Below are 144,179 nucleotides of genomic sequence, written 5' to 3' on the forward strand. Positions count from 1 at the left end.
CTGGGGGGAGCGTCCGCAGGGATAGAATCCAGGAAAGGTGAAGATACTGGATTTAAGGAAGAGAAGCTTGAGAAGCCGCTTAGCACTACCTAAGCCACGTAGCAAGCATTCCCTGTGCTGGACCCAGAGAGGTATCTGCAAAGCACCCCTGTGATGTGGTCACCATCCACAGACTGTGGAGAGACCTCCGCTTAATGGGACCAGACTGGTCAAGGATATAGAGGGTAAATTTAAGCAGTAGCTTTCTAACATGTAAGGGGTATTATCCACACAGCAATAGACTAAGCAAAGAACCTATGGACTCAACAGTTCTGAAAGATTTTAAAGACGGCCATGATGATGGATACCATTCCCCTGGTCAGAAGACTGAATTAGGTCAGCTGAGCTTGTGAGGTCAGCTCAGGTTTGAGTAAGTCTCCAAACCAGAGAGAACTGAGGCTTCCCGAGGAGGAGATTCCAAAGGACTTCAGAATCAGGGACATTTCCAATGGTCCTACATGCAGCTCAGGAAGAGAAGGAAGAGGACATTAACTTTCAATTGACTGAGGATGCTAAGTGTTCGACTTCCCCTAGCACAAAAACAGCCCGGTGGGAAATGTTGACATGTGCAGCTTTGGAGAATGAGCTTTACAAAGCAAAGCACTGCTTCTTTCTGCAAAGCAACTCGCAGTTTGAATCGAGATTCTGACATATGTTTATGTTTTGACCCAATAATTTTACTTCTAGGAATCTATCCGAAGAAAATGATCAAAAGCACAAAGATTTATATGCCAAAATGTTTATAAAGGGAAAAGAAATGGGGAAAACAAACCGAATTGCAACAATAGGGACATAGTCAAATAAATTATGGTATGTCTATTTATGAAATATTTTGTAGACATTAAAAATCATGTGTTTGAAGAATAAGAGGAGATGTTCACAAAAGAATGCTAAATGGAAAAAGCAGCCTACTAAATTATACATATTTTATGATACCATGATGATCCCACAGTGGGAAAGTAGCAAACTGAGGAATGAAATCAAGGCAACTTTCCTTCTTCATACTTTTATGAACCTTCAGATATTTCTATAAGTATCAACAACAATAAGAAGTCACATTTGTTGAAGACCTACTGTGTGCCACACACCGTATCAGAAACTTTATACATATATCAATTCGCTTTATCCTCATAACGACTCCACAAAATAGGCAAAGTTACCAAACCCATATTACAGGTCAAGAAATAGAGCCTTGGAGACGGGTTCTTCACCCAAAGTCATCCAGCCAGGACAGAGTAGAGGTGAGATGCGAAGTTAGGCCCCCATGGTCCCAATCTCCCAAACTGACTACATTAACTTGCCTCCATGATTCGTAAATATATAGGTGTGTGTAACGCTCTTAATTTAAAAAATGTCCTTTTTTTTCCCCCTCTACCCTTTACTTTATAAGGGAATATAGGGTGTTTAGTGGAGGAAAGCATGGCCTTCAGGAACTGGACTCTGGCTTCATGCCAAGCCATTCACTGTTGATGCCAATGTCACCAAAACACTGGAGACTGGAACTTCTTTTCTGGGGGAGGAACACAGATTATAAAAGGTCAAAGAAAATTACTTTACATTGTTAGCAATTAGCTACTTAAGTAAATTATGTTAAGTATTTAACACTAGAACTAGTCATTAGATTAAGAACAAATAGGAATGGGTTTTGTGCTTGGGAATAAAATGAGATGGAAAGAGATCCCCTGGGAACCCCAAGTGCGTTCCTTTGCAGAAGCACGCCTGCTCACCTGGGCCCCAGCCCCAGCCCCTTGTCAGCTGTGTGAGGACCTCCGGTGAGTCACTTACCTTCTCTGGGTCTCAATTTCCTATCTGTGCGACAAAGGAGTCGGTCCAGATGATGTATTGGTTCATTTCTTGCTCTGATTGACGCTGCTTCTATTACAAAATTGTCATTGCTTCTGTGACAAATTCTATGACAGAGGATAAGCCTCTCTCTGAAAAAGCTGGTAAACTGACTACCAGGCACAGGAATCCAGCATTTTGCGTGACCTTTCTCCTCTTAGAAAGAGGACCCCTTCACTTCTCTGCAGCCCGGCAGCCCCAGCTGAGATCATAAGCCTTCATCCAAGCTTTTTGTGATAAAGCAGCCAAAGTGGGGGTGAGGCTAGGAGAAAAAATGGGGATCAGGGAGGATGGAGAGCTTTTGGGTGCTGGAAGGATTTCTAGACCATATTCCCACCCATGCTTCCTTTTCTGGAACTGCCGAGAGAACTGCATTCTGATTCTTTTGTTACTGTTGTTGTTTCTTTTTTTCCTTTTAAAGCACTATCTATGGGAATAAAGGCTCATAATCTCAGGGATCGCTGAGCTAATTTATAAAATGAGAAAAGGAAATTATTTTCTGTGCATGTAGCATGATATTCCCCCTGACAATGCACACACTGGGCTGCCAGCCCCTGGCTTGCTTCTCCTCCACACCACTTGGTATTCTGCTCACAGCGCAGAACACAGGAGAGTCAAGGCCAAACACAGATGATGCACAATAGAAACAGGCCAAGAGCACGCTGTTTTCTGGGGAACGGATCCTGTTACCCTCTTATTGCTCGGGGACAACAGGAAAGGGAAAGAGGAGTGGGCCCTCAGCAGTGTCTGAGACGAACACCCATGCTAAATCTCTACCGCACCCACCTGAAGGAACCTCAAAGAACAAAAACCTATCTCCGAGCTGCGTGGCCCCTGGTCAGACAGTAACAGCAACTACACCTCTAGAGAGCCAGGAGCCAGGCACTGCAGAAAAATGCAGTATATGGAGTTAGGTGAGTTGAGGCAGTTAGGTGAGTATATGGAGTATATGGAGTTAGGTGAGCTGAGGCAGAGCTAGAAGCTTCCAAGAAAGCATATGAAAACACTGAGTGAAAGATCGCCCGTGGGCACGTACTGTTGCCAGGAGAGAGTACCTTTTCCTCTTCCGCAAGCCTTCCCTGCTCAATTTAAAGGTTCTTAAAACTAGAGCTGGGATGAGGATGGGGAGAGACTGGTGACTACCATTTCTGGATTGATGCTATGGGTCGGACCTGGTGCTATGGAATGGGAGGTATTTTACCAGTCAATCCTCATAGGTACTACACTTCACAGTTAAGGAGACTGAGACTCAGAAAGTTTAAGAAACCTGACCAAGCTAGTAAATCACTGAGGGGGGTGGGGGGTGGGGGGACTGGAAGCCAAACCAGATCTGGTCCCGTGGTGCCACACGGTCACCTCCCATCCGTATGTTGAGTGCCTGCTACATAGTAAACACTATGGATGGAAGTGTGTGTGTGTGTGTGTGTGAGAGAGAGAGAGACAGAGACAGAGACAGAGAGACAGAGATATTGCATGTGTGTGTGTATGTATACAAATCTCCAAACACTCTGGGATCTGAACACAGGTCAGTCCAGCAGAGCAAACTGCCCAAACCTCTCCTTGGCCATCTTTCCTGATTCCAAGAATCCTCCCCCACGGAGGCAGCCAGGCCGAGTTACCAGCCTTTACTTAATGGAAGCGGGGTGACGGTGACCTACCCCCTGGGTGTCTCACGTGCTACCCCTACCACACAGCCACCTCTTCAGCATATGATACCCCAACGAGTTCCATTCGTGCCGCCGGGCCATCAGGGGACCAGCTTACACAGCAGCCTCGCAAAGCTTCTCCCCTGCGGCCGTGGAGTAGTGGTGACAGGGAGCGTCCGAGGCCTGAGGAGGAGCCAGGGACCCCGTGTTGCACTTCGCTCTGCATTTTTCTGCAGCTTCACTTCTTTTAGGCTTGCCTTGGTTTTCCCCCAGTCAGCTCCCATTTCTGGTTGTCACGAAATTGCTGTGTAAAAGTAGAAGTGGTGTGGAGAACAAAGGCAGGGAGGAGATGTAGAGAAAATGAAATGCCCTTATAACCTGCGGCCCACTGACAAGTCCTTGAGGCAGGCAGAGTAGGACGTTCCTCTCCGGGAAACTCCCAACTGTCCCAATGTTTGTTTGTTTGTTTTGTTTTGTTTTAAAGATTTTTTATTTATTTACTTGACACAGAGAGAGAGACAGCTAGAGAGGGAACACAAGCAGGGGGAGCAGGAGAGGGAGAAGCAGGCTCCTGGCCGAGCAGGGAGCCCGATGCGGGGCTCAATCCCAGGGCTCTGGGATCATGACCTGAGCCGTAGGTAGACGCTTAACAACTGAGCCGCCCGGGCACCCCCCAACAGTCCCAATGCTCATGCTTTGCTAGAGGGAAAAACGACCTTAGCTTGAGGGAAAAACGACCTTAGCTTGACAATAGCCAGGCCTCTAGGAGCCTGTGAGTCTTCCTCAGCATAGGAAAGTCCTTTTGGAAACTTCCCTGTCTTTACCTCCCCCAACTCCAACGTACATAATCAATTGCTCCTCACAACCCCGGCGCAGCTCTTCCTGCCTAGGGGTCCTGTCCCCGGGCTTTAATAAAACCACCTTTCTGCACCGAAGACGTCTCAAGAATTCTTTCTTGGCCCTCAGCTCCAAAACCCAACCTTCAGACCACATCCAGAATCCTGTGTCTCCTTGCTGCTTCGCCAAAACAAGAAAGAAAATGAAGAGATTCAACACAAGAAATGAAACACTGGGCATCGTCCTATGATATGCCTACAGCGAGAGGGCCTATGTCATGGGTAGCTCGAACTGGAACCTTCTGAGAGCGGAGGGGGACCCACTATGAGTAATTGCACCAGGACAATAAGCACACACGGGACCGGTCCAAGCAAAACCAAGATGTATGGGCGGAATGAAAGTCTCTGCAGACAGGGTCTAGATCACGGATGTCTCTTTCCTGTGCAGCCTGCAGCCTATTCAGAGGTGGTGGTGGTGGTGGTGCTGGTTTTCAAGGGCGGTGCAGGCTGCAAAAGTAAGCAGAGTGGCCTTCCCTGCCTTTGTCTCTCCCTGCAAACTAAACTGTCAGAGACATCCCTCTTCTGTGCATGGTCCCACCTCAAAGCCTCTAAGCTCTCCGCTGTTCAAAATTCTCAGGCAACAAGTTAAAAAAACGAACCCTTCTGAATAAATTCTCCTGGTCGGAGATATTTGCATTACAACTGGGAACAAATCCCTAAGGCCAGGGAGTGGCTCTCAGCTGCCCGGGACCTTGGAATCCTACAAAAGATAGAGGGGAAGCCTACTCCGCCTCCTCGCCAGGCAGGGTTTTTTTCAGAAGAAAAAACACCCCCCACCCCCCCTCCTTGCTTCACTTTCAAAGGGTTTAAAGGGAATAACCTGGCACTGAGGAATATTGAATCCTTAGGATTAACTGGCTCTAAGTTTCGTCAATTCGGGGTTAATGGGAGCCAAACGCTGCGAATGCACGACGTGTCAGGCTGGCTTCCACGCAGGAGAGGACCCAGGGGAGGAGCACCTCTGAGAAGGCTCACCCCCGAGATGCCCCACTCCAGAATCTCCTCTCTCCCGTTAGAAATGAACTTCCTCTCCCTGCAGACAATGAAGACAGCCCTGCAGAACAGCGCTCGGCCAGCCGGTGTGCAGCCGAAGGACAGCCGAGCAGCCCCGGGAGCTTCCGGGGTCGTCTCAATGCGGTGCGCAGCACCCAGAGTCTACTAATGGCCATTTAAAGCACCATTAGCCGTGCCGCTGTGGAACTACCTACCAGAGGTGTAACAACCCTAGTGACTGGTCCGTGTGCAGCTGGTCGTACCTCCTCTGGGCTCGCGCCCCATTCGCTCCAATGGCTGTTTCCCCATCCGCTTCCAAGAGCCTCGATGCAGTAGCCACCGAATGAGGTCGCTGTTCCACAGACGGTCTCTCGGCAAGGGTATCCATTTCCAGCTCCTATCATCTTCCCTGTATCCCAGGGGAAAAGGAAGATTGAAACTGCATCTCCCAGTCTCCTGTAGAGCTACGTTTCTGGGTTTATTTAGGTCCAGTGAACAAAATCCACTTACGCGAGCTCCAGAAGGTGGAAGACTTGGCAAGTGTGCTAGAGGGTAAGTGGGCTCCAGCAGAGGTGAGAGTTGGCAGCAGATGGACTCCACATTCCCATGGCTGGTACCAGTTTGGAGGGTCGTAAAGATGACACCAGTGGTAATGGCAGATGCAGTTTGATTTCTGTGTTGTTGACGGAGGTGTGACCTCATAGCCAAAGGCTAAATGGCAGCCTCCAGGACCCACGCCTCCAGCCTTTCCAGGGGTTTTGTAAGCACTTCATTCTCTATATTAAATCCTTTTCTTCTTGCAATACCTAGAGTGGCAAACAGGCTGGCTGGCTGTTCATCAACCCATTTTCTTTTCTCCTGTGTACCCAACCAAGCTAGATGTCTCCTAGCCTCCCTTAGGGTTGGGAGTGACCCTATGTTCATGGATTGTGACCCATCACAATCCATCACAGGTGGGCACCACTTTCAGATCTGAGCTAAACAGCCAACACCTCAAAGCCTCCATGCTCTTCTCCCTTCTACCTGTCTGACACAGACGAGCACAATGACCTTGAAGGGCTACATGTGGAGATGGTGGAGCCACAGGATGGAATAGAACGAACCAGCGTCTCTGCATCACCGTTTGGAAGAGAAGCTCTTGGCCATCACGGTGGTGCACAGAAAGGTGTTAGAGATGAGGAAGGGGTTATAGACACAATGACTGAGGACAAGATGGTTGAAAGCAGTGGTCACTGAAGGTAGGGAGAAAAAACACCTGTTGTGCTAAGTCACCGAGGCTGGGATGTTTATCTAATATGGCAGTTAGTAGCACCCCAGTTAAAAGACATTGTTTCTGTCCCTGCACTGAACTGACTGATAATAGCTCCCAAGGTGAAAAAGTAAATCACTAATAATGCATAAAAACATAGGCCACAACCAAAAAGAACACGTACGTGAGCTGGCAGAATCTACCCAAAAAGAGAAATCTGGAGTCATTTTAAAGTTGCTGGGTGGAGCTTCAGGAATGAAATTCCTTTGATGTCATATAAACCCTGGTCCCTGCCCATCATTCCATCCTTGTCCTCCTGCACCGGCCACACACACTGAGCTCCAGGAAAACCACAGAGAAGCCCCCAAACACACCATAAGTTTTTCTTTCAGATTCCATAGAGGGGCTGGGGGCCTGGGAAACCAGCCTTCCAGGTTCCAGCATGTCCAGAGGTGGCACCCAGGGAGAAGCCTCCCCACTGGACAGATGAAAGGCCATTTTTCTCCACAATGGACCTTGGTTCCAAGAGCTGTTCCCTTTGAATGAGCTCCAGGAGCAGATGCAGATCTCAGAGATAAGTGGGCGCATCCCAAGCTACAGATGTGAGGCCTGGCAACTGAACTGACAACTCAAATAGCATCTCTCATCGATGAGCCAGGCCAGCTGGTCTGTTCCACTGGCTGGGAGCGTCGTGCCTTAGAAACAGGCCTGCCTTTTATTTTCTGGTGTGTCACAGTTCACCTTTTTGTTGTTTCGGAACTTTCTGGAGCAGGGGAGGCTAATCATCCTTCATGGTGTTACATCTGTTTGAGATAATTGAGGGCTCAGGCCCAGAACCTCCCTACGTCATCCTGAAGGCAGCCACATGATCACCGTTTGTCCATCCCCTGCCATTGCCCTTTCAGTGGTTCACGAATCAAGAAGAGAGGGAAAACACGTTCTTCAGGCTGGCAGTGTAAACAAACTCTGAGAGAGAAATACTCTGTACTAAAAGTAGAGTACAAAATAAATACCCATCCCTGCTCTGAGAAGATTGATGTTCTTGTTGACTACAGAAAAGCAAGTAGAAGATCCCCTGCATCTATTTTGGTCCCATCCTTGATGGAAGCCAGTCTTCATTTAGGTTTTCAGTGGCTCCAAAGAAAGGGAAAGGAGTCTCAGTCTCTGCTGCTCCTCTCAGTCTGTGTTTTGGTGGTTTTGGTGTCAGAACATAATAAACATCAGCTCTGAGGGCCCGCCTTGGAGTTGAGGACAAAGAGGGAGTGCTCTTGCCTTCGGAACTCTTTCATGACAAAATGGCACCTGCTTAAAGAGTTGCTACTCGCGACAAGTCTTATAGAGGAGAAGATGTAAACTTTGATCCCAATTAGCTTTATATCTTGTCAACCCAGTGACCACTCTAAACTGAAGTCTCAAAATGAGAAACCAGGATAATAGCTCTTTGTTGAGGGCAGCGCATGTGCCAAAAACTGTACTAAACACTTTCTATATTTAGTATCATTTAATTCACCCAACAAGACCGGGAGGTAGGCGGTTTTATTATACAGAGAATGACATCGAGTCTCAGAAAAATTAAGGAAGCTGCCCAAAGCCATACCACTTGTCAGCAGCAGAACCAAGAGTCAAATCCGGTTTTGCTTGACCCCAAATCCTACACTCTTACCCACTGTGCATCTTTAGTATCAGGACTCATCTGGGTAGAGATGCTTATGGCTCAGGGCTAGAGACTGGAGAAGAGACATTGAATAAGGCTGGAGACAAGGGAAGTTTCAGGTTTGGCCAGTGCTGCCAGGTTGGTAGGCTTGATTGACACCCAGAGCTAGGCCCCTCCCATGGCAATTCCAGGCCAGGAGGGAATCCTTACAGAGCAGGAGGTCACCTCAGCTCTCCACACCTCTCCCTCTCCACCTCCCCCAAAATAATAAAAATGGAGGGAACCCTGAGAGCACCTGTTAATGCTCAGTTACCAGCTAGGGTAATTTGAGTCCACAAGTTCTCTTTTTCAAGGGGAAACCTGAAGAAGCCAGACTCAAAAGGCTACGTATTGTATGATTCTGTGGAGGTAGAAAACGGATCAGTGGTTGGCAGGGGCTAGGAGAGGAGGGTAGGATTTGACCACAGAAAGGCACGAGAGCACTTTGGGGGGATGATGGAAATATTCTACAACCTAATTGTGGTAGCCTTTATACAACTCTATGTGTTTGCCAAAAGTCATGTAAGTGTACACCTAAAATTGCCAGATTTTATCTCATGTAAATTACATCTCAATAAAGCTGATTTATTTTTTTTAAGATTTTTATTTATTTGTCAGAGAGAGAGATATGGAGAGGGAGAGCACAAGGGCAGGGAGAAGCAGGCCCCACACTGAGCAAAGAGCCCTGCAGGACCCTGGGATCATGACCTGAGCCGAAGGCAGATGCTTAACAACTGAGCCACCCAGGCATCCCAATAAAGCTGATTTGATAAATATGGTACAGTAAAAAAAAAAAAAAAGAGCTGATTTAGATATATATACACAATTTTTTTCCCCCAAAGGGCACTAGCTGATGAATCCTGAGCTAACATTTCCACTGTGTAGCTGAATCCCTCAGTTAGTTGTTCCACCTTCCCAGTAGGGAGATATCCTGCAAGCAGCCACTGCAGGTTGATAGGCCATGTCCAGTGGGTTCTGAAGGGAACTTTCAGGCAAATGCTTCTGTAGCCATTGAGATAAGAAGCTGCTTGTTAGGGTTACCTTGGCTTCCTACCTTCTTTCTCAGATCTTCAGATGTCAGACTATGGATGTGATAGAAATATTCATCTGGAAAACTGCCCAGAGCCAGATTAATATAACATCACTGTTTTTAACTTGTATCTCACCTGACTTACCCATCTTTATCTTCGTATCTTGTTGCATTTTGAAGGCCATACCTGTCTCTACTCAGCCTGAAAAATACAGAATAATACTGCTGAAAATACTAAATATTGTAGCTACCGCCTGCCTCAAAAAGTGTGGCATGCATTAAAAATGAGCATTTCGGTAAGACTAACTACACTAGCCTAGTCTATCTATCCTACCAGCTCTAGGTCACCTGTCCCCCTACACATTCTCTTTGGTAAAGGTATCTCTCTCCCCAGTGTGGCCGGTTAGTCCCTTTGCTTTCTGTACAAGACCTTCTGTTTGGGGAAGATCTGGAGGCTTCTTATGTTAACAGCTCAGTTGGAAAAGGAACATAAACCACACAAATATAGTCTAACATTGGAAATAACCAGATTCATGCAAATTAATAAGTACAGAAGGTCATATCCCGAAAGAGTGCAGTCTCATACCAAAAAAAAAAAAAAAAAAGCTGCCAGAAAGAATGGATTTTAAAGGGAAATGAAAACTAAAGAGCCAGCCCTGACTTTGGATTCCTTTAAAAGCCCCTGATGCTCTTTGCTGTAAGGTGTACGATCTCCTGGGTATTGCTGTTTGGGAGGTAGCCACACTCTGTACCTCATAGCAAGGTGGGGACCACCCTATTAGAGGCTTTTTTATAATAAAAATAAAAGAGTTTAAAAACACACAAAGGACAACATTTTTATCAAAACCCACTTTAATCATTTATTAAAAGGGGACAATTATAGCATTGAGGGAGCCAATCCTATAGACTGGGACTCATGAACATCAAAGGGAAAGAGACCAAGACCAGATGATAACGCCATCCAAAAGCACAGAAGCACAGACATCTGGAAGGTTCTCAAACTGCACTGATTTGCTAGATACTATCAGTGGTTTTTAAAATATTTCTTCCTCAAAAAACTTCATTTTCTCACAGCTTTCAGGCTTAAAGACAAAAATTGCATGAAACAACTGCTATGAATTAATACAAGTGTCACATACGCTCCAAGGGCTTTATCATATAACCACATATGCTATTATTTTATCTGCCATCTGATCTTCCTATGGTCTTAGAGTCCTGGAAGTGAAATTTCATGAAGAAACAAAACATGTGATTTTGTTTTTCTTATATCCATGCCATAAAAAAAAAAAAAAAAACAGTTACTTTTCATAAAAGCAGGAGGTAGGAAACAGGGAGAGCAGAGAATGGGGGTGGTGGAAATCGTTGGTAAGTCTGGTTCTAATCTTCTGAGCTGCCTTTGGAATGAAGTCATGAGGCAGGAGGGTTTACTGACTCTTATATAGGTGGACAGAGGGAGCAAAGAAAAATCAAGTGCCTCACCTGTAGGCCCATTTGGGACCGATTTACAGTGGTACAATTTAATGCATAAAAGAGCCTTTCTTTAGAAAACTCAGAGCATTTTACAGATATAATAAAGCATGCTAAGTCTACTAATCTGCTACATATAAAACATTGTTCCAGGTGCTAGTAAGAAAAACAACGATGGAGATTTGATCCCTCGAGGAGCTCTGGGTATTAATCTGCCTAATTGAGCCCAGGTTTCTTTCAAGTATGGATGAATTAGTCTGGCTACATGGGGGAGAACTGGTCACTGAGACACGTTGGTACAAAGGATCCCCAAAAACCATGCAGAGTTCTCTTCAAGTTCCTTAATTTCCAGATGCTGCCTGGACCACTGACTCCTTCTGGGGACCCATAATGCCCCTAGACCTCCACAATCCCATCCACCCTGGAAGGACCTTCTTTCCAGTAGGGAAATACATCTCTGGAGGCAGACATCTTCCAAAAGAACTCATCAAATCAGGGCAAATATCCCAAGTCTCCAGCGTGATAGAACTATGCTCCTAAATATCACTACTAAGCAAACACACTTCCAAATCCCCCTGCAGATAGCTAAAGAAGTAGAAAAGACCATTTTTTTCAAAGAACATTCTCTGTCTCTCTCACCCTCACACGTTTACTTGGGTTCCTGGTTAAAGGTCAGATCATAATTCAGAAGGTAACCATCATTATAGACAAAAAGTTTCTGCTCAAAAGGGTGATAGTTAATGCTCTGCACTCCTTCCTGCATCTTCTGCATTGTGATGTCTAGTCTGCCCTCTTTCCCTGAGTTTGTGTCATAGTAGTAGAAAATCTCTTCTTCTTTGGTGTTCAGAGTGCGAGTGGCATACAGAACCCCACACACCATGAAGGCATTGGAAACAGATGGTTTATACTGCTTGGTGTACCAAGTGTTTAACACCACGAGTGTGGTGTCGTTGAGTTTACTAATCACCATGTTACCAGTGTTGGCTTCAGTTGAATAAATCACCCACAATCCATTCTCATCCACAGCCAAGTCAATATCTTGCCAACCAACATTAGCATATGAAAAGCGGTTATTATAGGCAGCATTAGGGAGAGTTTTAGTCACTTCAGCCCTGTTGTTACTCAGGTTAATTTTGGCAATGCTCCCGGTGTCGTACCAGTTGACATACATGTAGTTGTTATAAACTGCTGTACCACCGCCTTGGCCATAGGCAATCTGATGATCTCGGGCATTTCTGTACAATAGCAAATCATCCAGTGTACTGTGGAGTCTGTAATATTCCAGAATTCTCCCATCTCTATTCAAAGGTGCCACCCAATACAGCCCCCCTTCTGGATGCTGGGGAGAGTAATCCCGACCCCAGGCACCATACTTATAGGCAAACCCTCTCCAGTTGAGCTGAACTACAGCCGGCTTGCTGATATTCACCACACCGCCATGGCCACAGCTCCCTGTACAAACAAGAACATAAAAGGGCATTCTTAGAGAAAAATGAACGACAAGACACAAATGGTTTAATACCCTAAGAACCAAAGGAATCCATAAAGATTTGTCTTGTCAAGGTTCAGTGACGACAGTGGTTCTGACGGAGAAGAGCCAAAACCTTCTCGGTGTCAGTCTCAATGCAAACCTGCTGTGGGCTCTAGAGAAAACAACCTTCTGTTTCCATGAGTGGGCTTTCATTCTGGAAATGGGGATGCTTAGGCTGCCAAGAGCCACACTAAAAAGGTTTGAGGGCCCAGAAAGAGGAGAGGAGGACTTGGTGGATTTGATAGATTTTCTTCTACCAGAAAGCATTTTGCAAATTTTTTTTTAATTTCATTTTTCTGACAGAGAAATCAAGAAAGCAAGGTCATCCCAGACCCTCTCTTTTTCCCATAAAGCCTTTTATTCCCCAGGATCAGGGACAATTGTGATGAAGGAGAAGACTGTCCTGGGCAAGTGTCCACACCCTTCACCTTTCTGCTCCTCCCTCCCTGGAACCCCAAGTGCATATCCACACCAGGTACCAATGCTGCCCCAAGCCAATCTCAGAAGAGCAAGTTTTAAATATGGGATTTTAAAGATACAAAAAGATGGTCCTATCATGGTGGGATTTTAGCCTTGAGAAGGCATGGAAGTTATTTTAGGGCAATATTGCCTGCTCTGTGCCCAAAGCATAGCCCATGACCTAGAACACTCGGTGACCATCTTGCTATAGAGTAATAAGGTAGGTCTCGCTGTTCATACCACAATTTCTACTGGGCCATAGAATGCCAGACAAGTACTTCACCTTTCCCAATCGGACACTGCCATTACGATGTGTACAATCAAGTGGGACCAGACTCACTGGTCCACTGAATCCACCTTCCCTGTAACACCAGTGAACGACCCAGACTGGACAACTGGCCCTTCACACTGCACTCTGAAATGCCTGCCAACCCAAACCATTTATGAGCTACAAAAATAAAATAAAATTCCTCCAGGATTTTTATAATAACTATCCAGAGTTGAACACACATTTTCTGGGATCTTAATAAATAACCTTTACAAACGGGTAACATTGTTTCTTGGATGACAAAGAAAATTCAACTTCAAGTACATTTGAGGTCATTTTCCCTCATCCGACTGCCTGGAGCAGAGCAGGTGAGGGAAGGAGGAACAGAACCTGAATCACTCGATCTGGCTTTGAATGCTTGGAGGGAATCAGGGAGCCATGGAAAGCACATGATGTGAGCTGGAGCCAAAAGCAGAGCTCCAAAGAATTACCTGATTTATCATAGGGTGGTGGTGGGGGGCAGGAGGGAGGCTGGTTAAGGGGAAGCAAAGCTTTGCCTGTAAGTCTGTGCCTCTGACCAAGATGGAAAGACCCATTCCTCTCCTTGCTAAATGTCCCCCCCTTCTCCCCTCCTTATTCAAGGACTGCTCAGAGGTGAAACCATTACTAGAAACCCTGCTTTTATTTTTCCAATCTGCTGGGGCTTTTTGGTTCCAGAATTACATACGTGCTCCTTAAATGCTCTCATAAATCCGCAGTTGGTGGGAAAGCCAGCCAACCATACAACAGGTAGAGAAATGAAACCATTCTGTACCCAACCTCAAATAATTTTGCATATCATTAAGCAGAACACAGTCGCAGGTTTATTTTAATAATGCATGCACCATTTCATAAATAAAAAAGCAACGTGTGTTCAGCCAAGAGACTGCTCTCCAACAAAGAAATAATAAATAAAATTATAAATTATTATTTCTTCTCCGAAAAGTGATCTCTCAGATGAATGCTTGTTGGCTTTTGTTTATGAAACAATGCATGAATTATTAAAATAAAGTTAGTGGTGTGTTCAGTTTAATGATAACAAAAACTGTTTGAGTTTTCGAATGCTACAAACTGGATTTTCTAGTTAAAACATCTTCCCAAGAACTTATTTATTTAACTACATTTCACTCTGAGGAAATGAAAGAAAGTCACATTTTTCTGGCAGGTAGGAAGTCTTAGGAATTGTTTGCTTAATTGAATCTTGCTTTTCTGGAAAGAAAATATCCCAAACCAACAGCAACAAAATACTTAAGGGAGGGGCGCCTGGATGGCTCAGTCATTAGGCATCTGCCTTCGGCTCAGGTCATGATCCCAGGGTCCTGGGATCGAGCCCCGCATCGGGCTCCCTGCTCCACGGAGAGCCTGCTTCTCCCTCTCCCACTCCCCCTGCTTGTGTTCCCTCTCTCTGTTCTCTCTCTGTCAAATAAATAAAATATTTTTAAAAAAAAATACTTAAGGGAAAGTTATGATGCATACACGTATCCAAGCATTATCAAGGTGTTAAAGATCATAAACTGTTCTGTGTTGGATGTGGAAATCCTTAGATATAAAGGAACCAAAATAAACTCCTCTTAAATATGACTACTTGTACTATCATTAATAATAATAATAATGGCTCATCATTTTCCATGCGGACCAGGAAATTAAAAATTACACCTGGTACAAATACCAAAACTGTTGAAACCAGTCTCTGTTTGTCACTTCCCAACCGTTCCTAAACACTCTCCTGTCCTTTTTGTCATACCCCTCTTCTCCTCGATGTCCTTTGGGCCATTTTTAGGGCCCTGGCTATGGTCAAAGGAGGTGGAAAAAGAGAAGAGAACTGAGCATTACTGGCAATAACACAGATGTGGCTACAGCAATGACAGACCGGAGAAAAGGCCATGGCGGGCTTCCTCGACTCCTGGTGGCAAACTATCCTGGAAACAACACTGAAACTGACAGCCAGCTGGGTGCCCACTGCTCATCCAGCCCCGCCAGAGCCCCCACCCCCCTCACCCCATCTGTACCAAGCTTTCTCCCACCCCCCCTTATCTCATACCCTTTCCCCACCCCTTCCTTCATTTCAAGGTCTTAGGGGTACTCCATTCCCTTCCTCAGCCATCACAAGTTTACCCTGACAACCACCCATGCCCAACCATCATCCAAGAATGTAAGAGACCAATGAATCATTTTGCAATTTCTGGTAGAAAAGAACATGCCACAGAAACAAGAATAAAAGCACCCTTTCAGCTACCCCACAAGCAAGGAAGCCAAGATAGCCTGGTGTTAATCAGGTTGGTGAGTTGTTGGACCTTTTTTGTCCCTCTGGGAATCACAGGTGCACCTCTCTATCAGAGCATCTATGGAAGGCAGCCTGGTACAGTGAAAATATTGGCAGATAGATTCCAAGTCAAATCCTGACTCCAGTACTTACTGGCTGTGTAACCTTCTGAGCTTCACCTTCCTTATGTTAAAATAAACAAACAAACAAACAAACAAAAAACTCCTAATACCTACTCTGTAGCACTGTTAAGAAGAGAGAGAAGGCATGTACAGTAATTCAATAAATGGTAACTAACAGCGTTATAATCACATCATGTTGGAATTGAAGGTTCACCTGCCTGTCTCCCTTCCTACAGAGTGGTTTCTGGAGGTTCCTGGAGCCATCCTGGTAACCCTGGTTCCCAGAACAGGACCAGCCATGCAGTGGTACCAAATCAGGATCGTGGAATAAGGGAAGGAAAGACTGATCAAATCTCCCAAACCCGGCTTACCTTATTTATAAAACCCTAGCCCTCTATTCTGCTACATATCTGAGTTTTTCAAAAAGCCTAGTATCCACTCCACAGAACATAATGCAAGGAACCCTCCACACAAGGGTATCCTTGGTTGGCAATCTCTTCACCACGCAATTCATTAGATGTTGCCATGGTATTCTGAAAATACCCTGGGAAACCATAAGGTAAGACTTTAACATACCCTGACTTGGCTTTTTTCAAGTTTCATGGTTGTATTTGTGCGTGTGATGTGGTAGAGAGTTTTTAATTTGCATCAACAAACGGGAATTCAAATTTGTATTGCCCAATTTTGAAGGATGGGTAAAAAAAGTTAGAAGCTAGGTGCCAAACTCCAGAATTATAACCCATAAAGATATTTTAGTTTATCTGATTAAAATTTTTACTACAAAAAAAAAGAAAGTCTCATGGTTAGCAGCATTTTTCTTAAGTCAAAGTCTATATGCAGAGGAAACTTAATCTGGGATCTATGAGTGCAATCTCCTACCTGGACAACTGAACTTTGAGCAAAGAGGAGAATACAATTCACTTGTGAGAATTAGGCAATCAACCTGGTCTAATCACAAAATGATGAAGACCAAATTGACTCTGAATTATTGGATACATACTACCCAACACTCTGCTTTTCCTAAGGCTTGGGATTTGGGCAGGTCATCCCATATCCTCCACCAACCATTTCCTGAGCACCTACTATGCGTCAGCACAGAACACGGCATCATTGCCAAGCACAACGGCGATCCACCCCTGAGCGAGTGCGTACATTTTGCCTATCTTCCATCATTTAGATTCAGGGGAGATCAGACAGAGTCAGTTGTTTGCAGGAAAAAAACAAGTTAATGAGCAGAAAGCCAATTATTTTAGATTAGAAAGTTCTACGAAATGAAGCAGAAAAGGATGCCATTTTCAGCATAAACCAAATATAAAGCATGTTTTATTGAACCCTAGCTACATGTGCTGGTTTGAAGATCAAGCTGACCACAGGGGTAGCACATTGCAACTGCAAGGGAGGGGCCCAGCGAACACAAAATTGCTTTAGAGCTGAGACTTGCATACAGCCTTTTGTTCTGTGCCTCTCTGCAGTGAAAGCAGACAGGCCAGATTTTAAGGTCGCATAATAGTGAGTAACTTTAATTAAAGTCTCCACAGGCTCACAACTTTGTGGTGTCTGGGGAGTTTCCAATTCTGCATTATCAACCAATCAAACAGAAAGAGAGCAAGTAAAAGGAAATTGATTTAAAAACATGACAAAAAGTCAGTTTAATATAAACATCATAAATATAATATGAACAAAGCTGGAGGAGGGCCAAGTGGCTTGGCTGGGATCCAGGTACAGCCAAGGTTGTGGGAAAGTGAGAGGAAATCTGGGTCCAATTTGCTTAAACAACACAGCTGGGCTGAGATGGCTTACAAAAGACTAAGTGTGAGGACCTAGGGGAAAGTTCTAGAAAAGGAATTCTAACAAAAATAATCCAACAGACTCATTTGTTTTCCTCCTTAGATATACCAAGCAGTGTACTTTGTCTCCCACTGCCATCCTTGAGTTACTGCCACCGGACACTCTAGGTCCTGCGATACCCACAGAGTAAGGGGCCCTGCACGTCAGCTTCAGCTCTGCCATTAACTACCTGTGTGGCCTCAGGAAAAGCAGCATCCTCACCGCCTAAGTCCCCTCCTCCTGAGACACGATGGACCTGAGCCAGATGGCTCTGAGTGTCCCCTCCAGTTCTACAATGTCCTTGCTCTAAGAAATGCAGAGAAAACTGTGCTTGAAATATCTATTCCATGAGGAAAATCTGCTGTGAAGAAAGAAAGAAAGAAAGAAAGAAAGAAAGAAAGAAAGAAAGAAAGAAAGAAAGAAAGAAAGAAAGAAAGAAAGAAAGAAGAAAGGAAGGAAGGAAGAGAGGAAGGAAGGAAGAGAGGGAGGGAGCGAGGGAAGGAATGAAGCAAGCCTTGCTCAGGTGTTATCAGGGTTTGTCACTGCTTTGACCCCCATCCTCATGGAGCCCTGCGTGGCCCAGCAGAATGAGCTCACGTTTTCAACGCACACTGACACCACTGATCCCAGACCAAATTTAACCTTAGCTTGTAATGAAGGACGAGGCACGGCCTTTGTCCTGAACTACCTCTGTATGTCATACTATGACAGATTGCCAACAAAGAAGAGGGAAGGATGAGTCTGCTAACCACCACCAAGAGGCTTAGAACGATGGCAGTATCTAATTAAAGCCTTAAAGAAACCAGCTACACTGACAAGGATCCAGAAACACACAGCCTAAAAGGAATCAGGTTGTGGGAAGAGGAGTTAATGAGAATATCAAGAGCTGTATGATGGGATGAGAAGCCACAGGCCCTTTTCAGGTGGAGACGCGCACGAGCCGCAGAGAGCTGCCCTGTGCCAGAGACCTGAGAGGCTGAGCAGTGGGCTTTCGTTCACCTGGAGAGGTGTGCTGAAGCACCCGAGGAGCACTGCTTTTGTTCCCAGCAAGGTGTCCACTTCAGCTATCTTCATTAATAATAATAACAAATTCCAGTGCATAAGTGCCAGTCATAGAGCTCTGTGCTTCCCAAGGCTGGTTTCATTAACCCTCACGGCACCCCTGCAAGGTAGGTACTCTCCTCCCACTTTATCACTGCCGAGATTACGGATCTTTGGCTGTGGCCACATAGCTGGGAAGCTCAGGCCTTTGGGGTCCCAGAGCCATACTCCTGACCCCTACACTCCACTGCCTCCATCCCTGGAGGTATTATGGTGCACCCCCCTCTAGGCTATACCTTGCCCCAAGGATGACCTTTAGAGAGTGAGAGGCCATCCCTGCCCTCCAGGAACTCCCGTCCAGGAGGGATGGCAGGCCCAAGTCTTGGGCATGTGGGGCCATCCATTAATGCCTCCCTCAATCCCAAGACATGCTAAACAGCAGGTGCATTTAAGGAAAGCACAAAGGAAAAACAAAGAGATGGAAGCAGGGAGGGAAAGAGAGGAGGAGGGAAGGAAGATTCAAGCATAACCCAGCTCATCAGCCACAGGAGCCAATCAGCCCTTGCAATCCACAGGACGGCACAGATGCCATGCAGATTCCAGAAGCTTTCACCCAGCCCCCCTGACAACAACTCCATCACCACAGAGATGTTCTTTTTGTTAGCAAATGCAAAGGGGACACGTGTAATGCGTGGATCTTGTTTTAAGTCAACTCATCGTCGGTGCTTTTCCTCTATGCGCCCCAGAACGTGCTAGCAAGTAGAGCTACTAAGGGAGAGATTTCAAAGCACGGAAGAGGAAGCTCAGAGCCGCAACAATCCCATCTTCCTCTCCCCATCCCGCTCTCAGCTCCTACCTGGGCCTGGCTCAAGTGGTGAAAACACGGCATGCTTACCAGGGGCAAGAGGAGGTGGGGTGACAGGAACATTTTCACCTTTAGAGGCTTCGCATTCCTTTAGCCTGGTCTTCAGAGCCAGGATTTCTCGGCGAATGGTAAGGACATTGTTTTTGTCTAGCGTCTCCAGCTTCTCTACCAGGACAGTCATATTCCTTATCTAAGGAAATAAAAATTCAGAGTGACTTTGTAGTATCATGCAATTGCTTTCATAAACATTCCAGGGCTGAATTTGTCACTTAGTGAAACATTGCTAGAGAATATGCCCGAGATTCTTCTGAATGGTTTCACTTGGAAGAATACATTTTATGGTTTAGTGTGAATGCCTGTCACATCTCAGGCAAATGTGTGTGACAAGAAGAAAATGGCAAAGATTTTAACAGATTTAATAATAGAGCACAGGCTCAGTCTAAGCATCCACAAAGGTCCATTAAAGTTCATTTCCAATCACCTTCCCTTATAAACTTGTGTTTACTCATGTTGTATTATAATTAAGTTTCTAATGAACGGTGAGGACCAGAGAAAACTTAAAGTCTGACATATGTAACTAGAATTCTCAACTACAGCCCACGTCATGACCGTGCTAGTAAATTCATGTTGATATGAATTACCCAACCATAACATTAATGTGATTGTCTTTATCCATAGAGGATAAAGGTTTCATTAAGACATACTCCCAAGAAACTCCTTTAAAGAGGGTTGCCAGTATGTGGAGAAGTGTTCCAAGAGGGATCAAGGATCACATGATCATTCAAAAGGAGAAACTGACCTAGCAAGTCCAAAATCAGGTAAATTGTGGCTTTCTAGTCCCACAAGCATAAATCCAGAACAGAGAAGGCACTTGATCTAACCTGGCCATGGAGTTGTTCAGACTCATAGCATCTCCTTTCTGGAGATGTTCAAAGGCCACTTGGTTCTGGGGCAGGACCACCGGAGACACCTGCTCCTCAATGAACATGTCCCCACTGCGCTGAACTTACTGGTCAAAGACAGATGTCCACGGAAAGCAGAACATGGGACATGCCATGTGATCATGCGGCCATACGAGAGTGCAGAATTGGAAGCTGGAAGAGACCCGTAGCCTGGTCCTGGCACCTGCCCGCCGAGGAGAAGTTCTTAGTAAAGCTCTCAGAAACGAGCTCATGCCTTACCTCCACTTCCAGCTGGTCCACAATTGTTGTGCTTCCGACGACACTGCCCTTCAGCTGTGTGATCAGTTTCTCCATCTCCTTCACTTCTATCTTGATCAGCTCAAAGTCCAATTCAGTGTAAGAAATGGTATCCTTTTCCATGATCTCTACTCGGACGGTTAGGTTGAAGAGCTTCTTTTCATACACACTGATTAATTGGACATACTCCCTCACCTGAAAGGGAATCAAAAAGCTTAAGTCAATTCCCAAAGTAATACCATGCAGTCTTCCTCCATGACCAAGCCCTTGGGAACTGTTTGATTGCTGTCAATCTTTTTTTTTTATTTTTTGGTAAAGAAATGGATCAAAAATATATTTGAGTAGTTTTTTTTAATCTATCTAAGTGCAAACTAAAAAAAGAAACTAAAACATGGGGTGGATTTTGCACTTGCCTAGACTAAAAATAATTTTGCTTCAGAGTCATCATGCACAAGTATATTTTAATTTCCATTTTAATGTTTGAAGATATTAGGTCTCCAAACTAAATTGGGTTGACCCAGGCCCTCAATGCACACACCATGTCTAAATCAGGGTTTCCCAGCCTCAGCATTATTGATATTTTAAGCTAGAGCATTCTCTCGGGGGGGGGGGGGGGCGCTTTTTTGTGTATTATAGGATGTTTACCAGCATCCCTGGCCTCTAGATACCAAAAGCACCCATAGACCGTTCAGCTGTGACAACCAAATATGCCCCAGACATTGTTAATGTTCCCTGAGGGCAAAATCACCACCACCACCACCCTCCCTCCATTTAGAAACACTGCTTTAAATCTAACTCTTTTCTAGAAGTGGGAGAAATGCACTAAGGAGAATTCCTTCTCTGATTGCCACATGCATTGCGTTTTGGGCCCCTCCACCTTTCACAAAGTGGCATAAAGACCCAACTTTATTACACAATATGTGAGTGTATATGCAACTGTCAAGTGCACATTTCATTAAGAGCACCCACATTTATTCCAAGAACTGATTATTGCAATTAGACCTTTACGCGTTTGTTGCATATATTTGAATGTCCGATCATTAAGTTAAAATACTTGCAAAAATTCCCTTGGTGGTTTAGTGTATAATTGGAATTTCCAAATGGATATTTCAATAAACACATTTGGTGGTTCTTTTTTGTATCTGATCTCGAAAAGAAATGCCATGGCTTTTTTAAGGACCTGCTCATTAAAAGTTGCTAGTTTTACATTCTTTTTAAAAATTCGAACATAAGTGATACTTTTCCCCAAACCGTGCTAATGTCAAGTAGCTGATCCATGGGGCCTGGATGAATTCAGAGCCAGATGTTAGCCTATAATCCTCCTAATACCAAAGGCAGCCCTAACTTCTGTTGTTTTAGCCCTTCCACTTAACCCCACTGTGCAAATTAGAGCAGACTCATAGGCCACAGACCTCAAGGGCTAGGGCTTCAGGCAAAGAGGATTTTAATGAAAGTTGAAAATGCAGCCCTTGGCACTGGGAGTGTATCTCCTCAGGCAACTGATGCTCACTGCCATCAGCCGTGCCATCACTCGGAGGCTGATAAAGCTGGTGACATTTTGGTGGATAAGGAGGTTAGAAAAATATATATAAATGACCTAATGAGTCCTCCTCTCAAAAGTATAAACACAAATATAAGGTAGCCAGGTTTTAATTTCTACAAAAATCAAGCGTAAAACCTTGCCTGTGGTAAAAATAATAATAATAATAATAATAATAATAGTAATAATAATAAAGTGCCAATCCATTGCAGAAATGGAAGTTTGAGAAATGAGTATTCTTGTTGGCATTTGGCCTTGCCAGCTCTTGGAACACATGAAACACCCTCTGCTTCCCTGGAACATGCTGGTGGCACATCGCAGCTGTTATTCTACAGAAATGAGTGATCCAACTGTCATCTCTGCTAAATAAAATGTGGCTCTCCCAGATTCTCACTGAAAACCAAGGCATAGCCTAGAGTCTGCTACAAAATGAGGTCTCTAAAGATCTGTATGGGGTTGGGGCACCTGGGTGGCTCAGATGGTTAAGCGTCTGCCTTCGGCTCAGGTCATGGTCCCAGGGTCCTGGGATCCAGCCCCGCGTCGGGCTCCCTGCTGAGCAGGGAGCCTGCTTCTCCCTCTCCCTCTACCTGCCGCTTCCCAGGCTTGTGCTCTCTCTCTCTCTGTCAAAAATAAAAAATAAAAATCTTAAAAAAAAAAAAGATCTATTTGGGGAAAATCTGAGGTTCTTTCAGCAGACATTTAAAGGAAAGTTCAGTGATGTTCAGGAAAACCAGAATCTTCCATGGAGTTCTAAGAAGGCAGGAGGGAGGGGCTCCTGGGTGGCTTGGTCAGTTCAGCGTCCCCTTTTTAATTTCGGCTCAGGTCATGACCTCAGGGTCGTGAGATTGAGCCCCTGTGCTGGGCTCTGCGCTGAGCATGGAGCCTGAGAGCCTGCTTGAGATTCTCTCTCCTCCTCTCCTTCTGCCTCTTCCTCCCCACTTCCCCGCTCGTGCATGCGCACACACTCTCTCTCTAGAAAAAAAAAAGGCAGGAGGGAATTTGAGGACTTTACCAACTTAAGTAGATTGTTCGGTTCTCTAGTGTTGAGAATGGGCAATTCTGAGAACATCTAGCTCTCCCAGAAGTGCAACATCAGCAGAAACAGCCTGACTTGCCCAGAGATGTGCAGCAAGAATATGGGTGTAGCCCTAAGGGGACACCTCCCTGTGTCAACATCTTTACCACAAGCTCCTCATCACTACAAGTTTGAGCTTTAAAAGACTCGTCTATGCTTGCCTTCCAACCACCAACCTAACATTCAGAATTTCCTTTTTTGTTTGTTTGTTTGTGATGCACATACTACTTCATTGGTGGGTTCTAAGAATCAAAGTTTGTTTAGGGGTTCACTGTGGGGTACTTGTCATTGTTCCGCACAGTAAATGTAGTCTTGTAATAGATAGGGGTGCAGTGCAGCTGGCTATTAGACTAAAGAATCTGGCTCATGCTTCTGCCTCAAAACCTGTGATCATTATTATGGCCAGATTATTTGAAATAAATAAATGTACTCTGCAACATAACTGTTACTTTAATATATTTAACAAGATTAGTTGAGCTTGAATTGACAGTGAAGACATATGAAATACTTTGGAGCTGGATCCACCTAAACTCAAATCCGCCTTCAGTACTTAGGAGGCAAATCACTTAATTTCTCTAAGCCTTAGTCCCCTCATATAAACTGGGGGTAATGATATCAAGCTTACAAGATTATTGGAAAGACTAGAGATAATGCATATTAAGTGCCTCACTTAGGGGCTCCTGGCTGGCTTAGTGAGTAGAGCATGTGACTTTTGATCTCGGGGTTGTAAGTTCGAGCCCCACGTCGGGTATAGAGATTACTTAAAAATAATAAAATCTTAAAAAAAAAAAAAGTGCCTCACTTACTGGATGTCTATAAACTGCCTGCAATTATTAGAGAAACAGTGATTTCAGGGTTTTTTTTCAACCTGACCTTTTAATTTATTATATTTCACTGCACAAAACATTGTTTAATCAATGTTGTTTGTTTAGAAGTTGCCTGAATGTCTCCCCGACTGCCTCAACCTTCTCGTGCATGAGGATCTATTAGCAAATGTGTCCTATTAAATAACTTGCCCCAAAGACCGCAGAAAGAAAATCCTGAGCTGCCTTTTGTGTCGTCCTCTCTTGAGTGTGGTCACAAGAGGACATATCATAAACAACAGAAAAGTATAAAATGCTTTCAGCATCTTATGCAGAGGCAGCTCCCTGTCTTCCCTGTGTACTGACAGATAATGAATCAATGCAAAGCAGTCCAAACCCTCTTCTGGCAGCCTGTCCAATCAGGCATCCCCCCCAGGCCTCCAGATAAACGGTGATTTCCAAGACAACTTAGGGACAGCTATAATCATTCACCTGAAAATTCAAAAGCCCTCAGCTGAAGAGATAACTCTGGACTGAAGGCATGCCTGACTTCCCGCATCTCTTCTTGGAGGCTGATAACAGCATGGCCGGGAGAAAAGGAACTGGGATGATTCTGAAGACCCAAATTCCTGCCCTGGCTCACTCAGCCAAGAGAGGAATGACCTGTCCATTGATGTCTCTTGACCTTTATGAACCTCCATTTTTCCATCCCTAAGATGGGAAGAACACTGGCCTATCTGCCTTAAAGAGTCGCTTGAGAGTAGAACAGACCCAGAGGCATTTAGAAAAGCACAAAAGGAAGCTGTTCTTGCTGTTGTTATTATCATCTGTCACGCAGAATTTTTTTTTTTTTTTTTTTTTTATTTATTTGAGAGAGAGAATGAGACAGAGAGCATGAGAGAGGGGAGGGTCAGAGGGAGAAGCAGACTCCCCACTGAGCAGGGAGCCCGATGCGAGACTTGATCCCGGGACTCCAGGATCATGACCTGAGCCGAAGGCAGTCGCTTAACCGACTGAGCCACCCAGGCGCCCTGTCACGCAGAATTTATGATGCAAATCTCAACGGGCAGGTCAATTCCTTTCTTTGGCCTCAATCGCAGATTTCTTGAGGAACAGCTACTCATGCTTTCAGAACTAAAAGTTCTCCCACCTACTCCACACTTTCTCCCTGCCAATTATTAGCAAGGCAGATGCCACCTGCCCTCTTTACAGAATTGGAATGAAATGTCCCGCACTCTCCACCCTGGCAAGCTGCACACTTCCCCAAAACAGCATGGGGTTTCAAAATGCCCTTCACACTCCTGCCAGCAAAGAAAGCATGCAAATCAGTTGCTTCCACTATTTCAAAGCAAATGACTCTAACTGAAAAGATCTTTACTTAGGATTTTCCTCCACTTGTTATGTTTTCATGCATAACTTCTTATCTGTACTTGATTATGCTGGAATAAGGCTATGAATATTAATGGTTGGAATTTATAATTTAGCGCTGTGCCTTTTCTGCTGATTAATTCAAGGACATTTTATTTCTTAAGAAGCTAGGTTCCTAGTGTAGTCAAACACATTTTCCTGGACATTCATTTAAACATAGAATATTTATCTACCAATTCAGATTGAAAGCAGGGTCTCAGCCTCATCATAATTTTTGTCTTAAAGGATAACTGTGCTGGATGTTGAGGTAGCTAAGTTTAAATTTCTCAGGAAAACTTATTTGGAATCTTGTAGGAAAGCCAGAGCTCCTTGTAGATTAATGGAGCTGTAGTAAATAATGCATAATGTGATTATAGCCTAGCTTGGACTTCACCTGTGCAGAAAATAGGAGCCTTTCTAATTGATTTTTAACTTGGCTAAAAATGGAGAAGGGGTCAAAACTGGAATGCCAGGTCACATTGCTCCAGCGGGCTAGAAAGGCAAACCTTGTGGGATGACTTCCTCTGGCTGGAGAAAAGCCTGAATCAGGGGGTTGGAAGCGGGGTCTTTACCAAGGCGGCAGGACCTATTAGAATTGATTCAAATTCCCAGCAAAGCCTTCCGTTTCGGTCTAATGCTAGACATGTCTAATGTAATGTTCCTGCTGAGACAACAGAGGATAACACACAAGAGAGAGAATGAGAGAGAGACACACAGAGACAGAGAGAGTTAGAGGGAGAGACAGAGGGAGGGAGGTGGGGGAGGGAGAGAAGAAAGTAAACTGGAAAAAGAAAATCAGAGGAAGAGAAAGGAAAAGAGGGAGAAAGACAGGAAGAGGACAAGCTTCCAAGAGGGGAAGAGGAGAAGGAAGAGGCAAAGAAGGAGGTGGGGCTTTCCAAAAGTAAGGAAAGATTAATAAAAAAAAAAAAAATAGGAAGGAAAGGGAGAAAGATTAGAAGGGATGGACAAGGGAAGGGGGGGTGAACAGGAATAGGAAGGAAAAGTGAAGGAGAAGGAAGAGAGAACAGAGGAGAGAGGAGAGGAAAGACAAGGCAAAGCTGGAAGAAAGAGGAGGAAGAAGACCAAAAGGAGAAGAAACAACAGAACCAAAACCAAATAAAAATTGCAGGGTTGGGTTTAGCAGGGGGAAGCTCAGGGCTTCCTTCCAATCACACGTACACAGTATTGAAGTGAGTTTATCCGTGGCATGCACCATCTCTATCCCATTTTCTTCCCATGCCCTCATTTTTCCTGCTATAAAGAGCTCCACAGGTGTACTGTAAAAACAAATGCTAATATCTCCACAGGATGCAAGCATGGTGGCTTTGACACAACGAAGGTTGCTTATCAAATCCTGAATAAAAAGGGGTGGTTTGTTCCTATCAAGATTTGGTTGGAAAAGGAAGAAAAGCAATGCTTACTTTAGAAAGCTCTTTCTCGAACTTCTGGGAGAGAATGTGAGCCGTGACTTCCAAGTGTTCCACTCTCTGCACAGGAAAGGTGGTGTCCGGGAGGATGACAGAGCACTGGCAGGTACCGTGGTCATCCTCGAATCCAGTGAAATTGGAAAGCGACTGAAATAAAAATAAGTTCAACATCAGTAATAAGCTGGGAAATTAGCTTTTTGGTAACTGGAGTGACAGAAATTGGCCTGTCAAGAGTGCTCAGAGGCAAGCAAGTGGAGTCCAATACATAAATGAATAGAATCAGCCTGGGTGATGCAGTCGGTTAAGCGCCTGCCTCTTGATTTCGGCTCAGGTCCTGATCGCAGGGTCCTGATCTCAGGGTCGTGAGATCGAGCCCCGCTGGGCTCATGCTCAGTGGGGAGTCTGCTTGAGATTCTCTCTCTCCCTCTCCCTTTGCCCCTCTCCCCACTCACACTCACTCTCTAAAATAAATAAATCTTGAATGAATGAATGAATGAATGAATGAATGAAGCGGATCAGAGACACAAGCTAAAACTGCCATGTTTCCCAGACAGTGATTACACTCAGTTCAGCCACATCTCCACCAGCCAGGCCAAACCATTGTCAGACACCTTTACCTAAAGGAAGATTCTCCTTTCTTGAGGAGGCTTCAGGGAAATTATTACTGTTCCCATGTAAGGAAAGGGAAAGAAAGAAGTGATGGGCATCCTAAGTTTGAATTCCAATTCTACCACTTCTCTATAAGCCTTGCTTTCCTCACCTGTCTAATAGAGATAACCCACTTCAGAGGGTCATCCCCAAGAGTAACTACGTAATGTAAACCAAGTCCCTGGCATGTGGTCGGTGGTCAGTAGATGTCACTTTCCCTTTTCTTCCATGCACTCATTTTCTTTACCCCAACCCCAACCCAATGCCTTCCAAAGGATGGAACGGGAAAACCATCATGGGTATGGGTTACAGGGAAAAAACACAGTGCAAATTCACATCCTCTCTTCGCCCAGGAAATTGTATAATTAACATTCTTCAAAATGGAAACAAACCAGCCATTTTTAAAAGACGGAATAATGTAGGAGTTTGAAGGTTTTGTGCAAAAAAGAATTTTTTTTAAGTTTTCCAGCTTACCACTTGCAGAAAAGTCATTTTAAAATATTTGATGTTTCTTTAAGATATTCAGGCTCACACTTTGGTGCCACTGCATATTTTAAAATGACAGGTTTGAAAGATCCTGTTTTTCCTTCGTCCCCTTTGAACTTCCCCAAGGGGATCCCAGCACAATTAACATTTTTTTATTACTACTGTTGCCTTCCAGAGGAACTCTTGGCAGCCAACTGGCTGAGCTTTACAATGATCTCATCTGATGGTCAGCCCAAAGCTCACCTGTGGAACATCAGACTGAAATGTCTCTGAAACTACCAAGGGCAGAGCAATGGCTTACAGAATTTGCAGATACAGGCCACACCTCTCAAAGTTTAGGAGGTCAACTGGCCGCAGCTGAGATTGTGTGCTCTGTGCACTTAGTATCTATCAACCTCCATGATTTCCAAACAAGCTGGACCTAGATGCTTCTATAATCAAGATGTATTCTGGCAGTGACCTCTGGACCAATTAATTCAGGCTTTTTTGCAACTAAATTGCTTGTCAATTTAACCTAATCTTCTTTAAGATGAGCAAACACATACACACACACAATGTTTATATATATAGATGCCAGATAAATTCTTGACATTGGTCTCAATTTTCTTTGCCAATCACATCCCACACCTGGGGAGTAAGGAGGAGAGACGAGCAGGTTTATGCTGAACACAGGGGCTGGGAAGGGGTTAAGGTAAGGGTCTTTGCCAGGGATGAAGAAGGCCTGGACAAGCTACACCAGAAGTCTCTCAGAGAGACCAGCTTCCCTTGGAACCAGGTTTATCACTCCCACCGAAGCTAGAAAGACTCCCTCCCATTCAAGCACGCCAAGGCTTGTACAGGAGGACCAATGTATTGTGGACTTTTAAAAAAAAACAGCTTATTATAACAACTGTCTACCCTCAAAAAATATCTTGCATTGTATTTTGACAAGGGGAGGTTAATTAGCTGCATAAGACAGGGTTGAACCATACTGAGAGTTCACTGAAAAGCTCTGTCAAATCAGAAAATAGTGGAGATCATCAACTAGATGATGATCTACTAGACAATCAACTAGAAACCACCAGCTAACAACTTTTAGTCCTGAAGTTCACCTGAAAGGCAGGCAAATAATTATGAACCTGCTGACAGCCATTCCACTGTCTTCTACTGAACATCTCTGTCCCAGCACCGTGGACTCCCCAGCTTCCAACCTGCTTATCATCAGCCCAGCGTGCACAGCTGACATCAAAATGGTCCATAAGTTTGATCAGTGTCTCCCATTAGAGATATTTCTGCTCCTCATATTCAAAGACAATGAAGCTAATGGTGATGGGTCTCTCTCTTTGCAGTGAATGTTTAAACTCTATGTGAGTGTAACAAGAGGAATGGGAGACACAGACATGTGCTTGTCCCCTTGGCCTTTGAGAGGGTCTGCAATCTCCCTTGTGAGGGACAAATAGGATCCTCAGTACCTTACAAGACACCTCACACTGATGGGGTCTCACACAGCATGTGTTCAATTAACATTTACTGGTGTCTACAGCTTGCCAGGCTGTGGTGTTAGGGAGACAAATAAGACCCAATTCCTGCCCAGTGAATCAGGCCCATTGTCATGAGAGAGGTTTCGTGTCCTTTTTTTTCAACAAACCCAAGCCCCTTAGCCTGATGACAAAAGCACACGACTCCATGTTCCGACTCTGCCAGTCACTGTGTGGAACAAAGCATGGCGCCTTCTCTTGTCTGTGAATTGAGGACCCTGAGAGCGGCTCCTTCTTTGGAGGGAGCCACCCAAGGCACGTGGAGTGCTCAGAGCACTAGAGCTGAAGGTGTGACTCACATTTGTGATTTAAGGTTGCAATTGGCTCTAATTAGCAGCCAGGTCTAAGTGCCTGTAAAGATTCAAGGCATAAAATAATGGTACTCAACATTTTCAAAGTACAGAAAATGATACGTTTGGAACTTGCTCAATGACAGTTATAAAGGGGTTTTCCACCACTTTCCAAAGAGCTCATCAAGCTGACAGCCAGCCCTAGGAAATTGGGTTTATAGTAGAAGTGACACCTAGCCTGCTATAAAAAAGAAGTCTGGGTAGTGATACTGACTCACCAGAGGGAGATAAGTAAACCAGGAAGGAAATTAAAACCTCTAAGTGCAATTTAACTACCATTCCTTATCTACTTTAAAACAGTTATCTTTTTTATCAGACAACAGGCATATTGGATTTCTCTGTTTCTTGACCTATACTTTATTTTCTGTTATTTTAACTGATCATCTTACCCAAATTCTGGTTTCTGATTGGTGATGAAGCTTCAAAATAAATTATTTATTGTTAACCTCTTTCTTCAATGTTAACCAGTTCTAATTGTCCCCAGAAGTTACTTAGTATCATGGAATAAAATAATGCATCTGATTTATGACTACAAAGACTATCAGCATATTTATGATTCCCAAAACCATTCTCCTCTTAAAAATAAGTTTCATCTATACTCCCCCAAAATATAGAAAGCTGCCTAGGGAGAGATGGGGAAGAGGATGGGCAGACTAAGTCTGAGTTACATAATCTGCTGGCTTAGTGACTTTAAGCCAATGACGTCATCTCTCTAAGCCTCTGTTTCCACATCTCTAAATGGGACCATTAATTTTACCAACCTCTGAGCGTTAAATAAGATAACACATATTATGTACTTAAGCGAGCCCTGTCATTTATTAGGCACTCAATGAACATTGTTGTGGCAGTTTCTATCTGGGCCCTATCCAAACCATTCGTTAATCAACAAGTTTCCATTGCCTACATTGGCAAAATGGAAACTACAGAAAAGCCTTCCCCCCCCCCTTTTCCCAATGGCCCTTCCATTCAGATGGGAGCATGTAAGCAGCAACCTGACCTGTGAATAAAGATCACAGAAGCACACAGGGACAGCCTCTGGAAGAGTTAAGACTCCTCCACCCCAAGGCACACTATAGCAAGGAAAGCCTGGGTTTTACAGAGCAGGGCTCCTACAGAGAGGCCCAGAGCCCACATGGGCAGAGCTGGAGTGAGGATATGCTTCCTGACCCGTAGTGTCTCATATCCTCCTTGCTCTTCTCAGCTCCTCAAAGGAGATACAAAGAGGACTCAGCTCCCAAGGAACAAGGCTCAGGACGCGGCCTAGTAATGTGGCCTAAGAGTTCTCATCTGGGATAGAACCTGGACATCTCGATTTTTAGAGTCCCCCTCCCACCCTCGCCTCCTACCCCGAATCCAAAGTACAGCCAAGTTTGAGAACCTCTTTCAAGTTTCGATTCTTTCCCTAAAGCCTCCAGTGGAAGAACCAAGATGTCGTCTCCCTTGCAAACAATTTAATTATTTTATCCAGGTTTTAATTCATTTCTGGGGTGCCTACAGTTAACAAAGGGAGCTGTAACTCTTCTAGAGCGCTCCCCAAAAAGCGAGAGGAAGGGAATGAACAGAGCGCTCAGACTGTGGGGCCTTCTCACCTGAGTCACGGAGCCAGGGCTGGGACCAAAGCTGTTGTTGGAGCTGGAGCCAGGGATGAAGCTGGAGCTCAACACAGGGTCAGGGAAAGAGCTGGAGGGGGTGCTGAGGATCAGGGCCTCCAAATCCCCTGTGGCCTGGCCAAGGAGGCACGGAAGGGCGAGGAGGCAGAGGAGGCCTGATGTCATCTTGTGCTCTCAGCCCAAGCCACTGGCTTCTGCCCAGAGCCCAGGCGCTTCTTATAGCGCCCAGTGGGGATTTCCCCACATCCAGTCTGTGGGAAGAGGAAGCCACCAGGGAGCCTGTGACCACCCCAGAAGGGCCAGGACACCCAGGAACCTTGTCACCGAGGCCTACCCTGCTAGCTCTTCTTTGATCGTGATATCTCCTGCCAAATATTAACTCAAAGGCGTTTTGTGACGCCCAGTATCTGGTTCCCAACTTGTTACTTCCTTGAAAGAGATGGGTTCAAAGCAATCTTTGTGGTGAAACAGAGCTTGGAGGTCCCAGGAGGGAAAAGCAAGCCTCAGTCCCTCGCCCAGAAGCCGTTTCCAGTTGTTCCCCTGGCCCCCACCCCCACCACCCATCTTACTGAATGACGCTTTCCAGAGAAAGTTAGGGAACTTGGTTTAGAGGCTGTGGATCTCCCCAGGGGGACTCCCTCTCTAGCTGCTACTCCCCAGGTTGTCTCTGACTGCCCCCTTACAGAGTCTGCTTCTGGACAATTTTTTCCCAACAACCTCCCACTGAGGGAGAGACCAGCAGTGTTTTCACCCTGGATGCTCAGTGAGGGCTCCACACTACTGAGCACTTACCACGGTGAGCTCGATGAATGAGAAAGAATCCAAACAGGAGGCTGCCCAGACCGGTCAAGGGGGTGCGTGGTGAGCAGTTTCTCCAGAAAGCTCTATCTGACTGACCTCCATTGGTCCAGACCTTCTTGTGAGCTGGTCAAGGCATGTTCATCATGAAACTGAGAAAGAGGGATGCATCTTGAGGCCCCATTTGGAAAATCTGCCTTCTTCCTTGTAAAGTAAAAAAGTGTGGGCCTGAATATTAAAAACCAGCTTTCTGGGGCGCCTGGGTGGCTCAGTTCGTTAAGCGTCTGCCTTCGGCTCGGGTCGTGATCCCAGGATCCTGGGATTGAGCCCTGCATCAGGCTCCCTGATCTGCGGGAAGCCTGCTTCTCCCTCTCCCACTCCCCCTGCTTGTGTTCCCTCTCTCACTGTGTCTCTGTCAAATAAATGAAATCTTTAAAAAAAAATAAAATAAAATAAAAACCAGCGTTCTCACTCATTAGTTTGTGGCCTTAGGCAAATCACTTAGCCCCTCTAGTGTTGTAACAATCCCTAACTTGTTAGAATTAAATGAAATATTATATGAAGTTGCTTCTAAGTTTTGAAACACTATACAAATGTCAGATTTTATGTTTTTTGGTTTTATCTTTAATTTCCTAAAAGCTGGCTTGGTATGTAAGATTATTGGGTTCACAGCAGGGAAGGAAGGCCCCTGCCCCACTTCCTTCCCCACCCTGCCACAGGAATGCTTTGGAAAACCTGCCCTGAAGGGTTCTTTCACCACATAAAGTCTCAGATTTTAATGTGAAAAACAGAGCCTTAAACCCTTCTAGAGGGGAGGGGGGTGGGAGGATGGGTTAGCCTGGTGATGGGCATTGAGGAGGGCACATTCTGCATGGAGCACCGGGTGTTATGCACAAACAATGAATCATGGAACACTACATCTAAAACTAATGATGCAATGTATGGGGATAATGTAAGAATAAAAAAATTTAAAAAATAAAAAATAAAAAAATAAAAACACTTAAAACTAAAAAAAAATATATGAATGAATGAACAAACAACCGAATGAATGAATGAATGAATGAATCAATGAATCAATGAAGAGTGAGGGAGGGAGGATAGGAGAAAAGGGGAAATGAAGTCTCTCTCTTTGTGGTGCACCCAAGGCCACTGGGGCCGCATCCCTCATCCAGGGCCCCACATTGCCCCTTGCCTCAGGGGGCTGAGCAGATGTCCCACCTAAGTCAGTCTCCCCAACTTTAGGATCCAGCCAACCAGGCTGCCATTGCAGCCTCCCCATTGAAACCCATCACTTGAGCGACACTTGAGTCACACAGGATGACTTCACAAGCCACTCTTACACCCATATTCATGTGGATGTGGTGATCAGAGGCAGTTCGAGTAGAACCAGGAAGCATAGGAACATCTTCCAAAGCTTTCTGGAAACGCTTCTCCCTACATTATCTGCTCCAAAGGCAATCTGGGGTGGAGACTGAGGTCCTGGGCAGGGAATCCATGGCCAGCTGTTAGTGGGTAGGAAGAGTATTTTGTAACCCTGGACTCTCATATTCTGCCCTATATAGAGTTATCAGATTTAACAAATAAAGATACAGGACACCCAGTCCAATTTGAATTTCGGATAAATAATGAATAATTTTTAATACAAGTATATCGCATGTCATATTTGGGGTATACTTATACTAAAATAACTGGATGTTGTTTACTTAACTTTCAGATTGAATCGGATGTCCTATATTTTATCTGGAACCCTACTATTGAAGGCTGCTCACTCCACCTGGACAGAGCCTCCTGGGGCAGGATATGAGCTGCCAAGGTCACTGGTCCCTATGGGAAGCAATTCAGCCTCGGCCTCTTTGCATCAATGTTCTAGCCATTAGCTGCCCAGTCCAAAACAGGAGAAGCATAGGCCATGTGTGAGAATGAACACTGGCATGCCAAATGCATTATCTTGAGACTGAAGGCTATGACTATGGTTATAAGGAGGAGAGTTTCCCTCTCCCTGCCGTCACATTTCCCCTCTTCCTCCAGATCCCCACCACAGCAAAGGGCAAAATCTCTTCTCATTTGCCAGTAGCTTCTGTCTGTGGCTATAATGAGCTTTCCTTTTCCCTTTTATCAACGAGCATGTCAGTGCCCTTGCCAGGAAGAAAAAGAAAAAAAAAAAAACCCTCATTAACAATAATAGTCTGTAGTCATGACTACCTTTAGGGGCTTCTATGACCAATCCTTTAGGAGACCTCTTTCCAAAGGGGTTACATTCGTACAGGAATGAGGCAGCACTTTTCCCAAACACAAATGTGCCCCAGCCAGAAAAGAACCCCCCACCCCCCGCACAGTGCTCTTAAGCTGCTTTGTTCCTGTGTGCCTCCAGTTCTCAGAATAAAACTTTAATCTATTTGGTAGCCTCAAATGCACAAAAGACTTGGTGATGGCTCAATAATGAGATTATTATTAATAATAGTCTGATCAGTTCCTCTGCAAATATCTTTGTCCTAAGAAAAAAACAAGCTTCCTGGTTATTTGACAGCCTCAAAGACTGAAGAAAATTATCAGCACTGCAAAGCAAACAGTGTATTATTTATAAAAATGTGTTCTGACACTGGGTTCTCTCTAGAGTAAGAGGTCACTGAAATTCACTTGAGTAACACCGCGTTCCGCACTGACAGCTTGAAGGAAAGTTACTGTTCATGCACTTCATTAGGGGAAATCCCTAAAGATGTCCTTCTTGAACAGTTGCAACACACAGGAAAGATGTCCATATAAATATAGCCTTAATTTAATTCCCTTGTCATTAAAAACCAATGCCAAGCATAACTGTGGTACTTTCAGAAGAGAGTGTCTTTAGAGTCTCTGTCTATAAAAAGACGAAAGAACTCATGTTTAGTCCACAGACTGATTACAGAGATTGTGTTGGGGTGACCATTTTCATGTCTGTTGACTATGTCCCCCAAAACCCTCAAATCTCTATTAGCAATGTCAGTAATCATGTGTAAAAACAATAATCAAAGGATACCAACCATGCACCCCAGAAAGAAGGTTAGCAATGTGTATTAGGCCCTCATGCACAATGTATAGTAGGCCCACTCTGGGCCAAGTATCAGGCCCTGGGAAGAGTTATGAAGTAAGAGAAAAGCATAATTTTTGCAAATGACAATGTCTAAGCCCTCTGTGGAGGCAGGCCACATCAAAGACTATTCTAGAAATAATTACAACAAATTGAGCACAAAACCAGTTACATCAATACTGAGGAATGACTAGATAGACTATGGTGACCGAATCCAAGTGGTGATAGGGAAAATCTTGCCAGGTGGTGAGCTTCTTAAGGATGGAGATGAAAGCCTTGTAGGTTTTGAACCTAAAAACCTAGCCCAGTGCTTGGCACTTGGTGGTAAATAAATATTTGCTCACTGGAAAAATATATTTAATAAATATATGAATGAATGCATGAATGAATAGGTTGATTTATTTTTTTTAATAATTGTGGGTATGGTTTTTTTTTTTAAGATTTTATTTATATGACAGAGAGAGGGAACACAAGCAGGGGGAGTGGGAGAGGGAGAAGCAGGCTTCCCGCAGAGCAGGGAGCCCGATGCGGGGCTCGATCCCAGGACTCTGGGATCATGACCTGAGCCGAAGGCAGATGCTTAACAACTGAGCCACCCAGGCGCCCCTGAATGGGTTGATTTAAAAAGAATTATGAAGGAGTGTGGCTCAGTCAGTTGAGGGTCCCACTCTTGATTTCATCTCAGGTCATGATCTCAGGATCGTGAGATCCAGCCCCACCTTGGGCTCTGTGCTGTGTGTGAAGCCTGCTTAGGATTCTGTCTCTCCCTCTCCTTCTGCCTACTCCCCCCAAAAAAAAGTTGTGAAGGAAATTCTTAAATTACTATTGGAGAAAATAATTTTGTCAATGACTCTTAAGGAAAAGAGAATGGGTTCTCAGCAAGAGAAACTGCATGAGTGGAAGAACTCAGGCAAACTCAGTTCTCTGAGGTTCACATTATGCCCATGCCTCTGCAATCTCATGTAACCAGCCCTAGCAATTCATCCTCAGGTCATAGTTCTTCATATTGTTCCTCAGCCTGACTCAAAACCCAAAATCAACATTCCAATTCCATAAGCATATTGTATATCAGGAACTAACTAGCTTTAGCCATCCCACAATGGTTTAGAAGATTCAAACCACAAATTATGGAATTTTCAACTAAAACTTTATGTATTCAATCCACAGGAAAATCATCAATGTTGACAAAATGCAGAACCAAGCTAGTAAAAAAAAATAACGTAACTAATACAACCAGTGCAAGGTTCTGTGCAAATGCTGAAAAGCACCACCAACAAAAACACATCAGGAGGTAACATATAATGTACCAACTTTTCAGTAATAAGAGAGACTTTATGCTTTTTACAAAGAAAGTTTAGACTAATGGGCCATAGGCGTGCTCAGAGTATTTCCCTCAGGGATGCTAGTGTGGAGTCAGGATATACCCACCTTCACAGGCTTATCTCTGGACTCCACAGGAGAGTCTCTGCCCAGTGGACCTAGGACCATGGACTGCTCCCTAAATTCCTCTTGCCATCTTCTGACCACTGCATTAAGGCATCTCCTCACTACACCCCCACAGCAACACCTGAGTTTGCTATTGGATATTGTAATTCACCCACCCACCATCCCTCAAAGGCCAGGTGAGTTGGTTTTCCCAACCAGAGGTGAAGATGCTTCCTTCTCTTGCTTATCTGTCCCATTGCAGACGCTTGCCTCACATCCAAGTTATGGATGTGAGGCATGACATCAGGCTTCTCCACTAGGTCTATAGTTAGTTGTACCTGTCTAGCTTCATACATATGTCACTGTGAGAAAGAGTCAAACTCTTTCTGCATTCAAGAAAAGCTGTCACCTGAAAATTCTGTATGTGACCACGGCAACCACTGCAGCATTTTCAGATTTAGTCGTATCTTTTAATTTTTGTTTGTGTGCTTGTTTCCGTTACTTCCCTGGCCTGAATCTTTTCAAACCCTATAAATGCCAAGTCCAAGCTAGGAATTCTGCACTTAGAGACAAGTCAATGTAGTGAGAAGGACAAAGAGTCCAAAATACTGAGCAAAACTATTGGATCTGCCAACTTCCTAGCTGAGTGACTTTGGACACTTAAGCACAGCAGGACATTTCAAACCTGAGCTGTCCAACATGGTAGCCACTGGCCGCAGGGGTCTGTCAAGCCATTGAAATGTGGCTAGTCTGAACCGAGATGTGTCATAAGTATAAAATACATACCGGATTTCAAAGACTTAGTATGGAAGAAAAGAATGTAAAATATCTCATTAGTAATTTTTATATGGATCACATGTTGAGGTGGTAATATTTTAGATATATTGAGTTAAATAAAACATTTTATAAAAATTAATTTCACCTGTCTCTTTTTAATTTTTCAATGTGGCTTCTAGAAAAATTTTAATTACATGGGTGGCCTACATTATACTTCTATTGCACAGTGTTGCAGAGCATCCAGCACTGTTAACTCTGATGGAGAAGCTTCTGGAGGTTACTGACACGTCAGAAGTTGTACCAACTGGCTCTTCCCACTGACAGGAGGTGGGTTACTATCATTGGATTTCAAATTTAACATTTTTTCATGAGTGTTATATGTTACAAAGATTCTCTCTGAAGAGTCTCAAAATGAAATTATAATTTTTTCTTTATCTTAAAAAGTTTATCATATGAAAGAAAGGAAAGTATTTCAGAGCTATTTGAGACAAAGTAAAGGAATCATGTTAAGGATTACCTCTACGACAGCAGTCACATGGGTTTTATTTGAGCTCAAGAGATTAAAGACCAAGGGCCCCTGGGTGGCTCAGTTGGTTAAGCGACTGCCTTCGGCTCAGGTCACGATCCTGGAGTCCCGGGATCGAGTCCCGCATCGGGCTCCCTGCTCAGCAGGGAGTCTGCCTCTCCCTCTGACCCTCCCCCTTCGACCCTCCCCCTTCTCATGTGCTCTCTCTCTCTCTCAAATAAATAAATAAAATCTTTAAAAAAAAAAAAGAGATTAAAGACCAAGATATTTCACATAAACTTCTATGTTTAGAGTTCCTTTGGGGGCAAAAGAAAGATACAGTAGTGGCAGGCCTACATCCCCCATCTCAGGGAGCTGGAGCTGGGAGGCAGTGCCCCTTTAAACCACACACCTACTCCCTAGCCGGCCATGGTCCATATCATTCACCTGGTCTCTGTCCTCTATGTGCGTGACCTAGCTAGCTTTTATAGTCCTTTTAGATATACAATTACTATTCCAAAGATTTCACATTTGAAAAACCAGCTTTTCAGAGGCCAAGAAAATTTGCTCAAAAAAACAAAGCAAAACAAACCCAAGAATGTGGCAATTTGGATATTCCATTTCCCCCGTTTGATCAGAACAGCATAATGTTAAAATGTATTACCACGGATTACATGCCATATTACTAAACTTAGATTTATGAGTTTTGGAAAACAATCAGAACACAATGAGACAAATTTTGAAACTGCTATTTAAATAGAACAAAATTTAATGAATCATAAAATGAAGCAATAGCCAAACATGTGCAGGAAATTTATGCAAATATGATCACAGAACTATCAAATAACTCAACCTCATCTATGATCATTTAAACATAATTGAAGTTGGCTGTTGGCTTGTCCATCCTGGGCCTCACTTGACACACCCTACCCAGCCCAGCCATGACTTATCAGTAAGTTGGCCCATGTGGGGCACAGGGAAAAATGAAAATGTGGGCCTCTTGTTCAAAAATGATAAAGAATTTTAAGTCATAGCAAAGCATCAAAGCAAGCATGAACCCTTCCTAAGTGTGGGCCCTGTGGGATTGCACAGGATGCATGTCCATGAAGCTGGCCATGACTATGAAAAGGGGCATCTAATCAGTTCTGGGGGAGGTTAAGTCTTCCTACAGGAGGGTTAAGTCCCAAGACAATCAATACCTGAAACATTATTTTCTAATCTCTATCATCTAAAAATGGACTTGGCAGCAGCAAGATGGAAAAGATACTCTCGGAGCTGCCAACCTGTGCCTATCAAGCAGCAATTGGCAACTCGCTGCTTGAACCTGAGAGACCTAGCAATACCGTGATGAGCGGTACAGAGCCTTCTCTGATTTCATCGTACTTTTAAGAGGTAAAAACTGGGTGGCTCAGTTGGTTAAGTGTCTGACTTCGGCTCAGGTCATGATCTCAGGGTCGTGGGATTGAGTCCCATGTCGGGCTCCCTACTCAGTGGAGAGTCTCCTTGTCCCTTTCCCTCTGCCCCAACCCCTGCTTGTGCTCTGTCTCTCTCAGATAAATGAATAAAATCTTAAAAAAAAAAAAAAAGAAAGAATTTTTCACTCCAATTGCTATATAATGACATTTTACAGTTTCAACATTCCTTATATGAAAGCTTGCTACTATACTTAGGATGATGGTGACTTTGATGTCATTGGGAAAATTAATATTTAATGGAAAGTTTTCAAGATTATTTTTTAAATAAGTAACATTTCTAAAACATTGACCTGAATCTTTTTAGTGTATTGCTTCATTACAACCCTCTTGTGATTAGACCACCTATTACCAAATACAACTAGTCTCTGCATAATCTTGAACCAGAGTCCCCCACCATTCCCTGGATCAAGCACATTGATTATGCCCTACCTGTTCTTAGTTGAGTTTTGTTTTGTATAAGTAGGTATCTATGTGTGCATGTGAATGTTTGGTGTTACTGAGTTCCCAATTGTATGAATGGAGGAAAGAATAATAATAATAATGTTTATTTAATAGGACTATTCATTTATTTACAAATCTTTAACGATCATGTCCTATGTGTCAGGCACTGTTCTAGGCGCCCAGTGTTATAGTAACAAAAATAAAAGTCCTCACTTTCATGGATCGAACAGTTTAATATCAGACAGACAATAAACAATATAAATAAGTAAAATATGTATGATGTCTGATGGTGTTAAGTACTACAGAGAAAAATACATAGGAAAGAGAAATAGGAAAAGTTCAGGGCAGGGGTTGCATGTTTAAGTAGATTGGTCAGGGAAGGCCTTTGTGGGAAGAAGACATTTGTGTAAAGGTGTAAGGGAGAAAGACATGAGGCTATCTGAAGGGAAAGAATTCCAGGGAAAAGCAAATGCAAAACCCCAGGGCAGGCATGTCACTGAATGCCACAGCAAGGAGGTATATGGCTGGCAGGGAATGAAGTGGAAGTGAGTTGGTCGTGTCAGAGGGAATGCCACACTGCACTGGGCCTCAAGACCCTTAGAAGGACGTTGGCTTCTACTCTGGATAAGCGGGAGCCATTTGAGTATAGGAGCACCATGGTCGGATGTTTATTTTAACAGGATCACTGACTACAGGTTGAGAACAGACTGTGCTGAGAAAGTTGTGGAGGCTTCTGAGGGAATCCACACAGGAGATGATGTGGTTCGGACCAGAGTCATAGCAGTGGAGGCAGTGAGACATGGTGTTAGAGATGAAAATATCCGCTGTGGGCTAAAAAAGAAAGACAGGAGTCAAGGCTGACTCTGAGGTCTCTGGTCCTAGTAAATGGAAGGATGAAGTGGGCATTAACTAGAAGGAGCACATTTAGGGTGGAAGTTCAGGGACGTTTGGGAATGCAAAGTTGGAGATTTTTTTAGACCTCCAAGTTGTGATGTTGTATAGATAACTGGATATATGAGTCTGGAAATTAAGAGGAGAGGCTCAGGTCCATGATAAATATTTAGAAATTGTTATCAATAGCAATGATACTTAAAACCATGAGACTCAGTGAATCACCAGTGGAGTGATTATAGATCACTACAGATCTGAGCTCTAGAAGGTTCTAAAGTTAAAAGTCAGGAAGCTGTGAAGGTAACAGACAGGGAGATGGAGAAGGAGCTGCCTGTGAGGTCAGAAGGAAGCCAGGCAAGTGTGACATCTTAAAATCAAATGAAGAAAGAATTTCAAGGAAAGAGTGATCACCTATGTCAAATGACTCAAAAGGGGCAAGTAAAATGAGAAGCGTGAAAATTGACAATGGGATTTAGCAACATGTGGGTCAGGGTGACCTTTTGTGAAAGCAGTTTCAACAGAGAGTTGAGCCTGAAAGCCTGTGAGGAGGTTTATAGAGTGTGAGAAGAAAGAAATTGGAGACAGTAAGTATAGACAAGGGTACCAAATAAATACAAGGACCAAATGAGATACTGTAGGTGCAAGCATAGTTTGAAAACTATAAAAACACTTTGTAAATGCTGGCTATGAATGTAGAAACCTAAACGTGTTGTGTTCTAAGAATATGGCTTTCAAAATGTCAGCCAGACTCAAGAATTTCTGTGCCCAGTTTGAGCCTTAGCACCTCAAAAGACTGTGTTCTCATTACACCTGCAATCACTAAATCCTCAAAAAATCAAAGTTCAAAGACTCCTGACGGTGATAAGCATGGTCCACTAAACTCACCTTTCCAACCTAGTTTTACAATCAGCTCACAAAGTACAGGATGAGGAAAAAGCCAGAGTATAGGCAAAAAGGAAATTACAGTTACACTTTAATAAAAGGTTCTTTGTTCTTCAAGGTTGCAGAGCCTTGGAAAGTTCCCAAAATAACCAATAAATACATCCTACTTCATTACGGTATTGAGGTACTATAAAACAAGAAATTTCCAGTAAGAGAAGTGTCCTCACCCTCTGCTATTGAGAATGCACACCCCTGATACAATTGAAAGGTGTTGCAATTGTTCAAAATGAGCATCTGTCCTGTTCCCAATTTGGGATGTCAAGTTAGTATTTTATGCCTGGAGATATGCAGAAGGTGCACAATGTGCCTGTAGGAATGGGTCCACAGGCTAAGGCAGGGTGTTCCACCCCAGTTTGCTCCATCCGTTGGGGACCCAGGCCCACAGACCACTTAGAGCCAGGCTGCCCAGCTCAGAGCACTGAGCATGAGAGGAGGAGGGGGTCACACTTGGAGCAAAGCCAGCACTTAGAGCAACATGAGCTGAGGCTGAGGGGGGAATCTATGCTCTTCTATAGATCTACCAACTCATTCACCCAACAGATGCACCAGGCAATACATTGTAGACCAGCACAGCCCAATACAGATATGATGCTAGCCACAAAGGTAAGCCTCATATGTGATTTTCAATATTCTAGTAGCCACATTAGAATAAAAAGGGAGTGCCTGGATGGCTCAGTCAGTTAAGCATCTGACTCTTGATTTTGACTCAGGTCATATCAGGATCCTGAGATCCAGCCCCACATTGGGCTCCACGTTCAGCAGGGAGTCTGCTTGAGGATTTCTCTCCCTCTCCTTCCGCCCCTCACCCCACTTACACGCACTCTCTCTCTCTCTCTCAAATAAATAAATCTCTAAAAAAAAGAATTAAAAAACAGATGAAACTAATATCAATAAAAAAAGAAATTAGTATCAATAATACATTTTATTTAACCCAGTATATCCTAAGTCTTATCAGTCCAACAAGTAATCCATATAAACAATTATGAATGAGAATGTAAAATTATTCCACATTCTTCTTTTTTGGGGGGGGGGGCAGCTGAGTCTTTAAATCCAGTGTGTATTTTATACTTCTAGCTCATCTCAATTCAGAGTAGCCACATTTCAAGTACTCAGTAGCCATCTGTGGCTAATGGCTACCAAATTGGCCAATACAGCTCTAGACACTGGGGATTCCCTTGTGAACAAATCATGTCTTGCCTTCAAGAAGATTTAAGAAGACTTCCAGAAGACTGTCAGGAGTAGACAGGACTCAGACAAAAGAGTTGGCTATCAGAATCATGCCAAAGGAGAGATAGAGGCAGCGTGTTCGCAGCTTGCAAGAAAGTAGCACCTGATCAGATCTGAGAGGGCAGGGCTGGAAAGACTACTTCAGGAAGTGAAAGTCTTAGCTGAGCCTCTCAAAAGTAAGAATCAAAGGGAGAGAGTGGTAGGATGGGGCACAGAAAATGTGGTAAAGACAGCGGAGCAGCAATTGCAAAGTCCTGGCACTAAGAGAGAATACGGCATGTCTGAGGACTTCAAGTCATTCATTACTGTCAGAACTTCGGAGTCTTAGGTGACTAAGAATGAAGCCCTCAAGGGCGCCTGGGTGGCTCAGTTGGTTAAGCGTCTGCCTTCAGCTCAGGTCATGATCCTGGAGTCCTGGGATCGAGTCCCACATCGGGCTCCCTGCTCAGCAGGGAGTCTGCTTCTCCCTCTGACCTTCTTACCTCTCGTGCTATCTCTCATTCTCTCTCACTCAAATAAATAAATAAATAAATAAATAAATAAATAAATAAATAAATAAATAAATAAAAAAGAATGAAGCCCTCAAGATAAAGAGGGAACAGATCACAAAAGGCATTGTGAGCCATAGTGAGGAGGTTGGGCTTCCTCCTGAGGGTGATGGCAGTCTTTAAAGAATTCTGAGCGGGGGTTCTTGGTCACCCCATTTTCTAGGTCCATCTACTTTAAGCCCCTCTTTTTCATTGTGGAATGGATAGCCCCTACAGGCGAGGTGAGCTGCTTAGAGTTCTCAGCGGGCTGGTGACAGAGTTGAGACCAGAACCCTGACTGTAACCCTGATCCCCCAAGATCCTTCCACTCTCCCACCAGGCAGGACACAGGAGCGTCTGAGCAGAACGGGAAATGCCAACAAACTGAGGGTTGCTGGAGGGGGGTTGGTTGGGAGCTGGGATAACTGGGTGATGGGCATTAAGGAGGGCACATGATGTAACAAGCACTGGGTGTTGTATGCAACAGATGAATCACCGAACTCTACCTCTAAAACTAATAATACACTAGATGTTAATTTACTGAATTTAAATAAAACTTAAAAAATAAAGGGAAAATGCCACAGCAGATGTGGTAACAGAACAGATCGCACCAGGAGGTGAGGCAAAGACAGTCAAGAACTAGCACCCCATGGGAGGAAAAGGGAGAAGTGTGATTGTCCAGGAGGGGAGATGGGCAGTCAGCTCTGGTTCTCTGCTCTGAGCAGAATCAGGATAAAGAGAGAAGTCCCATCTGGTGAGAAGGAAAAGTGCAAATGTTAAAATAACACTGAAGATGGACACAGCGTAAGCATCCTAGACTGGGATATTCTTACCCTCAGTGTGCCAGAAGTGTGGAAAGCTGCAGGATGGCTGTGGTGTAACTTCTAGGTATATCGCTTTTAATGTTATTTTTATATTAAAACAAACATAGGCACACTCCAGACTTGCTGTCTCACTTGCTGAATTTCTGGGAAGGGTCAGGCCTCATCCCCACCTCCACAGGTGGCCTCTAGTTACAGCCTGTGAAATGGGGAGAGCTTATTAATCCCTATCTCAGGCTCAGAGAGGTTAAGACGTTCCTCTAAAGACACCCAGGAAGTTGGTGGAGAAGCTGACTTTAGGACCCACGTCTCCTGGCTCCTTGATCCCCCAAAGTAGTACTGTACAAGGGGAGTTAACGATCCAATAGGAAGCTGGTTCAAGGCCACCGGCATCATCACATCATCATCTAGTTGTTCCACTATGTGGCTTAAAACCTTTGGGTGTGATGTGTTCATAGCTCTAGGGCCACCCTTGTAAGTGAAAACATTTCCAGAAAGGATCCAATCTTAAAATATTTTCCATTAACTACGATTGCATGAGATCGGGAATGGGATACAGAAAGACTTGATGACCAGGGGCCAGAATGAGAGCCCAAGAGGCCACACTGGGGCTCTGCGGGGCTGTGGGAAGGCACAAGGCAGGCTCTGCCCTCTCCACTTTCCTGGAAACAACCTGTGGCCATAGAGCAAACATTTACTGAGCACCTAATGCATATAAGGCACTAAGCCACATACCCTGTGGGATACACAAAGAAGTATAAGGATACACTGTCCTCTACATACTTAAAATCTAGTTGGGGAGCATATAAGGTTTCTATTGCAGCTGTAAAAAAAACTGTCACAAAATGGGTAGTTTAAAACAACACAGACTGTCCTAGAGTTCTAGAGCACATGGCACTGGGCTAAAATCAAAGGCATTGTCAGGACTGTGTTCCCTGCTGGGGTCCTTGAGAGGGACTCCATGTCCCTATCTTCTCTGGCTTCTAGAGGCCACTGCATTCCTTGGCTCATGGCCACTTCCTCCATCTTTCCCACTTCACATCCCTCTGACTCAGACGCTTTTCTTTGCCTCCCTCTTCTACTTTTAAGGACCCTTGTGATTCCACTGGGTCCATGTGGATAATCGGGATCATCTCCTTATCTCAAGGTCAGCTGATCTGCAACCTAATTCCATCTGCAACCTACTCCCCCTTTGCATGTAACATACTTATTCACAAGTTGCAGGGATTAGGACGTGGACATCTTTGGTGGGCAGTAGGGAACATTATTCTGTCAACCACAGGGAGGTTAAACATTCAGATATAAAACTAATTCTGACATAAGTAAGAGCCACATGGATCCTAAGTGCAGCCAAGTTCAGGAAGGAAAGACCACTCCCTGCAGGGACATCCGGAGAGGCTCTCCAGGTCACTGGTCGAGTGAGGTGCAGGAGACACAAGGACATGCTGGGAGATGAGGGGCTTCATCTCTGGACCCCTCACAGCTGGCCAGTGCTAGAGCGTTCTGTCCTACAGAAGCAGTGGCAGCAAAATAGCAGGAGTAGGAAAGGGCGTGCTGTGGCTGAGGATGCTGCAGAAACCATGGGATCTCTACCAAGATGCGTTCCCAGGGACAAGTCACGGAGGGCATAGATGCCCGGCCAACCAGTGTGAGGTTTTGTCCCAAAGGCACTGAACAGCAATCGAGGGCTAACTAAAAAATGCATCTGATGGTGATGTGGCGAATATGGGGATGGACAGTGATGAGGTGGGCGGGGTGGCATTTTCAACAATCCAGATGGATGGTAGAGGGAGAGAAGGAGGACAGCGAGAGGGCTGGAAAAAAGGTACAGGCACGTGGGCTTCTTGCAGGCAAATGAGAGGATTATGGGTTGTGGAAAGTGGCAGGGGATGGGGTTGAGGGAAAGAAGCCATCTTAGGAGCAAGAGTAGGAGGCATGGGCAAGCTCCCCATCAGAAAGTGGTCTGGTTGGCAGTGGAAACACAGGCTGGGGCCTGGGGAAGTGTCAGGGGTGCTCGGAGGAGGCACGGAAGGAGCTAATGTCTGTGATCAAGAGCAATGCAATAAAGAGGGGGGCGTGAGGACTTGACCTTGGGTAACATCCTATTTAGGGGTCTGGAGGAGGAAAGCAGCCACTGAGGGGGACAGAAGCAAACGAACCCTATGGGCCACCGGGCTGGAGCAGAGCTGCTCTGTGGTTTATGGCACTATGAAGATACGAACACCTTATCAGAGAGGTAATGCAGTAAACTGTTATCAGCCAGGGTGCTTATCAGCAACTAGTCTATCAAAAAACCACAGAGAACCAGGAGGGTGCTAAGAGGTTAGAACAGGTGGGCTAGGAGTGAGAGAACGTCCCAGCCTGGGGCTCTGCCAGGAAGGGAGAATTCTAGAGAGCACTCCCATGCCATGTCTCCTCAGGACAAGTCAGGAGTGCTGCCCTCACTTAGATAGGGCCTTCTGAGGGGACAGACGAGGGGCTAGAACGAGTTCTGAGGTTGCTGAGGCAGGGCCCCTTCCCGGTTTCTCCAAAGAGCCTCCAGTTTGCTGTTCTGTAATGTCAATTGGGCAACCGTGCATGTCCACAGTCTCCGGCGCAATGCGCCATGCTTGCCGGTTGCAAGGATAGATGGAAGGAGGGGACTGAGCCACTCAGAGTACTTGCCATCATGGTATTTCTCTACACAAAACTCCACTATGGTGAAGGAAGACATACCGTATCGTTCCGTTATATAAAACTCAAAATAAAAGCAAAGCTAACGTGTGGGGCTAGAGGTCAGGATGGAGGTAACCCCTGGGGCCAGGGAGTAGTGGCAGGGTTGTGGCACAAGAAAGGCTTCTGAGGGGTGGGAATACTGTTTCTTGGTCCGGGGCTGCTTACATGAGGAGGCAGAATTGGTAAAAATTCATCTAAGGTGGAGTCTTAGGACTTGTGCATTTTTCTGTATGTATATCATATAGATATGAGATAGTTTGCTTTTTAAAAATGCTATGGAGGAAGAGGGCCCTGCGCTCCTGAGTGGGAGGTCAGGAGCCCTGGGACAGGAAGAGGGAAGTGATGCCAAGGAGAGGTTGAGGAGCACAGAACAAAACCGTGGCCATCCTCCAAGGGCCACCCTTAGCTTTTCTCCAAAGGAGGGAATCTGGTTGATGGAGGAAACTCCCAACTGGGCAAGCTCTCCAGCTCACCCAATGGTCAGGGTGAGAGGCAGCTTTGCTGTTCATTGCTTGTCACACGAAGAAGGCACCATGGACTCTAAAATCAGCAGGACACCAGTCTCTGTGAGGATCAAATTTATGTGTCAACTTGGCTGGGCTATGTTGACCTGCTGCTTGGTCAAACACTAACCTGGGTGTTACTGGGAAGGTATTTTTTAGACGTGATTAACATTCGCAAAGGGTTGACTTTCGGGAAAGCAGATTATGCTCCATAATGCGAATGGGCCTCATCCAATCAGTTGAAGAAGGGCTTAAGAGCACTTTCCCCCAAAAAGAAGGAATTCTGCCTATAGAATGCAACACAGAAATTCTACCAAACTTCAGACTCAAGACTGCAACATCGGCTCTTGAATTTCCAGCCTGCTCTACAGATTTTGGCTTAGACAGCCCCCACAATCACATGAGCCAATTTATATAAATATTGGTTTTTAGAGTTCCTATTTATATTGGTTTACCCTGTTGGTCCTTTTTCTCTGGAGAACCTTGACTGAGGCAGTTTCCAATCGGCTGTTTTCCAGAATCTCAAAGCATCTTTCTCAGGCCTCCCCAGAGAGCAGACAATGTGGGGCAGCACTTTCATTTTGGGGCTACAACCTATAGTCAGAGGCTCTTCCATAAAGGAAAAGGAAGCTACAGTCAGTCCAAGCATCTAACTGCTGGCTTTGTCCTCTCTCAACTCAGCGAATGTCACCAGGCACATTCTAGCTAGTGCTGAAAAAAAGGAAGTGCTGGGAGAAAGAAATATTAAGAGAAACCAACACGTTTCCAGTTTTTCCAGCTAGGGTTACTTATAAGACTTGTTCTGGGAGTCCCCAGAAACTCCAAACAAACAAGCCACATTCCTAGAGGGATACCCAAACCCACCTCAACTCTGACCCAGTTAGATGCAGCAGAGGAACTGGGTGAAACAAACAGGAATGTTTGCAGGGCTTTAATCTTCTCCAAACACTGAAATATTGTTGAGATGTTTTATCTTCTATTGCACACGGAGGAGATTAAAAAGCCATGATAAATGGTGTGCTCTCCGGGAAAGAATGCCATATATAGGGCAATACATAATTTCCTGCTTCTGGTACCGTTCGGGATAATTGTCCTGGTAACGTGAAAACAGGAGGGATATTAATTTAAGATTAAAGCACAATTATAAGCCCTGTCATACTGTTAATTTCTTTTAAATGTTCCTCTGAATAATTCCACCTTGCAAGATGGAATAAGCACACAATTAAAAACTGCATTAAATAAATGAATAACTAATTAATGAATAAAAAGAACTCTGAAAATAAAATGGGCCATCCAAATTCTAAACAATAACTTTAACAGCAGGCCAGATCTTAATCCTTCAGATCTTTGGAGGAACTGCACTTGGGTCCAGATAGATAGCATCTCTCTCTCTAGATTTAGCTCCCAAATAGCTGTGTTCTTGGCTCACGTGTTGCCAGCAGTAGCTTTAGGTTAAGGCACTGCAGGCAATGAGGCCGCATCATTGACCAACTTGAACACTGTTCTACTCTCCAAACCTTAACACCATTGTCTTCTCTCCAGTTCCTGAAATTCTTCACCTTCCTTTGTCCTCTAGCCAGAAATTCTACCAGGGTGATTCTGCCATTGATTAGGAATTCCATTACAAAATGCAAATATTCCTGTAAAGCTTAAAGGTGGACTATTCATTAGCACATTGATATGAATCAATTTAATTAGATTGCTTTCCTCCCAACACCTAATTGAAGCCAACCTCTTGAGGGAGCCGAATGAAGGAGAGAGGAATGGTCATTTTGCAGCAAAGGGTAATAGTAGGCTGAGAAAGGTAGAAATGGTGCAGGAGCATCCTGAGAGCCCAAGGAAGTGAGAGAGTAAGACTCCCTAAGAAGCCTCTAGGACACATCCACAAGGGAATTAAGACTTTAAGGATGAGCCATAAGGATGAGGAAGAAAGGGAGGGCGCTATCAATTAAGATTGCCTTCTGTGTGCCAAATGAAGGTTACTGTGATTATATACATTTTACCAACTTAGGAAACTGAGACTCCTAAAAACTTAGTAATAATGAAGACCACATAGTAAGGTGGTAAATGGGAGAGAAGAAATTAAAACCTCTGTCCATCTGACTCCAAAAGCCATGCTCTTTCTTTTTTTTTTTTTTTTAAGATTTTTATTTATTTATTTGACAGAGAGAGACACAGCGAGAGAGGGAACACAAGCAGGGGGAGTGGGAGAGGGAGAAGCAGGCTCCCCGCGGAGCAGGGAGCCCGATGTGGGGCTCCATCCCAGGACCCTGGGATCATGACCTGAGCCGAAGGCAGACGCTTAACCATCTGAGCCACCCAGGCGCCCGCCATGCTCTTTCAACCACATCACACTTCCTCACAGCAACTTATGAGTTAGAAATGATTGCCCCCATTTTTAATGAGCAAATCAAGGCTTTCAGAGGCTAGAGAAGTGGAATCATTGGATAGTTCCAGGTTTGAAAACATCAGGCACGTGCACTAACAGCAAACACTCTGGCTCCTTGTACCAAATGCGGGAATGGCAGGAGACAAGGCTGAAATGTTGCAAGTGGGATGATGGGAACCAGGAAAAACGGCTAATGTTACCCACAAATCTATGAGTCAAGCTCAAATCTTCACCTCCAGGCTCTAACAGGATGTTCTGACCTTGAACTAACTCAAGTTGCCAAACCTGGGAGAGAGTCCAAGTTACACGTGAAATCGTTGCTTTCACTTCAAACCATCTTGCCCTAACAGCCATTGATAAGAGCTGCAGTTAACAGCTCTGTTATGAGGGGCGAATTACCAACATAAAAGCCGGCAGTTATTAAAAATATCACTTAATTCTGGGAGGATTGTGAGATAACCCTTTTCACCAGGTGCCAGGAAATTCTCAGAACACTGGGCTCAGGAGAAAGTCTGTCACTCGTACCCAAGGAGGTACAACTACAGCATCAGAGCCCAGTGCCGCCTGCACGTCCGGCCTCTGTGACTCTCTGCTTGCCTAGTAGCATCACCTGGGAAGCCCTCCCTGGCTAGAAGACTGCTAGCAGCCCGGCCTGGGGGCTCACTTAGCACAGCCTTCTCAGCCGGCCACCACCAGCGCCCCTGGGTCCCCAGAACCGTCCTGCCATCCACTCTGCTCCAGCTGGTTGCCCCAATTCCTGCTCTTACCAGACTCCCCCTGCTCACAGACATCTTCCTCCCCCAGGAACCCCACCATCCCAGCAGGATCCTCTCTTTGCTCATCAACCCCCAGCCCCTGACCCCTCGGTCTGTGTCCTTCTCCCCAGTCTCCTCTCCCTTCTAGAGGTAATCTGATAAACTCACCCACAGTCCCCACTACAGCTCACTTCCTGCATCTGTCAAACATCACAGAGGGTTGTGGTGATGCCTAGCTCCCATCCATTTGTTAAGCTGCCTCTATGTTCAGGGCAACGTGGGGGACCAGGTATCCAGTGATGACCAAAAAGGCAGCACCTTGGCCCTTACAGTCAAATGCTCTGAAGACAGGGTCAGGTTGTATTCACAGATGTAATCCCAACCCCTCTTAAGGTACCTGATACATAGTATGTAGTCAAATTGCAATATTAAAGCTAAGGGTATAATTACAGTTCACAGAGATTTTTGATTACGGTCTTAAAATGCTTAAGTGTAAATGGCCAAAAGAGAATCAATAGGTTTTCCATTATAGATAACATATTTATATCTTAATGAGAACCATTAATCCCCTAATTAATCATCACTGTTCCCCCCTTCACCCCTTCACCCCCCTCCCCATACACTAATGGTTAGGATTTCAGGTCTCGGAAGGCCGAAGAGGGAGCTCTTCAAAGGAGAAGCCCCTCTAAACCACACTAAATTGTCAGCCTTCTTCTCTAGGCATATAAAAAACAGGCCTTGATTGTCCCATCGACTCCCCACATGACAGCTAATAGAGTGCCCTACTTAACATTTTTCAGGAATCTAAACCTTGCGGCCCAAAGCGAAATTCAGCCCACAGATGTTCTGTAATATCCACGATCGGCTCCGCATTGTTTCATAAAACGTGAATTTTACAAAATGCATGTCTCAAATGTGCCACAGGCCTCACTGTTCCCTATTGTCTTACACCTGGCCCCCATTAACAGGTACATGTTACTTGCCTGGCCCCCACCCCCACCCCGAGGGACAGTTTTTTATTCTTGCGTGATATGCAACAATTTAAAATTACTTTGATGCCCATAATAAGCTTATGAGTTAAGGTATTATTATCCCCATTTTGTGGTTGAAGACTCTGAAGCTCAGGGAAGAAGTAAGTGACTCCATTTTCAATCATGGTTTTTTGCGGTCTGTGTCAGCCTGCTTTGTGGGGCTTGGATTGGTTATATCAGCGGCAATGACCAGTGACTGCCTCCAAGACAGTGGTGGCCTATAGGGTCTAGCTTCCTTCAGAGATTGATTTCCAGTATTCCAGTATTTGGAAATCCTGGTCTCCATGCACCCCTTGAGGTTCTAGAGATGGAACTAATTAAATAAATAAATAAATAAATAAATAAAAAATAGCACACAATTTTGGTGGATGTGCATATGCTGGGAGAAGTGTCTACAGCCCTCCATAGCTCTCACGAATGTGTAACAGCAGTGTTGAGGTGACTACCTAGTTGGCAATCATTTCCTGGAGAATATCTCCCTCCTACCACGATATGTGAAGCCACCTGGTAGGGCCCAGAAGGGTCCCTGGGGGTTTACAGTTAACCAAGTAAAAGAACCATTATCTGTTCTTGCCAGTAGTCCCCTGGATTATCTCTGTAACTGGTGGATGACATGGGAGCAGGGTGGAGGGGTCTAGCCTGGTGTCTTACCTGGAAGAAGAGGTAGTATCTTACCTGGAAGAAGACCTAAGCTCTTCTGAATTATCTGGCACTAAGAGCAACATAAAATATTGCCCAGGAACAGATGAAGAAGGATACAGTGTCTCAGCAAAATTTGTCAAAACCAATAGGAAGTGAAAGCACTGAAAGTTTCCTGAAGATGGTGGGGGGAGGGGAAAACCCAGAAGGCAAAAATGGCCATGCAATACAAATTCAACAGGACTTAGCAAGACTGCCATACAAAGACCCCTCCTCCTTGCTGGCGATTCTCCCTAGACCTTGCCCCATCTCTTATACTCATAATCACGACCCGGCCACCTTTCCTCCCCCCATTGTTATATGGCACTTAAGTGTTGTTGTTTTTGTTTTGTTTTTTTTTAATGAAAAGTAAATTGCTTATTTCCTATGCTTTAAACCTCTGTTCTTACCCAAACTTTTACCAAAGCCTACAAAACCTTACATAGTCCAACTCTTGATTACTTCTCCATCTTCATCTCCCACCTACACTCGGATTCATTTCCTTCATTGTACTTACCAATGTCTGAAACGATCTTTCTCATTCATTTATTCAGCAAATACTTATTGAGCACCCAATATCTAGCTATCAGGGCCTACTCTAAGTGCTGGCAACACAGCAATGAACGAAACAGATTTTAAAAACCAACAACCTGCCCTTGTAGAGCTTACATTAAGATATAGACAAGTTAGGGAGTTTGTTGACTTATTTATTGGCTTTCTCTTCTGCTAGAATGCAACCTCCTTGAGAATAAAGACTTTGACCATCCTGGTCAGCTGTACCTTTGCTATACAGAACTATGACCCATCACAGATGCCGAATAAATATGTATTAAATGAATAAATGAAAGAAATTTTCTTGATTCAAGACCTTGTCCTCTGTTCAGAACACGTGTCTGATTGTGCTTTCCTCTGCAAGTGTGGAAGACCACCTGAGAGGATCCTTCTCACACTGGGCCTCACCACACACTGGGATAGCGTGGGTACAACTGCTCCACCCTAGGCCAACTTCTAAGCTTGGACAGTGAAGAAGAGTTGACTTTTCCCAGCCCAGGTGTTCCAGTCTGCCCTCTGCCTTTCAGGAAGCCAGAGAGAAACTCCCATTTTGGGGATTCTGGCTGCCCCATTCTCGGTCATGATGTCCCCCCACTTTCTCACCAATCCCTAAGACAAGAAGTCTCAGAAGGGTCCTGCCTGCTCTGGCCCTGGCTGCACCTACTGTCTCTTTCAGGTGTGTTCAACTAGAGCCCTCAGGTCGTGATGAGGTCTTCTGTTTGAAGGAAGTGAACGAAATTGGCCTCTGTTTCCACCATCAGACCCCCGTGACCACCACCCCCTACTAGCCATTTTACTCTGGACAATGGGTGGCATCCACCCAGATTCCGATTCATGGATGAAGATCCCTATTACACAGAATGGGTTAAAGAAGCTAGCTTTAGAAATAATGCTTAGCACCTTCTTCTGCCAGAGCTTAAAACACTTCATAGGCAGCATCTAATTAATCTTCACCAAGTCCCCAAGAGGAAAAAAAAAAAAAGGCTTTTATTATCCTCTGCCAGCAGCAGAGAAAACATGGAGAATCAGCATTTTCCCCCGAGGAGTGGATCTGGGCCCAAAGTACGGGGCTGCTACCTCCACAAGCCAAATGCTGACCATCAAACCCTTACCTGTCCTTGGAAGCTGCAGAAGAAGGGACACACAACATAAATCTGAAGGCCCCTCCAACTGTGATGGGAGAAGGTGTTAATGACATGCCACGTCACAGCAGCTCTTGTGACTCTGCTTTCTTGCTCTGTCCTTGGGAAGCACCAGTGTGCTTTGAGATGTAACAAGCTTTCATACTGAAAGATTCTTTTTCATCTCCCTGGGAAGTTGGGATACCTGGAGACTGTGTTTTGAAATACATATATTGACATCCAATTACACAGCTCTGCCTCCGTGGTGTAACTCCCTTTGTCAGATCACTCTCCCCGCTAGGATCTGCTCAGACCCTCTTCACTTTCACCGGGATGACTCTCTCCCTCTCTGCGCTTCTCAGCCACTGGATGCCCCCAGGGAGAAGTGACTGAGCGTGGGAGGAGGCCGAAGGCGAGAGTGTCAGGCTCACCCTGGCTTCGGAGCAGAGCCAGGCAGCTGGAAGGCAGTGAGAGGGGGTGTCCCAGGAGAGTGATTATGTGAAGAAAGCTGGTCTCTATAGACACCTGTTCCACTGTCTGTGTCCCCTCTGTCTACTTCAAGTCACTCCTCACAAACCCCTCAGGGGACACAGCAGAATCCCCTGAATCTGCCCTCCCAGTGATCCAGGTTCTAGATGTGACAGGCGGTCACAGGTGTCGTTGGTATACGCGATGGTTCAACCAGGAAGAAGCAAAGCTCAGCCTCTGGAAACACAATACTCTCACCGGGAGATTCTTGATCTGGACTTCAGGAATTTATAAACTTCCTGAAATTATAAGCGAAACTGTACACACATGTGAATATGCCTGTTGTTCTGGAGAAAATCCACAGCTTTCATCTGATTCTCCTAAGGTTCTCTTCCTTGACGATGTTAACCTTATGTATCCAAAGGAGAAATTTTCCAACAGTCTGACCAAAAAACTGAAGGAGAGATGAGAGACAAGCAGGTCCTTTCACTGTGCCCCAGCACAAACAGCGGACACATGAGGGAGGTTTCCCAGGTGCCAGGAATTGCTCTAAGCACTCTCCACTTAGAAATTCATTCCATTCTCACAGGCGTCCTATAAGGAGCTACCATCACTGACTCCATTTTACAGATGAGAAAATGAGACACTAAGAGTCACAGCAAGGAAGAGGCAAACCTGGATTTGAAAGCAGGCAGCATGGCGGCAAAGTCTGGGCTCTGGCTGCAGCACCATGGGTGTGGCTGCCTGGCGGCCCACCCCCCCAGCCCCCTACCACTCATCCTCCCCACCCCCCCACCAGCCTCCCGCCCCCCAGGTCCTGGGTTCCTCCTCACCCACACAACATTGAACGGATTGCCTCCTGGGCTACAGAACCAAACTCTACATACCGACTACAACGGCAGAGACAATGGCTTTGGCAAATCTTTTCCCAGAGACTATACACTTGAGATGATCTATTATAAGCAAATGCTTTGTAAGCTGCACAGTGCTACGCAAATGTGAATTAGGATGACAACTATAGTCTACGTTTTGCCTGATAAAGTAACAATAAGGAAAAAAAATCATGCCAAATGCTACAGGGTATTTCCGCTTGAACGAATCGGCTTTCTGCTTTCTTCACTATTGACCACATTTTACACTTAACAGCCACTCCTCATAAAGTTAATTTAAACGCATGAAATCTGACATTCCTGTTTAGAAGTGCTGGAAACATAAAACTCCCACAACTAGAACATCTGGCCTCACAGCGGCACAGATGTGTGTGCCACACATTTAATGGGGTTTTTTTCCCACTGCTCTGCACCCAGTGGGCGCTCAAATATTTTGTCAGTGTCAATGGTGACATTACAAGAGGGTACACTTTTCCTAATGCTATTCCACTTAATTTCAAATTTCAAAATTTCTAATATGCTCCAATAAGAAAGAATTTAACAGGAATTATTCAAATAAAAATCCTCTTCATCTAACTGAAATTCTTTTGCCCAAGATCTCAAAACTTCACAGACATAGAAAATATGGCTTGAATCCAATTCAGTATATCCTATTTTCCAGAGTTAAAAACAAACATATAAGAAAATCAGGCTGCAAAAATATCCAACTGTGAAAACAAAATTGAGTCGGTCGTGCTTCTCACCTCAGTATTCAATCTATTTTAAGTTGGCTTTCAGCAGACTTCCTATTCATTCATTCACTCATTCATTCATTCATTGAACAAGCATTCATGGAGCACTTCCAATGTGCCAGGCACTGTCCTAGACTTTTGGGCTGTAGCAGTTAGTAGAACAGGAAGATTACAACCCTTGCAGAGCTTACATTCAAACGAGGGAGTCAGAAATAAACAAAGACATAATAAATAAGTGAATTAGACAACATATCAAAAAGTTACAGGTGCTCTGGGAAAAGCAGAGATGGATATGGAGGATCAGGAGCACCTGAGGGGCTTGGAGGGGTGACAGCGTTAAACGAGGCAGTCAGAGTGGACTTTAGTTGTGCAGGTGAGAGTGAGCAAAACAGTAAAATCAGTCAAGGAGCCAGCCATGTGGACATCTGGGAGAAGAGCCATGCAAGCAGAAGCACTGAGGCAGAAGAAGAGAAAAAGCAAGGAGGCTAACAAGGCTGCAGCAGAAAGCTCCAGGAATGCTTGTGGTAGTAGGGGACAGGGGTCAGAAAGTGGGGGCGCCTGGCTGTGGAAGGCTTTGTGAGTCATTATAATGACTTTTACATCACTCTGTGTGAGATGGAGAGCCACTGGCAGGTTGGAGCAGAGAGGAGGCACCATCTTTTATTCTAAAAGCATCCCCCTCTCTATTAAGCCCAGATTGTAAATGCGTGTGTGGAGGTTGGGAGGGAGAAATCAGGAATAGAAGCAGGAAGACCAATTAGAATGCCACTGAAGTTACCCAGGCAGAGAGGGGAGGTGGCTGAACTAGGAAGGTAGCAGTGGAGATGGGGAAAAGTGGCCAGATTCTAGGGCTATTTTGAAAGTAGAGCCTATAGTATTTCCTGATAGGGAAATTCCTATGGGATAAGATATGGGATATAAGAGAAAAAGAGTCAAGATGACTCAGGGTTTGGGCCTGCAAATTTTATTATCAAATATCAATGAAGAAGCAGAGAGCAGTGGGAAGCAGGGATGGTCTCGGCTTATAATGGCAGATATGGACTGTCCAATGGCCAAGGGACAGTTACCAAAGATGTCCTTCTCTGCCCACGGCCCCACCCCCGAGAAGGCACCATGGACCTTTATTCTCTCCATCCCTTCTCCTCCCATCCTCCTACATACCCAGAGCAACAACCTCTAGCCTTAAAGGGTGTCGTGCATATCCAGATTCAGCATTTCTTTTCTTTTCTGACATCATTTGTCCTAATCTTCATTCTTCAAGCTTCCAGGAGTGCTCAGATCAGGACTCGGTAGCCAAGAAAAAACATACTATTCATGGTTTTGGAGAGCCTGATTGAATTTCCCTTCCACTTTCAACTCTATAGAAGCAGAATGGGTTAAACACAAATTTCACGGATTAAGGAAATTTCATAGATTTTTCTGAACACATCTGAAAAACTGGTTTAGTACGTGGCATTTCAGTCACACCCTAACCCAAACCCAGAAGTTCATATTTGCTCTTTCTACAGAAGGCACCTCATTAAATCACTGTCTAGTCCGTAACCGGCTTTATTGGGACATAAATTCATTTCACTAAACCAATAAATGTTAATTCTTCACCCTGGAGATTCTAGTCGGTCTGGTTCTATTCTGCTCAAGCTCCTGAGGCTGCCATCAATTACTCATGTTTGGGTTTATATGTCATTATGGAACCACTTTAGCTAGAACTAACAGGAAGTGAAAGGACAATAAAACTAAGCCTCGTTCCGAAGAGAATATACAGAAGAGGGCATTCACCTGAACCCCATTATTCTTTTCTATAAATTAAAATATCCTGGCACTCTGCAGCAGCAATCCATTATATTTAGATTCTCCGCAAAAGCGGGGCGGGCAAGTGGAGGGTACTGACGGCGGCAAGCTGGAGGGCCTGGACTCAAAAGGCTCAGGCTGGAGACCCGCTTTGCCATAACGAAGTGTGTGACTTTCAGCCAGTCGCTGATGTCACAGAAGCTCGTTCTCCTCATCTGCAAATGGAGCACAAAGCAACACCCGCCTCACAAACTGGGGAGAAGCAGACAAAGCGGTGGAAGGGGGGGGGTGCGTCTGGTTCGGAGGTGCTCTCCCTCTTTTGTTCTCCATTATTAACCCCAATTTGCCCCAGCAGCCTTCCACCGCGCTCTTAAACAAGTGATTTAACCTCTTGCAGCTTCCATTTTCCCATTTGAAAAATGGGCCTGATCATATCTCGCTTCCATTTTCCCCTCACCGGGAACACCGATACCGATCGCCTCTGTAATGCTCTCAGCATCTGACCGGAAATGGGGTCAATTTCAGAAGAATGTAACACTGCCGACGCAGGATTCCATTTTTAAAAACAAAGGCATTATCTCTCCAACCCAATGTTCTCTCCTATGATGGAAGGTTTCTCTTTAAAGCCGTCAGCTCTTTTTTTCCCTTCAGATAGAAAATGGCTTCCTCTCTCGGAACCATATATAACTTCAGAAGCAAGGGGGGTAAAAAAGCAGAGTTGGCAAAAAGGAGAGGTGAATTGAATGCCTGTACATCCCATTCAGGATAAACTGCCCTTGGCGTACAACAGTCAGTAACATTTTACAAGGAAAAAGTGCGGATAAATGACTGCAGTCCCAGGACAGTGCTCCTGAGGGCTTTTTATAAACCATGCGCGCTGCCTGGACGCCCCTGTGCCCGCCCCCTGCCTCCCCGCCTCCGCTCCGGAGAGGGATCGCGCGCGGGGCTTCAAGCCAGCCGTGCCGTCCGCGCCAGCAGGCTCCGGCCAGACCTCGCTCCCATCTGCAGGCCAGAGAGGCTCCTGTTAGCACGCACTCCTTCCTGGGGCTGGAGCAGGTCCTACTGCCAGGCTTGGACCTGGAAAGGTGGAGAGAGCCCAGTGCGGAGCACTGAACAAAGGAGGCACCGAGCCACAGGGTGAAATGGGACAGGCATGAGTCGCCTTCGGAAGCCAGTCCTGCCAGTTACAAACAGTGTGACCTTGAACCATTTCCTCCTTCTTTAAAATGGAGATTTGTAAATCCTACCATATAGGTTGTTGGCAGGATCAAGTGCTGTGACAAATGCACTTAACACAGAGCTGGTATTCAATATATTGTTATCCTCTTCCTTAGTTATTGGGGTTACCTCTATTAGTCCTCACCTAGGATGCTGCCAAGTAATGAGGATTTGTGAATGAGGAAATGGAGGCACAATGTGACTTGCTCAGCAGCCACCTGTCCGTCTCCAAACTCACCCTCATGACTGCACAGAGTTCAGCCTCTTTATCCGATAAGGAAACTGAGACTCAGAGAAGTGAATGGGTTAAATGTCTTTCCCAATCTCTCTGCAGATCCAGGTCAGGACTACATGTTTCCAGTTGAATGCTCTTTGCATTAGCCTAGAATCTTAGAGATCATCTTCATTTCGCAGATAAAGAAACTGAAACCCCAAAAGACAATGACTGGCTCAAGGCCAGATTCCAAATATCAACAAAGGACCTCGAGCTCTTTCAGAATACTCTAACATGTCTTCGTGCCCTATGCCTATGAACTGCCAGTCTGTAGTTTCTAACTGATGCATTGAGAGCCTGCTATGCACCAGACACAGTCCCTGCTCTGAAGGAGTTAACAGCCAAGTGGAAGAAGTCCACAGGCAAGGACACCTGAATGGCAGGTGCTACTGCAGGGATAAGCCTGGGATGGGAGGGAGTGCACGGAGAGGATACCTAACCCAGCCTGGAGACATGGAGGTTAGCGTCCTGGAGGAAGATAGGTCTAAGCTGAAGGATGTGCGGGAGCTAGTCAAATGAAGTGGAAGAAGAGTGTCCAGTGTCCAGGAAGTGGGAGGAGGGTGTCAATAGCCGGAAGTTTAGGGAGTGTGGCCTATTAAGAGAACTAGAACAGGAGGGGAAAACAAAGAAAGACCAGGCTGGAAAGGGAAGCAAACTGGTTAGGGACGTGTAAGCTGTTTCAAGAGTGTGAACTCCATGCTGTGAAAGGCAGTCGTTGCTTGTTGCGCAGTGAACATGCCCATGAGTAGGTGGGAAAGACCTCTATCGCCCAGAGACAGCAATGTTTGTCTGCTAAAATATACTTTCAGTCTCCCATCAATTTCCCATGAATATCAGACAAACAGGGGAAGAAATCAAACTACTGCATAATGTATCTTGATTTCAGTAGTCATTCCTTCTCTGGGAACAAGATGGAGAAATACAGACGGGACAATCGCCCTACTCGGTGAATGCATTTTATTTTCATTCTGGACATTTTAATCCAAAGAGTTGATTAAAGGGCTGGTGTCTCACTCCAGAGAAGCCTTTAGGAGCATGCCACCAAACTCTCTCCCCCTGATCCTTTTCTGGTGGGCACAGGCCAAGGCTTTGAGGAAGAAATGGAAGGCTTGTTTATCCAAAGTGGAGATGACTCCAAGAGAGCAGGAGTATTCAGCACTTCAGAAGAAACCATTTTAAAAACATCGATAAAGTCATATAAATAAAATTAAATGTAGCAGGGACAAATGTAAAATCCTGCATTTAGACTCAAAGAATTCACTGCAATATGAGGAAGAACTTGATAGTGGTTGGTGTGAAGAAAAAAAAAAGTATTTTCATTAACTGTGTGACACGATTGCTAAACGACACAAATGGAGAAGAGCAGTTTTTGATGGAAACAGGAAAGAAGTGAACAAATGAATAAGATCCGGCTTGTATTTTCAGGATGGTCCCAGGCAGGGTTAGGAGGAGTGTTTCCGTGAGTCACTCCCGCCCACCCCCCCAGGAACACCTCACATATACTCCCCTCGATACAATGCCCCTCCAAACCTCCTCTCCCGCTCCCACTAGCAATGGCCTAACTGCTGGGAAGATGTGACACGGGATGCTGCGGGGACATCTCCTGCATTTCCACATTTCACCCCATTAAGAGGTTCACAAAGCAGCTTCAGCACTCGCCCTCAGTGACCTGGAGAAACTAGAGGTCCGACCCTCTTTACCCCATACAGCTCTGCCGCGATGCCCAGTCCTGAGAGTCCATTACCTTGCCAAACTGGTGCTCACCACCCTTTGTTTACATTAGCGTGGGTTTCTCTCTGTGGCCCCTTGATCCCACATGTAAAGAGACCAAATGGATCTGCCCGCCCAGCCCTCCAGACATGCTGGACTGGTCCGAACGCTCCATCTTAGCGGCATGCCCTGCACGCACAGCCTCTCTGCAGCAAGACTCTGTCCACATCTAAAGAGGACATAACCCAGCTACAGTTCATAATGATCAACCCTTATTCACTGGATGAGTGGTGAAGTTTCTAGAGATGTACGATAGAAACAGCTGAAGGGGTTGGACTATTTGTCTCGGGGAAGCATTAGTGCAGATAGGGTATTTGTCTTTGGACATCTGAATGGCCATCTCATAGGGGAAAAGTAACAAGGATACTCTGTGGAGCTCCAACACAAATAACCAGGTCTGAAATGTGTAAGATGAGATGAAACATATTTTGGCTCGTGGTAAGGCTCCATCCATAAATGAAATGAGCCGCCCGGAAAAGTAATGATTTCTCTGGCACTGGAGGTGTTCCTAGTGTGTTCCTGATGGCCAGGGGGCAGGGGCTTGCCGAAAACACTCCTGCTTTGGTAGGAAGTTGGACCAGAGGTTGGGTGCTTTCCAAATCTACGGTTCTGCATGCTGCTGGATCTTTGTTCAGACTGTGAGGCTGCTCCGTGGCTCCTGTGTAAGTGCACAGATCCCTGAATATCCAAAGACAGAGAAGAAAATGCAATGGACTTGACTTGTTATCTAGGCTCACTTTCTGATTTTATTCCTTGAAATGAATGAGACTCTGGAAATTGCGTTATTTCCCTAGATAAACTGTTCTAGTTTCTATCCCTTCTCAGAAAGATTTCCGCTTTCTTCCTCTTAAATCTCTAGGCCTAACTCTTAAGCCCATTCCTTCTGGCTTGATGCTCAGCGAATATGAAGAACAATCAATCATAGCCCTCATTATACCAATTCATATAACTAAAAATGCATTGCGTAAGGCTTCTCTCCTCTAGGCTGAGAAATTCCAGTTCATTTCCTGCTCTTGTTAAGTGCTCTTTCTAATGATCACTTCCCCAAGTTCCTCTAAAAGTTCTCTCAAACTGAGCACAGAACTCCTAATGACTGCATTTGCTCTAACAGTGTTTCCCAAAATGTGTTCCGTGGAACATTAGTTAATAGGGTTTTTTTTTTAAGTGCCCTGTGATCAAATAAATTTGGAACATTCCAGTCTAAGTGAAGTTAATCAGATTCCTCAGAGCTCTCAGTGTGCATTATGAATTCTCCATGATGCGGTATGTAGCATCTCCCAAACTTATGTACCCAGAGATCTCTTTTAGGGCATCTCAAAGGGCACATGTTCCACAGAATACAGTTTAGGCAAGTGCTCCTCTATAAAGTGATGTCCCCCCATGGAGCCCTCCATTCTGGAACCCTTTTCTAGCCATGTGACCAGGCCTCTCTCTCCTTCCCTCAGGAACGGACTCCCCAGCCAGGTTCATCTCATGGCCCTGCCTTCCTGCCACGATTCCTGTTAGCCTTCCCCTCACTTCCCGGCCAGACCCTAGCCCAACTTCAGCCCCAGCCTGAGCTGAACTGGTATAACAGAGTGATTATGAGCAATGGGGGTGCCCAGAATCTCAACCAGTGCTACCCCTTCAAGAGACAGATGAGGGGCGCCTGGGTGCCTTAGTTGGTTGAGCATCTGGCTCTTGATTTCCACTCTGGTCATGATCTCAGAATCCTGGGATCGAGCCCCACATGGGGTTCCATGCTGAGCGCAGAGTCTGCTTGTCCATCTTCCTCTCCCCCGCCACACCGCCCCCGCCCCCCCGCTTGTGCTCTCTCTCTAAAATAAATAAAAAGACAGAGAGAAAGAGACATATGAGAAGACCAAGAATGTCCAGGTTAGCTTTCCCACAGCAGGAGAGAGAAAGAACTGGGTGACAGCTCCCAGCTCAGTGCTCCTCATGCTCACCAGGGAGCTGGTCTGCAAGCGGGGACGCACTGCGAAAACATCTTCCTGGGCCTCTCTTCATCCCTCATGAAGCAGACTCTCTTGAAAGCCTATCTTTTTTAAAAAGCTCACAAGATATCCTAGCGCTCCGTCAGGTTTGGGAACCATCATATCACATAGCACCATCTCCAAAAGCAGGGTCACATGTCAAGTCCAATCTGGGCTCTACTCTCAATTTATTTACTAGTCTGAGCAAGTCGACTTATCTGAGCCTCTGTGTCTGATTGGTAAGTTAGCTGGTAAGATTCCTTCTAGTAAGAGTCCTTGATTCTGTCATTTCTAAGTGCTACCTTAGTTACGCTCAGCCTTTACCCATCTATTCTGGCTTGCACTATTCTCTCCCAACTCTGAGGATTTGCATAATTATAACTGAATTATAATATATATGTAAAATATTCCACCTTGTAATAATATTTTTGGATTGTCTCTGATGGGACAGACGCTTTACAAATTTATTGCTAATGCTTACAATAATCTTAAAGGTATTAATATCCTGCTTTAATAAAAAGAAACCAGGTGCCTACAGTATGAAATAAAATTTTCAAGGTCATGGTACTTTTAAGCTGTGGAACTGGATTTCTAAACCAGGTCTGCCTGATTCCAGATGCTGTGCTCTGTCCACAGTGCCACGCTGTTGTAATGTGAGTCATGTTTCCTCATTAAAGGTGTAAGTTTTCTCATCATGCATCCCTTCTAGCACTAGCACCTAGCTGAGTATCAAGTAGGCACTCAATAAGTATTTGTTGGCTTGATTAGTGGATTAACTCTCTCCTTCTACCTGGAACACAGACCGCATCTTTTCCATGTTGTGAAAGAAGTGCTAAACCCAGAACCCATCTGCAAGTTTTCAGTTAGCTTAGAGTGGAAAATTACATCTGTGTAGACGACACCTCTGGACGGAAGCTTAATTAATAGGCTTACCTTGGATTGAATGAGTCGAAGATACAGTACCCCCTGCAAAAGGCACTGGGGAATGTGTTGACTTGGAGGGGGCATGTTTCATTTCTCTTGTTTCATACTATTAAAACCATGTTAATGAAAATGTATTATTAGTAGTAATAATAATAAAGATGAAAAGCCTCCCTTCCCTGGTCCCTTACAAATGTTGTTTTTCATTTTGAATCCTAAACCCTCGGGGAGAAGAGGGAAAGAGTGTCACAGATCCACATAATGATCTTGGGTATTACACTGTTCATTTGGAGCTCTGATTTAGCTAAGCTGACAGATGTTGGGGAAAAACATGTCTAGCCTGAAAACTCTCTGGTGGCCGCCCAGCTGCGGCTGCAAACAGGAATGAGCTTCTCCAACAGAGCTTCACGTTCATTTAAATTCAGGATTTGACATGCAGAATCGCCCTGCTCTAAAGGTGGAAGTTGAAGCTCAGTGATGTTAGGAACTGACTCCAGCCTGACACTTTAGGGACCGACAACCGAGCCTAACCACACAGCTCACTCAAAGTCCTTGAAATTACTGTCACTGGTTATGCCCCGCTGTCTTGACAAAACTGCCTTTCTTATTACCCGGTCACCATTTACACTAGAAAAAAAAAGCATCTTTGTGTTAACCGCCAGCATGTGACACTTCCTTTGTTCTCTCCCCACAGCAGTTTAGAAGAGGGGAATATTTAATTCACCTTTAAATGATACCAATTTCCCTAATGGCAGTCTGAACTCATGTTTTTTCCAAAATAAATAGGCGAGAGGCACCCTGGGAAAAGACCCACTTCAGAGAGACAGAACAACATAAAGGGTGGCCTCTGATGTCCTTGGGCCTTAGTTTTCCCACCTGAAATTTTTTTTAAAGGCATTTTGATCTCAAAGGAGAAAATCTGCTCATGAAATATAAGGCAGGAGGTCTGCTCCTTCTCATCAGTGGTGGAGGGAAGTCAGCACTTGGCCTCGGCTTCAGAGAGCAGAGGTCAGAACATTGCAGGAGGCTCTTCTCTGGGCTCTAAACCCCAAGTAAACAAATGAGCCTGGATTTCAGAAATGCTTAGCACAAAATTTACGTCACCTAAATAGCCTGAATGTTTTCTGAGAAGCAGAAGCCTTCCCGTAATCTAGAATACGTGGCTTAGAGCTCTGAGTGCTAATTTTTATTACAATGAAGGTTGTGGGCAGGAAAAAATGAGGGAGGTACTTATCAGCATATTTAAACTAATTCATAAAAAGAAAAGACATCAATAGTTAATTTGTCACTGTAAATGCGTTCTAACCACTGGTCCCTTAGAAATACTAGTATCCTAAACATTCTCTTAGAAATACTAGATTCGTGGGGCGCCTGGCTGGCTCATTCAGGAGAGCGTGTGACCCCTGATCTCAGGGTTGTAAGTTTGAGCCCCACGTTGGCTGTAGAGATTAGTTAAAAATAAAATCTTTAACAAAAAATACCGACCTTCTTACACCTAAACCCCAGTCCCAAATAAATAGATGCATTTGCAAACAGGGTTTGAAAAGAGAATTTTAATGAAAGAGTCACTTAGAGGTCCACCATGCCCTGGGACTGAGGACTGTGGGGAGACCCCTGACCCCCTGCCCCCATCCGTCGGTCATTACCAAGGCCTTGACTTGGTCCAAGCCCTCTTGGGCTTTTATTTCCTTCTCAGACTCCGGGCCCTATTTGTGTTCTGAACTACTTTAAAAGTCAGCCATCTCATTTAGATGACATTAGTAGACTCATCGTGCCAACATCAGCTCTGCTATAATCTCATCAAAATTCACTCGTGTCTTGATACAAAATGGGAGAACAAAGGTATTACTCCAGGGTCAATTGTCCATGAGAATGCCTAGAATTTGTATTGCACCTTTATTTTAAAAGGGCTCCAAAGTCATCAGAGGAAGGCATCCACATCTAATTTAGCCCCACAGAATGATAGCATAATTCCTCCTTTCCTCCATCTTTATGATGGAGACAAAGACTCCTAAGCAGAGAGTTTATGTATCTTGTTCAAGGTCAGCCAGCTCATTCCTTCACTCTTTCATCCAACAAATGTTTGTGGAGCACCTTTTCTGTGCCAAGCTCTAGGAGGAAAACAATGGCTAGCACTCTGTCCCTACCCCCAGAGGGGCAACGAGGTGGGATGAAGAGATTCGTGGAAAGATTATTACAGGGAGGTAGTGAGGCTATCATTTGATGTGTATGAGGAGCTATTGGAGAAGAGAAGAGAAAGCTTCTATTTATCTGGAGAGGGACAAAATCCCGAGTAGAATGTAAATGTTAATTAAAAAACAAACAAACAAAAACGCCTAGTCATCTGTCTCCTAGCCCAGCAGTTCTCAGCCCTAGCAGAACATTAGAATCACCTGGGGAGCTTTACTCTGTACCAAAGCCTAGACTCTCCATAGATTCATTGAATCAGGGTCTCTGGTATAAGGACCTATTATGGACTGAAAGTTTATGTCCCCCTAAAATTCATATGTTAAAATCCTATCCTCAATGCAATGAGTGTTAGGAGCTGGGGCCTTTGGAAGGTAATTGGGTCAGGATGGGGGAGCCCTCATCAGTGGGATCAGTGGCCTTAGAGGAATAAACAGAAGATTTCTCTTCCTCTCGCTCTCTGACTCTCTTTCTCTGTCTCTCTCCCTCCTTCCCTCCCTTCTCTGTCATGTGAGGATACAATGGGAAGCTAGCCATCTGCAAACCAAGAAATAGGCTCTCACAACATAGGAGAACTGCCAGCACCTTCAGCATAGAATTCTCCGCCTCCAGAACTGTGAGGAATAAATGATTATTGTTTAAGCCCAGCCTATGATATTCTTGTTATAGCTGCCCCAACAGACTAAGACAGTACCTGAACATTCATCCTTTTTGAAAGCTTCTCAGATCATCCTGTGGTGCACTATCCTGTGGAGTAACCACCATATTAAACTAAGCCAAGGCTGCCTCGACAAAAGCCCGTAGCTTATGTAATAAAGTGGTGTTGCTTATCTCTCTATGTGTGTGCCACATCTCACCTTCTAGATCATCAGCCCCTTCAGGACAGGAACTAGGCTTTTAACTCTTCCACAGCTCTATTCAATCCCAGGGGACCTGGCGTGCCATAGTTACTCGATAAATATTCAGCAAACACCTCCACTTCAATGAAGAAGATAACAAAATGATGCTTGAACTTATCCATGAACGTCTTATGTTCATAACTCAAAGGCTGAGGTTGTGCCAACTTTATAATGAAGTATAACAGATAGGTTTATTCAGCTGGATCAGAAAGATGTGTATGATTAAATCCAAAGACAATGATTGACTTGATGACCAGCCACCACCTACTAATGAGTTTTTCCTCTGGAAAAGTGGAAAACAAAAATGTTGCCCAAGACTGCACACTGCCATTTATCAGAGGGCAAAGGACTTGAATTCTAGTGAAACAGAATTTTTTTTTTTAAAGCAAGTTGACAGGGGCGCCTGGGTGGCTCAGTTGTTGAGCATCTGCCTTCGGCTCAGGTCATGATCCCAGAGTCCTGGGATCGCGCCCCACATCAGGCTCCCTGCTCCGCGGGAAGCCTGCTTCTCCCTCTCCCACTCGCCCTGCTTGTGTTCCCTCTCTCACTGTCTCTCTCTCTCTCTGTCAAAAAAATAAATAAAATCTTTAAAAAAAAAAAAAAAGCAAGTTGACAACATCCAGCTCTCGGTTGGCAATCGATGGATATAGAGGCAAATGAATGCAGGCTCTTGTTGGATGAACTGCTGGCCTGTAAAACGGAAGCCACTGGGAAGCTGTGCCAAGTCTGGGGTCCACTGAATCAGTCAGAAGTTTTCATCTCTAGAGTCGCCCTGACAATGGTTGTCTGGGACAGCAGGACAAATGGGGGCTTCTGGCTGAAGCCTGTCTGCTGAGATGCTGCTCAGTGAGGTGCCCCTGCCAGCCTGCTCCTCCTATGCCCAAGACACAGTGGAACTTTTCTGACTGAACTAAATCCTCCAAGCCTCATTAAATCACGCTTCAGTACCACACTGTTCGGCCATCGCGGCTCCCAGTGTTGTATGTCAAACCTGTCCCCTCACCATCTCAGATAACAAAATGTTTTATGGTTTTGCTGGATGATTGCTCCGCGTCCCTTTTATTTTCAAAATGGCACATAATAAATACCCCCACAGAGGAGAGACGGATTTAATGGAAAACACTGCACTGGGCAGAGCCAAAAGCAATCAGGCTCACCCAGAAAAGACAGCACAGCTGGTGGGGGTTCTGGAACCACGTCATTTGCCAATGTTTCCTCATCCATTCATGAAAAGCACAACTAGCAGGATGTAACTCTGTGCCCCCAAATAAGTGGCCTATGAACAGTCAGTCCAGTCGATTTGGTGCCCCCACACGGTCAGTCCTAACCTGGCTGCAATGACCAAACCTCAATTCAGCCAAACACACCTTGTAGAAAGATCCAATGGACACATATATGCTGTGCCAAAGGAAAACCGTCAGCTCCTGCTCACTTCAGGAGGGCCAGGGAGCACCTTGTCATTCTCGGCACATCTGTACCTTCCCTCTGAAGGCTAATCCTGTGAGGCCTATCATTTTGTTGGCTGATAGCATAACTGCTATTCCCTCTCAAAAAGTCCAATTTAGCTTATAAAGGAGGCACCTGTTATCTACCATCGAGAACGTATGGAGTTCTGATTCGAGTTCAGTCTGATAGTTTGATATCCCAATTCAATTATTTTAATAATACATAGGCTTGAATTTCAATCCAGCCTAGTTCAGTCGACTTTTGAAAAAATGAAACTTTGATGCCTTTTGTAAAAATCAGCATTTGACTTTGGTTTTAGGTTCCACAATTGGTGTGATATATTCCATTTTAGCTTTGAAGCTTTTGCTAAGTACTTTGTTATAGTCAGACTCATTATCTGGGATATTACCATGCTTGTGAACTGTACCCTAATAACATGATCATTGCCAGGAGACTCCTCATGTAATTTAGCCAAAAGTTAGCACTGCTCCCAATTTAAAGGTTACAAATGAATATCTCCAGATCTATTCACTAAACTCAGGTATATTTAAATAATTTCTCCTTTAATGATTATTATTTAGAACTCTGAGACCTTAAGGTAACTTGGAGACATATAGGTTAGCCAAAGAACTGTTTTGCTTCCTAGCATAAAATGCAAACGTCAAATATCTTTGAAGGGTGAACAGATACATTTATTAGTGGTCACTAATGGCCATCTTTAACCAATGACACCATCTTTTTAAGGAAACAAATGAGTCAAATTTGTCTTGCAAGTAAGAGATAATTCATTAATGAAGTTATTGCTCTTCCCAGTCAGGACATTAGCCAGCAACTAGAAAAATGGACTTTCTTTGCCAAGGTCCTATCAGTCAAAAGAAAGCAAGTATCTCTCTGTCAAAAGCATCATCTCTAATATAAAAACCTTTTTTAGAGTGAAAGAGGTTTGTCTCAAGTAAGACCAGCCAGAGCAGTGCAATGGGGGCGGGTGGGGGCACACAGCTGCCTGAGCTGCTGGCTTTATCTAGAAAGCCAATCATCCAAGTCATCCGTAGTCAGCATTGCAGGCCTGTGTGCTATTAATCCATAGGGTGATGTCCACCAACCAGCCACCACCCTCAATGAAGAGGTGGACATACCTCCCTAGAAAGCTTTCAAGACTCTTTGAGGAAATTATAAATAACCAGTCATATTTACATAATTTTCCTAGACTCCGCTCCATAATAGGAAAGCAAGAGAAAAGCCTGGAGATCCCCAAGACAATGAAGGCCTTGCAAGGCTCCCTTCTGCTGTGGTCACCTCCCCAGGTATTGAGAAGAAGGGAATGGCCCATGTTGTGACCCTAAGATGAGTTCCCCAAACTTTCTTTATTGCACACCCAGCCATAAGCATTCTGAGCACATACTCCTGGTAAGTTTACATTTATTTATTCATTTATAAATTAAACTAAACACAATTATATTACTTTATCATGTGCATTTTTTTAAATTTATACATAAAACAGACATTTTATAACAATGAGATAAAACAAATACAGGACTCCTGTTTCTACACAGACTAGCTATCTCAAGCCATCTTTTCAGCAAAAACAACTAAAGATGCTAGATATATATTTTCTTAAATCTATGTAAATGTGAGGATAAACTGGCAAGAAAGTTGTAAGTTTTCAGAGGCCAAAAACTAACTGAAGATGGAGCCCAAGGAGGTCAATGGAGCATGCAAGCAGCTTCCACCTGAGGACATTTGCTTACTTTGGTGAAGTTAAGCTTCAGTTTTCACGGCCTTGGGAATTGAAAGGCACAGGAGATAAGGACCTTCAGACCTCTCCAGTTATGGATAAGAGTCTGATGTGAGTCCCCACTTACAAAGCTGGGATCCCAAAGGGCTATAATCTCCATGTAGGGATAGACTCAAGGTAAATCACCTCCCTGCTTAGGGTACAGCAGAGGAATTTGCCTGTTTTAAACCTTGACATGAAGTAGAGAAGAAAAGAAAAGTCTTGAGAATTCCTAACCAGCAACTGATCCTCACACAGCTTTTCAGTCCAAGTTCACTGAACCTTAAGCCAAGACTTTAGTTTAAAGTGGTTCTAATGTGGTTCTAAAGTGGTCCCTGATGCCTGATAAAAACAAACCAAGGATTATCTATTTTGAAATAACCTCAACTCAGGTCTTAAAGAATTCCAACTGACGGGCGCCTGGGTGGCTCAGTTGGTTAAGAATTCCAACTGACAAAGTTCTAAGAAATAGGATATCATGGCAAAAAAAAAAAAAAATCATAAAATGCACAAGGAAATAAGGCACTCTGTGCAAAGAGCCTACAGAAACAATTATTTGACAGAATCAGTCATGGAAAAACCTGAAATGCTAGAATAATCAGACTACAAAATAAAAATACATGTTTAAAAAAATAAAAGAGAGATTTAAAATATGTATAAGGGAGAGGAAACTAAGTGACCAAACTTATTTGGGAAAACATGCATGTAGAAATCTTAGAAATTATATTTAAACTTTTTAAAAATTTTTCTTTATTTATTGTAGAGAGAGAGGAGAGGCGGAGGGACAGAGAATCTTAAGGAGACTTCCCACTGAGTGCAGAGCCCGATGAGGGGCTCGATCTCACAACCCTGAGACCATGACCTGAGCCAAAACCAAGAGTCAGACGCTTAACTGCGCCACTCAGGTGCCCCTAGAAGTTATATTTGAAATTAAAACTCAGTGGATAGCTTTAACAGCAGATTAGACATAGCTAATAACATAACTAATAATGAAGAAATCTTTAGAAATTATCTGAATTTCAGCCCAGAGAGACAAAAAGTTGGGAAATGCATTAAGTGACATTAAAAGCCAGAGCAGATGGAGTGAAGGGGTCTGTCATACGTCCAATCAGAGTTGCAGAAGAAACGACAGTGAATAAGGAGGAGAAAATAATCAAGAAAAAATAAGAATTTTCCAGAGTTCATGAAAGACATCACAGATTCAGGGTATCTAAAGAATCTCAAGCAGCAGGTTAAATTAAAAAAAAAAAAAAATCCATACCTGGACACATCATAGTGAGCTTGCAAAACACCAAAAACAGAGATGAGCGAATAGCCATGTTGCCTACAAAGGAACAACTCTGAGACAGAGATGCTGACTTCTCAACAGCAGCCAGAAGACAAGGGGATGATACAGCAATGCACTTAAATGGAAATAACAAGCAACCTAGGACTGTGTATCCAGCAAAAATATCATTCAAGATAAAGGTGAAATTTTCAGAGGAAAAAAAAGAAAAAAGAAAAAAGAATGTGCCACAACAGACTCTCACTAAAACAAATCTTAAGATACTTCAGTCAAGAAAAAAGGCATTATCTTGGATGAAATATCTTAGATGGAAGAAAAATATGATGAGGAAAGAAAACAGTAAATATACAGTTAACTCCAAACACATGCCATATAAAATACATAAAAACAAACTACCTTGCTGCATGTAAAGGAAAAAAATACAGTCTTGGTCCCTGGTATCTTATAACATTGCAATCTCTGAGCACCTACGTGGACTCTTCTGAAAATATTGTGAGTGAGTGGAATTAAGGTATGATTTATATGCAATAAAATGCATGCATCTTAAACATTTAGTGCAATGGACTGTGACAATTGTATACAACCACATAATCATCACTCAGACTATTTCCCTCACTGGAGAAAGTTCCCTCATGCCCCTTCTCAATTTCCCTCCTCTGGAGGTAACCACTCTTCTGATTCTTATAACTCTATGATTAGTTTTGCCCATTCCTGAAACTTCATATAAATGGAATTATGTGAATTATTCTTTTGTGTTTAGAGTCTTTTGCTCAACATAATGTTTTTGAAATTCATCCATGTCGTTTATCAGCAGCATGTCCTTTTTACTGCTGAGTAGTATCACATTATATGAAGACACAAAAAACTTAATTATCTGTTCTCCTATTGATAGACGTTTGGGTTAATATTCTCCTGCTGATGGACATTCTGGTTTGGGATTATTGTAATAAGGCTGCTATGAACCATCTTGTATAAGATTTTTGGGAATGCATGCTTTCTTTTTGGTAAATACATAGGAATGGAATTTCTTGTGTCATATGTAGGTGTAAGCTTATGAATGTATAACTGCCAGTTTTCCAAGGAGATGAAATCATTACAGGGCTACCAGCAATGTAGGAGAATTCCAGATGCTACAACACTTGATATTATCAGCTTTTGAAAGAAATTTTGCCACTCTAGCAGAGGTTTTAATTTTCATTTCCTTGATGACTAATGCTGTCATGTGCTTATTAGCTATTAATCTATCTTCTTTTGTGAAATCGCTATTTATTTTGTCCATTTTTGATTAGTTTCTCTGTTGTTGATTAATAGGTCTTTGTATATTGTAAATATGAATATTTTTCCAAATATAGGCAGTCTAATGAATAGAAATTTTTGACTGTGATGAAGTCAAAATCAGTATATTTTTGTGCGCTATCCAGAATTCTTTGCCTACTCCAAGTTCACAAAGATATTTTCCTGTTTTCTTTGGGAAGCTTTATGATTCTTTAAGTTTTAAGTATGTGATCCATCATGAATTAATTTTCGTGGATCATGTGAGGAGGGGTTAAGGTTCATTTTTTCATACAAATATCCAGTCATTCCAACATCTTTTAAAACACTTACCTTTCTCCAAATGAATTGCATCAGTGCCTTTACTAAAAATCAGTTGACCATATATATGTGGGTCTGTTTTTGGTTTCTGTTCTATTTCATTGACCTGTCTATCCTATAACAATATAGTATTATCCTTACATAAATACTAAACTTTCTTTTTTTTTTTTTTTTTTAAATTTTTATTTATTTGAGACAGAGAGAATGAGAGAGAGAGAGCACATTAGAGGGGGGAGGGTCAGAGGCAGAAGCAGGCTCCCTGCCGAGCAGGGAGCCCGATGCGGGACTCGATCCAGGGACTCCAGGATCATGACCTGAGCCGAAGGCAGTCGCTTAACCAACTGAGCCACCCAGGCGCCCCTAAACTTTCTTATTATAGTTGTATAATGTCTTGAAATCATCTGTGTGAATCCAATTTTGTTCTATTTTTCAAGATTATTTTGCTAGATCTTTTGTATTTTCATAAAAATCATAGATTCATCTTGGCAGTTTCATCATAAGCATCTGCTGAACTATGGATTGAGAGTTCACTGAGTCAACAGGTCATTTTGAGAAAAATATCTTAACACTATTTATTTATCCAATCCATTAACATTCTACCTGGACTTTAAGCCATTTTTATCAATTTAGGGTTTTGTTACTCAGTCAAAACTAACTCTAATTACTACATCAATAAAGGAATATAGGTAGAATGTCTAATTTCCAGAAAATAAAGAGAGGAAGATGAAAAAATGTTTAATTACTCAATCCAAAGAGAGAAGGAAGGAAGGAAAAGGAAAAGGGAGAAAGAAAGAAAAAAATAATCACCATCGAAAGCATAAAAGAAGATGGTGGAAATATATCCAAATAATAGCCATTATAATAAATATGACTGGGCAGCCAGGATGTCAAACTAGAATGTGCTGCTGGATCCCTCCACCAAAAACAATTGCAAAGAATCTATAGAAGCAAGAGGGGAAAGTGGATTTCAGAAACTACAGAACATGAGAAAATTCTGGAAAGATGGAAGTATGACTTGAGGTTAGTGTCAGAGGGTAGGTGGGAATGTAAGTGGTGTAGCCTGGAGCTGGGGGTAGGCAGAGATAGAAGTAAAGTATAGATTGGTAGGAAGATTTTTAAATTCTACACCTTTGTCTTCCCACAACTGCCTTGATATATTTCTTTGCTTCTCTCTTCTCTCTAGAAATCAATGGAAATGGTCCACACTGCAAGTTCAGTCGTCCAAGAGGGAAAATAAGGGACATGTATATATGCTCCGCTAAAGTGAGCAGTTGAGGAAAAGAGGCATTAACTGACCATCTACCCACAGCCTTAATTCTTCCACAGCTTGCCTTCCAAAGCCCCAGAGCTGGTGGATAACAAGCTGTTAGGGCTACCTTTTCCCAGTGTGGCATTTCCCTAAAGTTTTAAAGTGAAACAGTGACCACAGCTGTTGCCTGGTGCCATGACAGCAAAGCAGAGGTGGTCATAAGTGGCTTGCGGAGCTTGGACTCTCCTTACAGGTGGGCCCCCTCCCTTCTTTTTAAATTTGAAGACCTGACAGATTCGAGCCCGACCTTCAGTCCCTTTTCAATACACTCTCCTGGACCCTCAAAGAGTACAACTACATCAAAAAAAAATTCAATGAGTTGGACTATATATTGAAGCAGAATTATTAGATCTAATTTGAGAGAAGCTCAACGAATATATTAAGGAGATAAAGGACGATATTAGCCACTTGAAACAAGAATATGAATTGATTTTTTAAAAAAGAAATATTAGGGCACCTGGGTGGCTCAGTTGGTTAAGCAACTGCCTTCAGCTCAGGTCATGATCCTGGAGTCCTGGGATCGAGTCCCACATCAGCGGAGAGCCTGCTTCTCCCTCTGACCCTCTCCCCTCTCATGCTGTTTCTCTGTCTCTCTCTCTTTCTCTCAAATAAATAAATAAATAAATAAAATCTTTAAAGAAGAAAAAAAAGGAAATATTATACATAAAAGTATGAAAACTGTAATAACAAACAAGATAATGAAATAAAACTAGACTTTTGGAACTAAAGAAGGAATTGTGAACATGTAAACTGGAAGTTCATATTGAGAAGGCAACAGTCAAAATGCAGAGATAAAAACATAAAACAAAAACTAAGAGATATGGAGGTTAAAAATAGAGGTACCAATATATAGGTAATAGGAATTTAAAAAATAAGGACTCCAAATGAAAAAGAGAAAACATCTTGGGAATACGGGAGACAAACTTTCCCAAAATAACTCAGATTGAAAGAACTCATAGAGCAAACGGTAGGATAAGAAAAAATTCACATTGGGGCGCCTGGGTGGCTCAGTTGGTTAAGTGACTGCCTTCGGCTCAGGTCATGATCCTGGAGTCCCGGGATCGAGTCCCGCATCGGGCTCCCTGCTCAGCAGGGAGTCTGCTTCTCCATCTGACCCCCCCCCCTCGCATGTGCTGTCTGTCTCACTCTCTCTCTCTCTCAAGTAAATAAATAAAATCTTTAAAAAAAAATTCACATTTTAGAGAAATCTAAGAGTATTAAAAAGAAAATTCTATAAGTTTTCGGGGGGGGAGATCACCTCTAAAAAAACAAGAATCAAGCACAATCAGATAGCACCTCATATCTATTAAAATGGTTATCATTTAAAAAGAAATCACAAGTGTTGGGGAGGGCATGGAGAAAAAGGAACCCTCATGCACTGTTGGTGGGAATGTTAATTAGTACAGCCACTCTGGAAAACAGTATGGAGTTTCCTCAAAAAATTAAAAGTTAAACTACCATTTGATCCAGGAATCCCACTCTGGGTATTTATCCAAAGGAAATAAAAGCAGGTTATGGAAGATATCAGCACTCCCATGTTTATTCTAAAATTATTCCCAATAGCCAAGATATGGAAACAACCTAAGTGTCCATCAACAGATAAATAGATGAAGAAGATGTGCTATGTAATACATAATGAAATATAATTCAGCTATGAGAGAAAAGAAAATCCTGCTGTGGATTCCCTCCATGGTCCCACATGGATAGATTTTGAGGGCATCATGCTAAGTTAAATAAGTCAGGCAGAGAAATACATATAGTGTATGATATCACTTATGTATGGAATCTAAAAAGGTCAAACTCATAGAAACAGAATAGAATGGTGGCTACCAATGGCTGGGGGCAGGGAGAAGGGGGTGGAGGAGGGAAATGTCAGTAAATGTTACAAACTTCCAGTTATAAGATGAATAAGTTCTGGGGATCTAGCATCCAGCATGGTGATTACAGTAATAATACTGTATTATATACTTGAAAATTGCTGAGTATAGATCTTACATGTTCTCACAGCAAAAAAGAATAGTAATTATGTGATGTGATGGAGGTGTTAGCTAAAACTATGGTGATAATCATTTTGCAATATAGAAGTGCACCAAATCAACACATTGTACACCTTAAACTTACAATGTTGTATGTCAAATTATATTTTTTCCAATTATATCTTAATAAAGCTGGGGAAAAATGAAAGAAACACCAAAATTGACATCAGATTTCTCAGCCATAATACAGGATGTAAGAAAATGATGGAATAATATTTTAAAGAATTTAAATTCGGGCGCCTGGGTGGCTCAGTTGGTTAAGCGACTGCCTTTGGCTCAGGTCATGATCCTGGAGTCCTGGGATTGAGTCCCACATCAGGCTCCCTGCTCAGCAGGGAGTCTGCTTCTCCCTCTGACCCTCCTCCCTTCTCATGCTCTCTGTCTCTCATTCTCTCTCTCACAAATAAATAAAATCTTAAAAAAAAAAAAAAGAAAGAAATTTAAATTCTTTAAAATATACAGCCAACTCATTATGTAGCTATGAAGAGGTTAAAAAAAAAAAAAATTCTCATGCATCTGTGACCTTACAAGTTTGCCACACAAAGACCCATATTTGGGGAAAAATAGTTAAATAGCTGAAGAAAAGATTCTAGGAGATGTTACATCAGATTTGAAAACTAAGAATCATTATACACTCTATGATATGTATTGCTGTCTTGGAAAAAAAAAAAAAAGAGGAAAGGGTTATGACCAAAGAAAAGAAAAAAATGTATATCCATAGTATCTAGCACTAAAATTCTAGACAATCTTAACAAGATCAGAGGAAGAGGTTCAACACAAAAGAGGTATCAGAGCATGCCAAGTACTTGCAGTGTTAAGAAGGCATGGATATTAATAAGCTCAAGAGATGAGGGATAAATAAATATGAGTATGAATTTGAAGTTAAAGGAAGCTACCATGTAAAAAAAAAATTAAACTAATAGAAGAAAACTCAAACCATATGGTAGAAGAAAGGGAGAAATTTTTTTTATTTAAAATCAATTAATTAACATATGGTGTATTATTAGTTTCAGAAGTAGAGTTTAGGGATTCATCAGTTGCATATAATACCCAGTGCTCATTACATCAAGTGCCCTCCTTAATACCCATCACCCAGTTACCCCTCCAGCAACCCTCAGTTTGTTTCCTATAGTTAAGAGTCTCTTGAAAGGGAGAAAAATTAAGCAAAAAGAAAGCACATGTTATGGAAACATAAAATAATGTCCTAGAAATTAGTTCTAATATCACAATAATTAAAATAGATGTCACTATGTTAACCTCATTACCTAGATAACACAGACCTTTAGATTGGATTTAAAAACAAACTACAAAAAAATTTAAAAAAAAAAACTACAATGACATAAAATGTTAAAACATACAGCCAAAAGTGGCATCTAAAAGACTCATGGAAAGGCAGAAAATGAAGGATTGATGAGACACATATGGACTAAAACAGAGCTAAGTAGTAATCTTAGTGTCCAACAATGTACATTATAAAGCAAAAAATATATATGTCATAAATGGCCAAAAAGTGGTAAAATAAACAATAGGAGAAAAAAATACATCAATCATGAGCCACATTTGCAGCTGACAATACTGTCTCAAAATATATTAGGCAACAACTGATAGAACTGCAAATGAAATAAGTAAATCAACAATTGTAGTTGGAGATTTAACTTACTCTGCTCAGAAACCACAAAGTCAAGAAGTCAAAGGGCACTGAAGATATGAACTAGGTAGCAAGTAAGTTTGAACTCAGAGCATCTGCATTATTACAAGCATACATGGAACATTTATAAAATAGCTATGAATTAGGTCAGAGAGGAAAATATAAAACCTCTAATGATCAATATCTTAAAACTGGATAATGTAATTTTAATTTTAATGTAAAATTAAAAATTAATTGTAAAGGGTGGCTTTAAAAAAAATCCCATGGGTTTGGAAACTAAATAACATTATTAACAAATAATTCTTGAGTTATAAAAAAGCAGAAATAAGGGAAATTTTAAAACGATAATGAATACACTACATATCAAGAATGGGCAACAGAAGAGGTACTTAGCTTTTTACAGCTTTCAAGTACATGAAGTGATGGAGGTGTGGTGGTAATCATCTTGCAATCTATAAGTGCATCCTATTAACAAGTTGTACACCTTAAACTTATACAGTGTTATATGTCAGTTATATCTCAGTAAATCTGGGGGGAAAGAAAATAAGAAAGGTTAAAAATAAACAAGCATTTGATTGAGAGAGATGGGATAAAAGCGGCATAACAAACCCAAAGAATCAAGAAGAAGGGAAATAATAAATGCAAAAATCAATGAAACAGACTGAAAAATGATAGAGATGATTAAAGCTGGTTCACTTAAAAGACTCATAATGTAGGCAAACCTCTGGTAAAACTAGAGAAAGATTTTTTAAATATTCAAATAAAAGATACAGACAGGAGACAAATAACCGGAGAGATTTTTAAAATAAGAAAAGAGTATTATCATAAGTAACTAATTGTTAATAAATCTGACAACTTGATAAAATGGATAAATTCCTAAAGAATACGAAATGCAGTATGTAGTACAAGGAGAAATAGGTAACTTAAATGGACAATAAGTATTAAATACTTGAAGTGTTCAAAGATCTACCCTCTCAAGAAAAAATAAAAAGCCAAATGATTTTATAGGTAAGTTTTACTAACTTTCAAAGAAGCACAGAATTCTAACTTATACAAACTATTCCAAAGGAAAGGAAAGGAAAGACCAAAAAGAAAAGAAAGGAAAAGAAAAAAACAGAAGCTATTCAGCTCATTTTAGGCAACTATTGAAATCTTGACTCCCAGAGCAGATGAGAAAAATAAATAAAAGATCATAAAGCATTTCACTTATGAACATAAATGTAAAAAAAAAATAAGCTAATCTAGCCCTACAGTGTATCACAAATAATAACACATCATTTTCAAGTATGATTTATCCAAGGGATGCAAGAATGATTCAACATCAGCAAAAAAAAAAATCTATCAGTGCAATTTCACACATTAATACACATTATCTCAAAGCAGGGAAAGCCTTTAATAAAATATAACATCTAGCCATAGCTTTTAAAAATAGCTTTTAAAAATCTTGGGATAAAATGATTAAAAGGAACTTACTTTATTGGATAAAATTTATATACCAAAACCTATAGTTAATGTTATGCTTAGTGGAGAAACTTTATATGCATTCTTTGTAGAGTTGAAAACAATACAAGGATTCCCAGAATCCCAACTTTTAACATAACTCTACTTTTGCCCTATACTAGAAGGGAGAAAAGGAGATAGGGTTAAGAATTAGACAGGAAAAGATAAAACATCTGTAATTTGCTGATGATATGATCATCTATTTAGAAAAGCTAACAGAATCAAGTTCAACCTATGGAATGCAATAGTCAAAAATAATCCATTTGCAAATGCAACAAAAATTATAAAGTTCCTTGAATTACATTAATTGAAAATACACAGGAGCTCTAGGGTAAAATATTTAAAGTTCTAATAAAAGAAATAGAAAAAGATGTGCATAAATGAAAAGATGTTCCATGTTTTGGGATGAGAAAATATAATAAAGATGTCAATTTTCCTCTTCTAAATTAGTCTATAAATTCAATACTATCTCAAAATTCCATTTTAATTTCCTGAGACACTCAACAAACTAAATCCAAAATTCATGTGAAAAAACAAATGCTTTATACATAGTTAAGTTGACTTTGGAGGAGTGGACCATATGACCTACCATATTTAGAACACTTTTTCTTTTATTGTTAAGACTTTTTATTTTTTTAGAGCAGTTTTAGGTTCACAGCAAAATTGAGAGAAAGATACAGAGATTTCCTATATATCCCTGCCCCCACACATGCATCAGCTCCTCCCTTCGTTATCAACATTCCCCACCAGAGTGGCACATTCATGCAATTGATGAACCTATATTGACATATCACCTAAAGTTTGTAATTGACATACAGGTTCACTCTTGACGTAGTATATTCCATGGGTTTGGATACATGTATAATGACAGTATCTGTCATTATGGCATCTTACAGATCAATTGCCCAGACTTTCACCGTGTAAAAATCCTCTGTGTTCCATCTATTCATTTCTCCCTTCCCATGACAACCACTGATTTTTGTACTGTCTTCATAGTTTTGCCTTTCCCAGAATGTTATATAGTTAGAATCATACAGTATGTAGTGTTTTCAGATTGGCTTATTTCATTTGGTAATATACATTTAAGGTTCTTCCATGTATCTTCATGAGTTGATAGTTCAATTCTTTTTAGTGCTGAATAATATTCCGTTGTCTGGACATACCACAGTCTACTCACTCACTAACAGAAAAACATCTTGGTTGCCTCCAAGTTTTGGCAATTATGAAATAAAGCTGCTATAAATATCTATGTGCAGATTTTTGTGTGCGGATATATGTTTTCAGTTTCTTTGGGTGAATAACAAGGAGCATGACTTTTGGATCACATAATAAGAATATGTTTAGTTTTGTAATAAATTGCCAAACTGCAAAGTGGCTATACCATTTTGTACTCCCACCAGCAATGAATGAGAGTTCCTGCTGTTTCACATCCTTGCCATCATTTGGTGTTGTGAGTATTCTGGATTTTGGCTATTCTAATCAGTGTAGTGGCATCTTGTTGTTCGTAAGAAATTCTCTGTGTATTTTCAATAATAATCATTTATCACATGCGTCTTTTGCAAATATTTTCTCACAGTCTGTAGCTTATCTCCTCATTCTGTTGACATTGTCTTTTGCAGAATAGTTTTTGATTTTAATGAAGTCCAGCTTATCAATTATTTTATTCACAGATCATGCCTTCAGTGTTGTACCTAAAAAGTCACAGCCATACCCAAGGTTATATAGGTGTTCTCTTAGGTTATCTTCTAGGAGTTTTATAGTTTTGGATTTTACATTTATGCCTGCAGTCTATATTGAGTGAATTTTTTGTCTGTGTCTAGATTCATTTTTTTGCATGTAGATGTCCAGTTGTTCCAGTATCATTTGTTGAAAAGACTATCTTTGCTCCACTATATTGCTTTTGCTCCTCTACCAAAATCATTGACTATATTTATGTGGATCTATTTCTGGGCTCTCTACTCTGTTCCATTGATCCATTTGTCTTTCATTTCAATACCACACTGTCTTGATTACTGTACCCTTCTCTTGAAGTCTCAAAGTTGAGTAGTCTCAGTCTTCCAACTTTGTTCTTCTCCTTCAATATTGTGTTGGCTATTCAGTCCTTTGCCTAGGACACTCTTTAAAGCTATAGTAATAGTAATAATAATATGGTTTTGGTTCAAGTAACTCAGAGACAGAATCATAAATATATAGGAATCTATTATGCAATACATGTGACATCAAAAATCAATAGGGAAAGGGCGCCTGGGTGGCTCAGTTGGTTAAGCGACTGCCTTCGGCTCAGGTCATGATCCTGGAGTCCCGGGATCGAGTCCCACATGGGGCTCCCTGCTCAGCAGGGGGTCTGCTTCTCCCTCAGCCCTCTTCCCTGTCGTGCTCTCTGTCTCTCATTCTCTCTCTCTCAAATAAATAAATAAAATCTTTAAAAAAAAAAAAATCAATAGGGAAAGACAGATGCTTTAGCAGATGCTGTTAGGAAAACTGTCTTGTTATATGAAGGAAAACAAGCCAGATTCCTTCCTAACCCTATCTACAAAGTTGAACTCTAGATGAATTAAAGACATAAATATAAAAGGTCAAAGGATAAAGTTACTAGAAGAAAAAAACAGGTTTTCTTTGTAATCTAGTATTGGGAAGAACTTCCTAAACAAAACTTTAAATGCATACACCATTAGGGAAAAGAACTGATGAGTTTGATCACATCAGACTTAAGGACTTCTTTCAGGAAAATTTACCATGGAAAACAATTAATAAACAGCCAACAAAACAGGAGAATATATTTGGAACTGCTAAATCTTGACAAAAGACTACTATGTAAAATATCCAAAAAAAAATGACATCACATCAATGAGCAAAGGACAGATACTACAAAAAACAAACAAAACAGGCAAAGTATATGAACAGGCAAGGTACAGAAGAACACCTCAAGAAGGCAACAAGCACATAATAAAATGTACCAAAACACTAGTAATCAGAGAAAACAAATTAAAACAAAAATGCTTGTCACTTTATACCTATTAAAACTGTTAAAACTGGAAAGGTGGATGAACTCAAGCGTTAGGTGAGGATGTGGGGACATAGGAATCCCCATACACCGCCACTGAAATTATAGACCAATGAGAGAAATCAGCCCTGCCTATTCAAATGACACATATGCATTCCCTCTGGCCCAGAAAATTTGGTCCTGAATATACATTCCAGGCAACTTCCCACATAGGCCCAAAAAGAGACATGTTGGGGATGCACATAGTAGCACTGCTTAGGAAAATAGGGAATTGGGGCAACCTGGAGTTCATCACTGGGAGAGTCAATGTAACAGGAAATATGAACAAAGCCAAGAATTAGATTTTTTAAAAGAGCAAGAATATTGACAAAACACCAGCAATATTGATCAAGAAAAAAATGGCACAAACATACATTTTTAGGAATAAAAAGAAGATACAATTGCCCTACACTAGAAGGGAGAAAAGGAGGTATGGTTAAGAATTAGACAAGAAAAGATAAAACATCTTGTCATTTGCTAATGATATGATCATCTATTTAGAAAAGCTAACAGAATCAAGTTCAACCTATGGAATGCAATAGCCAAAAATAATCTATTTGCAGTAGAAATTTTTTTAAAGAATAAAGATATGAACAATTCTATGCCAATAAATTTGAAAATTTAAATAAGATGGACAGATTCCTACAAAACTCCTGGAAATAAAAAAACTTGCATAATCTTAAGTCCCTTTTAAAAAAATTGAATCAGCAGTTAAAAACCTTTCCATATAGAACACAAAGGGTTTTGCCAGCCAATTCTATCAAACATTCAAGGAACAAATAATTTTAATCTTACAGAAATCTACCCAAGACAAGAGTAAAAGGGAGAATACTTACCAGCTCAATTTATGAGGCTGACAGCATAACTTCGTTCTAAAATCTGGCAAAGACAGTTTGAGGGAAAAACAAAGACAAGAGTCAATCTTGTTTATGAACATAGATGCAAAATTCTTAAATAAAATATTATCAAATCAAATTTAGCAATATGTGAAAAAAGATACTCTCATGAACAAACTGGATATATGCCAGGATCGAAAGTTTGGTTTAAAATTAGAGAATCAGGGCGCCTGGGTGGCTCAGTCGGTTAAGCGACTGCCTTCGGCTCAGGTCATGATCCTGGAGTCCCGGGATCGAGTCCCACATCAGGCTCCCTACTCAGCAGGGGGTCTGCTTCTCCCTCTGCCCTCTTCCCTCTTGTGCTCTCTGTCTCTCATTCTCTCTCTCTCAAACAAATAAGATCTTTAAAATAAATAAATAAATAAATAAATAAAATAAAATAAGAGAATCAATTTAACGTACTTCACCACAGTAAAATATTAAATAAGAAAAAGTACAGTCATTTCAATAATTGCAAGCAAATGCATTTGATAGAATTCCAAGTATTTTCAGAAGGAGAGTTTCTTAGCCTTTTAAAAGAGATTTCTTGAAAAGCCTAGAGGACTCATAAATCTTTGTGATCTCAGATTAGGCAAAGTCTTCTTAAATATGATACCAAAAATACACATGACAAAAAAAAAATGATAAAGTGAACTTCCTCAGAATTAAAAACTTTTGTGTTTCAAAGGTCACCATCAAGAAAATGAAAATACAACCCATATAGGAGAAAATATTTGCAAATCACATATCTGATAAAGGACTTGCATCTAGAATACATAAAGAACTCTTACAACTCAAAAATAAAGACACACAATCTAATTTAAAAATGGGCAAAAGACCTAATAAACATTTCTCCAAAGAAGATAGATGGTTAATAAGCACGTGTAAAAATACTCAACATCATTAGCCATCAGAGAAATGCAAAACCCCAATGAGATAACACCTAATGCCCTCAAGGATAGCAATGATCAAAAAGACAGACAATACCAAGTGTTGGCAAGAATGTGAAGAAATTGGAACTTTCATACCCTGCTAGAGGGAATATAAAATGATGCAGTCACTTTGAAAAAGAGTCTTTTTTTTTTTTTAAGATTTTATTTATTTGACAGAGAAAGACACAGCAAGAGAGAGAACACAAGCAGGGGGAGTGGGAGAGGGAGAAGCAGGCTTCCCACGGAGCAGGGAGCCCGATGCAGGGCTCAATCCCAGGACCCTGGGACCATAACCTGAGCCGAAGGCAGACGCTTAACGAGTGAGCCACCCAGGCACCCCTGAAAAAGAGTCTTGTCAGTTCCTCAGAAGATGAAACATAGAGGTAACATATGACCCAGGAATTTCATTTCTAGACATATACACAAAAGAACAGAAAACATTTGTCCACACAAAAACTTGTACATGAATGCTCACAGTAACATTATTCATAATAGCCAAAAAGTGGACATAACCCAAATGTCCTTCAACCAACTGAAACTGCGCTCCATAGGGTTAATGGAGTTGAAACTAGCAGAAAGGTTTTGGGTTTTGTTTTTGGGGTTTTTTGTGCTTTGTTTTGTTTTGTTTTTTGTTTTGAGAGAGAGAGAGCAGGCACCTGAGTGGAGGCAGAGAGGAAATAGAGAATCCCAGTCTCTGTGCTCAGAGAGGAGCCCCACACAGGGCTCGATCTCACAACAGCAAGATCATGACCTGAGCTGAAACCAAGAGTTGGGCACTTATCCAACTGAGCCACCCTGGCACCCTGAAACTAGCAGAAAGTTTAAAGCTTGTTTTTCAGAAAACTGTTTCTCCCTCATCAGCTATTGTGTCTTTTCAGACCCCACTAACAAATCCACTAGCTGTCTCTGCAGAAGTCTGGACTCAAGGTCAACTGATAAGGTTCCAGTCTATGAACAGGGAAGACCCTGCATTCCTTACCCAAGATAACAAGCCCAAAACCCCATCCAGTTAATACCAGCTCTCAGAGCGTGCCCATAACCTCTTCACCTTGTCCTAAGATAATCTCCTGACATCTGGCTCAATTATATCTCATCCTGATGTTAAGTGTCCACCCCAAAGTTAACATGGGATATATGTTACATATATGTTGGCTCAATGCACATGCACCATCTTTCTTCAAATAAGTCTCCCTGCCCTTTTTATCAAAATGTTATGTAACGTCAACTCCTATAAAAAACTTGTTCTGTCCCCCTTCGGGGAGGAGGATTTGAGGCTTGTCCTCTCATCTCCTCATTTGGCTGCCTCACAAATAAACTCTTTGCTTGCTGCATACCTGATGTTTCAGTGACTGACTTTGCTGCGCATCAGACAGATGAAATTAGGTTCAGTTACACAATGAATGGATATGCCATACCCATACAATGGAATATCATTTGACAATAAAAACAAATTTAAGTACTGATACATGCCACAACATGGATGAAATTTAAAAACATTCTGCTAAGTGGAAGAAGCCAGCCATGAAAGGCCACATATTCCATTTATATGAAACATCCAGAATAGGCAAATCTAGAGAGACAGAAAGATCAGGGCTTGCCTAGGATTGGCTGAGTCAGGGATGGAGATGGGGCAAAGGAGTGTTAGGATGGAGAGTGAGTGGCTGCTAATAGATACAGAGTTTCCTTGTGGGGTAATAAAAATGTTCTAAAATTAAATTGTGGCTATGGTTGCATCATTTTTTGAATATACTAAAAACCAGGGAATCATACACTTTAAATGGATGAATTGTATGGTAGGCGAATTATGTCTCAATAAAGCTGTTTTTAAAAAAGAAGACAAGATGACTATCATCTCTCCAATACTGCACTGGAGACCCTAGGCGGTGTAGTAAAACAAGAATGAAGGAAAGGAGAAAAGGAAGAGAAAGAAGAAGAGAAGAAGGGAGGAATGGAAGGAAGGTGGGAGTATGACTGGAAAAAGAGAAACAAAATTGACGATACTAACATAGGATTCCCCCAAAACTAAGCTTTTAGAACTAATAATGAAGATAAACAAAGCTGCTGAATACAAAATCAGTGTTCAATATTAATCGCATTTCTATATAGCATCAATAACATTTACAATATACAATTTTTAAAAGATATTCATTACAGTACCCCCCAAACACATGAAGTACAAGAAATAAATCTATTAATAATAGATTTAATAATAAAATAGATTAATAATAAAAGATACATAAAATATTCCCAAAAAATTAGAAAACTTGGGGCACCTGGGTGGTGCAGTCAGTTGAGCATCCAACTCTCAGTCTCACCTAGGGTCTTGATCTCAGGGTTGTGAGTTCAAGCCCCATGTCGGGCTCTGTGCTAGGCATGGAGCCTACTTTAAAAAAAAGAGAGAGAAAACTCTATTGAAAGACATTAGTGAAGAGCTAAATAAATGGAGAGATACACCATGATCATGGGTTGAAAAACTCAATGTGGCAAAGATGTCAAAGTTGCCCTATTTTACTCAGAGATGTGATGTAATTCCACTGAAAATACTGAAGTTTATTTATGAACGATGACAAGGGGATTCTAAAATGCATACAAAAAAGCAAAGGCCCAAGAATAGGCGAGGCATTCCAGAAGAACAGGAATGGGGGGCAGGGAGAGGACTTGAGTTACTAGTATTTAAGATTGCACAAAAGGGTGGATCCAGGTTAAGTCGGGCCTAAAGTTTATGTAAATGGAATACGCTTCTAAAGAAAATAATCCAATATTATAAATATTAAATCAGGAATCCAAGCAAATGAGAGGTACTGAAATGAGGCGGTACTGATGCTTAAGCTTCTGGAGCTTCATGGTAGATCCATATCCATCTGCATAGTAATAGTGTTGGAAGAAACAAATATACTAATGGAACAGATTTGGGAGCCCAGAAACAGACCCACCCACATATATAGACACCTGATTTAAGATGGAAGTAGAATTATAGGGCAGTTGGTAAAGAATGGGCTTTTTTGATGCTAGAACAATTTATGTTATTTTGAAACCTTCCTTCCTCAGGTCATACTCCAAAATCAATTACAGGTGAACTAAAATCTCAAATGTGGGAGGCAAACCCATGAAATGTATAAAGGAAAATACTGAAAGATATCTTTATGACTTCAGCATGAGGAAGATTCCTTGAGACATAAAGCATACAGGACAAAGCATAGAGGACAGGATTTTAAAATTAGTCTAATGTAAAATATTAAATTAAGAACTAGTTTGCATTAAAAGACTGTACAAAGAAGATAGAGGCAAAATATAAACCAGAGAATATAGTTGAAAATACATTTAATTGGCAAAGGATTAATATCCAGAATATATAATATTCCATCATTCTGAAATGCATATTTCTTTCATATTTTAGCATCTTTTAAATCAGACATATCTTACAACTAACAGGGTGTCACAGTTTGTTAGTATTTTTATTTCTTAGCGATAAATAAAATATTAGCATCCCTTACAATCAGTGATCTCTTATATTTGATGGAATATAGTATAAAGAGCCACAGATCACACAAAACAAGGCAAACAAAACAAAACAAAACTTGGGCAGAGTACTTGAACAGGCACTTCATAGGAAGGAAAATCTGAATAACCTATAAATATGGGGGGGAAATGTTCAACTTCATTAGTAATTGGGGAAATGCAAATTAAAACTATAATGAATTAACACTTCACACTTACCAGTGTAGCAAAAATTAAAAGTTTGACAATACCAAGTGCTAGAGAGAATGTAGAACATCCAACACTCATAAATTCTGCCACTGGGAGTGTATATTTGGACAATTACTTTGGAGAATATTTTGGCTTTATCTAGTTTAAAATACACATAAACCTATGACTCAGCAATTCCAACCCTAGATTCGTTCTCAAGAGAAGCTCTTGCACATGTGCACAGAGGATGGTACAAAGCATATTCAAACACTGCTGTTTGTAATAGCAAAACCTAGATACAACCCACAAAGATGGATAAATAAATGTTGTGTCATCTCACATGGGATATCACACATCAGTGAAAGTGAACGAAGTACAGCTACACTCCCTAATAAGAAATGATCTCATGAACACAATACGCAGCAAGAAGAAATCAAGCTGCAGAGTACATATAGTATGGCTCCATTTATAATCAGAAATATGCAAAATTAAATAACATATTATTCAGGCTGCAAATACACATTCTGAAGCCATAAAAAAGCAAGATGATCACGAATACAAAATTCAGAATAATGGTTGCATCTAAGGGTAGAAGGAAAGAGAAGGATCGAGAAAGTAACACTTCCAGGTTTTAAGGGTAATTAAAATATTCTATTTTTAAAACAGGGCTGTGGGTACACCTGTATTTCTTATATTGTTATTCTTCTTATTCCACTCATATTTTACAAGTGGTCTTTTAGCATTCACTCAATATTGGATTTCTTACATTAAAAAAGTCAGTCTTCACATCTAACCAGTTTTTCTACTAATATGTTGTTCAAACCCATTAAAATCAATAATAAGTACATTTTACTCTCCAGTGTGTCTGGCAATGACCAGGAAAAAGCTTGAGGCCAATGTACTCTTTCAAAGATGGCAGAAAGGTCTGTGTGTCTACTGGGAAAAACTGGTTAAAAATAGTACATATAGAAATATTATTGTGCTAAATGGAATAAGCATTAGTTAGAAAATTCACTTATATGGAAAGACTTGAATACTTACAATCACAGATGAAGTATTAAACCACATTTAAAATAAAATAGTTATGAAAAGAAGTTCTTATATTTTCTTTCCATACCCAATAGAAAACACCTCCACTTTAGAAAACACTGCTTTAAAACTAATAATAATAATAACAACAAAATTACCTGGATTTCTTGATATCTCACTAATCCAGATTTCTTAAGCCTACTCTTATAGTCCATCACACAGCCCAAAAGTCAACTTTTGACAATTATTTTTAGAAAAGAAACTTCCAGAAGTTTAAACTCATGGAAGACTTATTTTAAAAAATTAAATCATGGGGGAAAGTTTTAATGGTATAATTGAGCACCTGCCATGTGCTAAGCTCCACACAGAAAGCTAGGGATGAAACAGAAGGCAAAACAGCGTTGCACACTTAGATGCTTACAGTCTAGTGGAGGATACAGTCATCAAAAATCAATCAAAGAATCACTCAGGTCAAAGCTCATTTACAGTGGAGGTAAGTGCTTCATGATGTGAGAGTGTCAAATGGAAAGAAATGGCCTGGCCAGTGATGATGGAGCTAAGCTAAGAAGAAAGAGTAGGTGAAATTTAGGCATGGGTGTCGGAGGCGCTGGGGAGTGAGAGGTGATGGAGAAAACATACCAGACAGAGGGACCAGATAGTGCAAAGCTGAAGTCACAACAGCTGAAATTACATATATGGCTTACAGTCAATAATCACACCAAGAAGAGATGGAGGTCATAATAATAAATATGCAAACAGTAGTTTGCTAGGTGAGCAAACACTGCATTAAATTATTGAATGAATGGCATCTGTTTCATATCTAGACTTCAGTAATCATAACTCATCTTTTTATGTGATTGATAATACTTTGTTCAGGTTATGTTTGGGAACGTGTGAATATTCACAAGGTGAAGACAAGAGTAAAATGTAAAGACGATGAGAAAGTAAACTGATAGATTCGAAAAATTGTATTATCACATTTAACATCTGAAAGTCATTTCACTCAAGCCCATAAAGCCTAACTTCGTTTGTTCAACACTCTGTGGAAATACAGTCACTCATTCATTCATCAAATATGGAATGAACGCCCAGTACGTGCCAAACAATGTGATAGGTATGAAGAATATACAGACATGAAGATATGGCACCCTCTCAAGGAGCTTGCTGTTTCATGGTGAACTAGTCACTAAAGGGAGAGTCAAAGGGGAAATTGAGGCAGAGCATGGAGGGGAGTAACTCAGGCATTGTTAGGGTTTGACATATTCTTAAAGATTTGGAATAGTAAAGGATGTAAGAGCAATCAATACACAGAAAAAAGAAAGTCCATTGGAAACATGAAGAAAAACCAACAGCTATTGAAGAAAGAAAATAAAATAATGATACTCTACTGGACTCTGAAATGTAAAATAGTCAAATACTCATAATAATATAATCACTCCACTGCTACAACTAAAATAATCTATTTAAAGAATGGAGGGAGGAGTGAGGAGTAGAGTATAGAGTAGAGGTACATGATTATACTAGAAAGAGAACAAATAATGTCTAAAGTTAATAAACCAATCAATAACAATAACTATGCAAAGAAACAGCTAAAAAAGTTCAAAGCCGTTGCCTCTGTGAGGTGGGCTGAGAGATGGTTCTAAGTGAGACAGCTTCTATTCCTCTCATGATAAGCCACTTTGCAATCTTGGGGTTTTTGTTTTCATGTCATATATTACTTTGACCATTTTTTTTAAAGATTTATTTATTTATTTATTTGAGAGAGAGTACATGAGAGGGGGGAGGGTCAGAGGGAGAAGCAGGCTCCTCGCTGAGCAGGGAGCCCGATGCGGGACTCGATCCCGGGACTCCAGGATCATGACCTGAGCCGAAAGCAGTCACTTAACCAACTGAGTCACCCAGGCGCCCCACTTTGACCATTTTTAAACAAATGCTGTTTTTTAAAAGAGACTATTGCAAAGGAAGTCTACATAACCTTTAAGGTGCAGCAAATAAATCAGTAAATGAATAATAAAAGGTGTCCATGACGCTATGAGGAAGATGCAATGGGGACTAGAGGGAAGGAAGTATGGGTCCGTAAAATGCTGTTGCAAACCTACTCTAGCACCTAGTCTAAGTGGGTTCCTAACCAGAGAAACATGATGGGATCGTTTCCATTTTTCATTGAGAGCCATGTTTTCCTGTTTCTTTCCTATCTGGTGGCATTTGCATAGGCCCAGGGCTCTGGGCGTGGCTGCCCTGTTGCATTGCCATAATTGTGTGCCAACTCTGCATGTTTCCTAAACACCTCTGAGGGCATTTTCCAAATGTTAAACACACGAACAGGCATGGCAGAGAGGCTGGCATGTGAAACCTCCTACTTATCTAATCTTGCTGCTCATCTCCTCATGAGAAATCACTTTATATTGCAGTCCTATCTCCCACATTTTGTGGAATGATAAATTCACCATAAAAAGAAAAACACAGGCTTTTTTGGGAAAGTCACTGCACATATTCAGTTGTTCTAGAAAGTTCTCTTGGGGGAGATTTATTCTAAGGACATTTTCTTCTTCATGGAAAGGAAGGCCAAAGTAGGCTAATTCTCAAAATGCTGACGGCCACCTCAGCCGCCTCCAGAGAGCAATGCAATCACTCACCTGTCTTGGGGAAATATGTATATTTAGAGTGAATCTCTCTCCTGAATTCTCTATATGAAATAACCATTTACCTCTGGGTGATTCTGAAGTATCTATCACCCCACTCGCCTTCTCTCATCTGTTCTGCTTCCTCTGGGTCCAAGAGCATTAATGGAAAGCTACTGATCATGTTGAGTCAAATGCTGAATAGGTTACTGACAGTCAAGGGGACCCTGTTATCAAAGGGCATGAAAAGCAACAAGGCTTCCAACTCAATCAAGGACTTATCTTCAGAGAAAGGCGCCATATACAGACAAGGGCTAATTCCGCTCCTCTCAAGGGAAAGGAAGGTGGTGACTGGGTCACCTCTGCCCAGTGCCAAAACTCCCCCATGAGAGCATGGCAACATTTTACCTCTTGCTCCGCGGCTTTTAAACGACTAGCCAATAAATGTTTTAATTTAACCCCACTGTCTTCCAGTTCAAGAGTTGGCTTTATCATATGAAGACATGATGAGGAAGACAGAGAGGGTACAGGTGAGGCTCAGCAGGAGTGAAGGGGTGGTGGCCCTGAGCAATCCACATGGGAACAAATCTCCCTTCAAGGATGGCATAGTTTTGCCAGGTCTGAGGATGGCAATGAAGGAAACCTGACCTATGTGTTCTTTGCAATGAATTGTGCATTCCTCTGCAGTCAAAACATCTACCACCACTATCAGGGTAAGCTGCTGGAGACAGACCAGGATTTAGAGAAAGAGGGCATTAAAATACATGTATAAGAAAGCAATGATGGGGAGAAGGTAGTTAAAAAGCACAAACTTACAGCTATAGAAGAACTAAGTCCTGCAGATGGAAGGTACAGCACGGTGACTACTGTTCATACTGTATTGCCTTTCCAGCCCCGGCCCCAGACTTAGCAGCCACCAAGATGTTGATGCCCAAGAACCATATTGCCATTTATGAAGTCCTTTTCAAGGAGGAAGTGATGGTGGCCAAGAAGGATGTCCACATGCCCAAACACCCTGAGCTGGCAAACAAGAATGTGCCCGATCTTAACATCATGAAGTCCATACAGCCTCTCAGATCATGAGGCTACGTAAAGGAACGGTTTGCCTGGAGGCACTTCTAGTGATAGCTTACCAACCAGCATATCCAGGATCTCCATGATTGCTTCCACCTGCCCCCTGAGATGATGCCTGCCACTCTGAGCCACAGCCGTCCTGAGACTGGTGGACTACGGCCCAAAGGTCTGGAAGGAGAGCGACCTGCAAGACTCACGTGAGGGGAAGCTGACAGAGACACCTATGGACAAAGCACTGTGCCCCTAGTGCTGACAAGAGAGCTGAGGCTGGGACTGGGTCAGCAACTGAATTCCAGTTTAGAGGTGGATTTGGTCGTACACATGGTCAGCCACCTCAGTAAAGCTGAAGGAGACTGTTGTGTGTTGAATAAATCTGTAGCAATAAATAAATAACACTGTATTATATATTTGAAAGTTGCTAAGAGAGTAGATCTTAAAAGTTTTCCCCACAAGAAAAAAAAATTTGTAACAATGTGTTATGGTGATGGATGTTAATTAAATTTATTATGGTGATCATTTCCCAGTATTCACAAATATGGAATCATTATGTTGTACATCTCAAACTAACATGTCAATTAAATCTAAATTTAAGGAAGGGAGGGAGAGAGGGAGGGAGGAAAGAAAGAAAGAGAGAGAGAGAGAGAGAAAGAAAGGAAGGAAAGAAAGAAAGAAAGAAAGAGAGAGAGAGAGAGAGAGAGAAAGAAAGAAAGAAAGAAAGAAAAATAGAAAAAGAAAGAGAAAGAGGGAGGGAGGGAAAGGGAAGGGCCAAGGGAGGGGGGATTGAGGGGGAAAATGTTTCATAAAGCACAGAGATGTGCCCAAGGTGGCTTTAGCACAGAGACCTGAGCACTGGAAGACCCTCCTGGCAGAAGGGGACTCTTCTCAGGATGCCTTCTTCCACCTTCATCCTTATTCAAGGAATTAAGGTATGGCCATCAGTAATGGTATTCCTGTTTCAACCAATAATTTAAGAAGATGCTGAGGTTCCCTCACCTTCTCAAAAGCTGACCAGAATTTCATTTCGTTCAACAGTTGTTCATGGGATACCTTCTCACAGGTGCTTCCCTTTACCTAGAATCCTCTCTGCTCTCCTGCTCATCCTACAGACTCGGCTAAGGTTCAGTTTCCCTCGAGAAAGCCTGACCTGCTCCCCACAGGTTTGAGATAAGCACCTCTTAGGTATGTGCTCCATAGCATCCCAAACTTCCCCAATTAGCGGTATTGCAATATTTGCTCTTCTCCCCGGGGAAACCATTCCTTCCAGAAGGGCAGTTATCAAGCCTCTCAGTCAAGGCCTGACTCACGGCAGGCATGTGCTAAATATTGGTGGAATGATGTATATGCACCACTGAACGGCACTATCCCTGGCACTATGGAAATAGAAAGATGAATTCTCTCTCTGAGCTCAGGGTCAAGCAGCTGGGATGAGAAAGAGTAAGCAAATACATACCGATTACTATATGCCAGGCACTGCTTGGAGTGCATTGCATGTATTAACTCATCTAATCCTCACTGTGACCTTACAGGTAGGAACTACCATTAGCAGCATTATACAGATAAGGGAATTGAGGCACAGAGTATCTTGCCTAAGTCCCACAGCTAGTAGGTGGCTGACACAGGGTGTAAGCCCAGACAGCTGGCTCCTGAGCCCAAGTCCTTCCCCACTTAGCTGCGTTGCCTCTCAGGGTCCCAAATGAGTCACACCCACTCTGTGTGTAAAGTGAGGTACACAGTGCTCGGGGAGACAGGAAGGAGAAAGGAAATTTCTGACGTTAGACCTTAGCAGCACCCTCTGTCCCCTTCTTCCTCCCTGCCCCCAACCTAAAAGATTCCGCAAACAACCAATTCTGGAACCAAGTTCAAAGTTTTAGAACCTACCAATACCTGATCAAACTCAGTGCCCCAAATTTAAATGGGAAGTTGAGGTTCTAATTCTAATATACTTCAGCAGATGGTTATAAATTGCTTTGTGAGTGGAGCTGGTAAAAAATCCTTTACCTCTCAGATGAGAGAAAATAAGCTTGCTAAATACTATATACGGCACAACCTGACATAAAATATTTTTTAAAAGAAGGGCCTCTTGTTCTGACCCCTGTATTTGTGGGCTTAAAAACTGAAAAAATTTAAGATGAGGGTTTTGGTTTTTTGTGGGTTTTTTTTTAATGTTCAGCTTTCCTTTCTTTCATTGCCATGAAAATAAAGTGGCAATTCATGGCCATAATGGGTAATTCCACACTGTGCCTTCTAGAGAATAAGGAAGAAGGAGCCCTTCGTATTTGATATTCATATGTCCCTGCAGGGCCAGAGCCTGTGACCTTGTGACATGCTGCCACTGATGGGAAATGCCCAGAGGTTCTCATTCTTGTTCAGCGGCTCACCCAGCATTTTGAAAGGACAATGAAAACATTCCTGGGGCTTCTGGGCTTCTTAACCTCATCCCAGTAACGGCTCATTCTATCTCTGAAGAGGTCAACATTTATTATTGTAATAAATATCATTTTCATACTTCTCGAGAGCAGGAGTGACTAAGGGAACCGAAGAAAGGAGATTCTGTAGAGTGGAAAAGACTCGAGAGGCCCAATTCCGTTAAGAACACTTACCATTTGGGGTATGAAATAGGGGTCTCTGAAAAAGGTAACCCCAGGTGTCTTTATAAAGTAGAAATTCTTAAACTGAGGTTTTTAGACTTCAGAATTTCAAACGTTTTCTTTCCCTTCCTCGTTTCATTTGAACTGTAGAAAAGACGCGAAGGGTATTTATTTGTCACATCCAGAGAAAAAGCTGACATCCCCATGAGGTCACATTCGTTTCCTCAGTGGAACCAAGATAGCATTTTGAGGCAGAGAAAGTCAGGATGCGAAGAGGTCTGGACAGATGGGGCGCTAGCATCTCATTCTAAAATGCCCTTCTCCTCTCTTTTCCAGGGCAAGTCTCACTCTCTGAGAATATAATTCCTGCTCTCCCAAAACCCATGCCAAGAAACCTCTCCTTTCAACTTCCCTTGAGGCCGTCAAGCCTAATGCATGACTATTTTTTCAAGAATCTCTAACATCCTTCCATTGTCCACTGAGTTACACCTCCTTCCTGGCCACCAAATCTTTCCTCTAAAAGTTACTCTTGCCTCAGTGCCTTCCTCACCATCATCATCATGACTCCCATTTGCAGACTGCTGTGCGGCTGGAAAGCATTATTTCCCACAGAAACTCGCTCCTGACAACAGCCCGGTGAGGTAGGCAGTGCCCTTCCCACTTACTTAAGATCACAGAAACCTACTTAAGATCACAGCTAACAAGGAGCAGAACCAGGATTCAGACCCAAGACCGCCGCTTCCGGCACCTCAGTAAAGGCCTGCAGCCGGCCCTCAGCAGCACCCAGCCCCTCAGAGTGGGATGCGGAGGAGGGGAGGCTGGAGATTTAGAACCCGGGGAGAGCCAAAGTGGAACACAGCCTCCCTTCCACGGTAGAAGAGGAAACCAAGGCAAGTGACCCTGCACTTTTAACCAGCTCCTGGGTGCTGCAGAGATGACTGATCTGTGCATACTCAAAGCAGCACAACCTCTTGCCCAATTCATGACTCCTCTGCACAGAACCCCCCCAAAGAGTGGAGAAACTTTAAGGGGAGGGGGCTGATGACCCAGAAGCTCCGAGAAACACCAGACCTCAGCTTCTGAAATGGGATGTATCCCTACACCAGTAGTTCAGTAAGTTCAAAATTCTGCACGATGAGATTTCTATGAATGAGAGTCACCTAGTTGCATCCCAGTTTATGTTCAGTCAGTATCAAAATAGGGCTAGAAATAGCCCCCAAACGCATTTGGTAATGGAAATATACACTGATCCTTAACTTGTGTTGTGACACATGAAGCTTTAATTATTTACCAGCTCTTAATGCCTGATTCATAATTAATACCAGAATGCACTTCTCTCCCTAGCTGCTCCTTGACTGCTGCCATGGCTATGGATTAGCATATCAAGATCAAATTCATCTTTTCTTAGGAAACCCATGAATATGTATCTAGCTCGTTGAAGGAGAAGTTTAGAATGCAATTTGCTAAAGCATTAAGGAACTAATAGGAAAGGAAATTGATAATGGTCACCTTCTTAATTTGAATTAATTTCATTAAATTTAAATTAAAAATTAATATGACTGGAAGGTTTAAATGGGTCAGTTCCACACCGACAAAATAGCAAAATCGTCAGCAAGTTTTAAAATGTCCCTCGTGAAATGATTAGAAGTAATTCCAGCTTTGTCCATAATAGCAAAATTTGTTAAAACATACAGATTGTCCCTGAAATGTTACTTTGTAGAAATCCAGAGTAGTGATAGCCCTGGTGGAAACTTCTCTTTCCAGGGTGGGGGTCAGCGGCCCTGGCCACCCGCCCAGCCCGCCCAGTACAGTACCCTGCCTTCCTGCCTGAATCCCGGCCTGTCAACAAACTGCTTCCAGCGTCGGAACTCACGGAGGAGTAAAGCACACCCATGACGTTCTTGTGATGATCACCTCTCCTGGAAATCTGGAGACTTTTCTCAATAACAAATAGAGGACGTAGAAAAACAAGGAACACTGATGGAGGCTGAAGTGTGAAGGCAAATTCACATTTTGCAGATCTGGGTGTGTCATGCCCACATTTTTACTGCTCCCCTTCAAAGTCAGATTGCAGAATTTTGCATCTTCTAAGATTTCATCCCAGCAGCATACGAATCCAACATTTTCAGACAGAGCACAAACACAGAGCCCAAGCATGTGCATCCAAACATGCGCACCCACGCACGCACATGCACACGCACACACACACACACACACGGCTGGCCTCCATCGGTCCACCTGCCCATTCTATCGGATGTGCCCGCTTCCTCTCCTGTCCAGTGCTTTCATCCATGTAGGTGCCCTGGCTAGGCCACCCTCCCTTTGGCTGTCAGTCCCTTCCTCTTCTTTTCCTCACAATTCTCCTCTCTCGGGACCCAATCCAAATGTCTCCTGCCCTTGTGGAACTGCCACAAGCCAGCCCCCTGCCCCCACAACCCTAACACCCGAGTTGGTTGCTCTGTGCCCTCCCCAGAGTGCCTTTTCTTTGCCATGGCCACCTCCATGAAGTGCCGAACTCCTCAAACACAAGTCAGGGCTAGAAATTCATGAAGAGAGGTTAAGTCAAATGAAAGAATGACGGAAGGAATAATGAAATTGTTAGACTAATTCGTGTGGTCCTTGTCTTGCACCAAATGAGCCCCATTCCGGTCAAATGTCAGGACTAGACCGTGAGCGCCAGGAGCACAGAGACTACAGTGGCCTTGTATGTCCCACACCAAGCACACGCCCTCCACATCAGAAATGTTCAGGAAATATTTTCAAATGGATGGGTAAGTAACAGCCAGCCTCCAGACTGGTCAGAACAACACATCACAGGGAAAAGCCCTGCGTGGTTCTCCCCGGGCATGTCACACCCTGCTTGCTTCCTCTCAGGCCCCCATCGGGACCATGGCTCCCTCGTTGTCAGTCCACAACTCAGGCCTCGGAGCCGCCATCTTCTCATGCTTCTCTCGAAACCATGTCCCAACACTGAAAGCAGCCTGGGACCACACGGCGAATCACCCCTCCTTTGGTTTCCTTCCCTATTATTTCATTTTAAATAAAGCTCTTTTAAATAAACTGGTACCCAGGGCTGCCAAACCCAATCGGTTCTCAGCAAATCCTGAAGGTGGCATTAGAAATCACCAGACGTAGCAGGCATCCAAAGGGAGAGCCACGTTCTAGTTTGCTTTGTTTGTTTTTTAATTGATGTCAGTGCACAGTGTTGATCAAGCTGCTGCTGCCACTGGCCACCAGGTGTCCCAACAAAGGGATTTGCTGTGCAGTGAGCTGATGACTCCCGGAGAGCGGTGGCTCTGACAGATCCCTGACAACAGGCACACCGGGACTGAGCCTTCTGTCCCTACCACTTGCAGTTTGGATTCAATCTTAAGAGCAGATTTCCCCTTCGCCTTCATCAGAGAGTACTGTTCAGCATGTCTGTGTCACTGCCAGCCAGCCTTGGAAAGCTGCTTGGCCATCCTGGCCCCCTGGGTTCCCAGCTGCCCATCGCTAGAAGTCTCTTCTCGAGGCAGCTCTGCGTGTCTGGGAAATAGGATGGAAGAATCTTCACAGCACTCCGCTACCTCCCCCCGAGCTGCTGGGTCTGTGACAGCACTGCCAATGCCAACGAGTGTCAAGGAGGACATCCATGTGTGCCGCTACCTAGGGCCCTGGAACTAGGGCATCTCTCCGCGGGGCTTCTGGGGGCCCTTCCCTCTCGTGCCAGGCTAAAGGACCAGGACTCTGACCCGAGACTTGAGAGCCAATTCCAAGGTCTCCTGCCCTGTGAAATCTTGCATGACCCCACCACCATCACCATCCCCAGCTCCCCATCACCAACCTTAAGAACAGAGCTGGTGACTCCCTGTCCTGTGCCCTCCTGGTATTCAATTCAGCTTCTCACTGTAATCACACTATTTTGTTTAGGGAGTCTCTGAGGGAGCTGAAGACTGAGCTCTGAAAGCCTGATCCCGAGAAACATTTACACAGGAAGAACAGCAGGTGGTACCTTCCGTGCTTGTGCGAATTCCCCCCTGCCTGGGGCCTGCCCTTCCCATGTCATAGCCATTTTATCTTACCTTGGTCCATACAAAAATTAGAGTGGAGAGAAAAAAGGAGGTGTGGGGGCAGGGGACGATCCCCTTGTCCTTAAGACTGCTCTTTAGTGAGGATCCAGACCCAGAAATCCATTGGGATAATCTTACATGTGAGACACACACTATAACTTTCTCAGCCCCTGTTCCCTACTGCAGAAAGGAGAATGAGGTTCAGCTCATCTCCTCAATGTGTCAATCAACAAACTTTTCTGGAAGCTTATTATGGACACCATTGTACGGGTACAGGAGGGAAACAGAGAAAAAATACAAGGCATGGTCTGTATGCACATTAAATTCTGGGACAGATTGTAGATACAGGAGACCAGGGGAGGGAGTAAACTCATAGATGGAAAAATCTTCATGAAGCAGATGGGATTTAATGAGTCCTGAAGAATGAATAAAATTTAGGTAAATGGGTGCTGATGGGAGAGTGAAGGGTGTTCCAAGTCGGTTGAACAGCATGCACAGAGGTGGGAATGAGTCCAATGTGTGTAAGGAACAGATCCACAGGCTTTGCCTTTATTCTCACTCCCTTGTACATTTTTTCCAGAGCAAGGAGGAGAATGTAGGTCTCTCTTTCTATCTCGCTCAAGGTTCAGTGAAAAATGACACAAAATAGGAGTTCCAGAAAATTGCAGTCATCCTGGTGGGCCAAGTGGGAGAAGGAAAAGGAAGCTGTTGTTCTTCGGCAGCTTTGGATGGATGAGCCCGGCCCACATGCACAGCTGATGCACTTCTGGGGAAACATCTTGATTCTGCTCTAGCTAGGTGTGGGAGCAGCCCTAGGTTTGTGCTCGGAGGGAAACACTCAGCACTTCATGTTTCCTTGTCCAGTACAGCCAGGGGGTGAGGTGTCAACACATTCGCTATTTATGGCATGTATTTTTATTCTCTTTCCTGGTGGGTTTGAGGAGATAGATGAAGGTTCTGGTTGAAGCTGGAGCCTCCAGTTTTTCCAGGAGTCTTGCACTCACACTAATAGAGCAGGGTTCACCAGAGCTGTTAAAGATTCTGAACCTTCTAGCTGCATGTTAGAGAAGAATTATTTAAAAATCTTAAGCAAACTTCTTTCCTCCAGTAAAAATGAGCACCCAAAAATGAATTCTCCCACACAAACCATTTCTCCTGGTTGAACATTATCAGTCTTTGGACCTTGGCTGAAACCAAGTAGTTTTCACCGTCAATTCGCAAAATACAATTATCCGCTGTCTGGTTTTCTGATAGCAATTCTTTTGTAGGTGAAAAATGCAACTGTTGAGTCCACTATTGAGAAAACTTGATGCCAGAAAACAGAGGAGCCAGCAGCAGGCAGCTCATCAAACTCCAAACCTATTTTTCCCAGCGCCTGGGGACTGAATTATCCATTGGGATAATCTTACATATGAGAAATGCACTTCTGGGTGCCAACACTGGAGGGAAGGGGGGAGGAAAGGAAAGAAATGTGTGTTCTGTCTCTAGCTTTTAAGCACAATTTTCTAAAACATTCTTGAGTTGCCACACAGGGGTGGGATAGGGAGCCTAAGTCAGGAGTCCTGGAAAGATTTGCTGCCTTTCTCTCATCCAAAGAATATCAAAATCCATTAATTATCTCATTTCCTTGGTTTATGGGTATGTAATTCCCACCAACAGGGCTGGGAATATTGAACCCCATTCTGTTATGAGCAGAAAGGAAGAAATACTCTCCCCGGGAGCCAAGTGCTCACTTGTGTGAAGTAAATTACCTCTTCTGCAGTGCAAAATGGCTGGGATCTCACCATTTGGGCCCTGGGAAATGGGAAACACCCCCTTGGGAGTAATCTGCTTAACCACATGTGATAAATTCCACCTATTTTTAGACTGTCCTCTGGTGTGCCTGGGTGTGAGCCCAGGTGAAGAGACCTAGCCAAAGCAAGTCAATCAAGTTAAATTTTCCCTCTATTTTGTTGGCTTCTTTCTAAGTAATCCACTTGCCTTACACATGCACACACGACTACTCATCCGATTCCTTAGCCTCTCTTCCTTTCTCCCTTGATCTGTCACTCTCCTCTTCTTACTATTGCCCTCGGACTTTCCCAAACCTCCTTCCCCTTCACTTCCCATCGGATACCTTACCTCCCCTCATCTCTCCCTTCCCTCCCACTTGCCTCCCCTGAAAATGAGTCATGGTAAACAGAAAGCTCTGGTTTCCAGTGCAAATAAATAGGAAGAAAAATTCATCAGGAAAAAACAGGATCTCTTCTTAATGCACGGTTAAACCTTCCAAAAGCTTAATGAAATTTTGGCACACATATGGCATGTGAAGCTTGCATCTCAGCATTATAAATCTGACATCAACTCACAGATATAGCGATTTTGGCTCTTTGCCTTTCTAAAAGAAGACAAAATGTTTGCAGTCATTATTGGCATTACTGTCTAACAAGAGAAAGGAAGACTCTAATTATGACTAGACAAATCATGAGCAAGGTTCATTTCATTGCAGTCCTGGGAAAACAGTGCATTGGGGAATTAATGAGGACAAGGAATGGATAAAAGAGAAATGTCTTTAATTTGCTGAGTGTCCTCAGCTACTCTTCCATCCCAGCCACCATGGATTACAGGCTTCCTTGCCTGTGTTAAGGTCTCCAAACTCTCAGCCCACGTGTCCCTTTATACAACCTCGAGGGCTTCCCCTGCTCACTCTGTAGAAAGGCACCTTAAAAAGAATGTTGTAAGCAAAATGAGGAACACTGAAAACACTTCTAGGAAAGTTAATGGTTTACAGGAATCTGGAAGAATTCCCTTTGTTACCGGAGAGACCATGTCCTCATTTCTTGGTTTTATAAATTCTGCTTTCCATGTATGAGGTTTTCTCAAAATAGGCTTATACTGGTCACCTCTAAAGCCACATCCACATGGGCAAGTTGGCAGCCTTCCCAAAGTAGACAAGAAGAGCCTTGCTGTTCAGGATCCCAGCTGGGGTGAAGCAGCAGGAGCCAGGGGAAGCTGCAAGGCAGAGGTCTTGCCATGGTCAGTAGCCATGGAAGATCACCAAGCATATGCATTTCAGGAAAGATGTGCCTGGTTTTATCCCTATATCCTGGATTTTGGGATACCTAGAAGTGTCCCTGAAGTAAGAGGAAAAACTGAGGATGGGATCCCCAAACACAAACAGCTCCTCATCCCTATCCCACATGATGGCTGGTGGTAAGGGATTCCAAGCCAGGACCCCAGAGCAGCCAGAACCCCATTTCCCAGCCTTCTTTAACTCAGATCTAATTTCTGGTCTCTCAGGAGCCCCACCCTAACACCACCTGGACCCATTCCCATTCCCCACAGAACAGATCTGGAAATTTGGAGGGATTTAGGAGGAGGGGGGCATAGTAAAGACAAAAGCAACAGGCTCTATCCTGGCTTCAACCAGGGAAAGGACCAAAGGAAAGAAAGAAGGTTTAGAGAAAGCAAACACTCAATCCAACAGCTTGCCTCATTTAAACCCTAAAAACTTTATTCAAGAGATGGCAAACATACAAATATACAGTACTGCCTCTGAAGGCCTAGGAAGGCCCAGCATTCTGGGGATCTGCATGCTGCATTATACATCTGGAAGTTTCTGGCGTGATCATGAAGATAAACATACAACTGCTACTTATTAATGTGTGGGTTAACCAGACCTCTAGCTGCCTGTTCTCTTCTGAGGTATTTTGATATCCTTTATTGAAAACCCTAATGATGGGTTTTGGTAATGTCTATTACCATAGGTTTGGTTTGGTGGGAAGTGGATGGGAGGTAAAATGGTCCAAGATCACCTATGACCTCAAATCTTCTCCCAGCTCCTTCAACCCGGCCTCACTCTGGCTAAAAGAAGCCTTTAAACTGACAATGGAGCTCATCCATCTGCATTCCGGTTGACCATTGGCATGGATAATTAGCCAAGGCTGTTTATTTACATAACTTCTATGTGCCTAGGGACCCATAAGCTTCTTTATTCCAATAAGCATTCACTGTACACGTGTGCCAATGGGAGGAGAAAACACATGACTTTTTTACTGAAACAGACAGGATTTTTTTGTTAATGAACCTACATGTGACAGTAGTAAATTATAATCAATTTTGGACTTGGTGTTTCAGAACTGCCTTCTATTTGAAAAGTAGGAAATAACCATATAACTCCAAGGACCAGGAAAACTTCACAGCTTAGCCCACTTTAAAGTAGCTAATATTTTTGTTCAAGGAACAGTGAGGCATGAGGCAGCTGAGGGAGAGCAGTTGCTTCCAATCAAGCATGATTTTGAATAACCAATATTGATTTAATGAGGTTTTACTCTATATCAGCACTTCAGCCAGCATATTATAGCCGCACAACCTTCCAAGGTCAAGCCCAGAGGTTTACCCCTTACCTGAGGTGGAAAATAATGAAATCCATCTTCCCCTGGGGAAAAAAATACCTATAAATCACATTCTCCATACCTCATGTGGCTGCCTGAAATGGCCCCACTATACAACTTGTCTATCTGTCACTCCTTCGGCTGCCTCAAGGAGACTCCATCGGGCTCTGGGGAGAGAGTCAGCAGGACAAAAATGACAACTTGGGCATCAGACTGACAGTTTTGAGCATGGGCTGTGCTGCAGTGAGGCTGCGAGTTTAGGGAAAGATTCTCTCTGTAACTCGGGGTGGCTTCTTCCCCCCAAAGTAAAATGAGCGTGAACCGTGAGAGTCACTCGGCCTAAAAATTGGAGCAGTTCAGAATACAAAGGTTACTGGCAAGATGACATCTTCCACACTGTTCTTTATTTTCATAAATCAGGACTGTCAAACTGCAATGCCACCATTTCGAACTATTATGTGTTCCCTTATATTGCAATTAATGCAAATATGTAACGTATTAATACCAAGTGGCGGTCTTATAACATAGATTATAAATCAGACACAGAACTCAGGATCATTATATTAGCATTGAATTCACACATCTCCTTTATGGAATTATGGAATCTGTAAGGGACACTGTGCCCTAAAAGAAGAGGGAGGAGATCTGGGGCTATTGCCAAGAATCCTCCGAAATGGATTCAGACCTTGTCTGAGCCATACAGGGAACAAGAGCTGTGTTCCAGGGAAAACTAGCTGGAACAGAGTGAATGCTTTGTGATAATATTGCAGGGTTGCACACATTACTGCCCTAGTTCAACTCTGGTAGTTGTGCAAGAACCTAGTGGCCACTAGAGGGTGCAGCAAAGACGATCTGAGAGCTGCCCTCTATCGGTGGTTCTGAGACTGGAAGGGAGCTGTCCAGGGACGCACAGGAAGAGGAGCGGGCTCTAGGAGGCAGGGGGTGACTGGGGCTGTGCGTAGCTGTGTGCCTGGGTATTGTCATCTTGGGTGAAGCTGAAGAAAGGTCAGCAAATCCCTGCCAGCCAATCACTAGGTCTGGAAGCCCAGAAGGTAGGCATGAGGGTTCTAGCCAGCTAAGATTGCTGGTGAAGGGATTGCTATTGTGGCTCCCAGAAAATGGCGTCCTTGCTTTTCCTCATATATTGGTGAAGATATTATCAACATGTACAACTACATGCCCATTTTTGTGAATTATCCCAGATTATCTACTTTTATATCATAGCTTCCACAGACAGGTAGCATTAGGGATAACAGGCATTTTGGGGCCATAAACCCGAGGATATCTCCGACACACCTCCACCAAAACCTTCATTCCCCTTCATCTCACTCTCAGCCATCACCCTTCCACTCATTAAGCACCTACTATGTGCTAGAGTTAGGATTACAGTGGTAGGAGAGAGAAAAAAGACAGTTCCTGACCACAAGGAAATTACCAAAGTCTCCTTCTCTACTTCCTTTCATTCAGCATGTGGGGAGAAGATCATGTGAAATAAAACCTGGGAAAATATTTGGGGGCCAGGTAGTGAAAAGCATTAAATGTCATGCCAAGAACTTTAAATTTCATCCCACTGGCAATGGGAAGCAACACAAGATTTTCAGCAGGAGATGTAGATCCACCTTTGAGTTTTCAAAAAATCTGGAGTCTAAAAAATGTTTTCCACTTTCTTAGTAATGCAATTAAAACACTGAAATGGCATTTTAACCTGTTGTACTGCCAAAGCTGTTTTCCAAGACAACAATCAGTTTGGGTAGGGATTCCTGAAAATTAACATTATTATCCCTTACTGACAGGAGTTAAATTTGGCACAATCCTTGAGGTTAATTTGGCATATATATAAAACATACAAAATGTTGCATCCCCTTTGATCTAAAATTGCTACTAATTCACATGAGAAATGGTAGAAGCCTAATCTAAAGCAGAGACAGGAAGTTAGTGAGGTAAAGAAGAGAAAATTGAAAAAGGTTTATTCCAAAGACAGAAGCCATAAAGGCTGGTAACCAATTATATTGGGAATGATAAATAAGGAGGAATGTGACTCCACGGATTTCAGCCTAGGCAACTAGATCTATGTAGATGCTTTTAAATCACAACAATTAGGACAGAAAGAGGGATAAATTACAGAGGGCAATTAAAAGTTAACTCTTTAACATTTAGGAGAACAGAGTGTGTAAGGGGAAATATCTGCGGGACACCCAAATGAGAAGCCTAATTGGATATGAAGATTGCAGGAGAGGGAATCTGGAAAGCATTTGTGATATTTAAGAAGAGTATTGAGTAGTCAAACCAGAAATCATATTGCAAAGATCTAACGAACGGAAAGCAAGTAAGAAACTTGAAATAGAGACTAGACCACAAAGTTGGGGCACTAGCTTGAAGGATAACAGAATCAAGGGAATGATTTTTTTGTGCTAAGAATTTATCAGTGGAAGTAGCTTGAGAGTTTAAAGCTGAGTGGGAGCACCCAATGGAAAGGAAGAAAGAGAAGGAGAAACAATTTTAAGAAGGTAGGTGTCGGGTTGCCTGATTTAAGCAAAGAAAACTACAGGACACTCAGTTAAACTTAAATTTCAGAAAAATAGTGAATAGGTTTTTTTTTAAGATTCTATTTATTTATTTGAGAGAGAGAGAGCACAAGAGGCGATAAGATCAGAGGGAGAAGCAGACTCCCTGCTGAGCAGGGAGTCCAATGCGGGACTCGTTCCCGGGACTCCAGGATCATGACCTGAGGTGAAGGCAATTGCTTAACTGACTGAGCCACCCAAGCGCCCTCGTGAATAGTTTTTTAGCGTAAGTATGCCTCATGCAATATTCAGGACATACTTGTAGCAAAGAATTTTGTTTGCCATTTATCTGAAATTCCAGTTTAATTGGGTGCCCTGTGATCGTCTTAGTTTTCAGGCAACTCTAGGTTGAGGGAGGACAAGAAGCCCATGAACAAGAACAAGTGGGAAGGGGTGTGGGCATGTCCGCTGTGACACGGTTGAGGAGATGACCAGTGAAGAGAAAGGTATTTTGGAGGAAACATGAAGTTGCTTTAGGGACCTCAGAAATCATGTTCTGTGTTTTCTCAAAGATGAAGGTCAGGTTTTATCTTTAGAAAGTGAGTGCGTCAGAGGACAGCATGGAGATGTGATGGAGGCACGTAAAAGTTGGGATCATTCAACTATGGAGACTGGAAGGGACAGCCAACTAGGGAAAGGACCGCCAAGAAGCATGGCTCTGGAAATTGTCCACCTGTGCTGGACAGAGTGAATAAAATGAAGTTCAAGGAGGAGCCAGATGCGGGACCTCAAAGACCATGTCATGGAGTTTACATTTTATTCTTATCTGGTCATGGGAAGCCAAGTCAGTGAGAGGTTTTGTGTTTTTTTAAGCCCCCTCTGGCTACTTGTGGGGAAAGAATCAAAGGTAAGCAAGAATAGATGTTGGGGAAATCAGAATAATGTTCAGGAAAAAGATGGAAGAAGCCTGGAGAGAGACAGACAGAGAGCAACAGAGAGACAGAGAGATTGAGATAGGGCACTGAAGACAGAATAATCAAGACTTGCCAATTGATTTTGGGGAAATGATTAGGAAAAAAGAGGTAAAGGAAAGATGTTCAAGATAATTCCCTAATTTCTAATACAAACAAATGAGTAAAGAAAGAACACTGAGTTACGGAAAACAAGAGGGGAAACAGGATTAGCAAAAGGGACACTACACCCAACCTTTCTCCCTCACATCCACTAGAACCATGAGGGAAGTAGAGATGGCCTGGATTGTGGTATCTATCTACCTATTCTTTGAGAATCTCATTACTGAGCAATTCACATTCACATCTGAACTCTATAACAATGCTACAGATGTTATTATCCCTGTGTGGCAGGATAATATTTGGAATTATTAGTTTTCTGTTTTTCCCTGGCTAGCTCACTTTTTCCACCTCTTCACCACTCCTAATTCAAGCAGCTAGACCAGTTCAATACTCATCGCATTAAGGGCAGATCATACAGGGTAGAACACAGAAAAGAAAGAATATTCTAGCATTCCACTCTAAAAATTCAATGTTCTTAAAAGACTCAAGAGGACCTGGGCATAGGTTAAACGTTGAGTGGAATGAAGTTTCAGAGCAGAGCTTTCCCTGGAGACTAGAAAGCTTTTTTTTCTGGCTAGGGAGAGGGAAGACAAAGAGAGGCATGACACCATGGATTTTTCTGGGCCCTGGAGTGGGGATCTTGCACTTACTGACCAGTAGAGCCCCCTGGAGACCATAAGGCCTTCAGAGAAGTATGTATGAGTTGGGACAAGAATACCTTAGCAGCACGCCAGAGATTTTTTTGCCCTAGTGTTGCCTGGAAGCAGCAAATTTTTACAGGGGTCTCAGGCAGAACATGGAATTAAAAGAAAACTGCAGGATCTGATAAATCTACATGGAGAGGAGCAAGGGACACCCAAGGGCAACCTGAGGTCAAGAGGTGACCAAAATCCAGATGGGGCAAAGCACACTGTGTTAGGTTTTTGTGGACAGATGATAGCAAGGGCAAGATGAGCTCTCCCCAAGGTTCTGACACTGCGAGAAAGAAAGAAAAGTGAGGATGGCCCCTAATTTAGCTGTGATTAACTTACTGCCAACGCAACAGTATGGAGTCTTCTAATACATATAAAATTGTTATTGGAAAATTTGAAAGTTACTTTTCTGTACAACCGAAATGGATGAACTGATGAACGGAAATTTATATCTACTGCTTACATTTCGTAAATGGACAAACTCGGGCTGGGGAGTTGCTGAGTCTTTCCACAAAACTGAGCAAAGGGAAGAGCAAAGTGAAACCCAGGTCCATCTCGCTCCAAAGCCCACCTGCTTCCCACCACTGTGACTCGTTATTCAAGGAGAGCAGTTTTCACCCTCCACCACCTTTTTTTTTCTGAAGTACTGACTTCCATTACAGATCAGCCTCGCGAAAAGGTGGGAGTTGTCAATGCCAACCACCAGGAGAGTGTTTCGAGATCTCAAGAGCTAAGAAGTCTTCCAAATTAGAAACTTTCTCTATAAACAGTCAGTTACTCGGATGTGGTGGCTGTCAGAATCACTAGACCAATGAATGCAGTAAAAACAACAATTTGCATTCTTAAAGCCTAGATAACGCTACCCGAGTCAAACTGAGATTTTTATTCTGCCATTAAAGCAAAGTATCAGCAATTCCTCAGGGAAAGGGGAAAACAAGAGTTCAAAGGACACATTAGCAAGTTTCTCAATTAAATGCCAAGCAGTAATACAACTTTGTTTTAACACCCTCTTACTTAGCCATTTAATTTTTCTTGAAAAAGGAAAGCAACCCTCAGGGGTGTCGAACCTAATGCCTGTCTAAGCAGACAGAGCTAATGCTTTCTCAGAGAGGCTACTGAGCAATATATCTGATTACGTCTATTTCTGAACAGGAAAATTGATCAATTAAGGGAAAAGGAGGTTTGCCAAGCCAAGCACTGAGAAAAAAAAAATCATAATTTTTTTTTAAAGCTGCAGGCGATGCTCCTGCTGGGAGCTAATGAAAGTTCCACATAAGAATTTAGATTCCAGGGCACCTGGGTGGCTCAGTTGGTTAAGCGACTGCCTTCGGCTCAGGTCATGATCCCGGAGTCCTGGGATCGAGTCCCACATTGGGCTCCCAGCTCAGTAGGGAGTCTGCTTCTCCCTCTGACCCTCTTCCCTCTCATGCTGTTTCTCTCTCTCGCTCACTCTCTAATAAATAAATAAATAAAATCTTTAAAAAAAAAAAAAAGAATTTAGATTCCAAATTGGAAGCCGTGAGAGTTGTGTTCACTTTAGTCAACCAGAGTGAGGGAACATGTCAGGGAAAGATGGAACAAGAACAGTTTTTAAACTCGTTTATGGAACTGCAGAATGAGCTTACAGTGGGCTGGGAGCTCTGCTATCCCTGTAGGGAGTTTCTTTCTAAAATTGTCAGTCCTCCAAGAGCAAGGGAGGACGGGTGTGTTATCTGATCTTTGTGGGCCCCGCAGAGCACACCATGCTCCAGCAATCAGCAGGCTGTGTCGCCTAAGTAGGTACACTACATATACCCGCCGACTGCACCACTGGTGATCAGTTCCTTCAGAATGTAGGGGAAGATGCACATGTTGACCCAGTATACCACAAAATATTCTGTGCTATAGAAAAAAGAGAGGCTCATGCTTTGATCAAATCATAGGAAGCCAGCATATATCACCTGAAAGCGAAGTCAGGGCCTCTGATCTCTTTTCATCACTGCCTTTCATCAGCACCTATTGCATGGTGAGCACCCAATCCATACTTGGCCATGAATGAATGGCCGCAGAGACCTACTGAAGGTCAGTTACTCGAAATCCTCAAGCACTAATAAACTGGGTGGTGGCATTGCCCTCCAGATAAGCAAAAGACAAGATAATAAATATTAGCAGAGAAAGACAATTCAGCTGAAAAGGTTGGTGAGGAATCTATGTCTGTCTCTCATGGGAGATCTTTGGGAATAAGATAAAATCTTGCCTTGAGAGTTGGCAAGCACTCCAGTCTAGGTAGGGGAGACAGGAGAGGAGTGTACCAAATGGCCTGTGACATGTCCATCAGACATGTCTCTCCCAGGACATCCACACTGGCACAAGGCACACTTTCTCTCCCAGTTGTCCCTGTGGCCTTGTAAGAATGAATCGATAAGACTTAGAGCTCTTCTCAAACCCCTCCACTCCTGGCCTCAAAGAGTCAAATAATCATTAGCTGTCTTTCCTCATCTGTGGTTCACACTCAAGGAAATATTTAATTTTCCACTGAACCTCGGTTAACTTTTGAGAACCTGACCCTTGGTCCTCTCCCCACTCTTTGAAACAAACAGAGCTGGCTCCCACTATGTTCTTATTGTTCTGGAAAGTCAAGATGTACTAAGCCTCACAGAGTGGAAGGTGCTGTCCCAAATCCCAAGTTAGGGATGGTCCCTATCTTCAGGGAACTCACACACCAAGGTCAAGTTGTAGACCTAACATCTGCTGCCAGTGATCCACGAATTCCTTTAACTTTCCCAATGAAAACTTGAAAATTAGCACCGATCATGACAGGACACATAGGACTTCGTAATTGCAAAGGACACAGGTTCGCCCGAGGGCATTTTTCCCTCTTAAATGAATTTGTGGGAACAGCCTCCCAGGAGTAGGGACGGGACTCCTGTCACTGAGCCCCACTGAGGCCTGGTCTGAAAGTGCTGCCCACTGCGAGCACCCCTCCCCCACAACCTCCCCGCCACCGTCTGACTTCAGTGCAACAGTTCAGGAACCATATGGCAAGGGTTGAGGTCAGATGGATAAAAACGTTTCATTACTCTGAAGAATGGTTAACAAACACTTGAATGTAAATTCTAACACATTGTGAAACTGTGGCAAACCAGGCTGAAAAGAGACTTTAGTTATGGCAGGAAATCTGTTTCTCAGCCCCACCCCACCCCTTCCAGTTCATTACAGGTATTGTGGAGAGAAAATGGGGTTTTGTGTCCTCTCTTGGCAATCTGCACCCTGCTCTTCTGCCAGATTTCTAATGACTTTTCAATGATGATTGAAGAGGTTTTGTGCCTGCAAGTTGTAAAGACTGCAGCTCGGCGCTGCCCTCCACTTGCGCCCCTGAAACGTGCGTGCACGCAGTCGGCTCTCAGTGGGACTGGCTCCTGCCACTGTGTCCCAGTCTCGCTTCGCCGCTTGCTCTCCACGTCACAATGCTCTCTGGGGTCACTGGATCAATCTAGCGCCAAGAGAGACCCCTCCACAGCTCAATGCTTTACAGTGCAATTGGATCCATGGCAATCTGTAAACGTCGTTGGTGGCACGGCCACCCCCACCTCCAAAAATGAAACTCCCCGTAACCCCAGGCAGGAATTTGAACTGAAAACCAACTTTCTCTCTCAAGCCAGCAGCTGCCACTCAAAACACATGCGCACGTGCGCGCACACACACACCATGCGGCAGTCCCAGTCCAAACGTTCTGAATGCCTCCGCCCTCTCCTTCGAGGCCCAGAGCTGGGAAACTGCAGGGGTTTGCAGGAGCCCCAGGGGAGATGCAGGCTTGGGCAGCTGGGCCCTGGGAGGATGTGCTGGGAGCACATGAGCTGCTGGCTCTAGAGCTCATTCGGAGACCTCTTCCTCAGCCAGACACCCACCACTGCCCTCCCTCTAGCCCCTATTCTTCACTGCTTGGCCACAATGGGACAGGGGCAGGGCCACCTCTAGCCTTTAAGGGACTCATGTCGGAATCAGAAAGAGCATTTCTCCCCAAGCCCACCTGGGCAACCTCACTCCCTACCAGGGCGCATGGCCAGCAGCACAAACTGGATGTCAGTCCCCACTCACCCCCTTGGCCTGTACCCACTACAGACACCCATGCAGTGCGCTCCTCCCTTCTCCGCTACTCCCTTGACTTCTGCAGAACACTTTTTCCCTCATGCCAGACTGCCTGCTCCCCACCCACCCCCCACCCCCAGCGGCTCCTGGACACTGTATGAGGCTGAAATGGGGACGCCAGTGCTCCATTTTTCATTGGCACCTCAAGCTAACCTGGAGTCACTGGGTCCTAAGAGGCCCACAGTCCATATTACACTCCATAGAATGTCTGAAAAAGGAAATTCGAGCCTTGGTTTTTCCACCCAAAAATAGGAACGATAAAAATTGCCATCTTTTTCATTTTTCTCTTGCTCTTCTGGAAATGACACACTTGCACCTGTCATTTTTCCTCTGAGCACGCACATCCTGACACCCACCGGTGACAGTTCTCTGTATCCCCAGGGCTTGCTACATAACGGTGCATTTACTGATGGATTAAAATAATGGAGGATGGCAAGATAATCAGTATTTATCACTTGCCCGTTGTTTACATCAGTCTACTGGGCATTTGTCTCTTCTTTGTTGAGTTGAATCCCTTTGCTACAATTAACTCATGGTCTGCTCTTAGATAAGATGTTTCTCTCCATATTCAGTTTCCTCTTCCAAAAATTGAAGAGGCGAACAAGGTAATTTCTAAAATCAAATCTCATTCGAAAAGTTCCCCACTCAGTGTTCTAAAATGTCCTTTAAATATCATGCAAATAGCATACGTTTCTATAAATATAAGAAAAAGAATACACTGGCCATGCCCAATGTCAAAAATAAAATGGGTACAATGATTCCACTGAGAAAAGAACCCACACTCTCACGGGGAAGGATGTGATAATGAATAGGTTTGATGACATCAAGAGCAAGGTTCCTTTGCCCCAGTCTTTTGCCTCCCTTCAGTCAGCAAGCGCTGGTTTCCAGGCAAACCTGCTAATTACCCAAAGATATTTTGCCTTCTTTCTATTTCCTACACGCAAAAGAAAGGGGTTGGGTAATAAAAATTGATTGGAGTTGCTTTCTTTTCCTGGGAGCCGTCAAATTCTCTTACATTATCTGGAAGTGAAAAAGGGGGTAGGGAGTGAATCCTATGAATGTGCAATCAAAACTGCGAAGTTGAAATCTTCTACCCCTGAAACCTTTAAGATGAGTTCTCTGAAGACCTACATCAGAGATCAGCATTTACTGTAGGGATTTCTGAAGTTCCCAGCATATCTTTTGAGCTTCCCACACAATCATTTTAAATTGGTCAAGGAAGAAAAAAAAAAAAAAAGAAAGAGAGAATCCTAGGTTCCTGAGGTTGCTAGTGACAGGATACACAGTTAGAGGTGTATGTGGCGTGAGTGGTATGAGTGCGGCTGGACCAGGAAGAGGAACACGACATATGAAGCTGCACTCAGGGTCCAAATTATTTATAAGAAAGCTTGTGAAATTCATGGCTCTTTCCCATTGTGTTAATAATATTTGAATAGAAATGGAAACTTTTCAGCTTTTCAAAAAGCAGCCTGGGACCTTCCTCCACCCCTCCTGGTTTCTCCCCCGACTCACCTCCTCACCCCCAACCAATGATTGATAGCCAAGGAATGGGCACTGTGACAGTCTCTTTCTTTGCTTTCTTAGCCTCTTTTTCATCCTTTCTTCCCCACCAGGGGGGAAAAATAGGCAAAGGGCAGTGGGAGGGGGCGAATGGCCTTTCAACTTTCAACTGCAAGCCTCAGAAAGAAAGCTTTCTCACCAGGGAGTGGGGAATTGAGGCATCAGTCAAGAACACTTTGGAAGGGTTTGCCTTGGCCTCCCAGGGGGGCTCCACTGATCCCGGCACCTCATTCCCCTCGTGTGCCTTGGCTGAGCCCCAAGGTCTTATCCGGTTCTCCTTTCCTGCCTCACACCACCGGCCTGCCGGTTCCTTCCTATTTTCCATACTAACTGGAGGAGAAAGAAGCAGGATGGAGGGAGGAAGGAACCAGAGAGGCCGGACACGCCGTGCGGGCCGAGCAGGGCTGAGTATGCTCTGAGGGCTTGCATGGGCTTTCACAGAGAGCTGGGGACAGGCGCCAGCTAGACTGCCACCGCTCCTTGAGGCTGCGCTAATATTATTGCTGCCTGTAATTAAAATACAGGCCTGCTATAAAAAGAACTTTTCATTTAAAGGTTTGATAGAGATGCATTAAAGATTCCTATACAGGAATGAATTCATAATGGCCAAATGACATATTTATGCCATGTACTTCGTTATGCCTTAGCTAACTCCACGATTCTAATTTATCTGCTGGTAAAACACCATCCCTGCTGATGTGCTCTGCTGAGTATACTTCTGTCAAATACCTATTCAATAAACAAACAATATGACATATAACTAACAAAGCCCATTGTGGGGAATAGCTGTGGAGTTCACCTTCCCTGTGACAAACCCTGAGCTGCTGGAGCTTGCCCCACAACTTGTTCTGTGGGAGCATCTCCTAGAGAGACAGCCGGCCTCTCTCTTCCCCCTACCAATCTCTTAGCAACCTAACTTAAACATTAGGCCATGGTCTTCACTTTTAGTTGACTTTGCGTATCCCTATAACCTGACTCCCCTCTGGTTCAGGGACTCCAAGACCACACTCCCCAGTAGTACCTCCACTGAACCTCTATCACGACCGCCTGCAAGACTGCCTCATGTTTCTGACTGCATATACCCACTGGCAGGCATCTTATCAGTTCTAACACCTACCAGCAGAGCTAGTGACCAGAGCTACAGCCACTGTTCACTGAACACCTACCATGGGTCAGGGGCTTAGGATACCTCACTTCTATGCCTTGGGTAAGGCTTTAAATATCAATGGCTCCACTGTGTTGATTAGGAAATGGAGCATGGAGAAACTCGAGTATCTTGCCCAAAGTTGTGCCACAGGGTGGTGGCAGAGACAGGACTTGGAACCCAGGTCTACCTCCAAAGCCCACTCCCTCTACGGTACATTACGCTTTCTCTAAGAGTAATGCTCAGTGGAGAAGAAGAATTAATAGAGACTTTCCTGTGTTCTGTGAAACTTTTAAGTGCTTTATGTATGATTATTCCTCTAATTAATGAGGTAGGGTTATTATCCCCATCCTACAGATGAGAAAGAGGCAGAGAGCATGAGTACTTTTCCTAGCTGAGTCACACAGCTGGTTAATGGTGATATCAGGATTTGAACCCATGCAGTCTGCTCCAGAGCCTGCACTCTGGATCAATACTTTGCTCACCCTGCAGGCTACTAATCAGACCATGAGGGGGCCTCTCTTAAGAATCCAGTGGCTTCTTCCAGAATTGAGAATTGGGACCCAAGAGAGGGGTGGAGAAGGCAGACAGGTGCCCATAGATATATGGGAAAGCATGCCCTGCATATATGGGAAGAGTAGTCCTGGAACCTTCTTGGAATTTCTTCTCTCCACCCACCAGCTCTTCTCCACATAACCTCTTGCTTCTTTTCTTTTTCCTACTACCTGGAGTTGGGCCAGACTTTACCGGTTAAAGGCATAGTCTTCTGCCCTTACACCAGACACCAGCTAAAGTTCAGGGATCCACAGGCTACCCTCACTTCTGACCCACTGGCTACAAATTTGGGTATTCCCACTATGCCCTCAGGTTCAATAGTTTGCTAGAATGACTCACAAAACTCAGAAAAGTGCTACACTGATGATTAAAGTTTTATTATAGCAAAAATATGCAAATCAGAACCAGTTCAAAGGGAGGGACTTATAGTGTGAGGTCTGGGAGAATCCTGAATGCGAAGCTTCCATCCTCCTCAGGGATTGTCTCATCTATGTATGGCAGTATGGAAGAATATTGCAAACCAGGGAAGTTCACCCAAGCTTCAGTATCTAGAGTTTTTATTGGGGCTTCATCATGTAGGCACTGATTAATTGAATCATTGGCCACTTGACTGAACTCAATCCCCAGCCACCTTTGTTTTCTCAGAGGCTGGGCTGTTATCACTAGCCCAAAACCCCAACCCTCTCATCACAAGTTTGGTCTTGCTGGCATAATCAGTCCACATCCTGAGTGACCTCATTATCAAAAACTATTAAGTGTGGTTGAAGGGGCCCACCATGAGTAACAAAGACACTCCTATCACTTGGGAAACTCCAATGGTTTAGACACTATCTCCCAGGAACCAGGTATAGAGCCAGCCAAATTCTTTATTCTACACCTATAATGCAAACTTGGCAACAAACACCTTTCTACAAATCGTGTGATCACATGCTGATAACAGAGCCAAAATGAGAAGCCAGCACAGATTCAATTTAATGACTACTAAAGAGTCAATCCAACTTTTTAGGTCATCTTAACAAAATTAGAAGGCTCATACAGCAATCCAATCAGTTTCTCAGATACTAACTATCAGATGACTGATTCTAATGTGGTTTGATCAAGTTATTTAGAGTGCATACACTTTGTTGGGGTGTGAACCCTGGAGAGACTCTGAGAGATTCTAACCATTAATCTTTGCCAGCAGAATCTTCCCAACTTCTCTGAGGAGGAAATGAGATGATAAAGGAGCTGGAAGAAGACGTAAGGTCAAGTAGTCCAACACCCTCATTTTACATTTGGAGAAAATGAGGACAAACGTCTCAGAGAGTCCAGCCAGCAAATAAATTGTATGATGCTGGGCAGTTCCTCCCATTTGAGATTTATTCCTCAGAGTTGCCTCTACAGCTCCCATCCTTGAAAAAGCCAATATTCCTCAGAGAGGGAACATATTAAGAAAGTGCAGCAAATCGGGCCACTTCTTCGAGCCTCCACTCCCTAATCCTTAAACAGTCTAATCTTTAGACTGGGGGCCTCTAGACTCAGACACACCAACCTGGAGGCAGACAGGTAACATAACTGATTTAAGCAGGCAGGTGGGAAATAATAGACAGTGGTGGGTCTAGGAAGAACTGGAAAATGGAAAGCCTTCACATTTGAATTTAAGAAAACACCAAAGCCCTTTGGCACAGGGTCTGCAGTCTCTGACCTGGACAACCTCCCAGGTTCCTCCTAGCTTTCTGATTCTATTATTTGATGTTTTCCTTAGCACAGTGTTTGTCAGATTTATTTCCTCTATGGCAGTCAGTCATGCCCAGAGAATCAAGGGAGTGGGGTCAGGGAGGGAAGGAAGGGAACGTTTTAAACTGGAGGATACAGTCCCAACTGAGCAGCTGCAGGAACATAAGTTGCCCAACAGGAGAAAGAGTGCAGTGAGAGAAGAGAGGAAGACACTGTTTCTAAATTTCACAGTTGGCCCAGGGTGGTCCCTAAGTGAATCACCTGTGCAAACGCAGGCCACTGTGGGGGAGCTTCACACGCATGATGGGAATGGCGGTCCCTGGAACTATGCAGTGTGCAGCCTGCACAACAGTGTGCAACAGCCCCCAGTGGCCTGGCCCTCCAAAAAAGAAGTTCCGGTGACCTCCAGACCCCAGAAGAAATGCTCAGCTGCTCCCAGGCCTATTGCAACGATTAACCCAGTTTTCCTGCTTCCCTAACCACCAACTTTTCCTTCTGCTAAACCTCTCCGCCCTACAGGCATTTTGATACATGGGCTATTTTAGCAAGAAAAGGTTCAAGAGAAAAGGAAGGCTCACTGACTTACACACACACACACACACACACACACACAAAAGCACACACACCCTCCGAGCAAGTTTAGCATTGAGGATAAAAGCCTATGTTCCTCCTGAGGATTTCTCTTTCCCTCTTCCTAAGGGGTCTGACCCTGGGTATACTGAGTGGGAAGGCAGAGGCAGGGGCTGCCCCCTCCTTGAACCCTCCTCAGGCCTGATTTGCATAAGCTCCAGTCTCTTGGCCCAGCTTCTGTCCCTTCTCCAAGATCTGCCACCATCCCCGGGAACATTGTGTCCTCCGCAGCCTGCTCCCAGGCCCTCAAGCGCTGATGGTTTCTCCCCAGAGCAAGCAGAGCCTGGGAGGAGAGCAACCTTGCAAGGAGTCGCACCTTCCTCCCTCCCAGAGGGAGCAGGGCTTCTCCCTCCGCAGCTGCCAACACTCCTAATGTTATTGTGCGCGGGAGGCCCCCCAAGACAGCTCCAGCAGGAGTGAATTAATAATTGCTGGCAACGGAGCTCCTGCAGCAACCAGCTCCACCCCCTCGGGGACAGTTTGCCCTTCTTCAGAGAGTCCTCCACAACTGCTTTGCAAACTAACTTCTGTGGGAACAAAAAGCTTGGAAGTACTGTGTATTCTTTTTTTTTTTTTACTTTTTTATTGTTATGTTAATCACCATACATTACATCATTAGTTTTTGATGTAGTGTTCCATGATTCATTGTTTGTCCATAATACCCAGTGCTCCATGCAGAATGTGCCCTCTTTAATACCCATCACTGGGCTAACCCATCCTCCCACCCCCCTCCCCTCTAGAACCCTCAGTTTGTTTTTCAGAGCCCATCATCTCTCATGGTTCGTCTCCCCCTCCGATTTTCCCCCCTTCATTCTTCCCCTCCTACTATCTTCTTCTTTTTTTTTTTTTTCTTAACATATATTGCATTATTTGTTTCAGAGGTACAGGTCTGTGATTCAACAGTCTTGCACAACTATAGTACTGTGTATTCTTAAGAGTCTCCTCATTTTCAAAAAAGCTCAGGGCTGGGTGTCAGGACACGGGCATTCTTGGCTAGCTCAGCCACCAACTGGGAGTTTAACCTTGAGCAGGTCAGAGGCTCTCTGCATCTTGCTTCCTTATCTGTACATTTCTAGGATTGAACAGTCCGAGATGTTATGAGCGTGACCCTTCACCATGTCCAGACCCGACTGCTGTGGTTGAAATTTCAGCCATCCCCCCTGCAGCTGAGACCGGCGGCTGGGTCATCACCCTGGGTTCCTGCAGGCTACAGCAGCTCCTTCACAGGCAAGCTCACCTGGGGACACACGAACCAACCAACCAACAGCCCCATCTCCACACTCCCCTACCTCTCCTCCTAATTTGTCTCAAGCCACAGGGCCTTCATCTCTACACCCCACCTGGTCACTTCTTGCTGAGGCATATTTGGGCTCATGTCAAGCCCTTGCTCCTTCCAGGGCCTTAAGCAAGAAAAAGATCTTGGTGCTCACCCATCTAGTTCCATAAATAATTCAAATGAATTTGCATTTTGGAAAGCGGCCAAAATATATGCTAAAATTCTAATTGTTTTTTTCCCCCCCAAAGTTTCTGATCACACTTGTTTAAAACAGTTCATCAAGGCTCCAATTTTCCTGATCCACCTCACGGAGCCTGCCCAATGGGTGGTGTCCCATGACTTCATTTGATGAAAGCATGCCTGAGAACCTCTGCTCTTTGGCCCCCTTGCACCGCTGCTTGGACTGAATGCAGACATCTGACCAGCCAAGCCAATCAGAATTTTGACAGAGAAAAAGTCTAAAGTAAGAGACCAAAACCACGATAACCCAAGAGAGTTAGGAGCTTAAGCCATAAGGTCGGGGCTGGAGCCCTTGAGGTGGTAATGACAGCCAAGGGCAAGGCAAGTTACAAAGGCTTGCAGAGGAAGGCAGGCTAAAGAGGAGAGAGCAGATGTACAGACAAGAGGCCCTGTGGCTCAGGAGAGAGAAGCTGTCAGCGCTGACAGCTTGCAGGTTCTTAGTTCTGGAAACTCGGCTGCAGTTCCTACTGTCAAATGTCCTGAGATTCTCCTAAACAGTGACAATGAATCCCCGTCTTGCTAATCTTGTTCCCCAACACGTGGCCCATGGACCAGCAGCAACAGGAGCACCTGTGAATTTTCAGAAATGCGCAATCTCTTGCCCAACCCCAGAGCTACTGTATCTGAGCTACTGTACCCAAATGTGCATTTGAAGGAGATCCTGGGAGATTCGGTGACTCGTGTGCACAGAAGGGCTGCTGTGGTGGGAGTTCTTCTTCCTGTGCTTCCTCCGTGGCCCCCCTATCCCAGCCAGACCAGGGGCCCCACCCAGAGGCCCTGCTACCCTGCCCCCTGCTGTGGCCTCCGAGCCCCGGCACCTCCCCCCGCCAGCCAGCCCCCAACCTGGGCCCTGACACCTGACAAATCCAGCAAGGAGTAAATTCATCATTGCTAGCAATGAAGGCCCTGCAGCCAACCAGCTCCTCCTCTTGGGAGGACGATCTGCCCTTCCGCACAGAGCCTGCCACAGCTGTCGGCCCGCCTGACTCCCCGGTGCTGCCTGCTTCCTGCCACCCCATTTCCAAGCTCCAGGCTGCACAAGAATCTCCAGTTACAACTCAGACGGTGCATCCTGCCTGCCCTTGGCTTGCTTGACAACCAGCTTTTGTCCTCAGGCCGGTTTCCCCCACCCCTGTGGCACAGTGGCCCCCTCCTTGTCAACCCACAGGTCTTAAGAACTGGCTCCCAGTGGCCTGCCCCAGTGACAGCCACAGGATCAGAGACCTCAGCAAGTAAAGTCCACAGGCCCCTGACTGGTACCCAAGAAACAAAGACTCTAAGCTCCAACTTCCCTGCCAGCATCAGAGGTTCCAAGATTGAGTGTGTAAGGCTCCAGACTGACATGAATCCTATGTGCAGGGACAGAGGAACACAGCGCCATGAAGTCACGCCCACACAGCAGGCAAAGTGCTTGGGTGGACGACGGAAAGCCAGGCCGCTCAACAGGTGGGGCTTGGTGCTGTCTGGGTGAGTCAGCAGGCTCGAGGACGGAGACTCCAAAATCCTGCTGTTCCACCTGGGACCCCTGCCTCGAACTGACCCACAGACACATATCCAAACATGGTAGGAGTCTTCCTGAAAACCACATATCATCATAACTGCCTGCATCTCTTATTGCTTTTAGAGTCTACAAAGTCTTCCTGTGCCCTTTCTCCCTGAAGCCTCATGCAAGTTCAAAGTCACTCTAAAGGTGAGTTGTGTGGACATATCATTCCCCAGTTGAGAAAGCAGGGCTTGTGGGGGTAAGGGGTCTACCCAAGGTCACACCAGTCACAGTGGAGCTTAACCTCAGAGGAAGATTTTCTGACCTAGTTCTAGTGCTCTAGAGACCCAGTCAGCCAAATCTCTTGAAAGAGTTGTCTTTTCTTGTGCTGGCTCTAATTTTCCACCTGTCAGTCCCTTCTCAATACGTTCCAGCTGTCTTCTCTCATCTTGTCACAAAAGTAGCTCTCAAAATTATCAATGACCTCTGTTGCAGGTTGGATCGTATCCCCCTGCCCAAAGGATGTGTTCACTCCCAGTACCTGTGACTGTGACCTCATCTGGAAATGGGTGCTTTGCAGATGTAATCAAGTTGAGACAAGGCTGTACTGGATTAGGGTGGGCCCTGTCTCTAGTGTCCTTATAAGAAGGCGCACAGTGGAGAAAACCTTGTGAAGATGGAGGCAGAGATTGGGGTGATGCGTCTACAAGCCAAGGAACACCAGAAACTGCTGCCACGACCAGAAACAAGGAAAAGACAAACAAGGATCCTCCCTTAGAGCCTTCAGAGAGAACCTGGCCTGGCTGATACCTTGGTTTCAGACTTGGAGCCTCAAGAAATGTGAAACAATCAATTTCTGTTGTTTTAAGCCACCCAGTGTGTGGTCATCTGTTAGGGCAGCCCCCGGAGATGAATACAATCTCCCATGTTGTTGAATCCCAAGGACAGTTTCTCATATTGTTTGACATCTCAGCCACGTACAGCTCTGGTAGCCCTGCATCTCCCACAAACAAATTCTCTCCCGGACATTGTACCCTCATACTCTCCCGGTTTCCATCCCCTGGTCACTTTCTTCTCAGTCACCTTTCTTTATAGACTTCCCTCCTCTATCCGGCCATTGTGCATTGGACGTCCTTGGGGCTAAGTTAGTCCCAGGCCCTCTTGGTCTCTTACGCCGTACTTTCTCCCAAAGAAAATTCCACCCAGGCCACCACCTCATTCTCCACCTATTCACCAATGATTCCGGGAATCAGCATCCAGCCCTCCCCTTTGAACACCATGTCCAACTGCCTATTTAGTTCTTTCAAAAGCCCATCACACTTAGGATGCCAAAGGCGGTCATCTTCCCTATCCATCCAGTTGGGTCTGACGGAAAGCTGAGTCATCCTCAATCTTCTTCCCCCTCACCCTTGGTCCAATTTCTTATAAGCTCTTGATTTACTTCAAAAATATTTTACCTCTCCAATCAGTCTTCTTCCACTGTCACCATGCCAGTACGAGCTCTTGGTATCTCCCGCTTGGACCAGTGGGACTGTTTCTGTTGGCTGTCCCCTGCCCCTTTTGCTTCTCTCCTGCCATTCCCCACCCAGTAGCCAGAGAAATCTCAAGACACAAATCTTATCATCTCTCTGTCCTGTTTAAAATCTCCAGCATCATACCAGAGTACTTAAGACAGAGAGCAAATCCCTACGAGGAACTCCAGGATGCTGAAGAGCGCTGCCCCTTATCAATTTGGAGAAGTTAGTTAACTTCTCCATTTCAATTTCCTCTTCTGTAAAAGAGTCGTAAGAAGAGCACATATCTCATAGGTTTATCAGAAACAGGAAATGAATCGATACATATGAAGTACTTAGTATGATGCCTGGAACATAGTAAATCTTAAGTAAAAACATCAATTAATATTATTATCAATATTGTTATTATTATTACACAATCATTGCCAATATTTCTAACCTTCCACTGCAACATGCTTCCCCCTTGTTCTCCTCACCCAGACACACTGGCCTTCTTTCCTATCCTTGACCATGCTGTGTCTCCACCTGCCACAGGGCTTTAGCACATACTTAGTATATACCTATTATATCTTCTACCTCATTGCCAAGTAACCTCCTACTCAACTTGCAGATTTCATGTGAAGTGTCACGGCTTCAAGAAGGCTTCCCTGACCTTCCAGACCAGAACCAGACTCCCCATCATTACATGTTCTCTTTGTTACATTTACCCTCTTGTGATTATACTTGTATTGTGCTCGCTTCGGTAGCACATATACTAAAATTGTGGTTATATTTTTATGTAAGTGACCACCTTATTAACATATGGCTCTTTGACTAAGTTGAAAGCTTTGTGAGTGCAAGGCTCATACCTGGTTTCTTACCATTTATCCCCAGTGCCTAGCACAGTGACCTGCATCAATCCTCAAGGAATGTTTGCTGCAGGTATAAATGAACTCTGCCCGTCCAACTCACTACCTCCAGCCAATCTCCCCTTCTTTAAGTCCCCCTCAGGTCCATGGTGCTGAAATTGCCACAAGTATAAACAGGAAAAACCCACTCAGGCGGAGTCTTTGTGAGTGACACTGCTCTGTTCCAAGCAATAGGGAAGTAAACGTTCTCTGTTCTGTTCCTTCTCTCTGGGCAACCCCTTCTAGAGGCATTAAAGCCATCTATCATGCTGTTTATCACAACACATCCAGATGCTCTGAGCAATAAAGCCGTTCACAATACACAGTCATCTCATTTCAGGATGATGCTCCTAGTCGAGCCTTCCCAGGGGATCTTGCAGCTGAAGAGAGACACCCATCTGTCTGGGAAGGGGACTGTTGTCTGCAGAGCTCTCTTTCAGCCTGGTAGGGTATGTCATGGGACCTGCCTTCAAAGCCTGCAGGTAGCAGACCTTGAAATGGAGCCTTGTCCAATCAAGCTGACAGCAAGTTCTGCATTTGTTCAGGGTATTAGAAAATGCCAAGCTCAGGCTGATTTTTTAGGAGAGTCTCCTGTTCAAAATAAAGAGAGTTTTGTGGGGGCTTCCCCCTTTGCAGCTGAATAAAATCAACCTTTGCAAAAAAAAAAAAAAAAGGTTTCCTCTGAGAACAAAATCAGAATCCGAAAAAAAAGAGAGAGAGAGAGAGAGAAAGAGAGAGAGGTTTCAGCCTCCTAGATCAATGAGCCAAGCCTAACAACATGAAGTTTAATAGGAATTAGTGTAAGGTTTTCCACTTCAGTCCAGAAAGCCAACTGAAAAACTGAAAGCAGTATAGGGTGGTGGGGATGAGCCTTGGCAGCAGCTGGTGTGACAAAGATTTTAGGGGTTTTAGTTGACTCTCCACTCAAGAGGAGTCATCAGTGTGATATGGCTGCCAAAAAGGCTTAAGCAGTGTTAATGGAAAGATAGGACCTAGTAAGTCAGAAATGACTGTCCTACTCCCTCTGTTCTGGTCACAGCACTCCGAGAATATTGCTTTCAGTACAGAGCACAGAACGTAACTTTCACAGAACACGGTCAAGCTGAACAGCATCACCAGGCAGGTAAAGAGGGGCAATTTCCAGGAAGAGTCATGCACCCGATAACAATGTGAAGGTCAAGGAACCAGGACCATTTGGCCTAGAGAGCTGGTGCCTAGAAGGGACAGACCTAATGGCATTCAAAAACTTTTGGCAGGTGGAGAAAAAGCTAGTCATTCAATGCAAACCTTTGTGATTCCTCGAACTAAAGGGAAAATACAGAGTGAAGCAGGTTTGGCTCAGTATCAAGAACATCAGTGTTGGTGTTGCTGTGTCTTTTATTCTTAAACTACACAACTAATACATGTACATTGTCGAAGAAAACTTCAAGCAGTACAGATATATAGAGAATATAAAGTTCCCCCCTTAACTTCCCATATACCCAGATTTTACTCTCTCCCTCCATGAGGAGCCACATGTGATTTTAGTGTATACCCTTTCGAGCCCAGTGCAAAATGCATTTATTCATATACACACACACACACACACAGAGTTTGAGTTTGGAGTTTCTCCCCATCAATGAGACCATACTTTACCCACCGGGGAAAGCTTGCAGAGCACCAAGCTATCCAGGGAGACAAAGGGCTATCTCCACAGAGAATGAGAACCCCCTCTAGTAGAGATGTTCAGAGAAAGGACAGTTATTCATCAGGGTTCTTACAGAGGGAACTCGAGCATTGGAAGATCCTTAGTTCTCTCAAACTTTAGCTTGACAAAGAATCACAGATTCTGGAAACTTCAGATTCCCAGTTCCAAATCCAGAGAATTGGACATAGGAGGTCTCATGGGCCATGAATCTGTGGTTTTCCTCAAGCATTCCAGGTCACTCTAATGCAAATGGTCAATGGATCACACATTGGCAAACACTGGAACACATGGTTAGACCACTTGACCCTAGGGCTCCCTCTGTCCCCGGCCTTCAACTTGACTGGATCAAATTGGGAAGTCCTTCTCCTGAGGAACCGTTTGCAGTCAGGAGACAACTGTGATGCCCCATAACTGACTGGCTGACTATTTTTGCCTGCCTTTCCCAGCTCCCCTGAGCCTAGTGCCCTGTCCTCGTCCCCATTCTGGAAAGCTGATAGATTCCTCCAGGGGGCTCAGTATGGAGTAAACAGCTAGCTTTGGAAGCAGAATGAGGGACACACCAAATCTATAGTCCACCACCCTCACCCCTACCCCCAGGGGCCAGTTTTGAGAAGGGCAGAGATTCTGCCCTGTCGCAGGCTCCTCAAGAACAGCAGAGCAGGCTGGGGCCCAAGAGAGGACAAGATCCCCTGCAGGCATCCATCCACCCCACGTACTTCTGGGCTCCCACAAGCCCTGGAAGGTGGAGGTTGGGAAGGTGTGGAGGATTTTAACAGTCACGATGACTGGGGGCAATCACAGTATTCAGTGAGTGGGGCCACGGCTATTAAACACCCTGCAATTTCTAGAGAGAAAACCACACAAAGAAAATGTGTCCCTCCTCCCCAAATGCCAAAATCACTTACCCTTCCTCTCTGTGCACACCACCAACTATGCTACTGGTGTCATGCGAGCTGTACTCCTTAATTTTGTCTCCAGCTAATCACGTTGACATCTACGCTAAGACAACTGGATCTAGAGGATACTGGGGGAAAGAGCACGGATCTCAGCAGAAACATAGGCAAAGTGCATGGCCACCAGCAAAGCAAGGTTCAAGGCCATCGCCAGCTAATCCAGCCCCAGACCTGAGCAATCCTCTCTCACCCAGACAGATATTTTCTACCAAGTTTCCAGCTGCTAATGAGGGACTACCCTCCGAGCAACACAGAGGCTGCTTGTTTCTGGGTCCTCTCTCCAGAGGGCTCACACACAAAGAGGCTTTTTCTCACCTCAAGGTGCTCTTGGCTGATTCAACAGGAGTGCTATGCACTGCAGGACCATGTCCTCAAATGGTCGAGGCTATTTGCTTTGTCAACTGACAAATGTCATTTATCATTTGAGACAGAGATTGGATATCGGGGCCTCTGGCTGGTGAAAGCTGTTGAATATTTTTTTTCAGGATGGCTTAGCAGAACCTTGGCAAACGGAAATGTTTTCTCCCGCTGTGGATTTAAAGATACAGTCTTCCTCTATAGAAAAATGTCAGCCAGAGTTTATGAGACGGCTAAACCCCGCGGTTCAGTTCAAAAGCATGGAGCACTTAACTCATGCCCTGTCTCTTCTTCGGGTGCTTTACGAGTATTTCTTCTCCCTCTCCTAGTGTTTTGTGGATTGCAACCTCCCAGGAGATGGAAATCAAGCCTCTTCCTTCTGGTTCGCCCACAGCACCTAGGACAGCGCTGGGATCATCCTGCATGGATACAGATGTGTCCACTAACTGATTACCGACTGCCCGCTACCAGACACGCATCTGCTGTCTCCTCATCTGTTTTACTCATTCTGTTCTAGCTGTGCAAACTGTCCTCCCCACTCCTAACCTGAACCACAGGACACAATCCAAGACTCCCCTCAAGATGGCTTTTCTTGAGTCAATTCTGAACTTTCTCCTCCTTTGTATTTCCCCGGATTTAAAGTAAGAACAGCTGAGAAGGACACATTGGCTATGTGCTGTGTATCTTTTCAACTAGCCTACTGGTTTCTTGAGAGTGGACATGACATTTTCTGCTGCCTCTTTGTCCCCAGCTGAAACTTGTGCTGAGCTGTGTCTTCCCCCATGATCACATAGCTAACAATCAGCAGTGCCGGGACTCAAACTCAGGTGTTCCAATTACAAATCCAATCATCTTCCCACAAGAACCAACCCTCTTAGCGATCTATGATAATCTCAAAAAAGTCTGATTTTGATATTACTAAATTCATGAGGGTCAAAAATACAGCTTTAGCTACTTTGCAGACTGTGTTTCGTTATTAATAATGCTCTGAGTGACTAATTTAGAACTTATTATTTTGAACCATGAACAACAACTGCATATATTTCACTATTTAGGAGAGCGAATTATGCGTCTGCCTAATTAGTATTTTAAGATTTGTTTACAACTTTTACAGTAGCAGGCTTTTCAATACTGACTCTTCCCTGGGGCTTTCCAAGTCTTTGCACATTTTGGTTACTCTACTTGCCCCTGAGGATTTTCAAGCTCTCTATACTTTAATTCATTTACATAATGTTCTTGGGACAGGAACACAATACAATAATAGCTACCATTTATTGAACACTTATTGTGTGCCAGGCATTGTGCAAGCCACTTTGCATGCATTATCTTATTTAATTTTCTCAAAAAGCTATGTGCAGAGTACTGTTAATATTTCCTTTAAAGAAGAGAAAACCAAGTCTCCGAGACAGTAAGTCAAATTTTCAAGGTTATCTAATACAGTAAATGCAGAACTGAAACCAGCTCCCTGGTTGCTGTTGTTGGACTCCAAAGCCCTCATCAGTAGCTACATCACTGAAATTACTCCAACTGGAAGCTTCGAGATCTGGATTCTACATGAGACTCTGCCAAAGCTGCATAGAGAAAAATGGCAGCAGGGCTTAAAGGTGAGCAGGCATTTGCCGCAGAGGAAAACACACTCAGAGCAAACAGGAGAGCATCTTCAAGGCTTGGAGAGGCATGAAATATGAAAGTGCTCAGGTTGAAAAACCACTGAGGCTACAAAGTTATAACCTAAGGTCACAATAACATCTACAGGGGACCGTCCCAAAATGTTTTCTGGGCATGCCTGGAAAGCATGAAGAAACCAAGAGGACGCAGCAAACCCTCAAGAGTGACTGAATCTGACAAAGCCCCAGGCTCCCCTGGTAGCACCAGGCTTCAGATGTCCCAGAGGCAGAACTGTGACCCGGTGATTTGAGTTCCATAGGGCAAAGGCCACGCCAGAAAAGCAAGTTTGTGTTGTGTCTGACCTGCTTCTGGTAATGGCATCTTCCTTCGTTTGGGGAACTCTCTCCCCCTTGATGTATTTCTATTTGGTTGCCAATTACAGAAATCCTCCCCCTGATTACCAGGGTGGTTAAGTGTTCCAAGGAAGGTAATCACAACCCCTCTGTAGGGAATCTGAATCTTTGACAAACAGGGGAGCCAAGAGGTAGAAGCTGCCATCCAACGATCACATTCTGGAGTGCTGGTCCAACTGCTGAGGTACCCAGACATGCCCTGGCGTCTGCCCTGCCTGAGGCCTACTGGTCCAGCTACTACTCTTCACAAGCTACACTGAAGCCTTCCAATAATGCATTTTTGCTTAAGTTAGTTAAAGTCTGTTGCTGGCAGCCAAATGATTTTAATACTCACTGACAGAGGAAATGGGGACCTAAGAATGTCCTGTGTGGTCTTCAGCTGGTCTCAGGTCAAGCTCAAGATGACCACCATCTGAAAAGTTGTATGTGGGCAGTCTAATAATCAGCTGGACTCCAAGAGAATGCTCTTGGAAATATTCTATATCCAGCAAAACCTACCGCAACATCTAGAACCAGGTACTATCCTCTCTAGAACATTCCATTCAGCATTGGTGAAGTAGAAATGGTGACTTCCTCCCCACACACACTGGCAGTCTTCACACACTACTGCATCTTCACTCCCTCCATCTCCCTCCCTGCCACACTCCATGTAATCTATCCAAAAACTACAGCCTAAAAATAAGGGATCAAGGTATCTTTTCCCAAAAGTCAACAGGATTAAAGGAAGTCATACATTATGCCAATCCTTACAATCCTGCAAGGTAGATATAATTGTCACCAATTTTCTGTGATGGAAGTGAGGCAGAAAGAAACATTAATCCAGGGAGTAGTTTGCACAGCTGGTGGCTGCCAAGGTCCATCTGGGCTCTTTTTCTACAGGTATCAGACACATCTCTGTACTTTTGTACCTCCTCAGCCTCCCCTGTCCCCCAGATCCTCATCCTCTTGCTTCACTTCAGCCTCTGCCTTGGCCAACCAATTACCCAAAGCCTGATAGGTTCCTTCACATGAGGCCAACCAGCTACGTACACCGTGTCGGGGGTATCCCAGACCACTACCACCCCAGGCTGGTTAATTGTCTAGGACACACAGGACTCCAGCATATAGTGGTACTCATGGCTGTGATTTATTACAGCAAAGGATACAAAGTGCAACCAGCAAAGGGAAAAGTATGTGGAGAGAAGTTCGGGGGAGACCAGGCACAAGCTGCCAAGAGATGTCTCCCAGTGGGGTCCCAAGGACTCACTCAATTCCTCTAGCAATGGGTTGTGGCAACACGTCTGAAATGTCCACCGGGGAAGTTCACTGGAGATTCACTGCCCTGTGATTTTTATTGGGGACTAGCCATGGAGGTAACGTCTGCCAGGACATACCAAAACTCCAGACTTGCAGAAGGAAAACGGGTGATCGGCATAAATTTGCACAAAAAGGTCTAGGCACAATGACGTGAACCCTTCTGAAATCCAAGTTCCCTGATGCCAGTCAAGGTCCAACCTTCCCAGCAGGCCTTTTGGCAAATAGCAGTGTCAGGCCTGCAATATTTACTCTGTCCCACATATATGTGGCTTGGATGAAATGCCGTATCATAGGGCATGAACTCTGACTTCCTCTGACTTCCTCAGTGGCTTTCAAGAGGGTCAGACATAACAAACCATAAATACAGGGAAGTTCTCTCCACATGGGGCTTAACTTTGATCAATGGAAGCAGGAATGGGAGGATAAATCCCCTTCCCTTTTTACTCCCAAGAACTGTTCTGAGGCATGGTTTTTCTGTCTGGTCTGCATGGCAGACAGGTGCACCTGCTGAGCAACTGGCTATGATTATTTTGTTTGTTGTCATTGTGTGTGTGTGCTCGCACAGGCTATCACGAACCAGAGACCAGCACAGTAACATATCACCTTGAGTTGCTTCCCATCCTTCCCGCCTCTTTTCTCTTTTCCTTCACTTTCCTGGGATAACACTTCCCACATAAAACATTAGCATGTAAGCCTTGTCGCAAGCTCCGATTTTTAGGAAACTCTGCCTAAGACACCACACTCTGTTGGTAATATATTGGCATCAAGCCACTTCAGTTTTATCTTACTCTGGGAAGGACCACCCAAATAGGGTGAAATGGTCTGGATGCACGCCTTAAAGAAAGACAGGTTTAGGGGCGCCTGAGTGGCTCAGTCGGTTAAGCGTCTGCCTTCGGCTCAGGTCATGATCCCAGAGTCCTGGGATCGAGCCCCGCATCGGGCTCCCTGCTCCGCGGGAAGCCTGCTTCTCCCTCTCCACTCCCCCTGCTTGTGTTCCCTCTCTCGCTGTGTCTCTCTCTGTCAAAGAAATAAATAAAATCTTTAAAAAAAAAAAAAGAAAGGTTTATTCTCTAGAAGAAGTAGATAACCATTCATTGATAGAACAAATTACTTACCAAACACTGGAAAACAGGCAAAGCACTGTAGTGGCCCTGGGCAGCAACAGTGATTTGGTCAGGCAGGGTCTGTGCCCTTGAAGACCTTGCAGACCTGTGGAAGAAATATTTGATTAAATAATTACAAAAACACCGTAATAAGTGCTCTGATGAAGACCAGGATGCCACAGGAACATGTGATAGGAGACCTCACGTGGCCCAAGGAGATGAATAAGCCTCTGGGAGCAAATGGCGCGTAAGTGGGAGATGGGAAATGTGTAGGCATTAGCCAAGGCAAGGGCCAGGGGAGGGGAAATATCTGGGCTGGAGACAGGAATTTAGGAGTCTTCTCTCTATATAAGTAATGGGAGCCAGGGGAGTGGTTAAAAAGGTACAGAGAGAAATATAACTGGCATAGATAATGCACTGAGCCATCTCTCCCTCCTGGGAACTCCCAAGGAACTCAGAACTGCCAAAACTTCTCCAAGTCCCTAACATTCATCTGGCACTTCAACTGTGAGTTAACATTTCATCTGCGTGAGTCTTCGTATCTGCAACTGGGCTGCGGTGACCCTGAGGACAAAGGAGCAAAAGCCTTGCCTAGCTCTGGAAACAAGCTAAGTCTGAAAGTTTGACTAAGTGCCCTACTGACTGATTAGGATTCTGGAAGGGGAGAAGATCTTGAGGGTTTATCTTTCTAAACTTCCTCATTTTGCCTATTTAAAAAAACAAAACAAAACAAAACAAAAAACGGGAAACCAGAGAGATGAAAAATGTTCCCGATGTCCTAAGGTTTATCACACTGTCTTGTGATTGTTCTGCCTCTCACATTAAACTCGAAGCCACGTGAAGGCAGGGTTTGTGTCTACTTTGTTTGCTCTTGTATTCCCGGAGCTTCAAACCACTTCTTGCACACAGGAAGTACCCCAGACACGTTTTTTGAATGAAAGGATTAATAAAACGCTAGTTCAGACAGAGCCCAAGGGAGGAAGCACATCCTCGGATCCTGCCCAATGTTCACCCATCGGCCCGGAGTCTCACTTCGCTGTCACGTGCAGAACCAGACCCAGCTTCTGGAGGCCGGTAATCCTCTTGTTAGAGCCCCAGGCACAGAGTCTGCCCCTGGCCACTGCTCCGAGTATCGGAAGTGCATTGAGAAAGTACTTTAGTTCAAGCACAACATCCAGCTCAGTCCAAAAACTCTGCTAGTGCTATTGATTTGTGGGGAGGTTTGAAATGGAATGAGTGGCTGATTTTCTCCAAATGGCACATTTCATTCATGATGCATGATTGTAATCATGGCTGCCTGAAGCCTGCGGTCCCCAGCTCGGCAAAAGAAAAAAAAAAGAAGAAGAAGAAATGGCTATTTTCTGGAGTGAATACACTGAAAGGGCAAGAAATCCATATTCATTTTCTTGCCTCTCGGCTGGACTCTATATTTCGCAGGCAGGTGGAACAAAAATCTTTAAATATCATGCTGATCCAAGAAATGCTCGGCAATATTTAAAGAGCTCCGCGTGCCTGCCTCGTGCCCCTCCGGTCCTCCGCAGGCAGCCCCCACGTCACCATTGCCGCAGCTCGAGTGAGCACAGCTCCAGACCCCGGGTTCAGATTAACTGGCGCATGACCTTTACAAAGTACTGTAGTTTATAGGAATGTTGAATTTTGAATGTTGAAGCAGCTAGGGAGGACAGGCACTCTTGGGAAGGGAGGAATGGGAAATGACTCCGGGCTATTTAAGCCTCCAAGGGGACAAATGAACTGGGCTTCGACTTTAATTATGTCGGCTGCCCTCTGAGGCCCATCAGGAGACAATGGGCTGCTACCATTAATAACGATTCTCCTGCCCTCGCCCGCGATAAATAACTTTAAGAAGGTCTTCGGAATATCATTTAGGTCCTTCTCCTCCCTCCTCTGGCACTGACTTGCTTTTTCCTTGGCAGATGGCTGAGATCTCAGGGCTCCCGGTGCCTTGACCTCCTGCAGATGTTGGGTTGAGGATGAAGGGCCGCTGGGGAAAGAGAAGAAAGGGCCTGAACGCACCAGAACAGGGCAAGCCGGCGGGGGGGGGGGGGGGGGGGGGTGGCCCGCTAATTGCTTTTCTATGATTGTCACTTACGGCTCTGATTGACCCGCCCGTAAAGAATTGTGGCAGCGATTGTTGGTCGAGGACCTCAAAGGGACACTGATGCAAGGAGAGCAGAGTATTATTGGGAGCCAGGCCGAACGGGCGATGAATGGGCAATTATGGGCAGGGGCAAAGTGCCATCGTTAGGAGGCCGTGACAAACTAGACGTTGATATATTGTCCTCTCTGAGATCCTCCAATAGGCCATTATGGCTCCCTTAATGAGATTGTCATGCATGTCTCTTTACGTGGCTATTAAAGCCTTGTCTACATCTGCTGAAGTTTCCTGGGGAGGTGCATGAGGGGCAACGCGGGGGAAGGCACTCCTGATATTCCTCTCTTCGGCAGTCCGCCTCAAAGCACCGGAAAAGGCTCAGGTTTGGCCCGGCAGCGGCAGGCAAACCTTCCAAGGGAAGCGAAGGGTGGGAAGTGGCCTGGGTTTGGACGTGGGAGAGGCGGGGTCAGCAGAAGCCTTCACAAAGGCCACTCCTGATCAAAGGGCCTGCTTGAAATGGCCAACAAAGTGCCCCTTGTCCCATCACTTTTCTCTCGCCCCCAGTGATGAAATAACATGCTCTGTGATTCTCAGTCACGTAAAATCCCTGGACGTCCATGTGTGGGTGGTGACCCAGCCAGTTCCATTTGAGGCTGTACAACTCAGGCACAAATACCGCATTTTTTTCTCTGTAAGACTGGAGGAAAGATGGCAAAGAAAAGGCCCTGACACCCCGATGACTCACCACCGATGATGCAGGCTGTGGGTTTGGGACCATTCCAGGGCCTGTGTGTCGGGGGGAAGGAGAGAGCGTGGCACATAGATCTTGACCCCACCGCCATGCAAGGACCTCCAGGAAACCCCTGGCCGCCAGCTCAACACAAACTCGTTTCCTAAGAAGCCATGACCGAAGGCCCTGGCCGAGCTTCTCCATCATGACCAAGCCGTCCGGTGCTCTCTAGTTCAGCTCTGAGATGCGTGACATTTGCTGCTGACTTCTCAGGCACAGAGCTCAACATGCACAACTGGCTCGGTCTGAAATAAAAAGCACTTGTTGTCATGATTTTTTCCCAGAACCACCACCACCAAAGAACACATTGAAATGTAAGCAGAGTGACTTGGAAGTGGTACGAAAACAGCTCCAAAGGAGGCTCTGCAGTGAATAGATCAGATGTCTGGAAATAGCTCGGCAAGAGGTGTGCGAAGGAAGCCCCCTCCGCTCTAATGAGACGATCCGCAATGGGTGAATACATTTGGATACACAATGCTTCAGTGTCTGGTTTGTTTTGGGAAAACAGGAGCCCCTTTCCCCTTTTTCAGGCCAAATGCAACACAATAGAAGAAAGCCACATGAATCTATTATGTCTTATAGGGCTTTTAGCAGGAGTATGACTGTTTAACCAGGCAGTGACACGAGAAGAATTACTATTAGACACTCCAGCTGAAAGTAGAGATTTTATTGATTCCCCACACTGGCCTGCCTTTTTATCTTTGATTGAGTGGCTTTCATGAATCCAGAAAGGTAACACTTTTGCATTGAAAGCGGGAGCAGGCAGTCCAGCCCAGACTGAAACCATCTGTCAGTCTGAAAGCAGGATGAAGGTACTTCCCCAAGTACCACTCTCTGGGCCCCTCTATCCACAGGACTATCCACCGCCTACCCCAGTGCGAGACCCAGCCCCCTGCGTGCGGCTCCTGGAGACCACTAAATCTTGACAGAGGGCTTATTGAGGAGATAAGCAAAATACACCTTCATATAATTAGGACACTAATTGCACCCTGAGACACGGTAATTATGTCCCCCTTTTTAGGAAAGCAGTTAGTTCTGCACATTCCTACTCTCCAGGTTTTTGTGATTATTTTTTTATTGTTTCTGAGGTCTCATTTGGAAACCGATTGGATTTGTCTCTCTGTTTACTAAGTATCAGACATGATGTACAAACATCTTTCAATTAGGTGTTCTGTGAGGAGACTGCTCTCCCCGTCTCTATTTTAAACGGGACTCATTTGCATTCATGGGCAAATTAGGATGCAGAAAAGCGTATAAGCAATGTGCAGGTTTACACTTCAGTGAATATTCATAAAGTACCGATTCTCCTTGCGACCATTTCCCCGCAAATGGCCCTCCCACTATGTGCGCTGTGTTTGTCATTCGGGGAACTTTTCATTTATTTTAAAGTGCCAGGTTTGGAGACAACACAAACGTATTGGGGCAGGCCCTGTAAAAGCCAGCGCTGAAAGGAAATGGTGTTTGTGTTTCATGCCACAACAGAGCACGCCGGGAATCCTTGCAATTGACGATGCTGTCTGCCCGTGCAGGTAGAAGGGAAATAATCCAAAGTGACAAATGGATCCGGCCGAGGCTGCAGGAGAGACAAGCTCTTGTTCTGCAATACACGGTTGCTTCTCCAAGCTTCTGCAGGGCAGGGTCCTCCAAGCACAGTGCTCTGGGGCAGGGGATCTCCTGGCATGCTTCCCTGGGTCCTGTCTTCTCCGAGGTTAGGTCTATCTGGATAATGCAGATTTTATAAATAAACCACACTCTGGCCTTTATTGTGCTACTCCAATGATAGATGAGGTAATTGCATAATCCACCTCCAAATCAAATAAGCCCCTCGGTGAAATACACGGAATCAATGTGGAAGGAGACAGTAGGCAAAATTAAAGATAAAGGCTTTATTATCTGCATCATCTGTACTCTGAGAATGAGGCACACTTTTAAACTGGAGCTATGCTTCCAATCCCTCCAGGATCTGCACTTCGCACGAGGAGTCAGTCAAGTGGACAGCAGGATTGGGGCAGGGCCAGCCTGTGAGAGAGGGGAAAGGAGGGCCCTATGTGGAGGTAGGGCCCTGAGTCCTGGGAACAAAGACTGTCAGGCCACTGAGCAAACCTTCCTCCTCCCACTTCCTCCCAGAAGGGGAATGCTGAGGAAAAGCTTCCACAAATATGACCCTGGTTTCGATGCTTACAGCATAGACCTTGCTCAGAAGGAACTGATAAATCTAAGAGGAAAAACTATAAAAATAAAAACCAGAAAGAGAAGGAGCTATGGGATCCAAGAGCACAGGGGTGGTGAGATGCCATGAAGCGTCTGCCCCACGGCCTCTTGGCGCTCTCGGGCATTTGTAATTCCAGATGACAGAGCTAGGCACAGCATTCATGACCTGAAGGCTGTGACTCAGCGTCCTCCACGGGGGAAATAGATATGTATATGTTTTGTTGACCCCCTACTGGTCAATCAGCCCATGCGACTTGCATCTTAGGGGCAGGTTTTTGTAGGTTGCTCATAGACTCCTAAATGCCCCACTGCCAGATGCCCAAAGAGGAACCGCTTGCCCCAGAGGCTGTCAGCACCAGACAGAGGCCATCTTCCTTCGGACCTGGTGTTGCACCATGCGGCCTTCCCAAACTGGCAAGCCCAGGCGTGTGGGGTAGCTCCCGAGTTCCATGGTAGCACGCTTAGAGTTGGCGAATAATAGAAGAGAGAAAAGGAAAGAAGAACCACACACAGACACCAAAGCATAAGCCAACAGAGGGAAGCCCCATACACAAAATCCTCCAGACCCAAAGAAGATTGAGGACACGCAGGTGAAGATGGGCCGAAACCAATCCTCAGAGATCTCAAATGCCATCAGGGAGCAGGGACGGTGAGGGTCTTCGGGGGGAAAAAGGGGCCCACAGACATTTTCTGTCAGGAATTGTTTTTTCATTCCAAACCAATCAGGAGGAAGGAAATAGCACTGGTGTGTTGCTCGAGGCTGCTTTGTCAAATGGGTGGGGAGGGGAGCAGGGAGGGAGACTGGCCCAATGTCAGAGAGACGGGCTCTGCGACCTCTCATGAGCAGCGGTCCTCAACCCACATGGTTTTCCCATGTCTCTTCCCCATTCTGACCTCAGCCCAGCCTGGAAGCCACACTCAGCCATTTTGACAGTGTGATTGCTCCCTGCCCCCACTCGGCCCCTGCCTTGTCCTTCTGCAGCTCTCCCTCCCCAGTCCTGGAACTGTGTCCTTTCCCGGTTCTGCTCCCTGCTGCTGAGCGCCGACAGGAAAAGCGAGTTCTTACTAGAGCCCATCAAAATTCAAGCAGGGGGCCTGTGTTTGTTACTCCTTCTTAAAATCCCTGAAGTGGCTGATCCAAATGTCTTAACTCCTTCCTGTCCTCAGACCCACTCCCAACACACTTTGTCCTTGAATGTGGCCTTGCTTGCTGCTTTACCAAGAGCCCATGTGATTGTTTTCCACAGGAAAAAAAATCTCTTTTCCTTCCCTTTCTCCATGCCTCTCCCAGGGAGGAAGGGCCCTTTCTCAAAAAGACTATCCCTTTTCCCCCTCCCCACTTCCCTCAGCCTTCACTTGCTTACATTTCCCATCTCCCAGTCTCTCCCAGCGACTCCCACTCGCCTGCAATCAGGCTGGGTCACCTGCTTCTCTCTCAGGTCCTATTCTTATACTCCTCCTTTGCCCTCCCTTCCAAGTGCATTGAAAGAGGCCCTGACATCTCCACTGCTTCCTCACTCACTCCTCATTGGCCCCTCATCTCCTTCCTCACAGGCAAGGCTCAGGAATGAACCCCCCAACCCCGCAGGGAGGACTCACCTCTCTCCTCAGCCCCCTGACCTCCATGCGGCGTTGACTCTATTGACCACCCTCCTCTTAAAGGCCCATGGTTTTCCTGCTATTTCACCATCCTGAGTGTCCCACTGCCTCTCTGACTATCCTTCTTGGTTGCTTTTCACTGGTTTCTCTCCCTCACTCCTTAAATCTGAGAGCTCCCCAAGGTCCTGCCCTCAGTTGTCTTCTCCAGCCAGGTTTCTTGCTTCACCCCTCTGTAGAAAGCTCACAATCTGTCTCTGCACCTCTGACCTCTTACCAGAGCCCCGATCCATATTCCTAGCTGCCTTGAGGATCTTTCCACCTAGACGGAGGGAGAAGAGGGAAGGCAGGAAGGATGGAAGGGAGGATGGAAAGGTGGGAGGGAGGGAAGGAGGAAAGAAGGAAAAGAAAGGAGAGGAGGGGGAGAGGAGAAGAGAGAATACAAGGCAGGTGTGCGGGGGGGGGGGGAGGAAGATAGGGAGGGGGAGTGGAGATTGAGGGAGAGAGCATCAGGGGAAGGAGAGAGGGAGTATACTTGGTTTACACTGCTGCTCTCACAAACGACCACATATTTATGGCTTAAACACTAGAGATTTATCACTTTAAAGTTCTGGAGATCAGAAGTCCAAAATGGATCAGCAGGACTGTGTTGCTTTCAGAAGCTCCAAGGGAAAGAAGCCATTTCCTTGCCTTTCCCAGCTTCTCGAGGCTGCCTGCATCCCTTGGTTGATGGCCCCTTCCTCCACCTTCAAAGCCAGCATGTGGTCTCTTCAAATCTGTGTCCACCTCTGACCCTCCAACCTCCCTCTTACAAGGACTCTCATGATTACGGCTGAGGCTCACCTGGAGAATCTACTTAATCATATCTGCAAAGCTTCTTTTGTCATCTAAGGTAATACAATCACAGGATCTGGGGATAAGACCTGGACATTTTGGGGGGGGTGTAATTATTATTCTGTCTACTGCCGGGAAGGAAGGAGGAAGGTGAGAAAAGAGGGAAGGAAAACGAAATCCACTCCAGACTCCAGCGCTCCTCCATGCCACTTGTCCTGATTTTTCAACTAGCTGTTTTCTCTTCCAACTCGGCTCCCCAGCTGGCCTTGGCTTTGACTCTTGTGGGGCTCTGGGAGAAGCCAGGATATAAGTTCCTTGAGGCAGGAACTGTCCCTTGCTCATCACCTTCCTCGGCAGCCACTCACAGTGCCTCCCTCGTGCAGAGCACGGGCTCAGGAATATTTGTGGGCCTGGACTGAATTGTTGAAAGCACAGCTTCCCTGCCTGGGCCTGCCCTTGTGGCCTTGGCTGACAGCCTGGAGATTAACTGCCTAATGAATAAAGTCGCTGAGCCTGGCCCAGCTGTGCCTTCCCGAGTGTGTTGGGGTTTGCTTTGGCAAGTGCAGATGATTGCCCCTGTCGTTCGTTTCTCAAGCACCCAAGCTGCTGAGCCGGGGCGGGCAGGGCCACCTGATCGCAGCCACAGCTGCCTGTGAGTGACATGAGACATAATGCTGGCCTCCAAAGCTGCCAACTGCCAGGCTGCAGGGGCCCGAGGCGGGGCTGTCACCACTCACCTGGATGGTTCCAGATGGCCTCTCCCCACCCCAACTCCCACCACCCATGTTTAGCCGGGGCTGGTAGGGTTTTAATAAAGATGTGGCTATGGATGCACGAAGGTTGTCTGCAGGTTTTTCTTTTTAAAGAGTCAAGAATATACATAATTGCAGGAACATTAGCTCAGATGTGACATGAACCTTCAGACAAGGAGTCTCACCCTGACACTGAGGCCACAGATGTGTGGTTTGAGATGCCCTGGAATGCAGCCCATAATGAGTCCCAGGGAGCAGCCCCAAGGCTGGCACCGAGGCAGCTGGCCAAGGGGGCTTCCATCTTTGGATGCAGCTCTAAGGGGAGCCTCACGGGCATCCGGGACGACCTGACAAGGCCACCCAGCGCAGCCCCAATGGCCCGGGGCACAGTTCCCAGAACAGTCACAACCCAGGAATGAGGGCTCCCTGACGCCAATCTGCAGCAGTTCTTGTCCACACCTCCTTCTGGCAGCCTCGCACCTTGTCCCCACAGAGGGTGGGATGCTGTCCCCTGGGGCTCCCTGCTTCACCCTTTCTTTCTCTCTCTCTGAATTGTCACCCCTTCCAAGGACACCTTCCCCAGACCCTGGTGAGAAACCCAAAGTGAAATGAAGAGAGAGTGAAAAGAGAAACCTGATCTGAGAGCAACGGGAGTGGTAAAACATTTCTGAAAGCAAAAAAAACCCTCTTGTGTTTGTGAATTATCCAGTCATTCATTCAGCAAGCAGGCACCAAGTGTCTACAATGGGCCAAAAACTGTTCTGGGTGCTGGGAAACAGCACGATACAAAACAGACCCCAATCGCTGCCCCCATGGAGTAGAAGACCGAAATAAACAAATAAGTAAAATGGACAGCATACAAGACAGCAGTAAGTGCGAAAGGAAAACGGTAAACGCACAAGGTGGGTGGGAAGAGCAGAGGAGGCTCCCACTCCAGCTGGACGTGGTCAGGTACACGGAAGGCCACGCTGACCAACCCCCAACAATGCTTTCAGAGCCGGCGTGAATCCATTTCACCTTCCAGATCCCTGAGTTCTCTGGTCTCGAGCTTCTGCCTTCCCTCCCAGTTCTGTGCATGCTCCACTGCATTCCTGCTGCCTGGGAGTTCACTCATCTGGACTGCAGTAACCGCAACTACAAACAGTATGTACTATTTGTAGAAAAGTCCTCGCACTTGGTCTGGGGATGATTCCCAAACCCAGGGAAGCCAGGCAGCAGCTGGGAACGTCCCCTTGAATAACCCACTGCAAGCCCAGCAAGGCAACGCTCAACACCTGAAGATGCTCCTCAAAACCCTGAGACACTGGAGGACATTTAATGTCCACTGAAGGGAGCAGGGGTACCTTAGCTAAGCATCCACTCAAAGAATGATGAAATCACCATTCTGCAGTGTAATGGGGTTTCTCAACCTCAGCACTATTGACATTTGTGGCCAGAGACTTCTTTGTGGTAGGGGTGTCCTGGGCACTGCAGAAGGTTCAGCAACATCCCTGACCTCTACCCACTAGAAGAAGATAGCACTATCCCCTAGTTGTGAAAACCAAACATGTCTCCAGATATGGCCAAATATCTCCTGTGGGGGCAAAATCACCCCCCAGTTGAGAAACACTGCATTGTAAATATGAAAGCTATGTCAAAATATGGGGAAAATGCATAAAAAACTAGAACAGGGTGACAATTTCTTCCTCACACATCAATTTATTCCTACATCTTACAAAGGTATACAACTAATCACATTTTGTTATACATTTAATGATTTGCCTTTTTTAAAAGATATCAGAAATAAATGAAAGCAAGAATGTTGCAGAAAATCTGGAGCATACTGTCCCTATAGTAGAGAAACATACACACAATTAAAAAAAAAAAAACCTCTAAACTGTACCTTCTCTATGATTATTATGACATAAAAACACGAAAATAGTTTGATTTGCTAGGGTAGCAGGATTGTGGGTAAATTTTTGTTTTCTGCTTCAATGTTTCAGTGTGGTTATGAAATTATATAGGAAAGTAATTACATTTTTTAAATCTCTCACAGCAGTAAGGCTCTCTGATGGCAACAGTGATGGAGAGCCGTGGGCTTGGTGGGCATCTATGGGATTTTGTTAATGATGGTAGAATTCAGAGCCGGAAAGTCTGCCCTTGCAGCTGCAGGGCAGCTCACTCCTTCACAAGAACAATTTGCCAGGCAGTGGGAGGTGCAGAATTTAGCCAAGAGAATGAAGGAAATGATACCACTATCATTGACATATAAAAGACAAAACTCCAAACCTCCAAGTGTGAATCTAAAGGTGACTCTTCTGAAGGGAGAGCTTATGGGGACATTGGGACCCTATTTAGGAAACTGTACGTCTCTCTGGACTTTCTGGGCAGACTTCATGCTTGTTCCAAGAGTCCACTGCAGCTCCCACTGCTTTATAACTGACATAAATGTTCACAAGTCACCTCTTTCCTTTACACATGACAGCATAATTGGCTCTGGGCTGGAACAACCAAAAGTCTTTGCTAATGACCAGGGGTAACAAAGTGGCGAAAAAAAACCCAAAAATCTGGGTCATCTCTCACTTACTACTTACTCCTTTTCAGTTAGCAGAGCACCAGAACACTCACCTCCTGCCTGTCTCTCCATCACCTTAGCATGGCAGCCACCATCCTCAATCTCCACCAGGCAGGGTATAATCCTAGACACGGTCATTCTTCAGTCCGGACAAAATAGAGGGTTGAGTTCTCTCCACTGTCACGGTTTGGTTCCTGATTGAGAATCTCTTTCCAAATTGAGAGATGTCAGGAATGATTTCACAAGATCATGCTTACCCAGAAGAAGGCCACCTTAATTTTGTGGGCCCCAACAGAGTAGCCATGTCAGAAAACTACTTCGTAAAACCCCAGGATTCACTTAAGAGATGCTCACATGCAATAACAGAGTGTGGCTGCTGTGTAATAACCTGGAAAGTGAGTTCACATTATTCTTATATTCCTGGCCCATCAATTTCTATCACTTTCTCTGGTACCTTACAGATGCTCATAACTCTTATCCAACATAGCACCTGACAGGGGTATCTTCCTATGGATTGGCACTGAATTAGTGCAAGGAGACAGGACAAAGCAGGGCAGTGCAAGACAAGAGTTCAGTGCGCCTGTTATGGATAGATAGATGGCTTGGGTTCAAATCCCATCATTTGTCCATCTGTCAGTTATCTAACATGGAAAAATATGTTTTCACTTTTTTGTACATAGATTTCTTGACCTATAATTTGTGGATTGGAATGGTGATGATGTTGGTGATGGTGGTGGTGATGATGACGATGGTGATGGTGATTATGATGATGGTGATGGTAGTGGTGGTGCTGGCGATTATGATGGTGACAGTAATAGTGGTGATGATGGTGATGGTGGTGTGATGGTAATGATGACAGTAATGATGGCAGTGGTAGTGATGGTGGTGGTGATGATGGTGACGATAGTAGTAGTGACGGTGATTATGATGATGGTGATAGTGATTATGATCGTGATGGTAATAGTGGTGATGATGGTGGTGGTGATGATGATGATGATGATGGTGGTGGTGGTGGTGTGACGGTAATGATGACAGTAATGATGGCAGTGGTAGTGATGGTGGTGGTGATGATGGTGATAGTGATTATGATGGTGATGGTAATAGTAGTGATGGTGATGGTGATGGTGGTGATGATGGTGGTGGTGATGATGATGATGATAATATAGTTATAAGGAGTAGTTCAAATAAACCATACAAAGCCCCTAGCTTATAGTATGCACTCAAATGCCAACTGCAACTTCAGAGCCAGTCCCTGCCACTTACTTACTGTGTAATCTCATTATACTCACCTGCCTTCTCTGCCCCTAGCTTCCTGGCTGAGAAATGAAGTAACTATCCTTATTGCTTTGAGTTGTCATGAAAAAAACTTTATTATAGTTATGTTTAGACTCTACAGTGAGTTCCTAAATTACACCAACCTGTCACTCCAATGACCCCCATTAGAAAGCCAGAGGTAGGGCGCCTGGGTGGCTCAGTTGGTTAAGCAACTGCCTTCGGCTCAGGTCATGATCCTGGAGTCCCTGGATCGAGTCCCGCATCGGGCTCCCTGCTTGGCAGGGAGCCTGCTTCTCCCTCTGACCCTCCTCCCTCTCATGCTCTCTGTCTCTCATTCTCTCTCTCTCAAATAAAAAAAAAAAAAAAAAAAGAAAGCCAGAGGTATGAAAATAATAAATAAATAAATAAGAAAGCCGACAGTCTGGATCAGCAACAGCGCTCTAGCTAGACACACAAAGCTCAGCTTAGCAGGAGAAAAAAATGCAGAAAGGAACATAAACAATATGTTGCTTTGTCTTCTAAGTAAAAGAATCCTTCTCATACAACAGAGTCAGAACAACCTCCTTACTCAATAGAGGGTCAGTATGTTTTACTGCCATGGTTGACCATGTCCACACCCATCCATGGTGTCTCCATAACTTCACACAGCATGTCCCACCCCTGTGACCAATGGGCCTTTGTACTTTCCTTCTTGCAGAGGGACAAGTGCTGGCTCAGGCAGCAAATCCATGTATAGGATTACACAAGGATAGAAATCCCAGTAGAGTTACTGTAGTTGGGGGTGAGCATCCAGCATTTCTGCCGCAGATCCTTCCACGGCTTTGGTCTTGTAAACAAATGCCGAGTGGATTAAGCTAAGCTTACCCCTGGATGTACACAAAATCTAAGGTGTGCCATTTCTATTCTCTGATCCTCAGTTCACTTTATTGCTTCGGATGTGCTAAATCCTCCCTGTATCATGTCACATGACCCTATGAGTGAAGTCAGGTCATGTGACACCTATTGAGCTTTAGGATATGGAAAGGGGCCATAGAGAAGGTGAGGGCCACACTCCAGCAACACACTTGCCGAATGAAGGACAGAAGAATTGGCTTTGGCTTTCCCTAGGCAAACAGAAGCCCTGAATAACATGTAGGGCCAAGAGACAAGACCCCTTCTGCTAGAGGCTCTGTAATCACAGTACCTCCATTGAGAGTTAACAGAGAATTTCCCAGTCCATCATTTCATCTGCTCCTCACAACTTTGGCCTGCCTTCTTCTCCATCAAAATATCTGTATGGATCATC

At 44.0% G+C, this 144,179-nt stretch overlaps 1 protein-coding gene and 1 pseudogene across 1 annotated transcript; one reads left to right on the forward strand and one right to left on the reverse strand.

Moving 5' to 3' along the window:
* Window positions 1-10,239: 10,239 nt before the first annotated feature.
* On the reverse strand, window positions 10,240-83,602 carry OLFM4 (olfactomedin 4). The gene is made up of 5 exons (XM_064585769.1): window positions 83,559-83,602; window positions 26,716-26,868; window positions 20,452-20,664; window positions 19,301-19,460; window positions 10,240-12,307 (listed from the first exon to the last, which is right to left on the reverse strand). The coding sequence occupies exons 3-5, from the start codon at window positions 20,590-20,592 to the stop codon at window positions 11,505-11,507; spliced, it is 1,104 nt and encodes a 367-aa protein (XP_064441839.1). The 5' UTR covers window positions 20,593-20,664; window positions 26,716-26,868; window positions 83,559-83,602; the 3' UTR covers window positions 10,240-11,504.
* A 9,185-nt stretch (window positions 83,603-92,787) lies between these two features.
* LOC123838607 (small ribosomal subunit protein eS10-like) lies at window positions 92,788-93,281 on the forward strand (annotated as a pseudogene).
* The last annotated feature ends 50,898 nt before the right edge of the window (window positions 93,282-144,179 follow it).

The sequence above is a fragment of the Mirounga angustirostris genome, unplaced genomic scaffold (genome assembly GCF_029215605.1).
Source record: "Mirounga angustirostris isolate CCGP_5_RB_7025 unplaced genomic scaffold, mMirAng1.0.hap1 SCAF_3, whole genome shotgun sequence".
NCBI classification, from domain to species: Eukaryota; Metazoa; Chordata; class Mammalia; order Carnivora; family Phocidae; genus Mirounga; species Mirounga angustirostris.

Excerpts from the sequence above, each read along its gene's own strand:
- OLFM4 (XM_064585769.1), bottom strand. The coding sequence starts at position 20,592 with ATGGAAAAGGATACCATTTCTTACACTGAATTGGACTTTGAGCTGATC. Across the intron at positions 19,461-20,451 it reads TGGACCAGCTGGAAGTGGAG|ATAAGGAATATGACTGTCCT; the intron begins GTAAGGCATGAG and ends TTATTTCCTTAG. Across the intron at positions 12,308-19,300 it reads CCCACCTCCTCTTGCCCCTG|GGAGCTGTGGCCATGGCGGT; the intron begins GTAAGCATGCCG and ends TTGTTTGTACAG.